The 120,744-nt window shown below is 44.3% G+C and overlaps 2 protein-coding genes, 7 non-coding genes and 1 pseudogene across 15 annotated transcripts; 7 read left to right on the top strand and 3 right to left on the bottom strand.

Annotated features, from left to right (window-relative positions):
• Positions 1–8,787: 8,787 nt before the first annotated feature.
• On the top strand, positions 8,788–58,501 carry LOC147012926 (uncharacterized). 2 transcript variants are annotated; one of them, XM_085854282.1, is made up of 3 exons: positions 8,788–10,240; positions 52,170–52,443; positions 58,311–58,501. In XM_085854282.1, exons 1-3 carry the CDS (start codon positions 10,138–10,140, stop codon positions 58,372–58,374), a joined length of 441 nt encoding a protein of 146 aa, XP_085710408.1. In that variant the 5' UTR covers positions 8,788–10,137; the 3' UTR covers positions 58,375–58,501. The 2 variants fall into 2 exon arrangements, with proteins under 2 accessions (XP_085710408.1, XP_085710409.1); XM_085854283.1 differs by lacking the exon at positions 8,788–10,240 and adding an exon at positions 47,860–48,000.
• Positions 18,592–47,823, bottom strand: LOC147012927 (dynein regulatory complex protein 9-like). Of its 6 annotated transcripts, XM_085854275.1 has the most exons (10): positions 47,641–47,823; positions 47,315–47,470; positions 44,710–44,867; positions 42,766–42,894; positions 40,925–41,012; positions 40,188–40,349; positions 39,956–40,108; positions 37,836–37,967; positions 23,779–23,880; positions 22,033–23,114 (listed from the first exon to the last, which is right to left on the bottom strand). In XM_085854275.1, exons 2-10 carry the CDS (start codon positions 47,468–47,470, stop codon positions 22,914–22,916), a joined length of 1,281 nt encoding a protein of 426 aa, XP_085710401.1. In that variant the 5' UTR covers positions 47,641–47,823; the 3' UTR covers positions 22,033–22,913. The 6 variants fall into 6 exon arrangements, with proteins under 6 accessions (XP_085710403.1, XP_085710406.1, XP_085710404.1 ...); XM_085854277.1 differs by lacking the exon at positions 22,033–23,114 and adding an exon at positions 18,592–18,856 and having other exon boundaries at positions 47,315–47,685; XM_085854280.1 differs by lacking the exon at positions 22,033–23,114 and adding an exon at positions 18,592–18,856 and having other exon boundaries at positions 39,956–40,030; positions 47,315–47,664.
• Positions 58,502–65,919: 7,418 nt separating the features above from the next.
• Positions 65,920–66,217, top strand: LOC147012925 (signal recognition particle RNA). Its single transcript, XR_015051463.1, has one exon.
• A 3,754-nt stretch (positions 66,218–69,971) lies between these two features.
• Positions 69,972–71,510, bottom strand: LOC147012924 (uncharacterized; annotated as a pseudogene).
• A 1,595-nt stretch (positions 71,511–73,105) lies between these two features.
• LOC147012923 (signal recognition particle RNA) lies at positions 73,106–73,403 on the top strand. The gene has a single exon (XR_015051465.1).
• A 6,256-nt stretch (positions 73,404–79,659) lies between these two features.
• LOC147012922 (signal recognition particle RNA) lies at positions 79,660–79,957 on the top strand. The gene has a single exon (XR_015051461.1).
• Positions 79,958–86,803: 6,846 nt separating this feature from the next.
• LOC147012921 (signal recognition particle RNA) lies at positions 86,804–87,101 on the top strand. Its single transcript, XR_015051460.1, has one exon.
• A 7,070-nt stretch (positions 87,102–94,171) lies between these two features.
• On the top strand, positions 94,172–94,469 carry LOC147012920 (signal recognition particle RNA). Its single transcript, XR_015051464.1, has one exon.
• Positions 94,470–105,712: 11,243 nt separating this feature from the next.
• On the bottom strand, positions 105,713–106,010 carry LOC147012919 (signal recognition particle RNA). The gene has a single exon (XR_015051462.1).
• A 9,632-nt stretch (positions 106,011–115,642) lies between these two features.
• LOC147012918 (signal recognition particle RNA) lies at positions 115,643–115,940 on the top strand. The gene has a single exon (XR_015051459.1).
• The last annotated feature ends 4,804 nt before the right edge of the window (positions 115,941–120,744 follow it).

Genomic DNA, 120,744 nt, shown 5'->3' with positions numbered 1-120,744 from the left:
TGACTGCAGGGCCTGTCAGCACATGGTGCTCCCCGAGCCCAAACGACCTCTCCACAACTGGAGGTTTTTTTTTCTCCACTGACCTGGAGAGCCCACAAAAATACATGTCACCTCCCAACAAAGCTGCCACTTCAAGCCATTTGGCCCAATACATAAGCAACGAGCAAACCAATGGCCCTTTGTGGCCCAATACAAATGATACTCGGCCCATCTATCCTTGACACAATGGGCGACTTCTGGCCTTTATGGCCCACATGAAAAAGTGGCACAGGAGATGGCATGGCTGGACAATGGCATGGCAAAACTGAACAGGTGGGTGGCATGGCTAGATAGACAAGCTGGATGGCAGGTGAGTAACCGACAGCATGAAATGAGCTGGCAGATGGATGTCGTCGCCCGAGGTGGCAGGAGCTCACGGTGGCAGCAGGTAGGATGTCTGGCTTCAGCTCTACCCTACTCCAACCCAAGCTTCCCCGCTAATTCCTTATTGTAGTCGATGTCTCCTGCCACTCTAAACCCCTCCAAGCTAATCTCTCCATCCATTGCCCACAAACCCCTTCTAACTAATCTATGTTCTGGGAGGAGAACAAAGGCACATGCAGCAGTGACTCTAAAATTATGACGTGGTGCAGTGCGGTCTCACATGGCTCGCTAGCAGAGTAGCCCAATGGGTGGGGGGGGGGGGGGTGTGCGTACCCCTACACGAACAATTTGGGACACAATGGCTCCACAATATCCAAATTCCCTTCACCGTTGTTCCAACATTGGTGCAAATGGGGGGAAGGGGTGTGGGTAAGGGTATCCATATCTTTCCGAACATTTCAGAAAACAGTTTTTTTCTATACATGGTTAAGGCTCGTGGAAGAGCTAGAATGCATCATAACAAAGTGAATAGCAGGAGAAAGAGGGGAGAGCAGTACTCCAGCCTGATGGAGTACTGCTTTTCCCTCTGGGATGGTGCTCCTGCCTCTCAACTTTCTCGGCTTCACGCTGTGGAAACCAAGGCATTTAGGATCATCGGGCTCTCCCACGGTGAGGCTGAGTCTTTGGGCCTCTCACTCTCTCACCGCAGGCTGGTCAGTGGTCTTTCTGTCTTCTTCTGTCTCCTCTCTGGTCTCCCCCCCCACCCCCCTGCTCTGTCTGCAATATGTCCCCACCATATTTCCGCAAGGCGCTCAAGGTCCGCCAGCAACCCTCTTCCTGTAAAACTTCCAAAATCATGAATCACTCCTCACCTTCACTCTTTTATTCCTCGTTTTTCCTGCCTTTGGAATATACTCCCTCACTCTGTTCAATCCCATTCTTCCCTCCAGATCTTCAAAACACCTGTTCATCACCATCTCTTATCTTCCCCCATCCAAAACCTCAATCTTTTATACCCCAGTTAATCCACCCAAACCCACCTCCCTCAAATTCCCTGCTTTCCTTCCTGAAAGTCCCTGTAATGTCCATCGTGTATACCCCGTGTTCCCTACTGCATCCCTGTCCCTTCCACAGATCTCCTAATGTCTCTGTTCCCCACTGTTTTGCTCACCCCTCTCCCACCCCTCTTGCCTCATCCCCCCCCCCCTTCCTGTGCGTTGTGTGTTAGCTCTCATACCAGCCTCGACAATGTAAACAAAAAAAATAAAATAAATAGATAAAAGGAGAAACACTAACACAGGGCAAGGGGAGAAAATAGATTGAGACGGCTAAACAAGGGATGAGGGGAAGGAGAATACAAGAAGTGGCCAAGATGGATATCGAAGCAAAATTTTTGGGAGGTTTTGGGAGTTTAAAGGGTGTAGAAAACATCATGGTTTTGTATGGGGGGGGGGGGTGACGAGATGGTGGTGAACAGCTGTCTTAAAGACCTGGAAGGAAGAATGAGATTGAAGAGAGTGTGGAAGGTGATTCCACAGGTGGGAAAGAGAGGAATAAATAAGTAGAGGTGAGTAGTGGTTTTGGATTTAGGACAGCAGGTGATTAACTGTTTCACTAGGAGGGGGTTCCTGGTGGACTGAGTGCATCCTGCAGATACTTGGGGGGACAAAGCAAGGAGAGGGCAGAGGGTGCAAGGCCAGAAATAAGGTGGAAGGAAGACAGAGACCACCGACCTGTCGATGATGGCAAAGTGATAGGCCCATGGACTCAGCTTCATCGCAAGAGAATCCAATAATCCTGAAAGCCTTTGGTTTCCATGGCATCAAGTTGAGCAAGATGTGAGGCAGGGGAGCCAGCCCAGAGGGGGAAGAAGTACTCCATCGAGCTGCGGATGAAATCCTTGGAGGTGGATAGGAGCTTCAGTGTGCCAAGGAAGGACTTTGCATGATGGAGGATGCCCAGTCAATGTCTGGCTTTGGAGGCCAACTTTGAAATGTGGCTTTCCCAAGAGAGATCATGGCTGAGATTGAGACCCAGAAGTTTGAGGGACTGAACCTCTTCGAATGGGCTGTTGAGAAAGTAGATGGGTGGGTTTGTGGTATGGTTCTTTTGGATAGAGAGAGTAAGTGTGTGAGATTTCTCAGGATTGAAAGATATATAACAAGTGTTTGTTTGACAATATGGTTATGTCAGCAAAATTGTGTTTGACCAGTTTGTGATTTTTGTCAAGATCTGAGGAGAGGGAAGAGGCTGCTGCCTGTCTGTCAGAAGGATGAGAGATGTCACAGCAGAGAGTGGTGTCACCAGCAAATAGATAAAGACAATTTTCCAGAGAGTCAGTGAGATCATTGATGAAGATCAGGAGTAAGATTTGTCTATGAACACTGCCTTGGAGTACTCCAGCCTTGACAGGGAGAGAAGATGAAGGGGTTCAGTTGAAAGCCCACATTGGCGATGATTGTAGAGGAAGTCAGTAATCCAAGATTGGAGTTGGCCTTGGATTCCTTCGGCAGACAGTTTGGAGAGCCAGGCGGGATGTCAGACCGTGTCCAAACCTCGAGGTATGTCCAGAGAGGTGGCCCTGATCTCATATCTGATGTTGAGGGCCTCCATCCATTGTTTGGGGGAGTAGAAGCAGCATGTCCAAGGTGAAGTGACCTGGTCTGAATCCAAATTGATGATCTGAGATGAGGTTGTTGGAGAAAAGAAATGATTTCAAATCAAATGTGATGATGGATTCCATGACCTTGCTGTGGTTAGAAATAAGCTAATTGGTCTGTTGTTAAGGGGATCTGTTTTTGCACCTTTTTTTGCATCATAGCAATGCTATGATGTTGGCTGATTTCCAAGCAGATGGAAGATGACCGATGGTAAATGACGGTGAAAAGAGCAGAGAGAAAGAGCGCAAGAGCAGCAGAGCAGGTTTTTAGGACACGTAAGTTGATTCCATCCAGCCCAGTTGCAGAGTCAGAGTTGAGGATTGCGAGAAACTTTTACACCTTATCAGGTGCAAACGTCGTCACAGGTGAGTGGCCCCTAAACTTAGTTCAAGTTGATTGATATACAGTATTAAGTGACAGTGCAAATATTGTGGAGCACTCACCGAGTGGTTTAAGCACTCTAACAAAACGGTTGATAAGGAAAAGCTCACTTCGCAAGGGACGAGCAATCACAGAACTGTCTTGTTAAACACACAACTCCCTAAGACACCCGAAATATCAAATATGTCCCAAATGGACAAATGAACACTTTTATGCAGTCAGAACTACTGCTAACCTCAATTCTGGAGATGAAATTTTGTAACTGGGCTAACCTCAATTCTGGAGATTAAATTTTGTAACTGGGCTTCTTTTACGAGATTCTCGAGGTTATGGCATGTGCGGAAATGAAATAAAGCCATGAACACTGGCATATCTGGGCGTTTATAACCATCAGGTTATAAACCTCAGGTTAGTGTCAGGTCAGGTTAGATCTGTGACCGACTACAGGTACCATGCAAACCTGTACTAACCTGTTCCATGGTCGGGTTGTCGGCGACGAAACCGTCTCCCTCACCAGGTTTTCTGGTGAGGAGGGTGTTTGGATATGGACATCCAGCAGGATTAAAAACAAAACCTGTCAAAAGGCGGAGGAGCTCCTTGTGAGCCAACGGCCATCCATATCTAGTGCCCAAATGTGTCTGCGGACGTCCTCCTGCAGTTGGGTTACTTTTTTGTTAGGAGGTTGGTGACAGGATTTGCACTCCGGCCACCGTAAAACCCTTCATTCTGCAAAACACAAAAACGCAAAAAAATCTGAAAACCCACTCCGTGGGAGTACCTCCTGTGCAGCTTCCCTTCGCAGGGCAGCTCACTGGATGACGGGATTGGGGCAAAGCCTTCGGGACCCCCAATCTTTGATGATAGGAGGGAAACCACGGGGTAACATCCCTGGGTCAGATTGCGGGAGAGTGTGTCGGAGTGGTGCTGAGGGGTCGTCCACCAGACGGCAGTCTCCTTGGGTTAACCTGAGGCGGTCCCTTCGGGTGGGTACCTGGAATGTCCTATCCCTAAGAGAGGATGATCACCTGTCTCTGTTATCATCTGAGCTCAAGCGTTTGGACATCTGGATTGCAGCTCTCTCTGAGGTAAGGAGACCGGATTGTGGCGAGATAATGGTGGGTGGTTACACCTACTATTGGTCTGGTCGCTCTGATGGTTACCATACCCAAGGAGTTGCTGTAGCTGTGTCCAATAAGCTGACCCCAATGATAATTGAGGTAACACCGGTCAATGAGCGTATTATGAGATTAAGGATTTGTCACTCCTTAGGTGTCATTTCCCTGGTCTCTGTTTATGCTCCGACTGAGGCGAGTGATCTCACCGTGAAGGATGCATTCTACGCCACGCTCGAGTCTGTGGTTGATCAGTGCCCCAGACGAGATACACTTCTAGTCTTGGGGGATTTCAATGCATCGACTGGAACTGATAGGGATGGTTATGAGGTGTGTGTTGGTCCCCATGGGTCAGGAACTATGAACCAGAATAGCACAAAGTTCCTTGACTTTGCAAGAAGTCATGGACTTGGGGTGGCTGGTTCATGGTTTCAATGCCCACAAGCTCATCGCTGGACTTTGTATTCCAACGCTGGCGGTGTGGCAAAGGAGATTGACCATGTGCTCATTGACGGTCATTGGAGGATGATCCAGAACTGCAGAGTCTACCAGAGTGCTCAGTTCCTCAATACTGACCACAGGCTTGTTGGAACAACTCTAAACCGTCTCCCCCACCAGGTTTTCTGGTGAGGAGGGTGTTTGGATCAGGACACCCAGCAGGATTAAAAACAAAACCTGTCAAAGGGCGGAGGAGCTCCTTGTGAGCCAACGGCCATCCGTATCTAGAATGCACCTTAAATCCTGGAGAATGGTACCATCCCAGCCTAGGCTGGATGTTGGCAAGCTCAGGGATGAGAGAGTAGCTGAGGAGTTTGCGAACAGGCTGAGTGGACACTTGGGGGGTCTGCGTGCTTTGGGAGGTCCTGAAGAGTTGTGGAGTGCCTTCAAGACCACCGTCCTTGATGTTGCCGGTGGATGTCTTGGAACTCACCGCAGGGCAAAGAAGAATTTTGTCTCTCAAGGGACACTGTATACCATTGACCAGAGTCGCAGGGACAGGCTGAATGGCAGAGATGAGCTGTTCAGGGAGCTGAGGCGTAAAACTACGTGCGCTAAGGGTGGACAAGCAGGCCGATGTGTGAGGAATCTGTGAGGGGTAGAGCATCACCTGTGGACAGGTGATTCTTGTCCCGCTTACAGGGGAATTCGCGCATTGCGTTCATCCAAGCCCATCCCTCGGAGCACTGCAGTTAGAGCAGAGAGTGGTAGGCTCTTGACAGAGGAGTCTGAAGTGAAGGCCCACTGGGCCGGTTACTTTGAGCGGTTGTACCAGACTGATCCCCCAGCTGTCGAGTTGGAAGTCAAGGGTGTTACAATCCCTGTTGCTGACCCTTGGATCAACTGTGGTCCACCTTCGCTTGTGGAAACACGGGCTGTGGTGAACCAGTTGAAACGGGGCAAAGCTCCAGGGATCTGTGGCATCCATGCTGAACTTCTCAAGGCTGGTGGAAATGCTGCACTCATGTCATTGCATGCAGTTTTGCATGCAGCATGCTCTGCCTGGAACACAGGCATCATCCCAACTGATTGGAAGAGGGGACTTGTTGTTCCTCTCTGGAAAGGGAAGGGTGATCGCCAAGACTGCAACAACTACCGAGGGGTGATGCTGCTCTCAGTGCCGGGCAAGGTCTTTGCTCGGATAATTCTTGATAGGGTTCGCCACCATCTGCTTGAGCACCAGCATCCAGAGCAGTCAGGCTTTACACCAAAGAGGTCAACGATTGACCGTATCCTTTGTCTTCGTCTCCTCACCGAACGCAGACGAGAGTTTCGGCAGGGTCTGCTTGCAGCCTATGTTGATCTCTGTAAAGCGTTCGATTCAATGAATCGCGATGCCCTCTGGAGGATTCTTGGTCTTCGTGGGGTGCCACCAAAACTGATCGATCTGATGTCTGAACTCTACCCTGGTACTGAGTGTGCTGTGAAGTGTGGTGGTACCATCTCTGACTTATTTCCAGTTGTTACTGGAGTTCGTCAGAGGTGTGTACTGGCCCCCACACTTTTCAGCACTTGTATGGACTGGATTTTAGGGAGGATGTCGGAGAGATCAAGCTGCGGTGCATCGTTTGGGATTGTCAAGATCTCGGACCTTGATTTTGCAGATGATGCAGTCATCTTTGCGGAGACTTTAGATATCTTTTTGGGGGCCCCTCGAGGTGCTGAATGAGGAGTCGGAGCCGCTGGGATTACGGGTTTCTTGGGTCAAAACTAAGATCCAAGCTTTCGGTGACATCTTGGATGCTGCTGTCCTGTCTGTGTCTGTTTCTGGTGAGGATGTTGAGGTCGTGGAGAGATTCACTTACCTTGGCAGTGATATTCATGTCTCTGCTGACTGTGAGTCAGAGGTCAGTAGACGTCTGGGTCGGGCCTGGGTAGTCATGGATTCACTGGATCATGGGGTGTGGCGCTGCCGATACCTGTGCGGGAGGACGAAAGTCCGAGTCTTCAGGTCCTTGGTGCTTCCAGTCTTGCTCTATGGATGTGAGACTTGGACTCTGACCAAGGATCTGAGACGGAGACTTAATTCCTTTGGTACCAGGTCTCTTCGGAGAATCCTTGGCTATCGCTGGTCAAATTTTGTGTCCAACGAGCGGTTGCTGAGAGAGACTCGGGTGAGATTTGTTACCTGCATAGTCCGTGAGCATCAGTTGCGGCTGTAAGGACATGTGGCTCGTTTTCCTGACCCTGATCCTGCTCACCAGATTCTCTCAGCGAGGGAGTCTCATGAGTGGATGAGGCCAGTGGGCCGACCACGTTCCTCGTGGTTGCAGCAGGTTGACCATCATCTCAAGGAAATGTGGATGGGCCTGGCATCTGCCTGGGTGACGGCCAGACGGAGGCCCCTGGAGTATTGGCGGAAAGTGGACGCAGCGACGCGCTGTTCTGGCACATGCTCCCATGCCTGACCTGATAACCATCGCAATGTATCCAGCGATTCATAGCTGTAATGATCAGGCATTCGATAATATGAGTGAGGAAAGTTGAAAAACCAAACTATATCGTTAAGAAATCATTGCCGCTTGTTCCAAATCAAGGCATGCTTGAGCAGGCCAAAAAAACATGGCAGCTTCAGACCCCAGCGAAGTAATTTACCGCCCAGTTTTCATTAATGCACTCCCTTAGAGTTTCCTTAGTACACATGCAAGGTTTTGGGCCAAGTGTCATGGTTTTGGAGTTATGGAGGAGACACACTGACACACACTGGCATTTATTATTATTATAGATAATAACCATTCCATTCACACTGTTCGGTGCACAGGGCTGCCGAGGCAGTTTCATTTGGTTAAAGAGTCCAATCCTGAATGGGTTTCCACTCCGATGCAGGGTATTCCAATGGCCTATTACCCCAGTAAGCTGGTATTCATTTTGTCGATCTCAAAAGGATTACAGGTTGAGTCAACCCACCTGGTGTTATTTTAACGTAAACAAGGGCTCGAAAAAAAATAAAACCACAAAAAAAAAACAAGCCATTAATTTATATTAAAATTAACAAACTAAGCTGGAAGTTTACCGCTGTTGATGCAGTGTCTTCTGTGTCTTGCAGACCACCTTGTTTTACATGTTGGATTCGTTCTTCGTGCCTGTTGTTTTTGTCCTTTAAGACTTCCTGAAAAACAGATCGGTTTCCTCTTTGGATTGATTTTCAATTTTATTTGACTGCTAGACAGGTAGACAAACTACAAAAAAAATTTACCTTACTCCTCTGTGCACATGCACGTTCGAGATGAGATTCTGTGCTCGGGATAACATTCTGTACAATTTTCCAAATTCAGAGCCAAAGTACTGCTAAACTGTAGGTTCGTGTTCCAATTCACATTCCAATTCGTGTTCCACAGTGTTCAAAATTCCTCGATCATAGACTGACAGACAGACAGCGTGAACCAATTGCTTAACCCCGCTTTGCACTATGTGCACGGGGTAACAACCCGACCTTGATCGAGTGAGGGAACTTGTAAACCATAAACGGTGGATGAAAAGAACAAAAACATTTACTTGCTGCACCTTTGGTGGACAGGTAGAGTTCTGAGAGCAAGAATCACATGGATCAGATCATGACAATATAATTGTTGTAAATGGCGGTGTCCGTTTAAATTGTCTCCGGTTCAAAACATTGAGATGTAATAACTTTCAAAGGGGTTTAGCAGGATTCAAGACAAGTCATAATGAGGTCCCAGGACTGCAGCGGTGCCAAGATGAGAAGGTCACCGCTCGAGGAGAAGAATATTTAAACTCCAGAAAAATCTTCACTCTTCAGAGGTGCCTGTTACGACTTGCTCACCAAGACCTGGTTCATTTTCGGAGGAAATCTTTGCTTGCTCACCAACCAGTACTCAGTTCATTTTAACGTGTTCACACAAAAGTCGGTTTTACTTTCGAGGTGCTCTGTTCTGTCTGGTTCATGATGTACGAGTATGAAAAGAAGAACGATCAATCTACCAGGTGGGACTGTCATCCTCTTTCTGATGCGTGGTGTTGTCTCTCTATCGATTATCTCCCTCAATTATTGACTATTCATTCTCGACATTGAATGCTGACGGTTTTCCCAAATCACTTCTTTCCTTCAAGATGCAGTGACTTGTGATATCCTTAGCATTTTCAATATACCTGTGCTCCAGGGTAGACTCCTGTCCGTCAGGCACTAGTTAAAGAGTTACCAAGACATCCTGACAGTCTGAATCGATGTAAACATTCAGACATGAGCGGAAACATTTCCTTCGTCCTGTCTAATCCGGAAAGGTTTATACTAGACTCCTCGAACCTACCTCGAAACCCCGTCTCCGTAGTTATCATGTGGTGCTTTGTCGTGCTCGTGCTAATTGCGGTGTTACTCAACATGACAGTTATAACAGCCTGCGCTCTCCGGCGTTTTGACAAACCCATGGTCCGGTACATCGCAGTCACCTCCATGGTGGACACCTACTGGGGAGTGTACGGAATCGGCTCATACACCTACAACATAACGGTCGGACCAAGGTTCATGTTCTTTGCCGATTGCATCTCGCAAATGTTCTTCCGGCACGTATTCCTCTTGGGCCAGTTCCTCATGATTACCGTGATGTACGTGGACCGTCACTGCGCGATCTTCTGGCCATACACCTATGCGAGTTGGACCACTCGGCGCTCCGGGACCCTCGAGACGCTCACTCTCGTCTGGTCTCTCGCGGTGCTTTTCGCTTTGGTCTTCCCAGTGGCGGCCACTCAGCTCAGCTTCTGCACCGATCCAGTGGTCATCAAAGGGGCCAGCTGTATCTTCGGCATCTTCAGCAAAGCGGCCTGTAACGATCGCTTTCTGCCGAACATCGTTACAGCGTGTGTATTGTACTTCTTCATGGGACAAAGTGCCCTCATTGCGGTCTACTCGACCTGGTGCATCCTCAGAATGTGTCATAAGAGCAATATGTCAGAGACCAGCGCGAAGGCCCTGCAAACGTGCCTCACACAGCTGATCTTCTTCTCAACGCATTTCCTATCGGTCATCACCACGTCCTTACTCAACAGAGGCTTCATCCATGACAAGAATGCGCACTTCTTCTTCATACTCCTCGTGAACTCGGTTCCCACCACGGTGAACCCCCTGATTTTTGGTCTTAGGACGAAAGAGATCCGAACACCCATCGTAAATGCATTTCAGCGGTGGAGACGCGTGCGATGTGTCATGCTTGCGACCCTTTTTCCACAAGATGGGAATTTTACCATCCAAAGGTAGCCCTGTATCAAGATGCGGTAAGTAAGGTGTCATCGATATTGTAGATCCATTTGATCGATTGCATTTGTGGTGATTATTCCTTTCCGTTTGCTGGTTGTGATGATGATGCTTAAACCAGAACAAAAGAAATCTCACTCATATTTAAAATGCAATGACGTGTTGTCAATGAAGTCCAGCTGATGAATAAGCCACTACAGCATTGTAAAGCTCTTCCACCCTTTTGCTGCTTTGTCCTTCCTTTAGCAGCAAAGAGATTATTTTATTTCTATATACATGGTCGAGGCTGATGGAAGACATAGAGCAGAATGAAATGGAATAACATGGAAAGGGGGGAACTTGAACAGCAGAGTAGAAGTGATTCTTTCTTTTGTGTATTCTTTAACCTGAAATTTCGTGATTAAAAGCAATGGATGACAACCATGGTCACGCACCTCTTACCTCCCCGTTTGGTTGTTTTTTTTTCATGAAATCGCTTTCTCTGTCTATTGTGCTGATGTAATAACGCTATTAAACATTTAATAACACCGATTATTCCAAATAATTGGAGGAAAATATCAATGAATTACCAATGGCGTTCAGTAAGTTCTCAGAATGGTAGTAGGAGGTGTGGGTGGCATTCACTCGAAATGATTCATTTTCAACGAGAAGGGCACTCGGTGGAGCGCATACTCTATCAGTCAAAAGTTTTAGAACACTCCCAGTTTTCCAGTTTTTACTGAAATTTAAGCAATTTAATGTTTCAATGTACTCCGAAATGAAAGCATAGAACAAATAAACAATTGCAGATAACACAGAAATCATGGAATGCAGTGCAAAATTGTCCAAATAATGCTTCAGATGGTGTAGCAACACAGTCTGTTCAAACACTACTTTTATAAAGACAGAGCGTTTGTAACTAATCAACAAAAGTTGGGACACCTGTTTGCATCAACTTTCAAGGCTTAATTTACTTCCATTTCTGCAGAACAGCTGCAGTACCTAACCTATTACTTGTTCCCTGAAAAGGGCCTTTTTAACAACTCTGAAATTTACATTATTTTTCAGTTTTTGGTAACCTAAACTTTTTTTTAACCTCTGGCAGTTTACCGCTTAGCTTTGTACCATTTCAGGTTATTCACTGGACTTGAACTGCTTAAATTTCAGAAGCAATTGAAAAATGGGGGTGTTCTAAAACTTTTGACTGTGGAGTACCTCCACCACGTAATACCTGATCCATGAGAATATATCTGGCCCAACACATTTTTGAAATATCATGCTATACATTACTATATCGTTTTTGGCCCTATCTCTCAAAAGTGAAGAATCACTTTAATTATTAAAAAAACTTCTCATCTGCAGATCCAGATTCAGATCTTCACCAAAATCGAATCAATTTAACGTGGCCACATACCCAACCTATCCACCAAGGTTCATCCAAATCCGAGCACAACTTTTTGAGATGTCATACAATGTCGTTTTTTGCCCCGTCTCTCAATGGTGAAGAATCAGTTAAAAAAATAAATAATTCTCGTATCCAGATCGAGATTCAGAGCTTCATCAAAATGGAACGAATTCTTCCTCGTAGCACTCCCAACCTGTCCACCAAGTTCCGTGTGAATTCATCCATAACCTTTTGAGATATTGTGCTATATATCGTTTTTGGCCTGATCTCTCAATGGTGAAGAATCACTTATAAAAAATTCTCAGATCCAGATCCGGATTGGGATCTTCACCAAAATTAAGCGTTGCTGTCATTGGCCAGTCAACTTCACACACAAAAAAAATTCAGAACGATTGCTTGTAAACAGTGGCCAAAAATCGTGTGACAAACAGACAGACAAACGCTACAGACCAACATACTTTGCAAAAAAAAAAAAATTTGCGAAGTACCAAACAGACAGAGAGGGCTGAAAGCATAACCTCCTTCACCTTCGGTGGCAGAGGTAATTAGGAAGGAATTTGATATAATTACTATGGAAATCAATTCGCACCAATCACATGGAGTATATACCTCTGTATTGGAAGTTTGGGCTAAAGTCTTGAATGATTGTATCACGCTCTGAGAACTTTTTTAACGCCCTAATATGTATGTATGTATATATATATATATATATATATATATATATATATATATATATATATATATATATATATATATATATATATATATATATATATATATGTCCTGTACATGTTGTATATTTATATGTGTATATGTATGTGCTGTGTATGTATATGTTTATCTCTATGTATGTATTGAATACACTGCATATATATATATATAATGATATATACATATATATTAAATGTTTACAGGTTGACAGGATGGTCTGCACCCCTGTTCTTCATTTCACGGCCCACGAGCCAGTGGCGGCCCCTGGTGGCCGAAAGTGCGGCCAATAATACACAAATGTGAAAATGCTCCATCATAATCCGCCATAAATGCAATCAAATAAACCCAATGTTTCAAATGAATGTTCCAACGGGAAGCATTAGAGTAACACAACTGCACCAGGATATGGTTGTAATATACAAACAATGATGCTTACAGCCCAGTTAACCACTAATATTAAAATTATTTTCATATATATATATATGAAAAAAACATTTTTTGTAAATGCATAATCTTGAGATTTAAGTGAATGTTCAACGAACAACATTTACATCCATCTTGTCTTCGACTTTTTCCATTTCATAATTAATCCACAATGACATGTTTAAAATCTCTTTCTAGTTATTAAACTGATTTATCATCACAGCCCTCTGCTCCCTGTATTCCTGCAGTTTCCCAATTCATGTTACCTGCACTCAGTGCACGGTGCGGCTCTGAAGGACTCGTTTCACCTTGCGTGCGACCTGATTATCCACATTATGCTTTATCATTAAATTATCTTCCCTTGACTCTGGATTATTATCCTAAATGGTCTCCGATAAGTTTGATCATATTTCTTTGCAATAGGACCTCGACTGTCGTTGATCTTTCTGGATAGAAAGATCAAATTGTTCATATTTTTGTCACGTGTTTTGAAAAATTCTCATCTAATATTTTATAATCAGAGACGTGGATTGTTCAGAAAGTTCTCGGAACGAGGTACTCATTGGTCCAAGAAACCGAACATTTTTACCTCTACCACTTTAGGTGGGTGGAGGTAATGTTTTCACACGTGTCTGTTTGTCTGTGAGCAGGATAACTCAAAAAGTTGTGGACGGATTCGGACTAAATTTGGTGGACAGGTTGGGTGTGTGACAACGACTAATTTATTCGATTTTGGTGAAGATCCGGTTCTGTATCTGGATACGAAAATTTTCATTTTCCAACTCAGTTTTCAAATCTCATTCCCAAACCCTCATTTCCCAACTCCGTATTCAAACCTTATTCCCAAACTCTCATTTTCCAACTCTGTATTCAAACCTCATTCCCAAACCCTCATTTCCCAACTCTGTATTCAAACCTCATTCCCAATCCCTCATCTCCCAACTCCGTATTCAAACCTCATTCCCAAACCCTCATTTCCCATCTCCATATTCAGATCTCATTCCCAAACCCGCATTTCCCAACTCTGTATTCAAACCTCATTCCCAAACCTTCATTTCCCAACTCCGTATTCAAACTCCATTCTCATGCTTCATTCTCAAACACCCATCAGGTGCGCATCCATTATTTCGGTTGGGGTGCAAAAATTTACATTCCACTGAAAAATATCATTTCTCCGAGCAGAGAGCGAGGGGAACATTTTTGGGTGTTTCGTTGTGTCATCAATGACAATTCAAAAAAAAAATTCCAAATAAAGACAAAGAACGATCTAATCCACTTGAAAATAAATACTCCAATAAAAAAACTTTTTCTCAAAACTCGACATTTATTTTAATTATTGTCTAATCATAAAAATCCAATTGAATGAAAAGCAGATATTACATACAATGAAGCAAATGACGTCATAATCAAACCAAATCAATGTCTGACATATTGAACAAGGATTGATGTGGAAGTGACCTTCGATCAGAATTAGGGTTTTTCCGTCAGATGAACATTTACCTTCATCATCTCGATTTTGTGAATCATTCATAACAAGTCTTTCATCTCCAACACATGTGATGCTCATTGTATACCCTGGAGAATTTCCCACGGTCAAAAATCATGTTCTTGAGTCTTAAAAACACAGACCGAGTGTCGAATTCAAACAGAATGATATGGACTCTGGATTATCTGATATTTGGGAAACCATTTCCTGGTTCATGAATGCTTAGGAGTAAGGAAGCATCTCTGATGACAAATGATTATGATAATTCGTCAATCTTCAAGTATCCATCATGAGATCAACGGAATGGCACAGACCAGTTCCATGTGAACGCTGCAGTCAACATCAGCTGTGGTCTGAGTGAGGAGTATCAGCTGATCCCACATTCTGAGACCACATCTTCGGTTATTTACACCTTTATCCTACTCTTTTAACGGACTGGTGTTTGTGTGTATGTTTGTGTTTGTCGCGCTGCTCCTCCTACAGTTCTGGGCTGATTACATCCAGACTTGCTACATAGATTCAGCATAACTCCAATTACTGTATCGGAGTGTTTTTATCTTTACCAATGGTCTGGGGGAGGGCAGACAACGCAATTTCTCCATGTAAATGTGGATCGTGTATCGCAGCCTCCAGGTGGTATTCAAACCTTATTCGGATGTTGCAAACAAACAGACAAACAAACAGACAAACAAACAGAAAAACAAACAGACAAACAAACAGACAAACAGGGGTGAAAACATAACGTCCTTCACCTTCGGTGGTGGAGTTAAAAAACGAACGCTTAAGAAAGAAGGGGAGGAGTTTAGGGGGGTGTGCCCTGGGTGTGCCGGTGGATGCCTTGGAGCTCAGCGCAGGGCAAAGTAGAATTTTGTCTCTCAAGGGACACTGGATACCATTGACCAGAGTCGCAGGGCCAGGCTGAATGGCAGAGCTGAGCTGTTCAGGGAGCTGAGGCGTAAAACTGTACGTGCACTGAGGGTGGACAAGGAGGCCTATGTGCGAGGAATCTGTGAGGGGGTAGAGCATCACCTGTGGACAGGTGATTCTCATCCCGCTTACAGGGGAATTCGCGCATTACGTTCATCCAAGCCCATCCCTCGGAGCACGACAGTTCGAGCAGAGAGTGGTAGGCTCTTGACAGAGGAGTCTGAAGTGAAGGCCCGCTGGGCCGGTTACTTTGAGCGGTTGTACCAGGCTGATCCCCCAACGGTCGAGTTGGACGTCAAGGGTGTTACAATCCCTGTTGCTGACCCTCGAATCAACTGTGGTCCACCTACGCTTGTGGAAACACGGGCTGCGGTGAACCAGTTGAAACGGGGCAATGCTCCAGGGATCTGTGGCATCCATGCCGAACTTCTCAAGGCTGGTGGAAATGCTGCACTCATGTCGTTGCGTGCAGTTTTGTGCTCTGCCTGGAACACAGGCATCATCCCAACTGACTGGAAGAGGGGCCTTGTTGTCCCTCTCTGGAAAGGGAAGGGTGATCGCCAAGACTGCAACAACTACCGAGGGGTGACGCTGCTCTCAGTGCCGGGCAAGGTCTTTGCTCGGATAATTCTCGATAGGGTTCGCCACCATCTGCTTGAGCACCAGCGCCCAGAGCAGTCAGGCTTTACACCAAAGAGGTCAACGATTGACCGTATCCTTGCACTTCGTGTCCTCACCGAACGCAGATGAGAGTTTCGGCAGGGGCTGCTTGCAGCCTATGTAGATCTCTGTAAAGCGTTCGATTCAGTGAATCGGGATGTCCTCTGGAGGATTCTTGGTCTTCGTGGGGTGCCACCAAAACTGATCGATCTGATGTCTGAACTCTACTCTGGTACTGAGAGTGCTGTGAAGTGTGGTGGTACCATCTCTGACTTATTTCCAGTTGTTACTAGAGTTCGTCAGGGATGTGTACTTGCCCCCACACTTTTCAGCACTTGTATGGACTGGATTCTAGGGAGGATGTCGGAGAGATCAAGTTGCGGTGCGTCATTTGGGAATGTCAAGATCTCGGACCTTGACTTTGCAGATGATGCAGTCATCTTTGCGGAGACTTTAGACATCCTCTTGAGGGCCCTCGAGGTGCTGAATGAGGAGTCGGAGCCGTTGGGATTACGGGTTTCTTGGGTCAAAATTAAGATCCAGGCTTTCGGTGACATCTTGGATGCTGCTGTCCTGTCTGTGTCTGTTTGTGGTGAGGATGTTGAGGTCGTGGAGAGATTCACTTACCTTGGCAGTGATATTCATGTCTCTGCTGGCTGCGAGTCAGAGGTCAATAGACGTCTGGGTCGGGCCTGGGGAGTCATGGATTCACTGGATCATGGGGTGTGGCGCTGCCGGTACCTGTGCGGGAGGACGAAAGTCCGAGTCTTCAGGTCCTTGGTACTTCCAGTCTTGCTCTATGGGTGCGAGACTTGGACTCTGACCAAGGATCTGAGACGGAGACTTAATTCCTTTGGTACCAGGTCTCTTCGGAGAATCCTTGGCTATCGCTGGTCGGATTTTGTGTCCAACGAGCGGTTGCTGAGAGAGACTCGGATGAGATTTGTTACCTGCATAGTCCGTGAGCATCAGTTGCGGCTGTATGGACATGTGGCTCGTTTTCCTGACTCTGATCCTGCTCACCAGATTCTCTCAGCGAGGGAGTCTCATGAGTGGAGGAGGCCAGTGGGTCGACCACGTTCCTCATGGTTGCAACAGGTTGACCATCATCTCAAGGAGATGGGGATGGGCCTGGCATCTGCCTGGGGGATGGCCAGACGGAGGCCCCTGGAGTACTGGCGGAAAGTGGACGCAGCGACGTGCTGTTCTGGCACATGCTCCCATACCTGACCTGACCTGCCCTGAGTACACCCCTCCTCCCCTCCCCTCCGAATCTGCCTCCAGCCCATTCTCAAACACCCATCCCCAAACCCTCATTTTCCAACACCCAGACTCGAACATCCATTCTCATGCTTCATTTCCACATCACATTCTCAAACCACTTCACTTCACCAGTATTTCGACCAAATAATCGCCATACCAGTGTTGCAATTGTCGTAAATCCTTCGCCGTTCCGACATTCCAGTCATTCCAAAAAGCACACCACCCCCTCGCTCTGGTGACGAATCCAGTGACTGATCAGTGTGCCACAGCCAAACAGTGTTGGTTGCCAAAAGCAGACGTGATTGGAGACAGTACAGGGACAATGAAAAACCCTGACAGAGTAGTTTGCAACGAGTTCATGTGCAGTTTAAGCACAGTATAGTTCAGAAGAAGAGCAGTCCAAGTTTGGTGCAGAGTGGGATGGTGCTGAGGGTTGAGTTCCAAGTCCATAACCTGAGGGAGTTCACATCCTGAGGGAGTTCTCATCATGAGGGAAGGAGACCTGCCTGGGTTGACCAGGCTTCCGGAGTGCCAGGCGGAAGGAGAAGGCGGAAAGCAGAACATGATGTGCTCCAGGTGGAACACAAAGGTGCCAAGCGAGGCGCTTCCCAAAGCACCAAGCGGGACAGGCACTGACCAAGCCACGGTAGAACTGACTCTCTCTCACACTCCTTTACACACACACACACACACACACACACACACACACACACACACACACACACACACACACACACACACCATATACCCTTGCATCTCCAGCACATACACCTGATTGACTCACAATGTTGTGGAGCATCAACTTGAGTCCAACAACCGTTCTTTACAGAACAGCATGACAGCACACCTCCCACCTGCATCTCTCACTCACCTGCATCAGTACCTTGTTGGGACTCACATGGGCAAGCCTGCTCATGTACGGGTGAGGAAGGGGTCGTCAACATGCCCCGACTTCTGCTTTCTCATTTTGTCCCCTTTTCTATCTAATTTCACCCAGATGTATGAGTCGCCAATGGTTTGCCAGTGATAAGAATTGTTGTATAAGGGTTTATTTTGAGTGCTAGGGACTTAGACTGTTTATTATGTGGCACTGCAATCTCCTGTAAATACGTGCATTTCAATACAAGACTTGATATTTCCAAACCTGCTCGGTGTCTATTTCCTCCAATGGTTAGACATGCTATGTCATGAGTGGACAGGAGGTTGCACTCCATTGATTCGCTACACGAGCCTAGCCGACGTCCCACTTGCGGTTCCATTTGGCCGTACATAATTAATAGATAAAGGTGAGGCGTCGAGAGCACGGTCCCCCATCTGAGATACCCAAATCACCAGTAAGGCAATGCGAGATTTTGGTGCAGGGACCTGCCAGAATTAGTCATCTCAGACTGCGTCTGTGGTTGCTTTGCAACCCGTAGTGCCACGGAGTTATCCCGCTCATCGGCTTCAGGGTCAAAGGTCGGAAGCAGGTCCGTGGAAAACCACTCCCATAACAATATCAAAGCTATTGCAGGCAATTCATGGATTACGATTTATTATAATGACTGTATGAGAGGATGTGCTTCAGTTAGAATACAACTCCAATTTCATCACTCATAAAACAACTCCAACATCGTAAAGAGAATACAATATACTGCAAGCAATTACACCAATGGCTCATTTCAGTCATTTCTTCTTTCCCTTCGAGTTCTTCCCTTTGCTCCCTTTGCCCTTTTTACCAGACAGGGTGACGACCACCACCATTCCTTTCCTCACCCTCACCCCACGCCACCATGCCTGTAGCTGAACAAACAAGAACATATTGGCACACCGCAAATTGAGATCAAGTTCGTCCACTGTAAAATGAGACTGTGTGTGTGTGTGTGTGTGTGTGTGTGTGTGTGTGTGTGTGTGTGTGTGTGTGTGTGTGTGTGTGTGTGTGTGTGTGTGTGTGTGTGTGTGTGTGTGTGTGTGTGTGTGTGTGTGTGTCATTAATTGGTATCTAGGTTGGGTTTTGAGAATGTTGTCATCGGTGGGTTTGAGAATGTGGAATGGAGTCCTCCCAGGACTCAAAGTATCCCCCTTCATTTTGTTGAAGGATCTCGATTCATGGCTCAAGTTGTGAAGTTTTCTTGTTCTCAAAGTTTTGTTCTGAGGGCTCTTTTCAGGATAGTCACCGAGCCCCCAGACAGCCCCCAACTGTAGTATGTTTGTGGTAATGTTCCCGAGGATGGTTTGTTGGATCTTTGTGAGATTCTTCATTATCATTCCTATTGCTCCTTTTATCACTTTTACAATTTTGGTGCTTTTCTGCTTCCAAGATATTTTAACTTCATTCTTGAGATCCTGGTATTTGGTCATTATCTTGATTTCTGTGTTATTTGGGCCAAAATTGCTGGATACTGAAACCTTTTTTGTACCTGGTGTAGCAACACCATCCTCTATTTTTTGTACCTAATTACTATGTCTGGTCGCAATGCTTTGTTTTCGATGTTTATGCTCGATGGGATCAGTTGTTCGTACGTGAGTCTTATTTCCTTGTTGTCAGTGATTGCTTTTCGTTCATGTTTCCATGAATTTTCTGGAGCTGGGATATTGAGACTTTTGCAGGTGTGCCAGTGGATTACGCTACATACCTTGTTGTGCCTTTGGGTGTAAAGCTGTTCTGACGTTAGTTTTTTTTTTACATTCCGATAGGAGGTGGATCGTGCTTTCTGTTTCTAGCTTGCAAAACCTACACTTGTCTGGTTGACTCCGTCTTGCAATCTTCTTAAAGCCATTTGTGTAGTGTCCTTGGTCTTGGGCATTTATTATGATTCATTCTCCATCCCAGTTGATCTGATCTCTTCTTATCCATTCTAATGAGCCTTCTTTGTCTTTGCCCAATCAGTCCAACTTTTTTTCTTTTTGTTTTAAATATACATTCCTGCTCTTTTATTGTTCCCCCAGTTGTCGGTGTATATGTGTTGATATTTCATTTTATATTATTCCTTTGTCTTTTTTGCAGTCATTAGGGCTGTATTCATTGATGTTTCGGTTTCATGTATGACATCTTCTATTTGCACCTGTCTTTGGAAATTTTTTGCTGAGTGGGTTAGTGATACCTTTTCTGGTTTGCGGTCTTCGTGGTTGTGTACAAATTGGATTCTGTAATCTGACGAACTTTTCCCGTGTTCAGCCAATCCTATGAGTCCAATTATCATTCTGCGCACTTGGTTGAGTTCCATCAGGAGGCTTCCTCATTCTCATCTTGGCAAGTATATTCTTGGGATGCACTTGTTTTTATACACCATATTGTGGATCGTGAGTAGTTTCCTTGTTTTGATATCTAGTTTATTGATTTCCGATTGTGGCCAGTTTATTATTCCGCAGCTGTATTGGAATACTGGAACTGCGAGTTGGCTTATAGCTTTGATTTCGTTCCATGGAGAGAGGTATGTTTTCAGGATCAGCCTCGTTCTGTGCAGGTATTCTTTGGCAATTGTTGCGCATCTATTTGATGACCATATTTATATGATGCTTCATTGTCTAGCTCAGTGTTTCTCAAGGTGGGGCGCACGCCCCACCGGTGGGGCGTGGCAATATTTTGGTGGGGCATGAGGATTCATAATTAATGAATCAATATATGATTGCTTTCATAGCTTTGCCTTTTGAATACATATGTAGTATATCCTGTAGTGTCTCCAATCATGGTGGGGCATACGATTATTTTGAAAATCAAAGTGGGGCGTGGGAGAAAAAATGTTGAGAAACACTGGTCGAGCTCCTGTGTTGTTGTAGGTCACTTTTTATATTGTCTGTTCTTGTTGGTCTACCTTGTACGAATGTGCACTTGGCACACTTATCTAGGTGAAGTTCCATTTGAATGTCGTCGGATTACCGCTTCACTAATTTCAGTTGTTCCACCAATTTTTTGGCATTTGGTGCAAAGAGTTTTCGATTATCCGTGTACAGTCGATGTGTTACCTGCCATGTCTCTTTGGAAGTTCTCTTATTGGATATTAGGGTGTATCCATGTCCTTGCTCACTAATGAAGTTGCTCAGAAAATCCAGAACCAGGCAAAATAGGAGGGGTGAAAGGCTGTCAGCCTGGAACATCCCATGTCATATCTTCACTCCTGGTATTTCAATTTTTCCTTTTGAGTGCAGTCATATTAATGTGGTGTTCCATAGCTCCAATGCTTTCTCAATCAGTTTGGTTTTTTGGCAGTTGATCTTGTACAATTACATGCACTTTATCATCCATGAATGTAGAACACTATCAAAACTTTTTTGTAGTCTATCTAGGCTGTGGACAATTTGGTTCTTCTCATTTTACAGTTTTTGAGTATGGCCTTGTTTAGTAATAGATGGTCTATTGTTCCGCAGCATCCTCTTTTGCATCCGTTCTGTTCTTCCTCTCAGCCTTTTTGTTTTGTTAGATGGTAGTACATCGTGTGTTTCGTTTTTTTACATATATTTTACCTGCGTTTGGGTATGCGTTCAGCCGTGCATACATGTTCACTTGTCGACTACACATCACATTTCCACTTCAAATAAAACAAGAAAGCTTTCCAAAATGGAAAGCCTGTACACATGTGCTTAGCATTTGAACTAAACATCTTTAAAAATAAAAAGTCAAATTTATTAATTAATGTTCTCCATACTCTCATACTTAAGGTTTGTTGAGAATTTGATGACAAAAGTTCAAATGGTTAAAAAAAAACAGTTATGCCTTGGACACACACACACACACACACACACACACACACACACACACACACACACACACACACACACACACACGAAGGTGGATATTTTGGGAACCGGGAGGGCTCCGTTCCACCTTCTGAAACCTGGATATGGAGATGACAACAAACGACACACACATACACACACCTCATTCTTTCATTTCTGTTCTTCATAATTCTATCACATACCTACTCACAGTCACACCCAAGATTATGGCAGGAGGGAGGCGGCATGATTTGCTGCTCATGTTGCCTCCCTCTCACCTGGGATGGAGGAGATTGAGGGCTGCATCGAGTACATCAGTTTTGAGGGCAGTGAACACTGAGCCGAAGATGGCAGCTTGCATGGGGTGAGCTGTGCACGAGGCGCCCAGCCAGTGTCATCTTGTCTTTCATGTGTTTTTGAGGTGGCCTGGCCCTGCAGCTTGATGGGACTTGTTGACCCTGTGGTTCTGGGAGAAAGGCCCGAGCTTTTGCGAGCTCCCTTTTGCAAAGTAACGGCTGTTGAGGACAAGAGAGCCCAGAGTTGAGCCGATTGATGTGCGTGTGGGACGCAGTCTGATGCCCTCACCTTGCAGCTTGATGGGTTTTGCCGATTATGTGTCATTAGGGAGGGGTGAGACTGAGGAGGGATAGGACTGAGAGGGAGGAGACTGAGACCGGGCATACACCGGATACCACACGAGAGGTCAATCTACATTTGCACCGTCGGGGACGTCGCACAGATCTACATCTTCGCCACTTCGGGGATGGAAGGGGGAGGGGGCGCAGCATGGATAAAGAGATGGCTTGGTCATTGAATCGTGGTTCCTTGCTGTGGTTCAGCTTGATGCTTCAAGACCGAGGATGGCTCTTTTGGGGCAATGGATGGGGAGACAGCTCAGTCCATGAGTTGTGGTTACTTGCTGTGGTTAATCTGGATGCTTAAAAACTGGATAGGGCTTCATTGGGCACGGCACAGATAAGGATACAATTTGATCCATGAGACGTGGTTGCTTGCTCTGGTTAATCTGGATGCTTTAAGACTGGGTAGGGCTCCGTTGGGCACAGCACGGATAGGAAGACAGTTTGATCCATGAGTTGTGGTTGCTTGCTGTGTTTAAGCTGGATACTTTAGTATGGGGGAGAGCTCAGTTGGGCCACGGAAAAGGAGACAGCTTGGTCCATAAGTCGTGGTTGCTTGCTCTGGTTAAGCTGGATGCTTCATGACTGGGGAGAGCTCCGTTGGGCACAGCACGATCAGGAGACAGTTTGGTCCATGAGTCGTGGTTCCTTGCTGTGGTGAAGATGGATGCTTCAGGACTGGGGAAAGCCCCGTTCAGCCTTGGAGACTTACGAATGGAGATGATGACCAGTGGCACATACACATGCACCCACACATACATGAATTGTAATTAATACGTAGACATGCACGATTGTGATTTATACACATATTGTACATATTGTAATATACACATGTTATGCGTGACATGTTATGCATACACATATTATACGTGACATATTATACATATTATGTACACAAATATCACACACACACACACACACACACACACACACACACACACACACACACACACACACACACACACACACTTAAAAAAATTAATTGTTTTGTATAGTCTCGGCAATTCCTAAAATATAACACAATAAGGATTGCTGTAAATGATGTTAATTTCATAATATCCCTATATTCAACTTCTTTAAATCGTAAACCTCAAAACATAGTTTTGACACACACATAGGTGATCACAAAACCTCATCTCCCACTGTGCAGGCGGACAAGCTGACTCCATGACTCCCGACACAACATGCAGAGTTAGATATAGTCACAAGAGAAAGGTAATTTTGGAGTTATCCAGTGATATATAGTTATGATATGATGCAGTTAGAGTTATGATCACATGATGCAAATTTCATCTATAGCAAATGGTGCTACAAAATGGATCAATGGTTCAGTCTCTGCGAATGGCATGAAAATGTTTTATTTCTTTTTACCTTGATAATGCTTTTGAATTCCAGTTCCTCTCTCTCTTTCATCTTTCTTTCTGCTTCCTTCATTAACTCGTGCTTGATGATGACACTTTCGTATTCCATGTACTGCAAATCCACGTGACACATCAATCAACTGTTACCTAGCTACTAGGGGACTCTGATATAGAATACTATTTAATGAACTCAGGAACAAGATGGGATCCGCAATGTATCTGATCAGCTTTAATTACTTGTATAAATGTGAAGCAAACAGTCAAGTTGGATGTGCTTTGGACTTCTTAGACTTGTTGTAAGTGCTCTGAGTCTGTTAATATGAACGTACGTATATACGTGTTTATATATGTAATCTCATCAGATTCCATGAAAAGTGCAGTTTGTCCCAAAAGTAGTGTCGTTATTTTGATTTTGAATATGTTGCCAATGCTAATGCCGAACAATGTGATTATTTTTTCCAGATTGATGCTCTAACCATGGAGATTTACCATGAATAGTTGGACAGGTCAAGAATGAGCTGCAATTGTTGAACTGTACTTTACAAATGCAAATTCAATTGTTCAAGTGTAGCAAGTCAATAGATAGATCACTCCACTACTTTTAGGACACCGTGCACATTGGACATTTTTAAATATCAAGTACAAATTGGGTCACCCATCAGGATCGGGTTACAGTTTTTAGACAATTGAATCATCAAGAAGCTTACTTTTAGTGAACACTAAGTCATAAATAAGCAAAGCCATAAGTATATGAACATAATGGGCAGGAGGGGAACACACCAACAGCAGGATAGAGGGACACAATAGAGGGACACTTGGAGGATGAATGGTCAAGGGAAAGAAATGCCCAGAAAAAAAGTCTGAGCTCAGAAATGAACGTTTTATGCCTGTATAAAAATTAACTCAGGAGTGCAAGACGGCAATGAGGGGTCAAATTCAGGAGTGCAACATGGCAATTATGGGCCAAATGGCCTCCTCACTCCCTCAATATTTTTTAAGATCGTGCAGGATCGTGCAACGACAGTCTCAATGTAGTCCGGAAGAGACTTAGTGTGTTAATTTCCTTTCTGCATGTGGAAAATAAATATTTAAATGCAATACGTTTGATACTGCCCAAACTCCGCCCCTCTCCCCACCAAAGGAGCCTCCCGATAGACGATGCTCCATCGCCAAAGCGCCGTTATTTCGTGTTTCCCCATTAATTTGATTAAGAGTTGAAAAATTATCATTGAATTGAAGGAAAGACTCACCACATCTATCTACTATACTAAAAAAATAGAATATGTTTGTATGTATGTGTGTTTGTTTGTGTGTTTGTTTGTTTGTTCGTCCTTTATAGGCGGCCGAACCGTTGGATGGAATGAGATGAAACTTGGCATGAGTGATCCTTGGGACATGAGAACGGACATGGGGCAGTCAAGTTCAAGGTCGAAGGTCACGGGGTCAAGGGGTCAAGGTCACCGGGTCAATTTCATCTGATTGAGACGGGACCAACGCCATTCGACAGATAATCAAAATTAAATGACACAATTGATTGACGACATTCACTTCCGACTTCCGGTTTTTGAGTTATGACGTCATAAATTTACTAAAACGTCAATTTTTCATGTTTGTTTGTCCTTTATAGACGTCCAAACCGTTGGAAAGAATGAGATGAAACTTGCCATATGTGATCCTTGGGAATGGACATAAGGGGATCAAGATCAAGGTCAAGGTTAAAGGTCACGGGGTCAAGGTCACCGGATAACGTCAATTTCTCAATTTCATCCGATCGAGACGGGACCATCGCCATTCAACAGATAACTGTACCCGCCCATGGGCGGGTACTTTGCGAGTATATTACTAAAACTCTCATCTTGCAGACATATATATATATATATATATATATATATATATATATATGTTCCAGAAATACAGCAAAAACAATACAGGATAGCGCAAAATAGTTTAGGGCCACCTTACTCACCATTCGCCTGCGGTGTGCAGTAGCAAGTTTCGTTCAAATCGGGCAACAAAAAAAATTATTAAAAAATCAATTCCCGATTCAGTCAAGTTTTGGTATGACAATCGATAAAGTGCAAGGACAAACCATGGAGAATGTGTTGATATACCTCGAGAAACCGGTTAGCTGAACAATGACTCCTGAGGTAAATGCTCAAATTTTCTGCAAGTTAAAGTTTGACCACTAAATAATATCAAAATTTTGTCTTTTTTTTTTCATCAACCGCTGTCACAACGGTATTAACATCGGGAACCCTACAAAGATAATAAATGTTTTCTATGGTCTGTTCTTGCTCACTTACATCCTCCACAATGGAATCCTGAAAGGGTTGAACATTATAAGAAATCCGAGAATACATTAAATGTTAAAGATTTAAAGTTTCCAATGTCATTGAGAGATATTCCTAAATTTGAGAAAATGAATAATCTATCTGTTAATGTATATGGATTAACAGATACAAATAAAGCTCAGATATTAAAAATTTCAAACAACTATAAAAATGATGAAACACACATTGACCTTCTCTACTTCACTTCAAAGGAAAAATCACATCATGCTTTCATCAAAAATTTATCAAGATTAACCAAATCACAACTATGCAAGAGAAAATGTAAAACGCATCCTTGAAAGAGATGTCTCAACTCCTTTCATACAAAAGAACAATGAAATCAACATTCAAAATATTGTAGTAACAATAAATCAACCGTAATCAATTTACCAAAAGCAGGTTCAAACATATCATTCAAAGATTTTAACAAATCTATAAAACATCCGTTTGTAATATATGCTGATTTTGAAAGTATCCTTGAAAAGATAGATACTGTTTCTCCAAATCCAAATAAATCATACACAAATAAATATCAAAAACATAGTATACTCCTTGTGGTTTCTGTTATTATATCAAATAATCTGTTGGTGATGAATACAACAAGTTAGAACTTTATAGAGGAGAAGATGCCTCAGAGGAGTTTGTAAGACGATTGGAAAAGACTGTATAAGACGAAGAGAAATAATGGTTAAAACCTACAAACCAATGTGATTAACAAAGGGAGAGAAAAAGGAATTTAGAAAGAACAGTATCTGTCATATTTGTGAGGAGAAAATTGAGGGAGAGGTCAAGGTTAGGGATCACTGTCATCTTACTGGTAAATATAATGGTCCAGCTCATTCTCATTGTAATCTTAATTACAAGCCTCCAAACTTTATTCCTGTCTTTATTCACAACAATGCTCACTATGACACACATCTATTTATAAATTAACTTTCAAAGACATCTGGAGATATTTCTGCCATTCCAAACACAGATCAAAAATACATCTCATTCACAAAAACAATTCATACATCCCCCATAACCCATATCATATTTCTTGACACATTCAAGTTTATGGTAAGTCCATTATCTAACTTAGCATCAAATATTAAAAACTTACCGAATCTTAAATCACATTTCTCAAATCAAGAAGCGATTGATCTCTTATCACAAAAGGGAATATATCCGTATGACTATATGGATTAATTTGAGAAGTTTAAAGAAACACAACTTCCTTCAAGGGAAAGTTTATATGGCAAGTTGAATAAAACTCATATTTCCGATTGAGATTATACACAAGCCAAAAGGGTTTGGGAGAAGTTTAATATAAAGAATCTTGGAGAATATCATGATTTGTATCTTAAAACGGATGTATTGTTATTGGCTGATGTGTTTGAAACTTTGAGAACAGTCTGTCATAATAAAAATCCTTATGGATTAGACCCCGTTCACTATTACACAGCCCCGGGTTTGGCTTGGAGTGCTATGTTAAAAATTACAAAACAAAATTTGGAATTAATCAGTGATATAGATATGCTATTAATGATAGAGAAGGCTAAAAGAAGAGGAATATCTCAAGTATGTTCCAAGAGATATGCTAACACAAATAACAAATATCTTCCTGATTATAATAAGAATGTTTTCTCTTACCTGATGTATTATGATGCTAACAATTTGTATGGGTGGGCTATGTCTCAATCTTTACCAAAAGGCCCGGTCACACCTTGACGTTTTAGCCAACGTATGCCGATTTTTGAATTTTTTTTCTAAAACGCTGGCACACGTTGAATACGTTATGGGTAAGTTTTGATAACATTGAGAGCACGCTGAAAAACACTGCCATACGTCGTTGTACGCTGGCTTTAAACGTTGTACTTTTTGGTTGTCCTCAAATTTTTTCATGCTTGAAATTTCACGACGTATGCCGGCGTATGACTCACACGTTCCGCTACGCTGGCCACAAGTTGTATGCACGGTCTGCGATCGTTGACAGACGTCAACACATGCTACTTGTAAGTTAATCATAAGTTGAGACACGCAGAGGTAATGTTTAGCGTACCCGAAACTTATTTCTAACCTATGATTAACGTGTTGTTGGCACGTTACGCGATCGTTGCCACACATCGACAGACGTTAGTTTTAAGTTACTCATAGGCTGAAAGACGTCGGTATAATGGATCGTCCTTGCGTCAGCGTCCACGGCCACGGCCAGGACACTTATTTGCAGCATTCTTCAAACTTTTCTTCGGCATGACGAGGATGTTCACACTTCGATGTCTAGCTTGGCTATGATTCCAATTGTCCATCGGCAGCGTCTATTTAAAATAGTCGAGTTTGAGCGTTTTAACATGTTCAGAAGAAACGCTTCAAATTTCAAAACCCCAGCGTCAAAAAACAAAGGCGAGTGACAGCAATTTAAATCGTTCATTGTAAACAATGAAAATAGCTGAGTGGTACCGTTTAAAAGTCGTTGAGTGTAAAAAAAATCCAATTGTTGAGCGCAAGCGTCTACTTTCAATAGTGGGGTTTGAGCGATTTAGCACGTTCAATAGAAACGATTAAAATTTCCGAACGCCAGCGTCAAAAAACAAATGCGAGTGACAGCAATTTAAATCGTTCATTGTAAACAATGAAAATAGCTGAGTGGTACCGTTTAAAAGTCGTTGAGTGTAAAAAAAAATCCAATTGTTGAGCGCAAGCGTCTACTTTCAATAGTGGAGATGCAGCCATTTAAATCGTTGAGTGGCAGCCTATGAATAGCAAACCCTACGTCACCGGCAAAGATAAGCTGCCGCACGATATGGATAAGTTAGGCTATCGTTGGGCATAGTTTGTGAACGCCGGCTTCACGATAATTATTCGTTGGTATACCGTATCTATAAGTAATCAAAGCGCTCTATGCGCATTATTAGTTCATTGTGCATTTGTCCAACCCGTCATGAATAGACCTAAATCGTAAAAACAAGCTATAGCTCATTGTTGAAAAAGCCCCATAAAAAAATTAGCCGCGAAGAACTTCGAACAATGGTGAAAAGATGTCTCCTACCCGTGGACAGGCGGACGCAAGGACAATCCTTCATAACCCACACCCTCCCCCTCACACTCACTTACTACTGCCAACATGAACAAACTACCACTAATACTAATACTAATACTAATACTGATACTGATACTGATACTGTTACTGCTGACATGGACATCGACTCAAAAAGACTCGAAAACACTGTTGGGTTCCCCTTTTATGAGCAGCATTTTTATATACCAATTCCCAAAACCGCTGGGAACACGTCTTTATATGGCAGTTGTAAGCTAGAAACACGTTCATTTATTTTTTTTGTCGACCGGAAGACGTCATTGGAATACGTCTACATACGCCGATGTGTGTTGGGACTACGTAAAGAATTGGTTCAAAGCACGTCAAACATAAGTTAGAAATAAGTTTCGCGTAAAAAAGACATTACCGCGACGTGTTTTGACTTATGAGTAGCTTATAAGTAGCCTTTGTGGACGTGTGTAAGCGTCCACATATCGTGTGTAAAACTTATCCCCATCGCATGTGGAACGTGTGTCATACGCCGAGTACATCGTAAAATTTTGAACATGTTAAAAATTTCTTGACGTACTCTACTTACTACGACGTATGATAGCGTACTTTAGCGTTCTACTCACGTATATCAAACTTACTCATACCGTATTTGACGTGCCCCAACGTTTTAGACACATTTTTCTTAGGTCGGCATACGCTGGCAAGATCGCCAAGGTGTGACCGCGATGTTGACACTTCCATTTCTACGGCAGTTATGATTCGAATCGTTGTGCGTCAGCCTTTTAATAGGCTACGTCACGACATCGTCGGCGATGCGTGCAACGCGCTATGCCTAAGTTAGACTATCGTTGGGCATCGGTTGTGTAGGCCGACAACAGGTTCAGCATTCGTTGGTATAAGTTATCTATAACACAACGAAACGTTCTGTGTCCGTTACCAATGCGTTATACATAAGACCAAGTCGCTATGAATACGTCCGAATCTTTAAAAAAAAAAAACATCAAAAGTTCAACGTAAGCCAGCGTTTTACATACATTTTAATACGTTGCCATCGCTGGCTAAAACGTCAAGGTGTGACCGGGCCTTAATGGAAAACTTAAATGGGTTAAAGAAAAACATTATGACAAAGTTTTACAAGACATTGTTGTCTGCTCTCAAAAAGAATTGGATGAAGCTGAAGTTGGATATTATTTTGAGGTTGATTTAAAATATCCAGAAGAACTTCCGAACAAACATAAAGACCTCCCTTATGCCCCTGATAGAGAAAGTCCAAGAAAAGAATGGTTGAGTGATTACCAACAGTCATTAAATATAAAAGGTAAATCTCCAGAAAAACTACTTACTACATTAAATGATAAAGAAAGTTATGTTTTGCATCAAAGGTACTTGAGGCAATATTTATCTGCTGAGTTGAGAGTGAGGAAAATTCATCAGATTTTGAAATTTAAACAAAGTCATTGGTTAAAGAAGTATATTGATTTTAATACAAAAAGGAGAACAGAAGCAAAAACAGATTTTGAGAAGGACTTTTATAAATTCATGAATAATGCTGTATTTGGAAAGACTATGGAAAATGTTTGGAATCGACAAAACATAAGACTTGCTACATCTTGGAAACAGGCTTCAAAGTTAATTAATAGAGCAAGTTTTGAATGAGCGGAGGTGTTTTCAGGGAACCTTTGTGCTATTCATTTGAAAAAAGAGAGTATTGAAATGGATAAAGCTATTTATATAGGAACATCAATTCTTGACTTGTCAAAGTCGTTAATGTATGTCTATTACTATAATAATTTAAAATCAAAGTATGAGGATCATGTGTCATTGTTATATATGAATACAGATAGTTTTATATTCGAAATTAAGACAAGTGATGTATATGAGGATATGATTGATAATATTGATATATACCAGTGCGTGCCCGTAGGTGCGTGCCAGTATGTGCAGCTTCGTTCCTTCGCTCTCATAAACGACGACTGGATTGGGGCATTTTTTCAATTAGATCGGACCAACCGTATCATAAATGGCCATAACTTGGGAAACACCTGGGAAACATACTCAGGTCCCCAGCGTCAATTGTGACGTCATATCAAACGAAGAAGAAGAATTGTGACGCCCCTCTCTCTCGCCCCCCTCTCTCCCCCCTAGTCTCGCCCCTCCTCTCTCCCCCCTCCTGCCTCGCCCCTCTCTCTCACCCCCTCCTCTACGCCCCTCCTCTCTCCCCCTCTCTTGAATTGTGACACCCCCTCTCTCTTGCCCCCTCCTCTCTCCTCCTCTCTTGAATTGTGACGCCCCCTCTCTCGCCCCTCTCTCTGTAAATGTATTCACAAATGTCTACCAAGCACAACAATTAATTCAAACCTTGGGAAAAAACAAGTTTCAAACCCTTGGGAAACAGCTGTTTCCCTTGGGAAAATTCAAACCTTGGGATTAATTAATAATATGAACAATTAATTTAAACCTCGGGAAAAAACAGTTTTCAAACCTTGGGAAACAGCTGAAACAGATGAAAAACGATATCAAACCTTGAAAAGGCACATACTCAGGTCCCCAGCGTCAATTGTGACGTCATACCAAACGAAGAAGAAGAAGAATTGTGACGTCAATCGTGCAAAAAAATAATAAATAAACATTAATCGTGACGTCATTCGTGATGTCATGGCACCGTATCTTGTCATTGGTTGACAGATAAATGCCCGTAACTTGAGAACCGCTTATCCGATTAATATCAAACCTTGAAAAGGCACATCCGCGGGTCGCCAGCAATATTCCTGGCAAGTTTCAATCAGATCGGACCGTCAATCGTGCAAAAAATAATAATTAAAAAAAATTAACATTAATTGTGACGTCATTCGTAACATCATAGCACCGTGTCTTGTCATTGGTCGACAGATAAATGGCCGTAATTTGGGAACCGCTCGTCCGATTGATATTAAACGTCGAAAGGCACATCCGCGGGGCCCCAGCAATATTCCTGGCAAGTTTCAATCCGATCGGACCGGCGGTCGTCGAGAATCTGCGGTCGCATACAGACAGACAGACACACATACAGACAGACACACACACACACAGATTGCTGGAATTATAGATAGATGATACAAGAAATTATAAGTCAGGTGATGTGTTGTTTTCATCAAAGAATAAAAAGTTTATTGGTAAGTTTAAAGATTAATTGGGTGGGAAGGTCATGAGTGAATTTATAGGATTGAGATCAAAGTCTTATGCTTTTACATATATTGATAATAATAACATTGAAAGGGGTGATAAGAAGCAAAAGGGAATAAAGAATAATATAATCAAGGAAACAATAAACTTTAAGCATTATTACAACTGTTTCACCTTAAAGAAGAAAGAGTACAGAAAAATGAATACAATAAGAAGTTATAAACATCAATTGTATACAGAAGAGAACAATAAGAAAGCATTCGGAGCTCTTGATGATAAAAGATATATTTTATATTATGGAATCAATAGTCTCCCTTATGGTTACAAGTATAAGTGTTAAGATATTGGGTTGGGAATTTTAACAGGCAACCACCGTCTTTTTACTGATTTATAAATGATAGAACCAAGCAATAACCAAACCAAAGAGTGGAGATGTAATCAACCTTATTATTTAAATGGAAAACATAAAGAATGTGAGAAATATCAAAACAAGTCTTATTGAAGAAATAACCGGGGTAAAGGTAGATAAAACAAATCAGCAGATAAATTTAATTACAAATGAGTTGGAGGATGTAAAGAAAAAAATTAATATCCTTGAATGGACTGAAAACTTTGATGGTTATCAATTGAACAATGGAAGAACAATTTACTACAATCTAAAAATGATATGTGGCTCAGGAAGTGGTCAAATAAGAGCATTAAGAGAAGTTTATCATTTAATTTCAGCTCAAAAAACATACTTAAACCAAGAACTAAGTTCCAAAGTAATCTTTGTCAATACACTCTATGGCGATGAATGTAATCGGAAAATTAAGTTATTCCCCAAAGTAGAAAATGGACAAATATTCATTGGTTCGCTCTTTGAGTGGAATGAAAATATGAAAGGAAAGAAGTGCTTTAATCAGTAAGTCTCAATTTTACGTTTGCTTGTATGGGAGGGAAGGGGATAGGTGGGGAGAAAATCAGTCTCCTATTTTGGGCTTTTGGGGCTTGAGTCAGTTTCAATTTTACATTTGCTTGTATGGGAGGGGGAGAAAATCAGTCTCAATTTTACATTTGCTCGTATGGGAGGGGGAGAAAATCAATCTCCTATTTTGGGCTTTTGGGGCTTAAGTCAGAAAGTTTTTCCCTTTCCCCCATTCATTTGAATGGCTGCCTCAGAAACCCCATTTATCCTCTACTGAGGGTGTGATTCCCCAGTGGTTAAACCGAGTGGTTAATTAGGTCACCTGAATCCATAGGCAGGAGGACCCAAGGTCACGCGGTTGAGATATTGGCGTCCACGGTCGGTTAAGCGACCCGCCTCGTCACGGAATTATCTGTGAGCGATGCCTCCAATTCCAGGGAGTCTGGTGGGAATCGACATCAACAGGTGGGAATCCCCCACCTCGTGGTCTTCTCACCCGACCCCGTCGGCCTGCAACAATATATATATATATATATATATATATATATAAATGTATATATATATATATCCTGTATATATATATATATATATATATATATATATATATATATATATATATATATATATATATATATATATATATATATATATATATCCTGTATATCCTATATATATATATATATATATATATATATATATATATATATATATATATATATATATATATATATATATATATATATATATCCTGTATATCCTATATATATATATATATATATATATATATATATATATATATATATATATATATATATATATATATATATATATATATATATATATATATATATATATATATATATATATATATATATATATATATATATATATATATATATATATATATATATATATATATATATATATATTGATAAAGATATAGAAATATATGTGTATATATTGTTATGGTTGTGGAAATTTGCAATACACCAGAAAGGTCCTCAGGTTAGATATATCGATAAGTTCATGTGGAGTGAACCCACACCCGTTGTTTAAAGGGAATATGTGTGATTCATCCGGGCTGTGACACTTTGAGTTGGCCGTTTTTCTTTCTCTATCGTTATTTTGGACCAATAATCCCCCAACAACTCAAAACACCGCCAACTTCTCCTCTTTACCTCCACAACTCCATCCTGCAAACATCGCTTCACCGCCATTCTCAAACAACTCCCTCCAACAACCAAACCACCACAGCAAACCCCCACCACCTTCGCCTTTCTCCTTCCACAACCATCAACCACACCACCTGTCAACACCAAACGTCGTGCTGTCCAGGGCCCGTTCGGTGATTGTTGCTGAACGCGTCGAGCCGCGAGTTCAAATGGATGCCATTACGGGAGAGGAAATCGGATCAGGGGAGGTTCACGCCCCTTTTCCTCCGTCCAATGGGCGAGCGTCGGGCGGTGTGGCCCCACCCCCAAGCGCGATGCATGTGCATTCCTTTTAGGAGGAAATTCGGATCAAGAAAGGCTCACGCCCCCTTTTTGCCCGACCAATGGCTGAACGTCAGGTGGCGTGGCCCCGCCTCCAAGCGCGTTTTGATCCGCGAATTTGCATACACGCTCCTCCCCCGGTCTATAAAGACGCGAGCAATAGGCGATTCGCGTGTGTTGGGCTGGGCTGGTCGAGTGAAGACAGAGGTCGTCGTTGAGGTTGTAGTTGGCTGGGCTGGTCGAGTGAAGACGAAGGTCGTCGTTGAGGTTGTTGGGCTGGGCTGGTCGAGTTAAGACGAAGGTCGTCGTTGAGGTTGTCGTTGTTGGTTCGAGGGACGAGTCGCGGAGTGAAGCAGGGACGCGCAAGAGGGCTCAGGGGCGAGAGTTCGCCGGAGTCTGTGCGGTCCCAAGGCCCCGCTAGCGGGACGGAGCGTTCGCCATCCCCTCTCTCCACCCCGAGCATCAACAATTCCCTCCATCTGTGCTGAGATAGCGCCGGTAACCCCGTCCGTTCCCCACCCCAACCGTGGTGTCGACCGACCAACACGTGCCTGCGCAACGCACGCCTAAAGGAGCTCACCGACCACGCCAGGGGCACGGAGACAGGCACGTTACGCTGACATTGCGGGGAGCCCGCCATCGCGCCACGAGGGCGCGGGTAAGACCCCTTCGGTCTCGTGGACCTGGCCGCTCACCCAGGTCCCACGTACATTTGGTCCACGGATCTGTCTGCCCCCTTGCCTGTGAGGGTGGCTTTTATTTGCTCTTTGTATAAATGTGTGTGTGTGGCGCCAGTCTTTTAAGTAAACCTGAATAAGTGCTTGTATATTGCTTTATTCGGTGGTAACTCTTTTGCTTGCTTTTACTGTATGACTGTATATACGTGCTTGCTTTCACTGTATGGCTGTAAATACATGCCTTGTCTGCGTGTGGAATAAACTACTTGCTTGTTGAACTTTTTTCCCATTTCGTTGCGTCCTTTCCTTCGTTTAAAAGTTCCATCTTGCATCACGTAAGGGATTGGTAGTGGGTGGAGACACCCAATAAATAATCTGAACCGTCGAGGTTGGCAATAACTCCCCTCGGTTATCCCTGCAGCACGGAACGAGCCGCTTAAGCGGTTCGTGTCTGGAGTCGACCTGCGGTACAACTCCTCGGTACGCTACCCGCGCGGGAACTTAGGTATATCGACATTCGCCGATTCACCCTATTTCGCGCGGGTAGAATGCGGACTGGGTTGTGGTGAGGTTAACCCCCACCCGTGGCTAGCTCCTTGGCGGTAGTTCCAAGAGGGTCACGACTGAATTGTCCGTTCCAGTGGGCGATGCGTCGCGATTTGAGTTACGTGGCCGATCGCACGCCGGGCGGGCCGAAATTCGTAACAATATACATATATATATATATATATATATATATATATATATATGTACATATATATATATATATATATGTATATATATATACATATATATGTATAAATATATATAATATATACATATAATTTTATATGGATGCATTTTAATAATATAGACATTATCAAAGCTTTTCGACTTGCACTACTCAGGATAAAACCACAAGCAGATGAAGAAGAAGCATCAAACTCATTTATAAAATTACAATGTAATGTCCTCAGCGTTGATTGATTGAGAGAAAGAAAGGACAGGATTACCTGATTGGTGGAACCATCGAGCATCATGAATAAGGAGTCGGCTGAGATGAATCACCAAAGTACCGGCGAAAACATAATGCTAATTTGCTGAGAGCTAGTTAGGGGGTGGGGGGGGTGGTGGTTTTCATGGTGATGGTCAAATTAAATATGAAATTTGGACAAATCATTTCTGTCGACAAAGATTAGGTTTGGTTGACTTGAGGAATGTAGCCACCATTGCACGAAGGTGAGCTAAACTGCATCCTCTACTTGGGATTTTAAAGCAGCCCATACCATATTGCCCTGCACACTGAGGATTATTCAGCAAATGGTGACCAATTGCAGAGGCACAGGGAATATTTGTCATACTGCGTACATTCTTACAGTTGTCATACTGCATACATCCTTACATTCTTGCAGGGATTTGGCTGTTGTTGACCTCTACCTCAATATCAGACACGCGATCAGGGCCGTCTCTGGACATATCTCGAGCTTTAGATACAGTCTGACATCCTGTTTGCTATCCAAACTCTCTGCCCATAGAATCCAAAGCCAACTCCACTCTTGGGTTACTAACTTCCTCCCCTCTCCTGGACAACATGTGGCTCTCAATAGAACCCTTTCATCTCCTCTCCCTGTGAAGGCTGGAGTTCCCCAAGGAAGTGTTCTCAGCCTATATTATTCCTAATAGCCCCATATTATTCCTAATCTTCATCAGTAATCTCACTGACTCTGGAAAATCCTCTTTATCTCTTTGCTGATGACTCCACTCTCTGCCGTGACATCTTTCATCCTTATGACAGGCAGCAGCCTCTTCCCTCTCCTCAGATCTTGACAAAATCACACACTGGTCAAACACAATTTTACTTATGGAATCATATTCTCCACTCTTTGCATTCTCCCTTACCCCTCATCATTCCCTGCATCCCTTGTTTGTCTGTCTCCATCTACTTTATCCCTCAGCCCTGCTGTTGTTGTTTCCCCTTTCTCTTGCCGTTCCCTTTGTGATGTTGTGTCCAGATTTGTTCTGTGTAATCGCTCTTCATGTAAAAAAAAAAAAAAAATTATATATTTATTTTTAAACAATGCCCTGACATTCGCGGACTCTGACATTCACAGCATTTTTCAGGAATGTATCCCCCACGAATTGTGGTGTCTGACAGTATCTATATGTATGTATCTGTTCAGTGTCTGTGTTGTCCTGTCCTGTCCTGTGTTGTCACTGAACTACTCCTTCAAACTTTTGTGAAATCGCTCCAAACTTCGGGGCTGCACCGACCTCTCCCATGTGTATGTCGTAAGGGTATTTTTTTTAATTTCCTACCCTGCCTTTTATTTGTATGGAGGAGTCCAATTTCATGGAATTGCTCCTGTGCTCTTGCAAATTGGTGACACAAGTGTCAGTAAAAATAATAATCATCAACAATAAAGGTTATGAAATATCATATTATTGTCTTGATTTCACTCATTTTTATTCAGGGATTGGATACTCAACTCACCTTCTTGGTAAGTTCCTGAATCTTTGTTCTGTCATTAGCTCGAGTGATCTTGATATTGTTCATCTCCTGCTGTTTGTCCTCGATGTCATTATCATACCGCTCCATCCAGTGCTCCAACTTGTCTTCCAATTCCTTAATTCCAGGGTAGAAAAAACATTGAAAACGTGCAAAGTATTTCCTCCAGATACCACTTGATTACAGTAACGCTCTACTGCAAAGTTGGCTTCAGTATTCACATATCGGGAGGATCAAGGACAAAAAAGGTAATTTGTCCCATTATTCCAAGCACATATAATTTATTAAGATCTACAGCATTACATAGAATCCATAATTTGAGCCATTGCTCAATCCAACGAGAATGTTCATGGAACACGTTACCCCGAGCAGTGTTCAAGTATAGTATATACATCAACTTCAATAAAATTATGATTTGAAAGATCGTTAAAAATGAAAAATTCCAGAAGATTAGCACGATTGAAGCAGTCGTATACACCACCCTTATACCCCACCCTATTTAACATGTCCAAGTACTGCAAAACAGAAGGGTTTTGAAAGTGATAAGAAGGTGATTTGTGTTCTACAGTGTTTAAGTATATAATTAAATTCAAATAAAATAAAGATTGTAAAAGTCGTATAAATAAATTAATTACAGAATTTACTCCTGTTTTACCGTAATTGATGCAATATCTATTACACCACCCGATCTCACATGTTGCATTGGTTATTCATGCCTGTTGTTTGTGTCCTTTATGACCTCCTTAAAAACAGTAATTTCCCCGTTTTGGATGATTTTCAATTTTGTTTGACTGCCAGGCAAGTGGACAAAGTAAAAATGGTGTCTCACTCCTATCTGCACATGTGCAATCGGTACGAATTCAGAGCCAAGGTACGGTATATTTTGGGGATATTTTGTGTGGCCAGTTTGTTCTTTCTGTACTGTGACATTGCACTTTGGAGCGGCCATTTTTGGAGACCCTTTTGGATCTGCCACCCACCGCACTGGTCATTTCACCTCACTCATTTTCGGATCCTAATCATCACTTTTCAATGACTCGCGTAGCCGTTCACGATCATTTCTACCATGACCGTTGGAAAAGTATTGTTATTTGTTTATTTTCGCCTCCTTACGATGCTGCTTATGATATACTATCCATCAGTGGCAGCTCTCTCCCTCCATGCCTCTAAATCAGTGTTGACACGTTTTGTCTTCATTTGCATGTTCATCTTAATATTCTAAATGTTCCAAGAGTTGTATCTTTTGACTTGACGAAGCTAACCTATAGTCCACTGCAGGACCAAGACTTCCCTCAACATAGTCCATTCTGTTCCATTCAATGCAATTTGGGGCTTTTGGACTCCAGTAAACTTTTCAATTTGATCTCTCTCTCTCTCTGATATTTGGTCTACTTCTGTCTCTTCTCGAACCTTCCCTGCCAGTTTGTAATTATTGTTGCCTGCCTATTGTCCGTTTTTCTCCCACCATTTTGGTGTTGTGATTGTGATCAGAATTTCGAGGAGTTTTGTTTTCCGTCTGATCCATTCGCCTCTCTTGTTGTCTCTTTTGTTTTTCCCAAGACGACATCTTTCCATGGCTTCTTGAAAAGGAATCAATGGTCTCTGTTTTCTTTGTTGGAGATCACGTTTCACTGCCGTAATTCATTGCTGGTAGAACACACCGATTGTAAACCTTCCTTTTCAGACACAAGGGGAGTTTGCTTTTGATAACATTATTTAATTGCCCAAATGCTGCTCATCCTATTCTAGTATGGCTCTTCATTTCTTTGAACTAATGTTTCCATTTTAAATTGTACGAGTTGTCCGAAGTAAATATAATTGCTTGTTTCATAAATTTGGAACTCTTCCTTTTTTTTTTACATAGTAGTTGAGTGTACTATCTTGTACCATCAAAGAAAAATGAAACGCACATCTTACATTGGTGTTTGGAAATATCTGTATACTGCAGAATATATGTATGGGAAGGAGACCATTCTGCCATCAATAACACCGACTCGCTGCACCCTACCCCCCCCCCCGCCCCCTTCCACGTCTTCCAGCTTGCATGTTAGATCAGTCTATATAAAAAAAATTAAAATTTTTCTGAATTACATATTTGCACTTACAGCATACTTATGGGTCAAGAAGCTCTGCACATCCAAGCTGGATATCATCTCTTGGGTAATTTCCTCTTGCAGGTTCTGATACAAGAGAAGTGCCCAGCCATAGTAAGGAATTTTCGGGGGAGAATACAATTTGCCCCAAACGTTCACACGCGTCTGCAAATAACAACACTCAATCACAAGGCACCTCACCTTACTCAGGCTATTATAATGAGGACCTTTCAGCCAGGCTTACCTCTGAATTCTGCCGGATCTCATTCTCTAACTTCAAGCTCCAACGACGTTGCTCATCGATCTGTAGTTCAAGCCTTCTCTGCATGTATTTGCTCCTTGTGGTGGTCCAGGTTCTCAGATTCTGCAACTGGTCTTTCAGCTCTGCTATGACTTCATGGTACTCCTGTTTTACACACATAAATGAGCAGCAGCATCATTTATCCACCAAACTCATTCTCTTCAAGTTTATTAAAAGACGTTTTTGTGTGCATTTCCTTTTATGTTTCGGGACAATTCATTTCTTATTTTACTCAATATTCGTTGAAGGCTGAATGTGGGAGACACTCCATTCTGACCACTGCCCTTCGACTTTAACAGCCATGGAATTGGCTGGGGGACGTTTAGCCCGTCTTTCACGAACCGGCTTGCCAGGCCTGACGTTCGCCTTTGGTTATGGCAGGACTTTGTAATTTGTTCATGGTGTCTGCGATAGCTCACTTACTCTTCACGAAGGATCTTTAACATGCACCAACTCAGGCCAACAAAGAGATGCCCGTTTAAAGTCTGACCAAGGGACAGCACACATGTTAATGAATCGCCCTGCTTATGAAACACCAGGATGACAGTTTATCGCTGGGCCGAGATTCAAACCCAGGGTAGACAGCTTAGAGGCAAGTGTGCGTACCTCCAGGCCATCCTGTCAGTCCTATTCTGACCGTTGCCATTGGTGTGAGTAAATGGAGTGTACAATTTACATACCTGAACCTCCTTCTCTGTACTTTGATTCATCGTCATCACCTCTAACTTGAGTTGCTTTATACTCTGTTTGGCCTCCTCCTCCTCCTCCCTGAAATAATGACATCTTGTGATGATTCCTCATAAACTGAGATACACCTTCATTCTGAGCATCTGAGCTCCCATTGGGATGGGTAGAGTCTATTCAGACACTCATATTAATGCTCACCTGAGATAAGCACACTCTTATGAATTATGATTGGTGTTTTAAATACAGTAATATGAGACTTTCGAAATGACAGATTAATGCAAAATGAGGCTGTGTGTGTGTGTGTGTGTGTGTGTGTGTGTGTGTGTGTGTGTGTGTGTGTGTGTGTGTGTGTGTGTGTGTGTGTGTGTGTGTGTGTGTGTGTGTGTGTGTGTGTGTGTGTGTGTGTGTGTGTGTGTGTGTGTGTGTGTGTGTGTGTGTGTGTGTGTGTGTGCGCGCGCGCACGCAATGCACAAGGATACACAAAGACACAGATTGGAATCAGATGGAGGTTGGAGTCAGATAGAGGTTGGAGTCAGATAGAGGTCAGTGTAAAATTCAGGTTAGTGTCAGATAGAGGTTAGAGTCAGATAGAGGTTAGTGTCAAATAGTGAGTCAAGTCAGATAGAGGTTCATGTCAGATAGAGGTTAGTGTCAGATAGAGGTTGGAGTCAGATAGAGGTTGGAGTCAGATTGAGGTTGGAGTCAGATAGAGGTTAGTGTCAGATTGAGGTTAGTATTTGATAGAGGGTGGAGTCAGATAGAGGATGGAGTCAGATAGAGGTTAGTGTCAGATAGAGGTTAGTGTCAGATAGAGGTTAGTGTCAGATTGAGGTCGGAGTCAGATAGAGGTTGGAGTCAGAGAGAGGTTATTGTCAGATAGAGGTTGGAGTCAGATAGAGGTTGGAGTCAGATGGAGGTTAATGTCAGATAGAGGATGGAGTCAGATAGAGGTTAGTGTCAGATAGAGGTTAGTGTCAGATAGAGGTTAGTGTCAGATTGAGGTTCGTGTCAGATAGAGGTTGGAGTCAGATAGAGGTTAGAGTCAGATTGAGGATGGAGTCAGAGAGAGGTTAGAGTCATATAGAGGTTGGAGTCAGATAGAGGTTAGAGTCAGATAGAGGTTGGAGTCAGATGGAGGTTAATGTCAGATAGAGGGTGGAGTCAGATAGAGGTTGGAGTCAGATAGAGGTTTGTGTCAGATGAAGGTGAGTGTCAGATAGAGGTTAGTGTCAGATAGAGGTTAGTGTCAGATAGAGGTTGGAGTCAGAAAGAGGTTAGAGTCAGATGGAGGTTAGTGTCAGATAGAGGTTGGAGTCAGATAGAGGTTGGAGTCAGATAGAGGTTGGAGTCAGATAGAGGTTGGAGTGAGATCGAGGTTAGTGTCAGATAGAGGTTGGAGTCAGATAGAGGTTGGAGTCAGATAGAGGTTAGTGCCAGATAGATGTTAGTGTCAGATAGAGGTTGGAGTCAGAAAGAGGTTAGAGTCAGATGGAGGTTAGTGTCAGATAGAGGTTGGAGTCAGATAGAGGTTTGTGTCAAATGAAGGTTAGTGTCAGATAGAGGTTGGAGTGAGATCGAGGTTAGTGTCAGATAGAGGTTTGAGTCAGATAGAGGTTGGAGTCAGATAGAGGTTAGTGCCAGATAGAGGTTGGAGTCAGAAAGAGGTTAGAGTCAGATGGAGGTTAGTGTCAGATAGAGGTTGGAGTCAGATAGAGGTTGGAGTCAGATAGAGGTTAGTGCCAGATAGAGTTTGTAAGAGTTAGAATGAGGTGACACATTGAGGGGCCAGGTGTTAAACCACACGATTTGGAATTTTATATGCAAGATTTCTTACCAACTAAGGGTTTCACAGAAGGCATGTTTTGAGTCTTTGTCATCCTTAAAAGCCCGTTGGAGATTCTCAAATGAACCTCGGATTTCCAACTCATGTCGAGTTTCTTCCAAAACATCCCACAGGTACTGCCTGTTTTTCACAGTGAGTTCACACAAAGTGGTCATGGGCTGATATGGTTCCCTGGGAAATTCTGAAATTGTGCTTGATTCACAAGGAGAAATACAAAGTTATTAAACAAAAAAATTATATCAGAACTTGCATCCTCTTGAGCTAACTGCAAGTTGTTCTTGTTCAACAAGTCTTTCTTACGACAAGTTTTAAATCTCCCAACGGCAAGTTATTCTTTGCAGAATTGAGCTTGCACTTGCCCTTGCAAATTGTTGACTCACGTCTTTGGAGGATCAACAAAGACGACAGAATTTGTTTTTTCCAAGTAACGAACCTGAGGATTCGCATTAGAGGGTACCAATAATTGAAAAATTGGACCTGCAGAACCTTTATAATCGTATTGATCAACGAAACGGATTCTGCTACTCTGCACGAAGACAGGCTCAGTGCTGCCAAAGCAGCCTCACAGCAAGGAATGCACTTGATGGTTTGCCATTGCCTCACAGCTGGTAGCAAGGGCAGGAATTTGTCATTTGTTTGTGGTGCCTGCAATAGCTCGCCCACTCTTCACGAAGGACAACGAAGGACACCATCTTTAACGTCCACTATCTAATGTTGGCAGATGGGACGCCCAGTTTAACAACATTCAAGGATCTCAAGGCAACATGCTCAGAGTTAATCAAATCAGTATGATCAATTCATCAAATGTGCCGTCTGATACCTGAACAACAAAATCTATAACATCAAAAAACTTCAAATATATTGAAACTGCTCCGCAGCATTTTTATCAAAAGAATAACTTGGCATTAACTACATATATGAAGAGGGTTGAGGGAAGCAGCCACGTGAATTACAAGGACATTGAGAAATATTGGACAAATCAACACAATATACGGAATTTGAACCTGGGATCTCAGCATCCTGAACCACACTGAGATCTCAGCATCATGAATCACACTGGGATCTCAGCATCATGAATCACACTGGGATCTCAGCATCATGAATTACACTGGGATCTCAGCATTCCAAACCACACTGTGATCTCAACATCCTGAAACACACTGGGATCTCAGCATTGTGAATCACACTGGGATCTCAGGATCCCAAACCACACTGGGATCTCAGCATCCTGAAACACACTGGGATCTCAGCATCCCAAACCACATTGGGATCTCAGCATCCTGAACCACACTGGGATCTCAACATCCTGAAACACACTGGGATCTCAGCATTGTGAATCACACTGGGATCTCAGGATCCCAAACCATACTCAGATCTCAGCATCCTGAACCACACTCGAATCTCAGCATCCTGAACCACTCTGGGATCTCAGCATGGTGAACCACACTCGAATCTCAGCATCCTGAACCAAACTGGGATCTCAGCATGGTGAACCACACTCGGATCTCAGCATGGTGAACCACACTCGGATCTCAGCATCCTGAATCACATTGGGATCTCAGCATCTTGAACCACACTGGGATCTCAGCATTGTGAACCACACTGGGATCTCAGCATCTTGAAGCGCACTGGGATCTCAGCATCCTGAACCACACTGGGATCCCAGCATCTTGAACCACACTGGGATCTCAGCATTGTGAACCACACTGGGATCTCAGCATCTTGAAGCGCACTGGGATCTCAGCATCCTGAACCACACTGGGATCCCAGCATCCTGAAACACACTGGGATCTCAGCATCACGACCTGCACTGGGATCTGAGCATCCTGAATCACAAGTTCAGATGTGAAGACTAAATTTTCCTACATGAGCTTCGTGGGTACCATAGTTATATTTTACGTTTGTTTTTTGTGTAATGTGTCATGTATGTAATACCTGTCTGCTTTCCTCTTCTTTAGAGCAGAACTTTGCTGAAGTCTGGACAAACCGCAACTCACGAACCTTGTTCTGTTCATCGGGACGTTTGTGTTACCCAGACTGGTGGGCTTGCTTCTGAACCCCATGGAGGGGTGGTCATCTTCTCCACCTTTATTCTTTTCACAAAGAAAGGCAGCACAAGGAAGGTTAGATACAGCACAGGACGTCATTTGGACCATCGTATCTGTGGCACATCCATACCCAGCAATCTCATCTGCCAATTATAGAGCCAAACCCAAGCAAGGGATTTGACCAAGCAACCAGCACACAATGGCCTCGTCTTTTCTCAAGGCACAGTGTGATCTTTGACGTCCACATTCTAAATGCAGACGAGACCACTGGAATTTTCACTCCCTTCTGAATTAAGCTACCATCACACTCAAACTGGACCTTCAGATCAGTCCAGATATGGTCAAGGATCGAAGACAGACTGAAGAACGAGCTGGCTTTGCTTCGTGTGAAGGTGAACACCAATCAAATGTCACAGCCGACAGGTCTTCAATAATATTTGGTGAACATCAAACATAACCTGCCCTCACCCATAGCCTGGTGTTGGCGTAATGGTTAAGGTGGCTGGCTTATGATATTAGGGTCTTGGCTTTGAGCCCCTATGCCACATTAAATAACACCAGGTGGGTTGATTCAGCCTGTCATCCTTTCGAGGTTGGCAAAATGAGTGCCAGCTTCCTGGAAACAGGGAGCACTGCATAAGCAGCACAGTTACGCTCCCAGCAATGATACAATCAGCAGTTATAGGCTGCATAACAAAAAACAGGACCACTGGACCTGGAGCTTATCTGGGCCCTGGCCTAATATTATAACCCAAATTTGGTAGCATTCTGACTGGTGGGTCTGGATAAGATTTTTTAAAGGAATTGACATGATTTTCTAAAAAAATTGAATGCCGGCCATTTTGACACACTTCTGGTCATGTGATCGGAAAGACCTCCGAAATTTACCATCCCTACCCTGGCCTAATATTATAACCCAAATTTGGGGTGATCAGCATGACCTCATGTGATCAGCATGACCTCCGCAATTTAACATCCCTACCCTGGCCTAATATTATAACCCAAATTTGGTAACATTGTGACTAGTCGGTCTGGAGAAGAAGATTTTTGAAGCAATTTATGCGACGGCCATTTTGACACTTCTGGTCACGTGATTTGTTATAGTCTCTGAAATTTAACATCAGGAGCCCGTCCTAATGTTGCAACCCAAATTTAGCAGCTTTCTGACTGGTGGGTCTGGAAAAGATTTTTCAAGGAATTGACATGATTTTCCCAAAAATTGACTGTCGGCCATTTTGACACACTTCTGGTCACGTGATCGGAAAGACCTGCGAAATTTAACATCCCTACCCTGGCCTAATATTAAAACCCAAATTTGGTAGCATTCTGACTGGTGGGTCTAGAGAAGATTTTTGAAGGAATTGACATGATTTTCCCAAAAATTGACTGCCGGCCATTTTGACACACTTCTGGTCACGTGATAGGAAAGACCTGCGAAATTTAACATCCCTACCCTGGCCTAATATTAAAACCCAAATTTGGTAGCATTCTGACTGGTGGGTCTAGAGAAGATTTTTGAAGGAATTGACATGATTTTCCCAAAAATTGACTGCCGGCCATTTTGACACACTTCTGGTCACGTGATCGGAAAGACCTGCGAAATTTAACATCCCTACCCTGGCCTAATATTAAAACCCAAATTTGGTAGCATTCTGACTGGTGGGTCTAGAGAAGATTTTTGAAGGAATTGACATGATTTTCCCAAAAATTGACTGCCGGCCATTTTGACACACTTCTGGTCATGTGATCAGAAAGACCTCCGAAATTTAACATCCCTACCCTGGCCTAATATTAAAACCCAAATTTGGTAACATTCTGACTGGTGGGTCTGGAGAAGATTTTTGAAGGAATTGACATGATTTTCCCAAAAATTGACTGCCGGCCATTTTGACACACTTCTGGTCACGTGATCAGAAGACCTCCGAAATTTAACATCCCTACCCTGGCCTAATATTAAAACCCAAATTTGGTAACATTCTGACTGGTGGGTCTGGAGAAGATTTTTGAAGAAATTTCCTAAGCCGACTATTTTGACCTACTTAAAGTGGCGTGACCGGAACGAGCTTTGCAAACCCTGTTACCAGTCAGGAGCAGAACATTGCTGCCAAATTTCACCCGGATCGGCCCAGCGGTTTAGCCAGAGAAGCCAAAATAGGAGATGGATGTACGGACGGAGCGTGATGGCAATCAATACCATATCTGGAATTTCAATTCCAGATAATCCAATAGATCTGACCCCAAAATTCTCAGTAGAGGCTTGACCTTGGTGGGGTTGCTGAAGTGGTTATAGACTAGCATATGTGCCGGCTTCCAAATAACTTTATCGCATGGTCAACCCATGCAGGGAATTTGGAATATGTCCAGAGAATCATTCCAAAGACCGGGAGATCTTGAACCTATTCGGCTTTAGATCCTATTGGGCGAAAATCGAACCCAGGACTTGATACCTTAGAGGCGAGCACGAAAACGAATAAATACTAATAAGAACTCACGGGAAGCGGGTCAAGACCATTTTCCATCAAAGCCCCGATAATGGAAAGTTGGTCGAGAGAGTCTTCCAAGATGACAGTGACACGTAACACCGACGCAGGGTTGAGACTGGTCCTCAACACCGACGCCAGGTGGACGTTGTCCACCTGCGCTTCCATCTGTTGGGAGATCGGATGATCCTTGGTACAAGGTGACTAGTACCCGTTAATTAATTCACGGCCTGTATAGGCCAAGCAGTGATTAAGATCATCCTCGAGAGAGATCAAGTACGTATGGGGATTCTTCTGAGCGATTAGTATGAAACCTTCAAATGGAAGCTCCCACTCACGTCCCGGGACTCCCGTTGCGTCACCTAGCAACGATCTTTTGGGGGCAACGCTCGCCGTTGCTAGGTGATCGTCGACTCCCTGGTTCCAGTCATGATCGAAACGAACGGTCAACAAAACGATGATTAATCCACGATCGAGCAGCGCCGATTGCTCGGACAGATGAGTAATCGTGTAAATTAGAGCAACAAATCTATTTTTCAATTTAAATTCCGATAATATTTAATACTTCCCGAATTGTTTATGACGTGGGCGTGGCCTGAGAGGTTTCCGATGACGTCATCGCTTCATGTGGTTGGGAAGGATGCGCCGCCAAGTGCTTTGTGCTTTGTTGCTCCTGACGGTGTTGTCGACACGAGCAGGTTCGCGGGTCACTCACTCTTTGTGTGTTGAAACCAACTCACTGGGAACACGTGGTTAATTAACCGTCGGTGTCGTGTTACGTAATCATTGATTAAAACATTTCATATTGACGTCACGATCTCGGAGCACCGTGCTATCATGGTCCAGTGTCTCCACAATCATTCTGTGTTATAAGGGGGTCATTCAATGGGAACGAGTTACCATATGAGGAATGATAACCCTATAGGCACGTCATGAGTTACCATATGAGGGATGACCACTCTATAGGCACGTCATGAGTTACCATATGAGGAATGATAACCCTATAGGCATGTCATGAGTTACCATATGAGGGATGATAACCCTATAGGCACGTCATGAGTTACCATATGAGGGATGACCACTCTATAGGCACGTCATGAGTTACCATATGAGGGATGACCACTCTATAGGCACGTCATGAGTTACCATATGAGGAATGATAACCCTATAGGCACGTCATGAGTTACCATATGAGGAATGACCACTCTATAGGCACGTCATGAGTTACCATATGAGGGATGATCACCCTATAGGCACGTCATGAGTTACCATATGAGGGATGATCACCCTATAGGCACGTCATGAGTTACCATATGAGGGATGACCACTCTATAGGCACGTCATGAGTTACCATATGAGGAATGATAACCCTATAGGCACGTCATGAGTTACCATATGAGGAATGACCACTCCATATTGCACGTCTTGAGTTACCATATGAGGAACGAGCACCGAATATGGTACGTAATGAGTTACCATATGAGGAGTGACCACCCGATAGGCACGTTGTGAGTTACCATATGAGGAACAGCCACCCTATATGGCATTTAATGAATATCATATGAGGAAGGAGCACCGAATATGGTACGTAATGAGTTACCATATGAGGAGTGACCACCCGATAGGCACGTTGTGAGTTACCATATGAGGAACAGCCACCCTATATGGCATTTAATGAATATCATATGAGGAATGACAACTGTATATTGCATGTAGTGAGATACCATATGAGGAATGACCACCCTATAGGCACCTAATGAGTTACCACATGAGGAATGACCATGCTATAGGCACATAATGCCTTACCATATGAGGGATGACCACCCTAAAGGCACATCATGAGTTACCATCGCAGGAATGACCACCCTTTCGGCATGTAATGAGTTACCACTTAAGGAATTATCACCCCATATCCACGTAATGTAATAAGTTACCATATGAGGAATGACCACTCTATATTGCACGTAGTGAGTTACCAGATGAGGAACGACGACCCGACGCACTGACAATAACATTGGATGTTTTTTAAAGGACTCTATCCACCAAGGAACTCCCAACCTTTCCATCACCTGATTTCTTTGATTCCATTTCACCTGATTCCATTAGATTTCTTTGAATTCCTCAAACATTGTGTTGTGACAGACCAGCTAACAGTACCTCCATGATGTGTTTTCGGAATATCAAGCCAGGCGGAAGTACAAGTAGGAAATCAAAACGGGCTAGGACCTCACCTTACAACGTATTCCAGCCTGTGCACCTCATGACTTCCATGGGTCTAAGCTAAGGAGATATGGCACCATCCCATTTGCCCATGTTTTCCCCCCAACAATCTTGTCAATGATATGCTTTGGGTCTGTTGAATGAATTTTTCAATGCTGTCTTTATGCCAATCACACCAACAGTAGGGTTGAGGGACAAAATAGAGGGAGACGGACAAATAACGGATGTGGGGAAGAATCAGGGGTAGAGGAGGACACAAACTCTCAGGAAGGGAAAACTAGAAAGTTGGGAAAAGGTGAGCTCGGGGGTGGGACTTAACAGGGGTAGAAAACATCATATCTTGGATGGGTGATGATCTGCCATGGAGGCCAACAGCTGACTTGAATACCTGGAGGGAAGAATGAGTTTGAAGAAAATGTCAAAGTCAATTCCACAGGCAGAGAGAAAGACAAACACTCCCAACAATGGATGGAGATCCTTGATTCCAGACATGAAATCAGGGCCATCTCCCTGGACATATCGCGCACCTTCGATACGGTCTGGCACCCTGCCCTGCTCACCAAACTCTCTTTCTATGGTATCTCAGGACATCTCCACTCATGGTTCGCAGACTTCCTCTGCTGTCACAGCCAACATGTGGCCCGAAATGGAGTTCTCTCATCCCCTCTTCTATTCCTGTCCAAGCTGGAGTTCCTCAAGGCAGCGTTCTGGGCCCTGTTCTTTTTCTGGATTTCATCAATGTTTTCTCCGACTCTCTGGAAAGTCCTCTTTATCTTTGCTGATGACTCCACACTCTGCTGTACCATCTGTCATCCCTCAGATCGGCAAGCAGCAGCCTCTTCACTCTCTGCAGATCCGGATAAAATCACAAGCTGGTCCAACATGTGGAGCATGTCTTTCAATCCTGAGATATCTCACACTCTCACTATGTCTCTCCTAAAGGACCATTTGGAACCTCCCAACCCCCCCTCCCCTCATCTACTTTCTCAACAATCCTTTTGAAGAAGTCCTTTCATTGAAGCTTCTGGATCTCACTATTTGCCATGATCTTTCCAGGGAAAGCCAGATTTCTAATCTGGTCTCCAAAGCCAGTCGCCGACTGGGCATCCTCCGTCGTGCAAATTCCTTCGTTGGTACACTTGAGCTCCTGACCACATACAAAGCTTCCGTCTGCAGCCTGATGGAATACTGATCTCCCCTCTGGGCTGGTGATGCTGCCTATCACCTTTCTCGGGTTTTGATCATTGGTATCTCCCGTGATGAGGCTGAGTCTTTGGGTATCTCATTCTCTCACCGCAGGCAGGTCAGTGCTCTTTCTGTCTTCTACCGTCTCCTCTTCAGCCTCACCCCCCTGCTCTGTCTGAGATATGTCCCACATCACCCCTCCGAACGGAACACCCCCCCCCCACCACATTCCCACAGGGTGCTCAAGGTTTGCCAGCAACCCCCTTTCTGATAAAACTACCAAAATCAAGAATCACTTCTCACCTTCACTCTTTCATTCCTCTTTTTCCCCACCTTTGGAACAAACTCCCACACTCTCTTCAATCCCACTCTTTCCTTCAGGTCTTCAAAACAACTGTTCACCACCATCTCTTATCTTCCCCCATCCAAAACCACGATTTTTTCCACCCCAGTTAATCCACCCCAAACCCACCTCCTTCAAATTCCCTGCTTTCCTTCCTGAAAGTCCCTGTCGTGTAAGGACCTGAAAGTCCCTGTGGTGTCCATCTTGTTTACCCTGTGTACCCCCACCCCATCCCTCTCCCTTGCACAGATCTCCCTGTGGTATTGGGAGTCACATGAATATTAATGAATGCATGATGAGCCGGAACTGATGAGGCGGTACTGAGATTGACATCAGTGGGCTGTCAAGTGAGTGGAGCAGGAGACGTCATTAAAAACGGTTGAGCCCAAGATCCTTCATGTGGCCTGACTTTGTTATACAACACTCCCTTCCACAGATCAAAATCCAGAATCACTGCTCCCCTACACTCATTCGTTCCTCTTTTTTTGTGGTTCAAGAATCTTTGCATTCATGATGTGTATCAGTTATGAGAGTTTTCGTTTTAAAAGCTATTTCACCAATTAAGTTTTAAAGCACAAGCAATGCCATCGATACAAGTTTTTGCAACAATTGTGCACACCAGCCCTTTTGAATAGTGCATGGTACACAGTAATGCCTATTGGAGATCTCTGCCTTGTCCTGAAAATATGTCTGCCATCTTTCCCACAACACCATGAATACAACTGAGATGTAAAGACAATGGCTTGACACAAAATCAAACTTGAACATCACTCGGTAGAGCCCATACCTCTGTCGGGCTCAACAGTTTAACGTTTTGTATCCTACTGATAGGCCGAATCCGGATCCCTACCTCAACCAAAATCGAATCCGTTCATCCTTGTCACACATTCAATCTGTACACCAAAATTTGGCCGAATGCGTCCATACATTTTTGAGATATCCTGCTCACAGACAGACCGACAAACAGACAGGGTGTAAAAAACCTCCATCCACCTTCGGTGGCAGAGGGAAGGATTTAAATCCATGGGATATGCAATATAATACAGAAAATGCAAAAACAACCTTATATGATCCATAACTTGGTTTTTGTTCTTCCTCCGGATTTCTCTCGTCCTACAGAGGTCGTCAAACATCGACGAGAGGTTGAAGAACCTCTGCAAGACCCAACTCCACCTTATGAAGGACCAAGGATCAAGAGCAAGAGTGGTGGTGTCCACAATGTGAACAGCTTGCTCGAGGAGTCTGCAGTGGAAGGTTGCTGGCCGGGGACCATGATGAGATTGAGGGGTCAAGTTCGAAGTCTGATGCACAATCTGCAGCTCAATACCAAAGAAAATTATATCTCCATGGCAATCATAGCTGCGGCTGTGTTCGTTGGTGGTGTTGTCATCGGGTAACTTTACAATGTTTTGATTGTTGGCACATCGTGATGCAGCATCTTCTGACATGTATATAGCTCTGGAGAAAATTGAGACCACTGCAAAATTATCAGTTTTTCTGATTTTACTATTTTTAGTTATGTGTTTGAGTAAAATGAACATTTTTGTTTTATTCTATAAACTACTGACAACATTTCTCCCAAATTCCGAATAAAAATATTGTCATTTCGAGCATTTATTTGCAGAAAATGACAACTGGTCAAAATAACAACAAAGATTCAGTGTTTTCAGATCTCAAATAATACAAACAAAACAAGTTCATATTCATTTTTAAACAACACAATACTAATGTTTTAACTTAGGAAGAATTCAGAAATCAATATTTTGTGGAAACCCCTGATTTTCAATCACATCTTTCATGCGTCTTGACATGCTCTCCACCAGTCTTTCACATTGCTGTTGGGTGACTTTATGCCACTCCTGGCACAAAATTTCAAGCAGCTCGGCTTTGTTTGATGGCTTGTGACCATCCATCTTCCTCTTGATCACATTCCAGAGGTTTTCAATGGGGTTCAGGTCTGGAGGTTGGGTTGGTCCTGACACGGTCTTGATCTGATGGTCCTCCATTCACACCTTCATTGACCTGGCTGTGTGGCATGGAGCAATGTCCTGCTGAAAAAACCAATCCTCAGAGTTGGGGGACATTGTCAGAGCAGAAGGAAGCAAGTGTTCTTCCAGGACAACCTTGTACGTGGCTTGATTAATGAGTCCTTCACAAAGACAAATCTGCCCGATTGCAGCCTTGCTGAAGCACCCCCAGATCATCACCGATCCTCCACCAAATTTCACAGTGGGTGTGAGACACTGTAGCTTGTAGGCCTCTCCAGGTCTCCGTCTAACCATTAGACGACCAGGTGTTGGGCAAAGCTGAAAATTGGACTCATCAGAGAAGATGACCTTACTCCAGTCCTCTACGGTCCAATCTTTATGGTCTTTTGCAAACCTCAGCCTGGCTCTTCTTTGCTTCTCATTGATGAAGGGCTTTTTCTAGCTTTGCACGACTTCAGCCCTGCTCCTAGGAGCCTGTTTCGAACCGCCCTCGCCGTGCACTTCACCCCAGCTGCCGTTTGCCATTCTCTTTGTAGGTCACTTGATGTCATCCTACGGTTGTTGAGTGACATTCGAATGAGTTGGCGGTCATCCCGGTCAGTGGAAAGTCGTTTTCGCCCTCTGCCAGTCTGTAGCTTTGTTGTCCCCAATGTCTGCTGCTTGACCTTGTTCTTATGAACCGCCGTCTTTGAAATTTGAAGGATGGAAGCAACGTGACGCTCACTGTATCCCTCTGCCAGTAAAGCCAGAATTTAACCCTTCTTTTCCTTACTCAAAACTTTTCTTTTAAACTCTTTTGGTATGGTCAATAGTTATTTTTTTTGATTCCAATTACTTATGAGGTACCACGAGCACTGTTTTTGCCGTCCAGCTGGTCCTATTGCAAGAGGATAGTGATGACCAGAGCAGTGGTTTTTTTATACTTTTCCTTGTTAAATAAGATTCAGTTCAGGTGATCACCTAATCAGTAAGTAGAATTCCAGAGGTTTTAAGTAGAATCACTAAGTAGAATGATGTGTGCCTGTGTTGGAATTCAACAGACACTGGAATGGAATGGCTGCCATACATGTAGAGATGCTGATTTAAATGTTGTTGGGAGTGGTCTCTGATTTTTTTTTTCCAGAGTTGTATATATATATATATATATATATATATATATATATATATATATATATATATATATATATATATATATACATATATACATACAGAGATATATGTGTGTGTGTGTATATATAAATATATATATATATATATATCTTCTTCTTCTTCTTCTTCCTCTTTCGGCTTGCTCCCGTTAGGGGTCGCCACAGCGGACCAACTGTCTCGTTTTGTTGTCCGCATAATGATTTGGCATAGGTTTTTACGCCGGATGCCCTTCCTGACGCAACCCTGGTCGCCTCTTACGACACACAGGGATATGGTACACCTATTCTAACCGGGGCATACACCGGGCCCAGTACAACTGGTGCTCATTTCGCCGACCTCGGAAGGATGGCAGGCTGAGTCAACCCCCTGGTGTTTTCGACTTGGTTTATATATATATATATATATATATATATATATATATATATATATATATATATATATATATATACACATATACATATATATACATATACATACATATATTAATTCAGTGTCCCAACGGGGCTTGAACTCAGGACCTCTTGGGTCCCAAGCCACTGCCCTTACCACTGCGCCAACACCAGGCATTTATATATATCTGATATATATAAATATATCTGATATATATAGATTTATATATATCACCAGGCATATATATATATATCTCACCGCAGGCAGGTCAGTATATATATATATATATATATATATATATATACATATATATATATATATATATATATATATATATATATATATATATATATATATATATATATATATATATATTGTCTGGATAACTCCAAGAGGATAGAGTGTCTTTAGGAGACCAAGATCGCCAGTCGTCCCAGAAGTTCATGCGGGATCCCACGCCCAGAGTTGTGTTACCACATGCAAAACCTCGAGTGTGAGCACGTACCTTGCTTGCAGTCATGCAACAGACCTTAGTCAGTCAACCGAGAGTGACTGTGCCTGAGATTCTAACTTAGATAACCATTTAGTGCTGGCCAAACATATCACATCAGTGATCTACGCCGCCATTGGAACAGAAGCCTGGTGGTGTTGGATTAGTGGTTAGGGTGACTGGCTTGTGATCTTAGCGTCCTGAGTTTGAGCTCTGTTGGCTGCTGAATTAACATCAGGTGGGGTTGACTCAGCCTGTCATCATTCTGAGGTTGGCAAAATGAGTACAAGTGTATTGGTCGAGGGGCACAGCATCAGCGGCACAGCTGTGCCCCAACAAAATGATAGTTACCTGGCGAAGAAGAAGAATAAAAAGACTTGAGGAAATGACTTTTAGTGGCAGTAATCAAAATGCAAGTATTTACAAGGAGAAAAAAACAATCAAGTAACATATATGTACAACAATTAATCACAGCATGCACACATTCCCAAATTATCCCCTATGACATTACTGCATTTGGAACCGAAACAGTGACTCATCACTTGACAGTAAATCGGCATCATGCATCTGATGTGCAAGAGAGAGATGAGTGATTGGCAAGTAAAATAAGATAAGGACAGAAAAAGATAGATGGGGACAGTTGGGACCCCTGCACACCTCACACCATACAACCACCAACACCCCACCCCACGCCTCGTCAATGTGAAGAGCTGCCGTAGCCTTGAGTTTTGCTGCGATATATTGTCTCAGGCATTCATGAAACCTGTCCGAAGTGGTTTTGGGGGCGTTTGTGAGGAGAATGTGGTCATGATGCTGAGATGTGGAAAATGGCTTGTGGAAAAGAAAAATGAAGCATATGGGATCTCCAACTAGACAATCACAATGAAGACCGAGCAACACAGAGTTCAGAAAGTTAAAGTAAACAGTACACGATGAAATACCGTGTTAAACAGCAGTGGTGACTATTTTTAAAGGTTAAGAAAACATAAAGCACAAAATAAGTGTTTGTGCTTTATAGTATATTAAACTTGTGGAGGGCCTCTTCCTTGTCTTCCTCCTCTTCACCCAACGAAATGCCACGATAAGCTATTTATATGCGGTAACACGGTGTTTGTCCAAGAAGGGAAATCCCCTTAGGGAGAGGGGATATTATTACGATTAATATTATTTTGTCCGAACATTAATATTGTGCTATTACCATTGGTGTTGTTATCAGTTTTGTTCGGAGAAGCGCCCTTTGAAGAACAACACCATCAGCTATCGAACATGGTCCAGTGTCCAAATCCCGCTTTACCTTCCCGGCAAATTAAACTCCCCAGATAAGGGCTGTGCTTCCCAACGTGCCACCTTGAACAAGATATGGCCGAACATTACCGTCGGTGGGCATGTTGACGAATGACTCCCAATGTTAGAATGGTAGGGCTAAACTCCATGTTACACCTACGTCTAACCAATGAAAGCAGACAACCGGACAATTTGGAAATGGTTTATAATGATTGAGAAATAGCACGTACATACAAGCAGTTTCACAAGAGAGAAATAGTTATACTAAACACATAACCCCCCTCTTCGTGAGTCACTTATCGCAGATATGAACAGGTGTCACAGGCACTCCGGGAAACACAAGGAGAAAGAGGAATGGGGATAGGAGAGAAGAAAATGGGGCGTATTGGCGACCCCTTGCTCACCCGCACATGAGCCGGCGGGCTCATGTGGGTCCAAATGTGGTGGGGGGAGGTGGAATGTAACGTACATTGAGGACTGCGAGGGTGAATGCGTGTGACATTCGATTAAATGGTGTGAGATGCAGCAATCAATGAGCCCTGAAAAGGACAGTTGGAGCTTTCGTTGATTGTTCATGCATCCAAAGGGTACAAGGTAGAGTAGAGACAGCAAGAGAAAATTTGTATGAGTCATGTGTTTGATTACACACCTGGGAACTCTGCTGCATCTGCCCTTCAGTCTGGCACTGGACCTCACTCGCCCTCACTTTCTTTCCAGACACCAACTTGTTCTCCAGACACAGCTTGTTAGCCCAACACTGGCTTGTTCTCCAGGCACCAGCTTGTTCTCCCGACACCAGCTTGTTCTCTAGACACCAACTTGTTTACTCTCTCAGTCCCAGGCCTGCTTTGTTCTGGACTCTGGTTCAGACTTTTATCAACTGCGTACTGCTCCCGACCACATCCGGACGTCGCTTGATCTGCTTGCTTTCCTATTTTAACCAGCACAACCAGTGACATCCAAGGACTATCCAAGGACTCAAAGACACCTGCATGAAGCATCTTTTCTACCTGCTCGTCAGCTTCCTTCCTCTTGCTCCAGGAGAACCGTGAGGCAGGCTGACGAATAGGCCAGACCACACCGGTGTTTGTCTGATGTTTTACCAGGCCCGCATGTCCAATGTCCTCGTGAGATGAAGAAAAAAATGTTGAAAGGATGATTGATTAATTTGTGTAAGCCCTCTCGCTGGGCCGCTAAATCTACGCTACTACATATCTCACCAATGGAATCGAGCCAATTCCAATTGATCTCTCGAGACTCCCTCTGGTGTCGGACCAGATGGATGTTTTCATCTCTCACTTCCACACTGTTTGTAACTGGGTTACAGCCTGCTACCTTAATAGTATGTGGTTCTGTACAAAGGTTAATTACTCTGACTGCCAGAACGGAGCCTGTGGTGTTCACAAGAGTTGGGCCCATGACTAAATCCTGGACTGGCTGTCCCGCCAGCAGTTCCACCAGGCCAGAGGGCACCCGTCCGGTCGGGTGAGGCTGCCATTGCATCGGCAGTATTGCCTCACCATCCAGGGGAATGGTCACGGGATTGGGAGCCTCCAGCTCTGCCCTTTCATCTGTGTTCATGCAGCCTACTAGCAGCTCTTCGAACCCAACCCGGAGAATTCCCCAGCCCAGGTCGAACATACACTCGCAGGCGGTTAACAAGTCCAATCCTCTGAGACACGGGCCTCACAATTCCGTCACCCCCCCCCCCCCAAACTTATATTCTTTGTTTGAACTTCCCCAGATTCAGGGTGACAAAGCCACATCCTCTGATGTTGAGGACTTTCGGTGGGAGGGGGCTTTTGGACTTGGGGTTGGTGGAGGTTGGGTTGAGGATTTAAATATTTAAATGTATAAAATATAAAAGAGCCCTTTAAATATCTACTAAGTAAGCAAAAGGAAATCATGGTTGGACTGACTTATCGAGATTGTGTTACACTTGCTCATTGATCTGCCCAGGTCTTGTGCAGCGTTCCTGTTTAACCGTCGAAAGAACACCAACAAGGACTGCACTTCACCTTAACATCGTGCAGAATCACCCAGCTATCCTCCAGCATCAGCACAAGAGGTCCAGATCTACTGCCGTCAATCAGGTCTTGAGAGATCAATAGGAATTAAAATATTGAACAATATCTTCATTAAAAGGAGAAAACAAGAGTTGTGGCTAAAATTTTTGATCTAATTAGTTTTGTTAATCGATTTGAAAGATAAAGTGTTGTATCTATACGAATAGATGTGTATGTGTGTGCATGTGTGTGTGCGTGTGCGCGTGCGTGCGTGTGTGTGTGTGTGTGTGCGTGTGCGTGCGCGTGCGCGTGCGTGCGTGCGTGCGTGCGTGTGCGTGTGCGTGTGCGTGTGCGTGCGCGTGCGCGTGCGCGTGCGTGCGTGCGTGTGTGTGTGTGTGTGTGTGTGTGTGTGTGTGTGTGTGTGTGTGTGTGTGTGTGTGTGTGTCCTCCATAACTCCATAACCATGAAACCGAGCAGCCTGAAACTTTTCATGCAAACTTAGAAAACTCCAAGTGAAATATATCACACTAATGCTGGTCCAATGAAGGCAAAGCATTTAATCACAGCTCAACACACGAACTTCAGGCCAGCCACCATCTTGCTCACTCCGCTCCCGCCTGCCCCACTCACAGAAGCTGAACCACGCTCCCGCTCGGGGGCAACTGCCCATTAGCGTAAAGCACATTATTCTACATTCCTTCCTTTTTCACCTTGTACTAGCAAATCTAACTCACTTCCAAATGCACTCATAATAGAAGGTGCCCCTATGAAAAACACCCATGATTTGTGAAGAAACATGGAGTTCATAAATCCCAACCCCAACATCCCAAGTCTTCAAAGACATTGATAATGATCAACTATTCATGTCAAAAATACATTAAACCCCATACTGTTTATCCCTTTTCCTTTTTGTAACCACAAATAAACAAGCAATACCATTGACTACCTTGTCAAACAATTGCAGTTTGCCTTTAGCACCAACATCATACGAGCCTCGACATCATATACAAAACTAAATAACTAAATAAAAATGAAAATAATGCTCAAAATTAGCATAATAATAAAAACCAAATCTTCGTGGAAAGTTAATTCCCAAAACTCTTAAATAATGATCACAAATCCAGTTGGAGAGGAGGTCTTCAGGAGTGAGAAGAGTGATGGAGCACCACCTCTTCTGATGATGCCACAGGAGGTGATGGTTCACTTTCCCCCACAGCAGGAGCTCCCCGAAAGGATTATTATCCTTCTTCTGAATAAAGTCTGCAGTGGCTTGTGATCATTGTTATTTTGAAAAGACCGAGCAAAAAGGTACGAGTGGAATTTCTTTTCCACATAAAACACTGTTAAGCCCACTTTCTCAAGCTGGGAGTATTTTTTCTCAGTTGATGCCAGGCTGCACGAAGCAAAAGTGATGGGTTTTTCTGTTCCATCTGGCATACGAGACAACACTGTCCCAACACCATATGGTGAAGTAGTAGTAGATATTTCTTTGCATCATAATGCATGAGAACCTTGGAAGAACTTAACAGTTGTTTGGAAGTCCTGAATGAATCATCTTGCTCTCGACCCCACTTCCATGTCACCTTTCTTGGTGGCATAGCATGGAGTGGTGCAAGTACTGTTGACAGGTTGGGTAGAAAGCACCCATAACAATTCAAGAGCCACAGGTAGGACTTCAGTTCTGACACATCCCTGGGAACTGGCACTTCAAACACTGTTTAAACCTTGCCAACTGCAGGTGCAGTCCCTCTGCATCGATTCTGTAGCCCATATACTCCACCTCCTTGGCTTCGAAAACACATTTTTCCTTGTGCACAGTCATCCCCACACCTGACAGCCTCCAGAGTACTGCATCCAGATTTTTTAAATGGTCAGCCTCAATGTCCCCTGAAATTAATGTCATCAATATAGACACGAACGTGTGGAATGCCCTGCAGAAGGGTGTCCTCCATACTGCACTGGAAGAAGGAGGGTTATAAGAAGATCCCCAGCGGGGGGGGGGGGGGGACAGATATGTATGAAAAGGCTGCGATGAGTATTTATGGTTCTGCAATCCTTTGATGCTTCATCCAAAGGTAATTGCAAGAAAGCACCGCTAAGATCAAGCTTCATGAAAGTCTGTCCTCCATTTAAAGTGGTATACTAATCAATCCGTGGAATCGGATAGCTGTCTTGTCTTGTCACTTGATTTACAGTTCGCTTATAATCACCACAAATGCAGACTTGGCCATCACATTTTAGGACAAGCACAATTGGAGCTGCCCAGTCTGAGAACTCTGCTGGTTCTAAAATTCATTCCTTCTGTAGGCACTCAAGCTCAAGGTCGACTTTCCCCTTCATGGCATAGGGCACAAGCCGCAGTTTGAAAAACTTTAGCTGAGCTCATGGATCCATATGAATTTTGGCAGTCACGTTGTTCTTCACTCTGCCGAGTCCGCTCTGTAAAACCTCTCGGTACTGATCCACCACAGGCTTGTGGGATGCTGATACCCCAATGTGGCAAATCTCGGCCCATTTCAACTTGAACACCTTCAGCCAATCCCGCCCCACGAGACTTGGGCCGACACCATCCACGATCATGAGAGGTACGGTGGATCTCTGGCCACTGTATTGAACATCAACATCTATAGTTCCAACCACTTTGATCAGCTACCCCGTGTAAGTGCATAGAACAGCCCCAGATTTGCGCACCAATGGAGATTAGGCCAAATGCCTTTGAAAGACGTGGCACTCATCACTGAAATGGAGGTTCCAGTTTCAATTTGCACTTTGACATTTTTCCCATCTACTTCAAATTCTGCTTCCAGGGGGTGAAATCTCCTATTTACCAAACTGATACTACACATGGAATAAACGTTTTCCGAAACCTCCCCATCATTGACTTCAGAATAATGCTGCACCACATTCGTTGTATGTTGCCCTTCCTGTTTCCAAATTGGCTAACTGGACTTTTTCTTCTTCTTTCTACGTGCCTTGGCAATATGCCCCACACGGTTATAGTAATTGCACTCGGAATCCTGAAATGGAATGTACTAGACATCCGGAACATCGGGAGAATTTCCATTTGAACCTTGCCCCCTACTCCTGCGTTGGGTGTCCCAGATATCAGAGTTCCCAGTGCTGGCCGTGCTTCCAGATATCATGGTTCCCAGTGTTGGCCATACTCCCAGTGTTGGCCATGCTCGCAGATATCGAGGTTCCCAGTGCTGGCCATACTCCTCGACTGTTTGTTCTAGTGGTTATAGGCCTGAACTTGAAGTACATTTTCTTCTACTCTCTTGGGGAAAAGCAGAGGCATTCATTGCCTGAATATCTGTTGCCTTTTTAGCAGCAACCTTCATGCCTTGAGCTATGTCCAATGCTTTTCTGAAATCTAAATCCCCTTTCTGACATCAATCGACGTTGAATGCACTCATCTTAGACACCACACACGAATCTATCACTGAGCATTTCCTCCAGTGTCACCCCAAACTCACAGTACTCAGACACGTGCATCAGATCATCAACATGTACAGACCTTTGTGGACTGCGATTGATTGTCTCGGTTTCTGAAACATCGAATTGAATTTGAATATTTCAACAATCGGGGACGGTTTTGGATGAAGGTGTTCTCAAATTAGATCACAGAGTTCCTTGAAAGTTTTGTCAGACGGTTTGGCCGGTGACACAAGAATATGAATGAGACTATACGTTTGAGTTCCACAAACACTGAGTAAAACAGGCCAGCGTTGTTTTCCTGCATCTTCAATATCATTAGCGATGAAGTACTGGCCGAGCTGCTCTATGTCTTGTGCCCAGTCTTCAGTGTCCGCATTAAATTCAATAATCTTGCCGAATTCCGCCATGATTCACCAGAAAATAATCCACAGAAGGTTCAAATACTTGCTGATTTATCCTCGTCGCCAACTGAAATGTATCACACGAAGGCTAGTCCGATGAACGCAAAGCATTTAATCAACGCTCAACACACGAACTTCAGGCCAGCCGCCATCTTGCTCGCTATGCTCCCCCTGCCCCCTCACGGAAGCCCAACCTCGCTCCCGCTCAGGGGCAGGCAACTGCCCATTCCCGTAAAGCACAATATGCTAAACCAAGGAAGTGCATGAATGAAAATTGGGTGTTTGGGTGAATGAAAACATCCCTTTTGAAGATAATGAATGGCCATATTTAATTATATCCTTCATCATTTCATCATGTGCATCTTCGGACACCTCGCTCTCCATCGATGGGGTGTCAATTCACTAATTTTTTTGGGCCTACTCAACAATGCCTTGACTTGGAGTAGGCCACAACGATTTCTTAATGATAATTTTTTTTTCACTTTCCTCATTCATATCATCGAATGCCTGATCACCATACCAATGACTCGCTGGGTACATTGCAATGCTTATAAACGCCAAGAGACGCCAGCGTCTGTTGCTTTATTTCATTTCCCCACATTTGATAACCTCGAGAATCTCTTAAACTAACTAGAATTACACAATTTTAGCTCCAGAAATGAACTAAGTAGCAGTTCCAACTCCGAAAAAGTGTTCTTTTGTCCAATTCGGACATAGATTGACCTTTCAGGCATCTCCGGGAGGTGTTTAATATGACGGAGCAGCGATCACTAATTGCTTGCCAAGCGAGCCATTCCTTATCAACTGTTTTGTTGGAGTGCTTCAGCCACTTGGCGAGCATTCTACAAGACTCACCCTGTCACTGAATACTGTATATTGATCGACTTGAACAAAGTTCAGGGGCCACTTGCCTGTGTTTCCCCACATTGTTCTGCAGTGCATCGGTGGTGCGTTGGGCGATTGCTGACTCGCTGAAAATGTGCAATATTATTTTACATGTTGTTACCCCTTTTCGTATTATTTTCTTTCATGATACATATAAAAGAGTAAACGTTTCGTTTTTAAAAGTTTCTTCAACCATTTCGTTGGATTGCTTGCTTGAATGTTGAAGCCACTTGGCGATCCCTCTTCATACTTCGTTGGCAATACCGCGTCGATGGGGACATCTCCGGAGTGAGGAAGTCAAAATAAATGAAATGATAACGTACGATGAGTAAAAAATATTTTCAGTTGTTACAAAGAAATGAAACGCCAAGAGGCACGCACGCTTGCTCTAACTTGCCTAGCCAGGGTTCAAATCCCGACACAGACATAAACTGTCATCCTGGTGTTTCCTAGGAAGAGTGATTCATCAATGTGTGTTCTGTCTATTGGATGGACCTTAAACTGGACGTCACATCTGCCGGGATCACCCCTCTCATCCTCCCCTCTCCTCTCCCACTCCCCTCTCCACACTATCTCCGCCACCTCCCTCTGGCACCCATCTCCCACCTCTCTCCCTCCCACCCTTCTCCCTCTCTGACTCCTCTCCCTCTCTCCAAACCCTCTCCCTCTCTCTCGCTCTGACCCCTCCCCCCCCCCCAATTTTCCTCCCTCCTTCCTCTCTCTCGCATCCCTCTCCCACCCCTCCCCTCTCCCTCTGTTAAGGGGACTGTTAAGCACTGACGGATTAGTTTTGAATTTAAAACTGCTTCCCCAATGTGTAGCATTACATGTACGAATCAGATTTGGAGTGTGCTGACCGGAGGGGTGCATAGGTCGCTGCATGTGCAAACCTTTGCCAGGTAGATAGCATGGGGTTTAAATGCTCCCGCCTGGTTTTATATGGAACCCAGTGGTTAAAAAGAAAATATTGCTGTTTGGGCACATTTTATCACCATTCCTTTGCCCTCCCCTCACACTGCTTTCCCTTATCTGTCCCTCATGCAACCTTCCCTTCCCCTCATGCTATCTTCCCTTCCCTTAAACTCACGCTGCCTTCCCTTCCCACACTGCATTCTCTTGCACTCACAATGCCTCTCCCCTCATGCTTACCTCCCCAAAAAACCCCTTCACACTTCCCTCCTCTCTCCCCTCCTCTCCCCCCCCACTTCCTCCTCACTCCCCCCTCCTGGAATCTATGGTGACGTCTGCTGTGCCCTCGCTCTTCCCTCCTTGCTGCTATCTTTGCTATCTCCCCCACCCCTACTCTCTCCTCACTACCTCCTCGCTCCTCTCTCTCCCCCTTCCTCTCTCTCCCTCCCACCCCTCTCCCTCCCACCCCATCCCTCTCCATCTATCGACCAGCCTCTGCCTCCCCCTATTCCCCACCCCTCTCCCTCTGTTAAGGGGACTGTGAAGGACTGACGGTTTTGTTTTGAATTTAAAACTGCTTTCCCATAGCATGTATGAATCAGATCTGAGTGAGCCGACTGCAAAGCTCACTGCATTTGTGAGCATTCATGCATGCATGCAGGTAGGCCTTTGCAATGTTGACAGCATGGGTTTTAAATACTCTCACCCAGTTTTATATGGAACGCGGTTGTTAAAAACAAAATGTTGCTGTTTGGGAATGTTTTATTGTCCTTCCCTTCCCTTCCACTCCCCTCATGCTGCCTTCCCGTCCCCTCCCCTCACACTACTGTCCCTTCCCCTCACACCACATTTTTCCCCCTCATGCTGCCTTCCCTTTCCCTCACGCTACCTACCCCCCCACCAAACTCTCATGCTTATCACCTCCCAAACCCCTTCCCCTCTACACCCCCATGGACATCTCCCAGCGGTCTCTCGTGCTATATTTATGTGCTGTTTTAATGTACCCCATTACGTTCAATCCTGTACTACCACTCCCTGTCAACTACTTCTCCACCAGTCTCACTACCAAATGCAAGTTGAGAACCCCTCCCCTCATACTTACCTCCTCCCAAACCTCCTCCCCTCCCACATCACCCCACTCCTCTCTCCCCCATCCTCCTCGCCCCCCTTCTGAGCTTGTATGGTGAGGCATTACTCTCCAGAACCCCCCCCCCCCAACCACTTTCTTTGCTCTTCCCCCATTCTCAGCTCTCCTCATTTTCACCCCTCAAAGCTCCCCCACCCCTCTTCTCTCTTACTGTGTCTCCATCCCTTTCCCTCCCTACTCTCTCTCCCCGTCCTCTCTCTCCTTCCCTCCACTCTCTCCCTCCATCCTCTCTCTCCCCGTCTCCTCCGTCCTCTCCCCATCCCCCTTTCCTCTCCCCATCCCCCTTCCCCTCCACTCTCTCCCTCCATCCTCTCTCTCCCCGTCTCCTCCGTCCTCTCCCCATCCCCCTTTCCTCTCCCCATCCCCCTTCCCCTCCCCGCACCCTTCCTCCTCTAACCCTCCCCTCCCTTTTCTCTCCCTCCCCTATCTCCACCTCCCCTTCCCTTCCCCCTATTTCTCCCCCCCTTAATGTTCCTATCAGCGAAGCAACAGGTTATATTTGCTCGTGCAATCTATAACACAAACTTCCACACCAAGTCATCCATCCACGCATACATACATCCACTTATCCATCCATCCATCCATCCACTCATCTATCCATACCTGTGGATCCACCCACCCCCCATCCATCAAGGCAACCATCCACCCATCCACTCACCCATTATTTCTCCACATGTACCCAACAACAGACACAGCCGTCCGTCCATTCACCAACCCGTTCACGCTTCCAACCAGTGAACCGAGCAATTCATTCACAAATAAATTAATCCATTGATTTATCGCCGGGTGTAGTGGCGTGCACCTGTAATCCGGCTTCTCGGAGGCTTGGGTTGAGGGATCGCACGAGGACGGATCAGCTGCTCCACACCTCGCTATGTCGATCGGGTGTCCACACCAAGCTCGGCATCAACATGGGGAGCCGGGGGTAGTCCTGTGCTCTCCAGGTCTCCTAAGGAGGGATGAACCGACCCAGGCCGGTAACGGAGCAGGTCAAAGTCCCCGTGTTGATCAGTGGTGGGACAGCGCTCGTGAATAGAGGGTGTGGAGCGGCCCGGTCTCAGGGCGAAACACAATCCTTTTACCCCCCTTACCCTCATAACCCGGTCTCAGGGCGAAACACAATCCTTTTACCCCTTACCCTAATAACCCGGTCTCAGGGCGAAACACAATCCTTTTACCCCTTACCCTAATAACTCGGTATCATGGCGAAACACAATCCTTTTACCCCATTACCATAATAACCCGGTATCATGGCGAAACACAATCCTTTTACCCCATTACCCTAATAACCCGGTGTCCAGGCGAAACACAATCCTTTTGCTCCAACACCCGACACGATGTCGCCATTTACCACCTTTCCTGAAATTATTAAATGAACTTGTTTCATTTAAATCTTGCTTGTGTTGGTAAAGTGCATCAAAAATGAAATAAAAACTGTCTGACGTCATTTTCACGATCATGTGGAAACAAATACTTTTTGTACTTCATATTGTGAGGCATTGAACGGGAGCAACAGGGTCAGAATGGGTCAGAATGGGTCAGAATGGGCCAGAAAGGGCCAGAAAGGGCCAGAATGGGCCAGAAAGGGCCAGAAAGGGCCAGAATGGGTCAGAATGGGCCAGAAAGGGCCCCGGTGTAAAGACTTCAAGCCACCAGATCCTCCTGGTAATCTGAAATCGATTTCATCCTTTCCCCTACAATTTCAGATTACCCCCCTCAAAACATTTATTTATGTATGTTTATTTCAAAAAATAGTAATTTAATTGATATTGAATGCAAATTAGGGAAAAACTATTGACCACGTGACATCCTTTGAAGAGTTTGCAATGACTTTTGATTTTATTATGAATGATTTTATTTTAATATTGTTATTAATTGAAATCAGTATTTCTCATCGTTATAGTTTTTGCCATATTTTTATGAAATCCTTCTTCGATATAGTTGATACAAATAGACATACTGGTTTATTTTTTTAACCAACTCAGACTATATTTACAATGATGGTAACAACGCAATAAAATCAATGTATAAGAAAGGTAATGAAAACAGCTTATTTTTAATTAACAATGAGTTGTGGTGGCGGTGGTCGTATGGCAGCTGAGGTGCCGGGGTAGCTATCATTTCTTGAAGCGCAACTGTGTCGCTGATGCAGTGCCCCTCTACCAGTACACACACTGGAACTGGTACTCATTTCGTCGATCTCGGAAGGATGACAGGCTGAGTCAACCCCCTGGTGTGGGTTCAGTGGTTCGTGTGGCGACTTGGGATCCTCGGGTTCTGAGTTCAAGCCCTGTCGGCCACTGAATTAATACACCAGGGGGGTTGACTCAGCCTGTCATCCTTCCGAGATCGACGAAATGAGTACCAGTTCCAGTGTGTGTACTGGTAGAGGGGCACTGCATCAGCGACACAGTCGCGCTTCCAGAACTGAGAGCGACCCCGGCAGCTCAGCTGCCATACAACCACAACCACCAATACAATTAACATTTTTGTCACATTTTTTATGTTTCCAGACTTTGACACGAGCTTTCAATCTTGTATGTTTTACGTGTTCTATTCAATAAACGTATCATGAGTTGTGGGCATAAGAATTTATCATTTCAGCTGAATCAGGGAGGGGGGTAATGTCAAAGTGCGGGGGTAATATGAAATCGGGTTCAGGCTACCCCCGGGGGTAACTTGAAATCGATTTCAGATTACCGGGAGGTAACTTGAAAGGGGAGTAGCTTGAAGTCTTTACACCGGGGCAACACTTGGGCTCCTTTATCCGGTTTCTCATATCGTCTCGTCACCCTCATAACAAAAGTCCCTCAGTCATTTTTTCAAGTTTTGAGAAAAACTCAAAATACTGCAGCAATTCTTCATCAACGAATATTTATTCACGACTTCTTGTGCACAGAGTTGTCGGAAGCTCAATGAAACACAAATCTTGTTTCTCGTTCTTCTGATTACATCATGGCTATAGATGACTTCGGCAGAAAATCTCAAAAACTGGAATAAAATGACTTGGGCACTTTTGTTATGAGGGTGACGATATAATATATTAATATAAAACTTTACCATGTAATATAATTATCGAATCCTGTACTCCCAGGCCCCAGCAATGATGCAACCAACAGCCATCGGATGCAAACGAAAGGAGAAAAAGTATATCCAAAAAAATATATATTATTTCTGTTAATGTCTGCGTGTAATTTGAAGTATCTTCTCCAAAACTGCCGGATGGATTGTCGCCACTTTCGGCATGCGGGTGCTCTGTGGTCTAATGAACAACATGGGCTATGTGAGATCGCGCCAGACGGACACGTTTGGGAATTTTGTGCGATTTTCTAATTTTTACGTTTGTTTGCATGGCGACGTGTGACGTCACCGCTGAGAGGCGTAATTCCGTCATGACATCATCGGTTATTTGCCGACATCATTACGTCTGTCGTCGACAGACCGTCACGACTGAGAGGCGTGTAATGCCACTCTTCGAAAACAGCGTCTGCAATGTAAAACCCTCTTCTGCACATGCTGACGACCTCAGAAGGTGAATTTGAGACAAACAATGTAACAAAAACATTGTATTAAAGGTAAAGGTTTATTTAAAAAATATATTATTTGTGTTAACGTCTGCGCGTAATTTGACGTTTCTCAACCGCCATCATTACCTGTGTTGTGTCTTGAGTGTGTGATCTTCAAATTAAAGCGTCCAGCGGTGTTCGATCGTCGGATCTGCGCCAAAAAGTGCATTTCATTGAAATTTGCATTCTGATTCTCGGTCACCCTCCACTGCTCCTGTTCAGTCTCGGGCTAGGCCTATCTCATGTTAAATTTGCCCCATCAGACGCCAACCTTCCAGTCACACTGCAGAGGATGCAATTTCCAGTCAGACTCGCATACTCGATGACCATAAACAAATCCCAGGGCCAAACATTTGACAAACTCGGAATATACCTCCCAGCCCCTGTGTTCTCCCATGGCCAACTTTCTGTTGCATTTTCATGTGCAAGAGGTTACTCCAATATATCTATCAAAGTGGACAATAATTCCTCACGAGGACTATTCAGCAACAAGACACTCACTCAAAATGTCATCTACAGGGAGGTCCTTTACAAAACTAAGGACAGGTAACCATAGGGCATCACATCCCCAATGACACCCTCCCCAGTTTCCCATAACATCAACTGTTATTTATGCCTCATCCACCTTTTGCCACCCATTCAACTCCGTGCGGAGCACGGGTATACAGTGTTGTCCATTTGCCATCCTTATGAGTTCAATAGCGGACCTTGCAGTCGTCTATAGTACAAAGTTTTAAAGTGGATTTGCTCTCCCACTGGGTCTCTGAAGAAATTCAGCTTGGTTGTCCTCGGACCAACTTTGGGCAATTTTTTTAATACGCAAATTCGGGCCACCATTCCCAAAAAACCTATTTTCTTCAATATCTTTGCAACTATGAATGATAATGTCACAAAAATGCTGTCTCGACCGACGTTTTCATAGTAAAGGATTGCGATAAAGGCATATAAAAAGTTATCACATGTATTTATTTTGTCTGTATGTAAATTAATTGCCGCCATGACTGAAAAACCTATTTTCTTCAGTATCTTTGTAACTATGAATGATAATGGCACAAAAATATGATCTAGACCTCGGTTTTCATGGTCAAGGATTACGATAAAGGCATGCAAAAAGTTATTACATGTATTTATTTTGTCTGGATGTAAAGTAATTGCCGCCATGACCCCAAAACCTATTTTCTGCAATATCTTTGCAACTATGCATGGTAATGTCACAAACATGTGTCTAGACCTATGTTTTCATGGTCAATGATTACGATAAAAACATTTAAAAAGTTTTCACATGTACATATTTTGCCTGAATGTAAGGTGAATTGCAGCTGCTGTCTTGCGCAGGCGTGGGATCACAAGGTTCATAACTCCAGGAGGAAGCATTACCCAGCTCTATGATGCCAGCCAGATTCTGCTGGAACTCATGAGCCATGACGTGGGTCTCTCGGCGTCCATTGGGAGTTGAAACCGGGAGGTCAAAATTGTCGAACCACCCAAAGATTGGCCCCACCCTCCATTCCAAGCCCATAGCCTGATGAAGCACACTGCTCTTTTCACCCGCAAATTTTGCAGCTGATTTGCGGAAACGTATGATCTCGTCATAGGACACTATGAAACCGTGATCATGTAGGAGCTTGATCAAATCTGAACTCCCATACCTGTGATGAAGCATCACTGCCAGCCCCAGCATTGTCTGGGTTCTAGTGCCTGCGATGTGACTTTGTACAGCTTAGGTTAGATTGAGAGACTTTTTGTCACTTTCAACCACCCCCCCCCCCCCAAAACCAATTCTGAAATTATCTTGAGCAGTGTGGTGCTAGTTTGTTTGAGTGTGTTGTTGTACGTGAATTATCCAAGATCATAGTTTGCGCTATTGCACTGTACAGCTCGTACCTCACCTTTAACCTGCCTCACCACAGCATCCACACTATCTTCGTCAACTGAATCAACCTCGACCAGCATCAAGGATTTACCCACAAGATGCCTAAACCCTACAACTCAGGCACAACCCTCCATACGTATAACGACAATGTCATTACCTAAATAGTTTGTGAGATTTTGGAACATCTGCCTGCAAGATAACAATCCACCTAAACTACAGTACATATCATGTAATTCAATAGCTGTCCATGTACAGAGTTGTTGGTTAGCATACAGTCATGTCATTAATTACCGAATTCAGAGCATCATCATTGATTACATCAGAGTTCAATGACAAATTGGTATACTTAGGAATAACCATGAACGCATCATAACACTTCTTATGGTATTGCGCGTATGCGGCAGGTAAATCTGAAAGAACACCTTTGATGCGGATTCCAACCTGTCTACCCCATTCATTATTTCTATGCTCACATAAATCTAAAAGTACATCTTTGAAAGGTGTAAGACCAGGGCGATCACTGGTCTCGCACTGGATTATACGCTCTCACCTGTCAGTGTGTTTGGGGTCTTCAGGAAGACAGTCATCACCACAGATCAAACAATGTTTTTTTAATTGAAACGTTGGAAGTTGAGACCTTCTTACTCTGCTAGTCTCTGGTTCACTCTCTGTTTTTGAAAAGTCTTCTTTCCTTTTCTTGGCTATATACTTAGCCACATTCTGTTTAGATGTGCAAGTACAGTAACACGTCTTATGACATTCCACAGATGAATTCTCTCCCTGCGAGTCCAAAATGGCCTGTAACTTGACATGAACATCATCGTCACCCCTCTCTTTACTCCGCTGAATCATTGTCCTGATGCCTTGGACTCTGACTGTCTGATGGGGTCCCTTCTCACGGCAGATCAGGAGGAGACACGTTTCGCTAGCCATCTCGATCACCTGGAAAGAGAATTGACTATGTTTTGAGAGCCGCCACAGTTATGTCATATATATATATATATACATGTGATAACTTTTTACATGGCTTTATCGTAATCATTGCCCATGAAAACATAAGTCTCGACACCATGTTTGTGACATTACCATGCATAGTTGCAAATATATTGAAGAACATTGGTTTTTCAGTAATGGTGGCAATTAATTTACATACAGACAAAATAAATACATGTAATAACTTTTTGCATGCCATTATCGTAATCCTTGACTCTGAAAATATAGGTCGAGACAACATTTTTGTGTCATTATCATTCATAGTTGCAAAGATACTGAAGAAAATAGGTTTTTTCGGTAATGGCGGCAATTAATTTAGATACAGACAAAATAAATACATGTGATAACTTTTTTTTATGCCTTCATCGTAATGCTTGACCATGAAACATAGGTTGAGACATCATTTTTGTGACATTATCATGCATAGTTGCAAAGATATTGAAGAAAATAGGTTTTTCGGTAATGGTGGCCCTAATTTGCATATTAAAAAAAATGCCCAAAGTTGTTTCGAGGACAACCAAGCTGAATTGCTTCAGGGTCCCCAAGGGATAGCAAATCCACCAAAAAACCTTATACTATATTGCCAGGTTCTCCAAATGGCAAATGGACGAATATGCTAATATATATATATATATATATATATATATATATATATATATATATATATATATATATATATATATATATATATATATATATATATATATATATATATATATATATATATATATATATATATATATATATATATATATATATATATATGTACTCGGTGAATGCACCCTGCGTTGCCCGGGTTGTTTTTGAATGAATTTAATGTTCTGTCCATCGATCTGACGTGAGCCCAGTCCCAGTTCCCCATTGGGCCACGGCAGACATCGCCGAAGGGGGTTGTTGAGGGGGAAACATCCCCCCCTCCCCAACTTTCTTCGCTCTTCCCCCTTTCTCAGCTCTCCTCATTTTCACCCTTCATCGCTCCCCTATCCTCTTCTCTCTTACTGTTTCTCTATCCCTTTCCCTCCCTCCTCTCTCTCTCTCTCTCCCCTGTCCTCTCTCTCCTTCCCTCCACTCTCTCCCTCCATCCTCTCTCTCCCCGTCTCTTCCGTCCTCTCCCCATCCTCCTTTCCTCTCCCCACGCCCCTTCCCCTCCCCACACTCTTTCCCCTCTATCCCTCATCTCCCCCTCCCCCTTCCCCTCCCCCTATTTCTCCCCCCCCCGCCCACCCTTAATGTTCCTGTCAGCGAAGCAACAGGTTATATTTGCTCGTGCAATATCCAACACAAACTTCCACACCAAGTCATCAATCCAGGCATCCATTCATCTACTCATCCATCCATCCACTCATCTGTCCATACCTGTGGATCCACCCAACCCCCCATCCATCAAGGCAACCATCCACCCATCCACTCACCCATTATTTCTCCACATGTACCCAACAACAGACACAGCCGTCCGTCCATTCACCAACCCGTTCACGCTTCCAACCACTGAACCGAGCAATTCATTCATAAATAAATTAATCCATTCATCTATCGCCGGGTGTAGTGGCGTGCACCTGTAATCCGGCTTCTCGGAGGCTTGGGTTGAGGGATCACACGAGGACGGATCAGCTGCTCCACACCTTGCTATGTCGATCTGGCGTCCATACCAAGCTCGGCATCGACATGGGGAGCCGGGGGTAGTCCTGTGCTCTCCAGGTCTCCTAAGGAGGGATGAACCGACCCAGGCCGGTAACGGAGCAGGTCAAAGTCCCCGTGTTGATCAGTGGTGGGACAGCGCTCGTGAATAGAGGGTGTGGAGCAGCCCGGTCTCAGGGCGAAACACAATCCTTTTACCCCTTACCCTAATAACCCGGTATTATGGCGAAACACAATCCTTTTACCCCAACACCCGACACGATGTCGCCATTTACCACCTTTCCTGAAATTATTAAATGAACTTGTTTCATTTAAATCTTGCTTCTGTTGGTAAAGTGCTTCAAAAATGAAATAAAAACTGTCTGACGTCATTTTCACGATCATGTGGAAACAAATACTTTTTGTACTTCATATTATGAGGCATTGAACGGGAGCAACAGGGTCAGAATGGGTCAGAAAGGGCCAGAAAGGGCCAGAAAGGGCCAGAAAGGGCCAGAATGGGCCAGAAAGGGCCAGAAAGGGCCAGAAAGGGCCCCGGTGAAAGATTTCAAGCTCCCAGATCCTCCCGGTCATCTGAAATCGATTTCATCCTTCCCGCTGCAATTTCAGATTACCCCCCTCAAAACATTTATTTATGGATGTTTATTAATAAAAAAATAGTAATTTTATCGAGGGAAAAATCATTCACCACGTCACAACCTTCAACGAGTTCGCAATGACTTTTGATTTTATTATGAATGATTTTATTTTAATATTGTTATTAAATGAAATCAGTATTTCTCATACAGTTATAGTTTTTTCCATATTTTTATGAAATCCTTCTTCGATATAGTTGATACAAATAGACATACTGGTTTATCTTTTAACCAACTCAGACTATATTTACAATTATCGGAACAACGCAATAAAATCAATGTATAAGAAAGGTAATGAAAACAGCTTACTTTTAATTCACAATTAGTTGTGGTGGTGGTGGTCGTATGGCAGCTTCGCTGCCGGGGTAGCTATCATTTCTTGTAGCGCAACTGCGTCGCTGATGCAGTGCCCCTCTCCCAGAACACACACTGGAACTGGTACTCATTTCACCGACCTCGGAAGGATGACAGTCTGAGTCAACCACATGGTGTTGGTTCAGTGGTTCGGGTGGCGGCTTGGGATGCTTGGGTCTTGAGTTCAAGTCCGTCGGCCGCTGAATTAATACACCAGGGGGGTTGACTCAGCCTGACATCCTTCCGAGGTCGATGAAATGAGTACCAGTTCCAGTGTGTGTACTGGTAGAGGGGCACTGCATCAGCGACACAGTTGCGCTTCCAGAACTGAGAGCGACCCCGGCAGCTCAGCTGCCATACAACCACCACCACCAATACAATTTACATTTTTGTTACATTTTTTATGTTTCCAGACTTTGACACGAGCTTTCAATCTTGTATGTTTTACGTGTTCTATTCAATAAACGTATCATGAGTTGTGGGCATAAGAATTTATCATTTCAGCTGAATCAGGGAGGGGGTAATGTCAAAGTGCGGGGGTAATATGAAATCGGGTTCAGGCTACCCCCGGGGGTAACTTGAAATCGATTTCAGATTACCGGGAGGTAACTTGAAAGGGGGGTAGCTTGAAGTCTTTACACCGGGGCAACACTTGGGCTCCTTTATCCGGTTTCTCATATCGTCTCGTCACCCTCATAACAAAAGTGCTCAGTCATTTTTTCCAGTTTTGAGAAAAACTCAAAAAAGTGCAGCAATTCTTCATCAACGAATATTTATTCACGACTTCTTGTGCACAGAGTTGTCAGAAGCTCAATGAAACACAAATCTTGTTTCTCGTTCTTCTGATTACATCATAGCTATAGATGACTTCGGCAGAAAATCTCAAAAACTGGAATAAAATGACTTGGGCACTTTTGTTATGAGGGTGACGATATAATATATTAATATAAAACTTTACCATGTAATATAATTATCGAATCCTGTACTCCCAGGCCCCAGCAATGATGCAACCAACAGCCATAGGATGTAAACTAAAGGAGAAAAAGTATATCCAAAAAAAATATATTATTTCTGTTAATGTCTGCGTGTAATTTGAAGTATCTTCTCCAAAACTGCTGGACGGATTGTCACCACTTTCGGCATGCGGGTGCTCTGTGGTCTAATGAACAACATGGGCTATGTGAGATCGCGCCAGACGGACACGTTTGGGAATTTTGTGCGATTTTCTAATTTATACGTTTGTTTGCATGGCGACGTGTGACGTCACCGCTGAGAAGCGTAATTCCGTCATGACATCATCGGTTATTTGCCGACATCATTACGTCTGTCGTCGACAGACCGTCACGACTGAGAGGCGTGTAATGCCACTCTTCGAAAACAGCGTCTGCAATGTAAAACCCTCTTCTGGACATGTTGACGACCTCAGAAGGTGAATTTGAGACAAAAAAATATAACAAAAACATTGTATTAAAGGTAAAGGTTTATTTAAAAAATATATTATTTCTGTTAACGTCTGCGCGTAATTTGACGTTTCTCAACCGCCATCATTACCTGTGTTGTGTCTTGAGTGTGTGATCTTCAAATTAAAGCATCCAGCGGTGTTCGATCGTCGGATCTGCGCCAAAAAGTGCATTTCATTGAAATTTGCATTCTGATTCTCGGTCACCCTCCACTGCTCCTGTTCAGTCTCGGGCTAGGCCTATCTCATGTTAAATTTGCCCCATCAGACGCAAACCTTCCAGTCACACTGCAGAGGATGCAATTTACAGTCAGACTCCCAAACTCGATGACCAGAAACAAATCCCAGGGCCAAACATTTGACAAACTCGGAATATACCTCCCAGCCCCTGTGTTCTCCCATGGCCAACTATATGTTGCATTTTCACATGCAAGGGGTTACTCCAATATATCTATCAAAGTGGACAATAATTCCTCACGAGGACTATTCAGCAACAAGACACTCACTCAAAATGTCATCTACAGGGAGGTCCTTTACAAAACTAAGGACAGGTAACCATAGGGCATCACATCCCCAATGACACCCTCCCCAGCTTCACATAACATCAACTGTTATTTATGCCTCATCCACCTTTTGCCACCCATTCAACTCCGTGCGGAGCACGGGTATACAGTGCTGTCCATTTGCCATCCTTATGAGTTCAATAGTGGACCTTGCAGTCGTCTATAGTACAAAGTTTTAAAGTGGATTTGCTCTCCCACTGGGTCTCTGAAGAAATTCAGCTTGGTTGTCCTCGGACCAACTTTGGGCAATTTTTTTAATATGCAAATTAGGGCCACCATTACCAAAAAACCTATTTTCATCAATATCTTTGCAACTATGAATGATAATGTCACAAAAATGCTGTCTCGACCGACGTTTTCATGGTAAAGGATTGCGATAAAGGCATATAAAAAGTTATCACATGTATTTATTTTGTCTGTATGTAAATTAATTGCCGCCATGACTGAAAAACCTATGTTCTTCAGTATCTTTGCAACTATGAATGATAATGGCACAAAAATATTATCTAGACCTCAGTTTTCATGGTCAAGGATTACGATAAAGGCATGCAAAAAGTTATTACATGTATTTATTTTGTCGGTATGTAAAGTAATTGCCGCCATGACCCCAAAACCTATTTTCTGCAATATCTTTGCATCCATGCATGGTTATGTCACAAACATGGTGTCTAGACCTATGTTTTCATGGTCAATGATTACGATAAAAACATTTAAAAAGTTTTCACATGTACATATTTTGCCTGAATGTAAGGTGAATTGCAGCTGCTGTCTTGCACAGGTGTGGGATCACAAGGTTCATAACTCCAGGAGGAAGCATTACCCAGCTCTATGATGCCAGCCGGATTCTGCTGGAACTCATGAGCCATGACGTGGGTCTCTCGGCGTCCATTGGGAGTTGAAACCGGGAGGTCAAAATTGTCGAACCACCCAAAGATTGGTCCCACCCTCCGTTCCAAGCCCATGGCCTGATGGAGCACACTGCTCTTTTCACCCGCAAATTTTGCAGCTGATTTGCGCAAACGAATGATCTCGTCATAGGACACTATGAAACCGTGATCATGTTGGAGCTTGATCAAATCTGAACTCCCACACCTGTGATGAAGCTTCACTGCCAGCCCCAGCTTTGTCTGGGTTCTAGTGCCTGTGATGTGACTTTGTACAGCTTGGGTTAGACTGAGGGACTTTTTGTCACCTTCAACCACCCCCCCCCCCCAAAACCAATTCTGAAATTATCTTGAGCAGTGTGGTGCTAGTTTGTTTGAGTGTGTTGTTGTACGTGAATTCTCCGAGATCATAGTTTGCACTATTGTACTGTACAGCTCGTGCCTCACCTTTAACCTGCCTCACCACAGCATCCACACTATCTTCGTCAACTGAATCAACCTCGACCAGCATCAAGGATTTACCCACAAGATGCCTAAACCCTACAACTGAGGCACAACCCTCCATACGTATAACGACAATGTCATTACCTAAATAGTTTGTGAGATTTTGGAACATCTGCCTTCGAGATAACAATCCACCTAAACGACAGTACATATCATGTAATTCAATAGCTGTCCATGTACAGAGTTGTTGATTTTGCATCCAGTCATGTCATTAATTACCGAATTCAGAGCATCATCATTGATTACATCAGAGTTCAATGACAAATTGGTATACTGAGGAATAACCATGAACGCATCATAACACTTCTTATGGTATTGCGCGTCTGCGGCAGGTAAATCTGAAAGAACACCTTTGATGCGGATTCCAACCTGTCTACCCCAATCATTATTTCTATGCTCACATAAATCTAAAAGTACATCTTTGAAAGGTGTAAGACCAGGGCGATCACTGGTATTGCACTGGATTATACGCTCTCACCTGTCAGTGTGTTTGGGGTCTTCAGGAAGACAGTCATCACCACAGATCAAACAATGTTTTTTTTAATTGAAACGTTGGAAGTTGAGACCTTCTTACTCTGCTAGTTAATAGTTCACACTCTGTTGTTGAAAAGTCTTCTTTCCTTTTCTTGGCTATATACTTAGCCACATTCTGTTTAGACGTTTAAGTACAGTAACACATCTTATGACATTCCACAGATGAATTCTCTCCCTGTGAGTCCAAAATGGCCTGTAACTTGACATGAACATCATCGTCACCCCTCTTTACTCTGCTGAATCATTGTCCTGATGCCTTGGACTCTGACTGTCTGATGGGGTCCCTTCTCACGGCAGATCAGGAGGAGACACGTTTCGCTAGCCATCTCGATCACCTGGAAAGAGAACTGACGATGTTTTGAGAGCCGCCACAGTTACGTCATATATATATACATGTGATAACTTTTTACATGGCTGTGTCGTAATCATTGCCCATGAAAACATAAGTCCCGACACCATGTTTGTGACATTACCATGCATAGTTGCAAAGATATTGAAGAAAATAGGTTTTTCGGTAATGGTGGCCCTAATTTGCATATTAAAAAAAAATGCCCAAAGTTGTTTCGAGGACAACCAAGCTGAATTGCTTCAGGGTCCCCATGGGATAGCAAATCCACCAAAAAACCTTATACTATATTGCCAGGTTCTCCAAATGGCAAATGGACGAATATGCTAATATATATATATATATATATATATATATATATATATATATATATATATATATATATATATATATATATATATATATATGTACTCGGTGAATGCACCCTGCGTTGCCCGGGTTGTTTTTGAATGAATTTAATGTTCTGTCCATCGATCTGACGTGAGCCCAGTCCCAGTTCCCCATTGGGCCACGGCAGGCATCGCCGAAGGGGGTTGTTGAGGGGGAAACACCCCCCCTCCCCAACTTTCTTCGCTCTTCCCCCTTTCTCAGCTCTCCTCATTTTCACCCCTCATCGCTCCCCTATCCTCTTCTCTCTTACTGTTTCTCTATCCCTTTCCCTCCCTCCTCTCTCTCTCTCCCCCGTCCTCTCTCTCCTTCACTCCCCTCTCTCCGTCCATCCTCTCTCTCCCCGTCTCCTCCGTGCTCTCCCCATCTCCCGTTCCTCTCTCCATACCCCTTCCCCTCCCCACACCCTTTCTCCTCGTTCCCTCATCTCCACCTCCCCTTCCCCTCCCCCTATTTCTCTCCCCCCCCCCGCCCACCCCTAATGTTCCTGTCAGCGAAGCAACAGGTTATATTTGCTGGTGCAATATCCAACACAAACTTCCACACCAAATCATCAATCCACGCATCCATTCATCCACTCATCCATCCATCCACTCATCTATCCATACCTGTGGATCCACCCACCCCCTATCCATCAAGGCAACCATCCCCCATCCACTCACCCATTATTTCTCCACATGTACCCAACAACTGACACAGCCGTCCGTCCATTCACCAACCCGTTCACGCTTCCAACCACTGAACCGAGCAATTCATTCATAAATATGTTAATCCATTCATCGATCGCCGGGTGTAGTGGCGTGCACCTGTTATCCGGCTTCTCGGAGGCTTGGGTTGAGGGATCGCACGAGGACGGATCAGCTGCTCCACACCTTGCTATGTCGATCGGGCGTCCACACCAAGCTCGGCATCGACATGGGGAGCCGGGGGTAGTCCTGTGCTCTCCAGGTCTCCTAAGGAGGGATGAACCGACCCAGGCCGGTAACGGAGCAGGTCAAAGTCCCCGTGTTGATCAGTGGTGGGACAGCGCTCGTGAATAGAGGGTGTGGAGCGGCCCGGTCTCAGGGCGAAACACAATCCTTTTACCCCTTACCCTAATAACCCGGTATTATGGCGAAACACAATCCTTTTACCCCCCTTACCCTAATAACCCGGTATCATGAGGAAACACAATCTCTTTACCCCTCACCCTAATAACCCGTATTATGGCGAAACACAATCCCTTTACCCCTCACCCTAATAACCCGGTATCAGGGCGAAACACAATCCTTTTACCCCTTACCCTAATAACCCGGTATCAGGGCGAAACACAATCCTTTTACCCCTTACCCTAATAACCCGGTATCAGGGCGAAACACAATCCTTTTACCCCAACACCCAACACGATGTCGCCATTTACCACCTTTCCTGAAATTATTAAATGAACTTGTTTCATTTTAATCTTGGTTGTGTTGGTAAAGTGCTTCAAAAATGAAATAAAAACTGTCTGACGTCATTTTCACGATCATGTGGAAACAAATATTTTTGGTCTTCATATCTTGTGAGGCATTGAACGGGAGCAACAGGGCCAGGATGGGTCAGAATTGGTCAGAATGGGCCAGAAAGGGCCAGAATGGGCCAGAAAGGGCCAGAAAGGGCCAGAATGGGCCAGAAAGGGCCAGAAAGGGCCAGAAAGGGCCCCGGTGAAAGACTTCAAGCTACCAGATCCTCCCGGTCATCTGAAATCGATTTCATCCTTCCCGCTGCAATTTCAGATTACCCCCCTCAAAACATTTATTTATGGATGTTTATTTATAAAAAAAATAGTAATTTTATCGAGGGAAAAATCATTCACCACGTGACAACCTTCAAAGAGTTCGCAATGACTTGATTTTATTATGAATGATTTTATTTTAATATTGTTATTAAATGAAATCAGTATTTCTCATACAGTTATAGTTTTTGCCCTATTTTTATGAAATCCTTCTTCGATATAGTTGATACAAATAGACATACTGGTTTATCTTTTAACCAACTCAGACTATATTTACAATTATCGGAACAACGCAATAAAATCAATGTATAAGAAAGGTAATGAAAACAGCTTACTTTTAATTCACAATTAGTTGTGGTGGTGGTGGTCGTATGGCAGCTTCGCTGCCGGGGTAGCTATCATTTCTTGAAGCACAACTGCGTCGCTGATGCAGTGCCCCTCTCCCAGAACACACACTGGAACTGGTACTCATTTCACCGACCTCGGAAGGATGACAGTCTGAGTCAACCACATGGTGTTGGTTCAGTGGTTCGGGTGGCGGCTTGGGATGCTTGGGTCCTGAGTTCAAGCCCCGTCGGCCACTGAATTAATACACCAGGGGGGTTGACTCAGCCTGACATCCTTCCGAGGACGATGAAATGAGTACCAGTTCCAGTGTGTGTACTGGTAGAGGGGCACTGCATCAGCGACACAGTTGCGCTTCCAGAACTGAGAGCGACCCCGGCAGCTCAGCTGCCATACAACCACAACCACCAATACAATTTACATTTTTGTCACATTTTTTATGTTTCCAGACTTTGACACGAGCTTTCAATCTTGTATGTTTTACGTGTTCTATTCAATAAACGTATCATGAGTTGTGGGCATAAGAATTTATCATTTCAGCTGAATCAGGGAGGGGGTAATGTCAAAGTGCGGGGGTAATATGAAATCGGGTTCAGGCTACCCCCGGGGGTAACTTGAAATCGATTTCAGATTATCGGGAGGTAACTTGAAAGGGGGGTAGCTTGAAGTCTTTACACCGGGGCAACACTTGGGCTCCTTTATCCGGTTTCTCATATCGTCTCGTCACCCTCATAACAAAAGTCCCTCAGTCATTTTTTCCAGTTTTGAGAAAAACTCAAAAAAGTGCAGCAATTCTTCATCAACGAATATTTATTCACGACTTCTTGTGCACAGAGTTGGCGGAAGCGAAATGAAACACAAATCTTGTTTCTCGTTCTTCTGATTACATCATGGCTATAGATGACTTCGGCAGAAAATCTCAAAAACTGGAAAAAAATGACTTGGGCACTTTTGTTATGAGGGTGACGATATAATATATTAATATAAAACTTTACCATGTAATATAATTATCGAATCCTGTACTCCCAGGCCCCAGCAATGATGCAACCAACAGCCATAGGATGTAAACTAAAGGAGAAAAAGTATATCCAAAAAAAAAAATATTATTTCTGTTAAGGTCTGCGTGTAATTTGAAGTATCTTCTCCAAAACTGCCGGATGGATTGTCGCCACTTTCGGCATGCGGGTGCTCTGTGGTCTAATGAACAACATGGGCTATGTGAGATCGCGCCAGACGGACACGTTTGGGAATTTTGTGCGATTTTCTAATTTTTACGTTTGTTTGCATGGCGACGTGTGACGTCACCGCTGAGAGGCGTAATTCCGTCATGACATCATCGGTTATTTGCCGACATCATTACGTCTGTCGTCGACAGACCGTCACGACTGAGAGGCGTGTAATGCCACTCTTCGAAAACAGCGTCTGCAATGTAAAACCCTCTTCTGGACATGCTGACGACCTCAGAAGGTGAATTTGAGACAAAAAAATGTAACAAAAACATTGTATTAAAGGTCAAGGTTTATTGAAAAAATATATTATTTCTGTTAACGTCTGCGCGTAATTTGACGTTTCTCAACCGCCATCATTACCTGTGTTGTGTCTTGAGTGTGTGATCTTCAAATTAAAGCATCCAGCGGTATTCGATCGTCGGATCTGCGCCAAAAAGTGCATTTCATTGGAATTTGCATTCTGATTCTCGGTCACCCTCCACTGCTCCTGTTCAGTCTCGGGCTAGGCCTATCTCATGTTAAATTTGCCCCATCAGACGCAAACCTTCCAGTCACACTGCAGAGGATGCAATTTCCAGTCAGACTCGCATACTCGATGACCATAAACAAATCCCAGGGCCAAACATTTGATAAACTCTGGATATACCTCCCAGCCCCTGTGTTCTCCCATGGCCAACTTTCTGTTGCATTTTCATGTGCAAGAGGTTACTCCAATATATCTATCAAAGTGGACAATAATTCCTCACGAGGACTATTCAGCAACAAGACACTCACTCAAAATGTCATCGACAGGGAGGTCCTTTACAAAACTAAGGACAGGTAACCATAGTGCATCACATCCCCAATGACACCCTCCCCAGCTTCCCATAACATCAACTGCTATTTATGCCTCATCCACCTTTTGCCACCCATTCAACTCCGTGCGGAGCACGGGTATACAGTGTTGTCCATTTGCCATCCTTATGAGTTCAATAGCGGACCTTGCAGTCGTCTATAGTACAAAGTTTTAAAGTGGATTTGCTCTCCCACTGGGTCTCTGAAGAAATTCAGCTTGGTTGTCCTCAGACCAACTTTCAGAAATTTTTTTAATACGCAAATTCGGGCCACCATTCCCAAAAAACCTATTTTCTTTAATATCTTTGCAACTATGAATGATAATGTCACAAAAATGCTGTCTCGACCGACGTTTTCATAGTAAAGGATTGCGATAAAGGCATATAAAAAGTTATCACATGTATTTATTTTGTCTGTATGTAAATTAATTGCCGCCATTACTGAAAAACCTATGTTCTTCAGTATCTTTGTAACTATGAATGATAATGGCACAAAAATATGATCTAGACCTCAGTTTTCATGGTCAAGGATTACGATAAAGGCATGCAAAAAGTTATTACATGTATTTATTTTGTCTGTATGTAAAGTAATTGCTGCCATTACCCCAAAAGCTATTTTCTGCAATATCTTTGCAACTATGCATGGTAATGTCACAAACATGTGTCTAGACCTATGTTTTCATTGTCAATGATTACGATAAAAACATTTAAAAAGTTTTCACATGTACATATTTTGCTTGAATGTAAGGTGAATTGCAGCTGCTGTCTTGCGCAGGCGTGGGATCACAAGGTTCATAACTCCAGGAGGAAGCATTACCCAGCTCTATGATGCCAGCCGGATTCTGCTGGAACTCATGAGCCATGACGTGGGTCTCTCGGCGTCCATTGGGAGTTGAAACCGGGAGGTCAAAATTGTCGAACCACCCAAAGATTGGCCCCACCCTCCATTCCAAGCCCATGGCCTGATGAAGCACACTGCTCTTTTCACCCGCAAATTTTGCAGTTGATTTGCGGAAACGTATGATCTCGTCATAGGACACTATGAATCCGTGATCATGTTGGAGCTTGATCAAATCTGAACTCCCATACCTGTGATGAAGCATCACTGCCAGCCCCAGCTTTGTCTGGGTTCTAGTGCCTGCGATGTGACTTTGTACAGCTTGGGTTAGACTGAGGGACTTTTTGTCACCTTCACCCCCCTCCCCCAAAACCAATTCTGAAATTATCTTGAGCAGTGTGGTGCTAGTTTGTTTGAGTGTGTTGTTGTACGTGAATTATCCTAGATCATAGTTTGCACTATTGTACTGTACAGCTCGTGCCTCACCTTTAACCTGCCTCACCACAGCATCCACACTATCTTCGTCAACTGAATCGACCTCGACCAGCTTCAAGGATTTACCCACAAGATGCCTAAATCCTACAACTCAGGCACAACCCTCCATACGTATAACGACAATGTCATTACCTAAATAGTTTGTGAGATTTTGGAACATCTGCCTTCGAGATAACAATCCACCTAAACGACAGTACATATCATGTAATTCAATAGCTGTCCATGTACAGAGTTGTTGATTTTGCATCCAGTCATGTCATTAATTACCGAATTCAGAGCATCATCATTGATTACATCAGAGTTCAATGACAAATTGGTATACTGAGGAATAACCATGAACGCATCATAACACTTCTTATGGTATTGCGCGTCTGCGGCAGGTAAATCTGAAAGAACACCTTTGATGCGGATTCCAACCTGTCTACCCCAATCATTATTTCTATGCTCACATAAATCTAAAAGTACATCTTTGAAAGGTGTAAGACCAGGGCGATCACTGGTATTGCACTGGATTATACACTCCCACCTGTCAGTGTGTTTGGGGTCTTCAGGAAGACAGTCATCACCACAGATCAAACAATGTTTTTTTAATTGAAACGTTGGAAGTTGAGACCTTCTTACTCTGCTAGTCAATAGTTCACGCTCTGTTGTTGAAAAGTCTTCTTTCCTTTTCTTGGCTATATACTTAGCCACATTCTGTTTAGATGTGTAAGTACAGTAACACGTCTTATGACATTCCACAGATGAATTCTCTCCCTGTGAGTCCAAAATGGCCTGTAACTTGACATGAACATCATCGTCACCCCTCTCTTTACTCCGCTGAATCATTGTCCTGATGCCTTGGACTCTGACTGTCTGATGGGGTCCCTTCTCACGGCAGATCAGGAGGAGACACGTTTCGCTAGCCATCTCGATCACCTGGAAAGAGAATTGACTATGTTTTGAGAGCCGCCACAGTTACGTCACATATATATATATATATATATACACGTGATAACTTTTTACATGGCTTTATCGTAATCATTGCCCATGAAAACATAAGTCCAGACACCATGTTTGTGACATTACCATGCATAGTTGCAAAGATATTGAAGAACATTGGTTTTTCAGTAATGGTGGCAATTAATTTACATACAGACAAAATAAATACATGTAATAACTTTTTGCATGCCTTTATCGTAATCCTTGACTCTGAAAATATAGGTCGAGACAACATTTTTGTGTCATAAATTATCATTCATAGTTGCAAAGATACTGAAGAAAATAGTTTTTTTCGGTAATGGCGGCAATTAATTTACATAAGACAAAATAAATACATGTGATAACTTTTTTTTATGCCTTCATCGTAATGCTTGACCATGAAACATAGGTTGAGACATCATTTTTGTGACATTATCATGCATAGTTGCAAAGATATTGAAGAAAATAGGTTTTTCGGTAATGGTGGCCCTAATTTGCATATTAAAAAAATGCCCAAAGTTGTTTCGAGGACAACCAAGCTGAATTGCTTCAGGGTCCCCATGGGATAGCAAATCCACCAAAAAACCTTATACTATATTGCCAGGTTCTCCAAATGGCAAATGGATGAATATGCTAATATATATATATACATATATATATATATATATATATATATATATATATATATATATATATATATATATATATGTACTCGGTGAATGCACCCTGCATTGCCCGGGTTGTTTTTGAATGAATTTAATGTTCTGTCCATCGATCTGACGTGAGCCCAGTCCCAGTTCCCCATTGGGCCACGGCAGACATCGCCGAAGGGGGTTGTTGAGGGGGAAACATCCCCCCCTCCCCAACTTTCTTCGCTCTTCCCCCTTTCTCAGCTCTCCTCATTTTCACCCTTCATCGCTCCCCTATCCTCTTCTCTCTTACTGTTTCTCTATCCCTTTCCCTCCCTCCTCTCTCTCTCTCTCTCCCCTGTCCTCTCTCTCCTTCCCTCCACTCTCTCCCTCCATCCTCTCTCTCCCCGTCTCCTCCGTCCTCTCCCCATCCCCCTTTCCTCTCTCCATCCCCCTTCCCCTCCCCACACCCTTTCTCCTCTATCCCTCATCTCCACCTCCCCCTTCCCCTCCCCCTATTTCTCCCCCACCGCCCACCCTTAATGTTCCTGTCAGCGAAGCAACAGGTTATATTTGCTCGTGCAATATCCAACACAAACTTCCACACCAAGTCATCAATCCAGGCATCCATTCATCCACTCATCCATCCATCCACTCATCTGTCCATACCTGTGGATCCACCCAACCCCCATCCATCAAGGCAACCATCCACCCATCCACTCACCCATTATTTCTCCACATGTACCCAACAACTGACACAGCCGTCCGTCCATTCACCAACCCGTTCACGCTTCCAACCACTGAACCGAGCAATTCATTCATAAATAAATTAATCCATTCATCTATCGCCGGGTGTAGTGGCGTGCACCTGTAATCCGGCTTCTCGGAGGCTTGGGTTGAGGGATCACACGAGGACGGATCAGCTGCTCCACACCTTGCTATGTCGATCGGGCGTCCACACCAAGCTCGGCATCGACATGGGGAGCCGGGGGTAGTCCTGTGCTCTCCAGGTCTCCTAAGGAGGGATGAACCGACCCAGGCCGGTAACGGAGCAGGTCAAAGTCCCCGTGTTGATCAGTGGTGGGACAGCGCTCGTGAATAGAGGGTGTGGAGCAGCCCGGTCTCAGGGCGAAACACAATCCTTTTACCCCTTACCCTAATAACCCGGTATTATGGCGAAACACAATCCTTTTACCCTAATAACTCGGTCTCAGGGCGAAACACAATCCTTTTACCCCTTACCCTAATAACCTGGTATTATGGCGAAACACAATCCTTTTACCCCAACACCCAACACGATGTCGCCATTTACCACCTTTCCTGAAATTATTAAATGAACTTGTTTCATTTAAATCTTGCTTCTGTTGGTAAGGTGCTTCAAAAATGAAATAAAAACTGTCTGACGTCATTTTCACGATCATGTGGAAACAAATACTTTTTGTACTTCATATTGTGAGGCATTGAACGGGAGCAACAGGGTCAGAATGGGTCAGAAAGGGCCAGAATGGGCCAGAAAGGGCCAGAATGGGCCAGAAAGGGCCAGAAAGGGCCAGAATGGGCCAGAAAGGGCCAGAAAGGGCCAGAATGGGCCAGGAAGGGCCAGAAAGGGCCAGAATGGGCCAGAATGGGCCAGAAAGGGCCAGAAAGGGCCAGAATGGGCCCCGGTGAAAGATTTCAAGCTCCCAGATCCTCCCGGTCATCTGAAATCGATTTCATCCTTCCCGCTGCAATTTCAGATTACCCCCTCAAAACATTTATTTATGGATGTTTATTTATAAAAAAAAAATAGTAATTTTATCGAGGGAAAAATCATTCACCACGTGACAACCTTCAACGAGTTCGCAATGACTTTTGATTTTATTATGAATGATTTTATTTTAATATTGTTATTAAATGAAATCAGTATTTCTCATACAGTTATAGTATTTGCCATATTTTTATGAAATCCTTCTTCGATATAGTTGATACAAATAGACATACTGGTTTATCTTTTAACCAACTCAGACTATATTTACAATTATGGGAACAACGCAATAAAATCAATGTATAAGAAAGGTAATGAAAATAGCTTACTTTTAATTCACAATTAGTTGTGGTGGTGGTGGTCGTATGGCAGCTTCGCTGCCGGGGTAGCTATCATTTCTTGAAGCGCAACTGCGTCGCTGATGCAGTGCCCCTCTCCCAGAACACACACTGGAACTGGTACTCATTTCACCGACCTCGGAAGGATGACAGTCTGAGTCAACCACATGGTGTTGGTTCAGTGGTTCGGGTGGCGGCTTGGGATGCTTGGGTCTTGAGTTCAAGTCCGTCGGCCGCTGAATAAATACACCAGGGGGTTGACTCAGCCTGTCATCCTTGCGAGGTCGATGAAATGAGTACCAGTTCCAGTGTGTGTACTGGAAGCACTGCATCAGCGACACAGTTGCGCTTCCAGAACTGAGAGCGACCCCGGCAGCTCAGCTGCCATACAACCACAACCACCAATACAATTTACATTTTTGTCACATTTTTTATGTTTCCAGACTTTGACACGAGCTTTCAATCTTGTATGTTTTACGTGTTCTATTCAATAAACGTATCATGAGTTGTGGGCATAAGAATTTATCATTTCAGCTGAATCAGGGAGGGGGTAATGTCAAAGTGCGGGGGTAATATGAAATCGGGTTCAGGCTACCCCCGGGGGTAACTTGAAATCGATTTCAGATTACCGGGAGGTAACTTGAAAGGGGGGTAGCTTGAAGTCTTTACACCGGGGCAACACTTGGGCTCCTTTATCCGGTTTCTCATATCGTCTCGTCACCCTCATAACAAAAGTGCTCAGTCATTTTTTCCAGTTTTGAGAAAAACTCAAAATACTGCAGCAATTCTTCATCAACGAATATTTATTCACTACTTCTTGTGCACAGAGTTGTCAGAAGCTCAATGAAACACAAATCTTGTTTCTCGTTCTTCTGATTACCTCATGGCTAAAGATGACTTTGGCAGAAAATCTCAAAAACTGGAATAAAATGACTTGGGCACTTTTGTTATGAGGGTGACGATATAATATATTAATATAAAACTTGACCATGTAATATTATCGAATCCTGTACTCCCAGGTCCCAGCAATGATGCAACCAACAGCCATCGGATGTAAACTAAAGGAGAAAAAGTATATATATATACATATATATATATATATATATATATATATATATATATATATATATATATAGATATATATCTCTTATGTCTGTTAATGTCTGCTTGTAATTTGACGTATGTCCTCCAAAACTGCCGGACGAATTGTCGCCACTTTCGGCATGCGGGTGCTCTGTGGTCTTATGAACAACATGGGTTCTGTGAGATCGCGCCAGATGGACACGTTTGGGAATTTTGTGCGATTTTCTAATTTTTACGTTTGTTTGCATGGCGACGTGTGACGTCACCGCTGAGAGGCGTAATTCCGTCATGACATCATCGGTCATTCGCAGACGTCATTATACGTGACGGTCGACAGACCATCACGACTGAGAGGCGTGTAATGCCACTCCTCGAAAACAGCGTCTGCAATGTAAAACCCTCTTCTGGACATGCTGACGACCTCAGAAGGTGAATTTGAGACAAAAACATGTAACAAAAACATTGTATTTAAGGTAAAGATTTATTTAAATATATATATATTATTTCTGTTAACGTCTCCGCATAATTTGACGTTTCTCAACCGCCATCATTACCTGTGTTGTGTCTTGAGTGTGTGATCTTCAAATTAAAGCATCCAGCGGTATTCGATCGTCGGATCTGCGCCAAAAAGTGCATTTCATTGGAATTTGCATTCTGATTCTCGGTCACCCTCCACTGCTCCTGTTCAGTCTCGGGCTAGGCCTATCTCATGTTAAATTTGCCCCATCAGACGCAAACCTTCCAGTCACACTGCAGAGGATGCAATTTCCAGTCAGACTCGCATACTCGATGACCATAAACAAATCCCAGGGCCAAACATTTGATAAACTCTGGATATACCTCCCAGCCCCTGTGTTCTCCCATGGCCAACTTTCTGTTGCATTTTCATGTGCAAGAGGTTACTCCAATATATCTATCAAAGTGGACAATAATTCCTCACGAGGACTATTCAGCAACAAGACACTCACTCAAAATGTCATCTACAGGGAGGTCCTTAACAAAACTAAGGACAGGTAACCATTGTGCATCACATCCCCAATGACACCCTCCCCAGTTTCCCATAACAACAACTGTTATTTATGCCTCATCCACCTTTTGCCACCCATTCAACTCCGTGCGGAGCACGGGTATACAGTGTTGTCCATTTGCCATCCTTATGAGTTCAATAGCGGACCTTGCAGTCGTCTATAGTACAAAGTTTTAAAGTGGATTTGCTATCCCACTGGGTCTCTGAAGAAATTCAGCTTGGTTGTCCTCGGACCAACTTTGGGCAATTTTTTTAATACGCAAATTCGGGCCACCATTCCCAAAAAACCTATTTTCTTCAATATCTTTGCAACTATGAATGATAATGTCACAAAAATGCTGTCTCGACCTACGTTTTCATAGTAAAGGATTGCGATAAAGGCATATAAAAAGTTATCACATGTATTTATTTTGTCTGTATGTAAATTAATTGCCGCCATTACTGAAAAACCTATGTTCTTCAGTATCTTTGTAACTATGAATGATAATGGCACAAAAATATGATCTAGACCTCGGTTTTCATGGTCAAGGATTACGATAAAGGCATATAAAAAGTTATCACATGTATTTATTTTGTCTGTATGTAAATTAATTGCCGCCATGACTGAAAAACCTATGTTCTTCAGTATCTTTACAACTATGAATGATAATGGCACAAAGATGTTATCTAGACCTCAGTTTTCATGGTCAAGGATTACGATAAAGGCATGCAAAAAGTTATTACATGTATTTATTTTGTCTGTATGTAAAGTAATTGCCGCCATTACCCCAAAAGCTATTTTCTGCAATATCTTTGCAACTTTGCATGGTAATGTCACAAACATGGTGTCTAGACCTATGTTTTCATTGTCAATGATTACGATAAAAACATTTAAAAAGTTTTCACATGTACATATTTTGCCTGAATGTAAGGTGAATTGCATCTGCTGTCTTGCGCAGGCGTGGGATCACAAGGTTCATAACTCCAGGTCGAGCATTACCCAGCTCTATGATGCCAGCCGGATTCTGCTGGAACTCATGAGCCATGACGTGGGTCTCTCGGCGTCCATTGGGAGTTGAAACCCGGAGGTCAAAATTGTCGAACCACCCAAAGATTGGTCCCACCCTCCGTTCCAAGCCCATGGCCTGATGGAGCACACTCCTCTTTTCACCCGCAAATTTTGCAGCTGATTTGCGGAAACGTATGATCTCGTCATAGGACACTATGAAACCGTGATCATGTAGGAGCTTGATCAACTCTGAACTCCCACACCTGTGATGAAGCTTCACTGCCAGCCCCAGCTTTGTCTGGGTTCTAGTGTCTGCGATATGACTTTGTACAGCTTGGGTTCGACTGAGAGACTTTTTTGTCACCTTCACCCCCCTCCCCACGAAACCAATTCTGAAATTATCTTGAGCAGTGTGGTGCTAGTTTGTTTGAGTGTGTTGTTGTACGTGAATTATCCTAGATCATAGTTTGCACTATTGTACTGTACAGCTCGTGCCTCACCTTTAACCTGCCTCACCACAGCATCCACACTATCTTCGTCAACTGAATCAACCTCGACCAGCTTCAAGGATTTACCCACAAGATGCCTAAACCCTACAACTGAGGCACAACCCTCCATACGTATAACGACAATGTCATTACCTAAATAGTTTGTGAGATTTTGGAACATCTGCCTTCGAGATAACAATCCACCTAAACTACAGTACATATCATGTAATTCAATAGCTGTCCATGTACAGAGTTGTTGGTTAGCATACAGTCATGTCATTAATTACCGAATTCAGAGCATCATCATCGATTACATCAGAGTTCAATGACAAATTGGTATACTTAGGAATAACCATGAACGCATCATAACACTTCTTATGGTATTGCGCATCTGCGGCAGGTAAATCTGTAAGAACACCTTTGATGTGGATTCCAACCTGTCTACCCCAATCATTATTTCTATGCTCACATAAATCTAAAAGTACATCTTTGAAAGGTGTAAGGCCAGGGCGATCACTGGTATCGCACTGGATTATACGCTCTCACCTGTCAGGGTGTTTGGGGTCTTTAGGAAGACAGTCATCACCACAGATCAAACAATGTTTTTTTTAATTGAAACGTTGGAAGTTGAGACCTTCTTTCTCTGCTAGTCTCTGGTTCACTCTCTGTTGTTATAAAGTCTTCTTTCCTTTTCTTGGCTATATACTTAGCCACATTCTGTTTAGATGTGCAAGTACAGTAACACATCTTATGACATTCCACAGATGAATTCTCTCCCTGTGAGTCCAAAATGGCCTGTAACTTGACATGAACATCATCGTCACCCACTCTTTACTCCGCTGAATCATTGTCCTGATGCCTTGGACTCTGACTGTCTGATGGGGTCCCTTCTCACGGCAGATCAGGAGGAGACACGTTTCGTTAGCCATCTCGATCACCTGGAAAGAGAATTGAGTATGTTTTGAGAGCCGCCACAGTTATGTCATATATATATATATATATATATATATATATATATATATATATATATATATATATATATATATATATATATATATATATATACATGTGATAACTTTTCACATTCTTTTATCGTAATCATTGACCATGAAAACATCAGTCCAGACACCATGTTTGTGACATTACCATGCATAGTTGCAAAGATATTGAAGAACATTGGTTTTTCGGTAATGGCGGCAATTAATTTACATACAGAAAAAATAAATACATGTAATAACTTTTTTATGCCTTCATCGTAATGCTTGACCATGAAACATAGATCGAGACATCATTTTTGTGCCATTATCATGCATTGTTGCAAAGATATTGAAGAAAATAGTTAAAATAGAAGAAAATTGAAGTTATTCGGTCATGGTTGCTCTAATTTGCATATTTTTTAAAAAGCCCGAAGTTGTTTCGAGGACAACCAAGCTGAATTGCTTCAGGGACCTCATGGGATAGCAAATTCACCAAAAAACCTTATACGATAGATTATAGACCATTGCCAGGTTCTCCAAATAGCAGATGGACTAATATGCTGGTATATATATATATATATATATATATATATATATATATATATATATATATATATATATATATATATATATATATATATATATATATATATATATATATATATATATATATATATATATGTGTGTGTGTGCGTGTGCGTGTGCGTGTGCGTGTGCGTGTGCGTGTGCGTGTGCGTGTGCGTGTGCGTGTGCGTGCGTGTGTGTGTGTGTGTGTGTGTGTGTGTGTGTGTGCGTGCGTGTGCGTGTGTGTGTGTGTGTGTGTGTGTGTGTGTGTGTGTGTGTGTGTGTGTGTGTGTGGATGTACTCGGTGAATGCACCCTGCGTTGCCCGGGTTCTTTTTGAATGAATTTAATGTTCTGTACATAGATCTGACGTGAGTCCAGTATCAGTTCCCCATTGGGCCATGGCAGGCATCGCCGAAGGGGGTTGTTGAGGGGGAAACACCCCCCCTCCCCAACTTTCTTCGCTCTTCCCCCTTTCTCAGCTCTCCTCATTTTCACCCCTCATAGCTCCCCCATCCTCTTCTCTCTTTCTGTTTCTCTATCCCTTTCCCTCCATCCTCTCTCTCCCCGTCTCCTCCGTCCTCTCCCCATCCCCCTTTCCTCTCTCCATCCCCCTTCCCCTCCCCACACCCTTCCTCCTCGATCCATCATCTCCACCTCCCCCTTCCCCTCCTCCTATTTCTCCCCCCCACCCTTAATGTTCCTATCAGCGAAGCAACAGGTTATATTTGCTCGTGCAATATATAACACAAACTTCCATACCAAGTCATCCATCCACGCATACGTACATACACTTATCCATCCATCCATCCACTCATCTATCCATACCTGTGGATCCACCCACCCCCCATCCATCAAAGCAACCATCCACCCATCCACTCACCCATTATTTCTCCACATGTACCCAACAACAGACACATTCCGTCCGTCCATTCACCAACCCGTTCACGCTTCCATCAACAGAACCGAGCAATTCATTCATAAATAAATTAATCCATTGATCTATCGCCGGGTGTAGTGGCGTGCACCTGTAATCCGGCTTCTCGGCGGCTTGGGTTGAGGGATCGCACGAGGACGGATCAGCTGCTCCACACCTTGCTATGTCGATCGGGCGTCCACACCAAGCTCGGCATCGACATGGGGAGCCGGGGGTAGTCCTGTGTTCTCCAGGTCTCCTAAGGAGGGATGAACCGACCCAGGCCGGTAACGGAGCAGGTCAAAGTCCCCGTGTTGATCAGTGGTGGGACAGCGCTCGTGAATAGAGGGTGTGGAGCGGCCCGGTCTCAGGGCGAAACACAATCCTTTTACCCCCTTTCCCCAATAACCCGGTCTCAGGGCGAAACACAATCCTTTTACCCCCTTACCCTAATAACCCGGTCTCAGGGCGAAACACAATCCTTTTTCCCCCTTTCCCCAATAACCCGGTCTCAGGGCGAAACACAATCCTTTTACCCCCCTTCCCCTAATAACCTGGTATCATGGCGAAACACAATCCTTTTACCCCTCACCCTAATAACCCGGTATCAGGGCGAAACACAATCCTTTTACCCCCTTTCCCCAATAACCCGGTCTCAGGGCGAAACACAATCCTTTTACCCCCTTACCCTAATAACCCGGTCTCAGGGCGAAACACAATCCTTTTACCCCCTTTCCCCAATAACCCGGTCTCAGGGCGAAACACAATCCTTTTACCCCCCTTCCCCTAATAACCTGGTATCATGGCGAAACACAATCCTTTTACCCCTCACCCTAATAACCCGGTCTCAGGGCGAAACACAATCCTTTTACCCCCCTTACCCTAATAACCCGGTATCATGGCGAAACACAATCCTTTTACCCCCCTTCCCCTAATAACCTGGTATCATGGCGAAACACAATCCTTTTACCCCTCACCCTAATAACCTGGTCGCAGGGCGAAACACAATCCTTTTACCCCCCTTACCCTAATAACCCGGTATCATAGCGAAACACAATCCTTTTACCCCTTACCCTAATAACCTGGTCTCAGGGCGAAACACAATCCTTTTACCCCCCTTACCCTAATAACCCGGTATCATGGCGAAACACAATCCTTTTACCCCTCACCCTAATAACCCGGTCTCAGGGCGAAACACAATCCTTTTACCCCCTTTCCCTAATAACCCGGTATCATGGCGAAACATAATCCTTTTACCCCCCTTCACCTAATAACTCGGTATCATGGCGAAACACAATCCTTTTACCCCCTTTCCCTAATAACCTGGTCTCAGGGCGAAACACAATCCTTTTACCCCCCTTACGCGAATAACCCGGTATCATGGCGAAACACAATCCTTTTACCCATTTCCCTAATAACCTGGTCTCAGGGCGAAACACAATCCTTTTACCCCCCTTACCCTAATAACCCGGTATCATGGCGAAACACAATCCTTTTACCCCTTACCCTAACAGCCCGGTATCAGGGCGAAACACAATCCTTTTACCCCCTTACCCTAACCCTAACCCGGTCTCAGGGCGAAACACAACCCTTTTACCCCTTACCCTAATAACCTGGTCTCAGGGCGAAACACAATCCTTTTACCCCCCTTACCCTAATAACCCGGTATCATGGCGAAACACAATCCTTTTACCCCCCTTACCCTAATAACCCGGTATCATGGCGAAACACAATCCTTTTACCCCCCTTACCCTAATAACCCGGTATCAGGGCGAAACACAATCCTTTTACCCCTCACCCTAATAACCCGGTCTCAGAGCGAAACACAATCCTTTTACCCCCTTTCCCTAATAACCCGGTATCATGGCGAAACACAATCCTTTTACCCCCCTTACCCTAATAACCCGGTATCAGGGCGAAACACAATCCTTTTACCCCCCTTTCCCTCATAACCCGGTATCATGGCGAAACACAATCCTTTTACCCCTTTCCCTAATAACCTGGTCTCAGGGCGAAACACAATCCTTTTACCCCCCTTACCCTAATAACCCGGTAATATGGCGAAACACAATACTTTTACCCCTTACCCTAACAGCCCGGTATCAGGGCGAAACACAATCCTTTTACCCCCTTACCCTAACCCTAACCCGGTCTCAGGGCGAAACACAACCCTTTTTCCCCCTTACCCTAACCCTAACCCGGTCTCAGGGCGAAACACAACCCTTTTACCCCCTTACCCTAATAACCCGGTATCATGGCGAAACACAACCCTTTTACCCTTCACACCATGGAGGCCGATACAATGTCGCCACGTCTGACCTTTCAAAAAGAAAAAGTAAACTCATGTCATTTTCAGGATCATATGAAAATGGACATTTTGTGCTTAATATTCCCTTGTTCACCCGTTCTGGATGGGAACAACAGGGTTATAACAACAGAAAATCGCTGAAAAATTATCAGATCTGAATCCGGATCTGGATCTTCCCCAATTCTCAACAGTTCGTCCTGGTCACGCACCCAAACTGCCCATCAAATTTCATCCGATTCCGTCCACAACTTTCTGAGATGTCCTGCTCACAGACACAGATAAAGACAGACAAACGTGAAAGCAGAACGTTCTTCCACCTTCGGTGTCAGAGGACGGTCGGCCCACTGATCGGTGTAATTATAATTGACTGAGAAAGTTTTGAATTCTGTTGTTTTCTACATTGTCTTTAGGTCCACATCTGTGTTGTTGCAGATTGTCCTGTTCTTGCTGAATAAAACCTTCGCTGTCTGAATACAAACAAATCAAGCTGGTGACTTGGACACTCCCTTCGGCTCAATTCGCATGCAAAGTTTCATGATTGACATAACGACTGCAAGTCGATCAAAAATTTCAGCCACAACTCTTGTTTTCTCCTTTTAATGAAGATATTGTTCAATATTTTAATTCCTATTGATCTCTCAAGACCTGATTGACGGCAGTAGATCTGGACCTCTCGTGCTGGTGCTGGAGGATAGCTGGGTTATTCTGTACGATGTTAAGGTGAAGTGCAGTCCTTGTTGGTGTTCTTTCGACGGTTAAACAGGAACGCTCTACAAGACCTGGGCAGATCAATGAGCAAGTGTAACACAATCTCGATAAGTCAGTCCAACCACGATTTCCTTTTGCTTACTTAGTAGATATTTAAAGGACTTTTTTACAAAGTAAATTCTTTATAATTAGCAGAGACCCACGGAAATTTCCCACATAATACAGAATGTGACTTCAAATCCTCAACCCAACCTCCACCAACCCCAAGTGTGTAACCCAACCTCCACTAACCCCCATCCCACTGAACGTCCTCAACATCATAGGACGTGGCTTTGTAACCCTCAAGTTGGGGAAGTTAAACCAAAGAATAGAAGTCTGGGGGTAGGGGAGGGGGTTTCGTCGGCCTGCCCGGCCTATTCACATTACATTCCACCTCCCCCCCCCCCACCACATTTGGACCCACGTGAATATCTTGCGATCTAGAATATCACGACCATCCATATCTAGCGCTCACATGCAGGTGAGCAAGGAGTCACCAATACGCCCAGTTTTCTTCTCTCCTATCCCCATCACTCTTTCTCCTCGTGTTTCCCGGAGTGCCTGTAGTGCCTGTCTGTATCTAAGATTTGTGACTCGCAAAGAGGGGGCTTATGTGCTTCGTATAAGTATTTCTCTGTTGTGAAACTGCTTGTGTGTGTGTGCTTTTTTCAAAATCATCATAGACCTTTTCCAAACTGTCAGTTTGTCTGCTTCCATTGGTTGGTGTAACATGGAGTTTAGCCACACCATTCTTACACGGGGAGTCATTAGTCAACATGCCCACCTGCGGTAATGCTCGGCCAAATCTTGATCAAGGTGGCACGTTGGGAAGAACAGTCCTTATCTGGGGAGTTTAATTTGCTGGGAAAGTAAAGTGGGATTTGGATACTGGACCTTGTTAAGATAGCTAATGGTGGTGTTTATAACATAAGCAAGACTCCCGCTTGTCAGCCATCCGGGTCGCACCAGAAATGCTTCCTTTACTTTTGTCATTCCGTTCAGACAACCAACAACAACAATCACACGAAAGTTGTTTCTGAATTGCAGGCACTTCAAACATACATTACATCTTCCCCTTCAAGATGGACAAGAGCATTGAACAAGTTATTATTACATGAGCAAATAATACAGAACTCAAACCAATTCAGTGAGACAAATGGAATCAGAGATCAAAAAATAAATGGAAGCATTTGTCGCTTGCAAAGCCAAACTCAGTCCCAAAACGAAACAACAGATCAAACACTTCAATCGACATTACCTTGCAACAAATCAAATCCGATTTAGTGCAAGGAAACATCCAAACTTAACAAGGGTAACATTTACAGTTCAGCACAAGTCAAGTCTGTTTGGTCGACGACTGATACGACCACTTTGAGTCTGAGTTACGCATGGGGTAACTGGGCAAGCTGGAGACACTGACGGGGTGACTGCTTTGCTCTGTCTGGCTCCCCCAGATCTACAGTCAGTGCAGTGTCACCAGCTGGAGGCTTCATGTCTGATGAACAGCTTGAGCCATCATGGGCCTCACTGGTCGCGTTGTCAGGATCAACGAAAGACCGATCGAGAGTAACACCCTCATTGGCTACACTGGTGCTCTTACATAAATGTCGACAGTTACAGCGATAAGTGTCACCTGTTTCTCAGGACTGAACAACGTACTAACGTGGCTCAGAATGCTGCTTCACAATCACAGCTGGTATCCACCTTTTGGAACCCAGAGGAGGCTCCATTCTAACTTCATCATTCTGATGTAATGGCGGAAGATCTTTGAGTGAGTGACGATCAAGGTAGAACTTCTATTTTGCTTTTTCGAGGTCAAAGAGCCTTTTCACAGCATCACGGTCATAAGCTATAGGCACCAGAAGACCTCGGCCAATGTGAAAGGTATTCCTCGGACGTCTTCCCATCAGTAGTTGAGCTTGTGATAGATGAATGCCTTCCAGTGGTGTTGTGCGATAATCCAGCAAGGTCAGGTGTTTGTCTGTAGATTTTCGCCAGAGTCGTTTTACTGTTTGTACAGCCCTTCCTACCTCTCCATTTGAACATGGATATCTGGGGATGGACGTTCTAGAATGATTCCATGATCTTTGCAAAATTTTCTCAAGTTGTGAGTTGTACATAATCCCATTATCACTCCATGGAGTCTCCCGTAGACCGTGTTAATTTTACTGTGCTTTTAGCCGCTCAAGAGTTGTACTGCAGCGTAAATCCTTCACTTCATCCACCTCAATGAACTTGGAGGTATGTCTTAGCAACCGTTATCAGGTATGTCTTAGCATCAAACTGGAACAGGTCTGTCCAAATGTCACTCCAAGGTAGATTTGGTGAAGGAGTCGGTTTCAGGAGTTCAGCAGGCAGCTGATTTTGATAGTCGCTTCACTTGGAACAGTCCTGAACAGTTTGCTCTATGTCCGCATGAATTGAGGGCCAGTAGAGAACCTCCCGAGCTTGTTGCTTACACTTGACTATTCCAAGATGCGACTCGTGAATCAGGCTCAGCATGCGGAGTTTCAGAGTAGGTGGTCCAACAATTCGCATGCCTTTGTATATGATGCCATCCAAAACCGAAAGTTCACTCCGGGAATCCCAGTATGGTCGAAAACAGAATGATAAATCTCACCTGGCCTCTGGCCATCTGTCACGAATCATGGTCTGTAAATGACCGAGTTCTGATTGAGTTGCTTTTTGAAGATCGGAATACCTCTCGTCAGAGACAGATCGAAAGTGCCAGCGTTGAAATATGCTCCAAGTTGTCCAGTTCGGAATGAATATCTGGCATGTACGCTCTAGAAAGGGTGTCTGGAAGTTGCATATCCTCCCCTCTTTTATCCTGAATGTTGAGGCCATACCATTACAATCGTAGTGGCATGCTCTGCAGTCTCATCGGAGCGGGCAGCAGCGGCTTCTTGGCGATCATTTCCAGAGGCTTGTGGTCATTGTAGACCTTCCCGAAGAAGTCTCTTCTTTGATCTCTCGACTCGAATACCAAACACAATCTTATCTGGAATCATGAGTTCTTCTTAAGGTCCGAACTCGCACATGGTTGCTTGCATTCTGAGTTCAATGAGCTCGTCTCACCCTCCTCCTGGTCACGTTTCCAAAAACAATACCTCTCGTACAAAGGTAAACGTCTTGTGAATAGCCAGGGAGTCCGTTCCCGCCAATCCAAGCAAAATGGCCAGAGCAGTCTGACAGAACTTTTGACATTTGTAGCATCTCAAGGGAGGTGGAATGTATTCCCGTAAAGTGCAGGCTTCATAGTCCAAGAAAACTTTTGGGGGAAGGATTGGGGTGTCAAAAGATATAACCACCGAGGTGGTATTGACTTTGACCCCATCCCTGACCATGGTGAGACGGCGGGTCAACAACTCCGACCTCCGCTAAATGACTCATGATATCATCAATTTCAATGGAGGGATCAATCCCATAAATGACTCTCCCTCAGACTCCAAGGAATATTGGGCTGCAAGTTGTCGTTTGGACCGACGGACTTTGGTAATTCTGTTCGGTGACACCAGACCGAGGGCGCCAGAGTGACCCGGTTCGACAGAGTCCGTTGAGGGTATGACTTCCCTGGTAATTTGACGACGTGGGTACTTCGGTATATTGAAATTTGGCTATTTACTCTACCCCACGCCGTCAGAGAATTGGCGATCACGGTCCTTAAGTGACCGGTGACCTCGGAGTTATCTGAAGGTTACGACCTGCAATTGTGGGCGTTCGGAGGGAGACGGCTCTACTTCGCCACCGACCCCCGGCCCACAACAATATGACACAAAACAAGGACTCTGCCAAAATCCTGGGTTTTCATTACCTAACCATTTATGAGATGGAATTGATCCTTACACATTGGTCGACCGATTTACACTGAATGAAGAGGTCTCCAGATCTGAGCTTCTTGGCACCAAACACATCTCTGAATTATTGCTAAATCAACGTAGCCATTTTTATAGGGTTGTCAGGACTTTAGGGGTGCAACGCCATCAAAACCAGAAAATATAACCATAAGTTTGTGATGGTAATCTTCAGAGGTAGAGGGCCCTTTAACCACTTTGGGGGTTCCGACACGGAATATCGGCTTAAATAGGACATGGAATATCGGCTTAAATAGGACATGGAATATCGGCTTAAATAGGACATGGAATATCGGCTTAAATCGGACACGGAATATCGGCTTAAATAGGACACGGAATATCGGCTTAAATCGGACACGGAATATCGGCTTAAATAGGACACGGAATATCGGCTAAAATAGGACACGGAATATCGGCTTAAATAGGACATGGAATATCGGCTTAAATCGGACACGGAATATCGGCTTAAATAGGACACGGAATATCGGCTTAAATCGGACACGGAATATCGGCTTAAATAGGATACGGAATATCGGCTAAAATAGGACACGGAATATCGGCTTAAATAGGACACGGAATATCGGCTTAAATAGGACACGGAATATCGGCTTAAATAGGACACGGAATATCGGCTTAAATAGGACACGGAATATCGGCTTAAATATGATATGGATATCGGCTTAAATAGGACACAGAATATCGGCTTAAATAGGACACGGAATATCGGCTTAAATAGGACACGGAATATCGGCTTAAATAGGACATGGAATATCGGCTTAAATAGGACACGGAATATCGGCTTAAATTGGACACGGAATATCGGCTTAAATAGGACACGGAATATCGGCTTAAATAGGACACGGAATATCGGCTTAAATAGGACACGGAATATCGGCTTAAATAGGACACGGAATATCGGCTTAAATAGGACACGGAATATCGGCTTAAATAGGACACGGAATATCGGCTTAAATAGGACACGGAATATCGGCTTAAATATGATATGGATATCGGCTTAAATAGGACACAGAATATCGGCTTAAATAGGACACGGAATATCGGCTTAAATAGGACACGGAATATCGGCTTAAATAGGACATGGAATATCGGCTTAAATAGGACACGGAATATCGGCTTAAATTGGACACGGAATATCGGCTTAAATAGGACACGGAATATCGGCTTAAATAGGACACGGAATATCGGCTTAAATAGGACACGGAATATTGGCTGAAACAGGATACGCAATATCGGCTTAAATAGGATACGGAATATCGGCTTAAATAGGATACGGAATATAGGCTTAAATAGGATACGGAATATCGGCTTAAATAGGATACGGAATATCGGCTTAAATAGGACACGGAATATCGGCTTAAATAGGACACGGAATATTGGCTGAAACAGGATACGCAATATCGGCTTAAATAGGATACGGAATATCGGCTTAAATAGGATACGGAATATAGGCTTAAATAGGATACGGAATATCGGCTTAAATAGGATACGGAATATCGGCTTCAATAGGATACGGAATATTGGCTTAAATAGGATACGGAATATCGGCTTTAATAGAATACGGAATATCGGCTTAAATAGAATATGGAATATCGGCTTAAATAGGATACGGAATATCGGCTAAAATAGGACATGGGATATGGGCTTAAATAGAACACGGCATATCGGCTTAAATATGATATGGATATCGGCTTAAATAGGACACGGAATATCGGCTTAAATGGGACACGGAATATCGGCTTAAATAGGACATGGAATATCGGCTTAAATAGGACATGGAATATCGGCTTAAATAGGACATGGAATATCGGCTGAAATAGGACACGGAATATCGGCTTAAATAGGACACGGAATATTGGCTTAAATAGGATACGGAATATCGGCTTAAATAGTATACGGAATATCGGCTTAAATAGGATACGGAATATAGGCTTAAATAGGATACCGAATATCGGCTTAAATAGGATACGGAATATCGGCTTCAATAGGATACGGAATATCGGCTTAAATAGGATACGGATATCGGCTTAAATAGGACACGGAATATCGGCTTAAATAGGACACGGAATATTGGCTTAAATAGGACACGGAATATCGGCTTAAATAGGACACGGAATATCGGCTTAAATAGGATACGGAATATCGGCTTAAATAGGATACAGAATATCGGCTTAAATAGGATACGGAATATCGGCTTAAATAGGATACGGAATATCGGCTTAAATACGATACGGAATATCGGCTTAAATAGGACACGGAATTTCGGCTTAAATAGGATACGGAATATCGGCTTAAATAGAATCCGGAATATCGGCTTAAATAGGACACGGAATATCGGCTAAAATAGGATACAGAATATCGGCTAAAATAGGATACGGAATATCGGCGAAAGCTGATGCATCCTCGACACAAAAGCATCCTGGAATAACGTCCTACTGAACTCCCCCAGACCACCCCCATCGACCGTCTCTCGCCTCCCCCCTCTTTCTTTTCCAAAAACCTTTGCTCTCATCCCGGAAACAAGATCCACGGGAATCTACATTATATACAACATAGAGGATAATATATTACATTATACACCACAGAGCCCTGTCGCTCCCGGAGAGTACAGGTGAATATGAAGGAGAAAATGTACGTTTTCATATGATCGTGAAAATGACATGAGACCGTGTGTTTTTTTTTCTTTTTGAAGAACTTTACGAACACTTCTGCTCTCCCAACAATGGACGGAGGTCCTCAATGCCAGACAGGAAATCCGAGCCGTATCCCTGAACATATCACGTGCTTTTGACACGGTCTGGCACCCTGCCCGACTCACCAAACTCTCTTCCTATGGTATCCAAGGCCATCTCCACACATGACTCGCAGACTTCCTCTCTGTCGAAGCCAGCGTGTGGCCCTAAATGGAGTTCTTTCATCCCCTCTTCCTATCCAGGCTGGAGTTCCTCAAGGTGGCGTTCTGGGCCCTGTTCTTTTTCTGGTTTTCATCAATGATCTCTCCGACTCCCTGAAAAATCCTCTTTATCTCTTTGCTGATGACTCCACCCTCTGCCGTACCATCGGTCATCCCTCAGACCGGCAAGCAGCAGCTTCTTCGCTCACTGCGGATTTGGATAAAATCACAAACTGGTCCAACAAGTGGAACATGTCTTTCAATCCGGACAAATCTCACACTCTCACGATGTCTCTTCGAAAGGACAGTTTAGAAAACCTCCCCCCCCCCCATCTACTTTCTCAACAATCCTCTGGAAGAAGTCCTTTCCTTCAAGCTTCTGGGTCTCACTATCTGCCATGATCTTTCCTGGGAAAGCCACATTTCAAGCCTCGCCTCCAAAGCCAGTCGCCGACTGGGAATCCTCTGTCGTGCAAAGTCCTTCCTCGGCCCTCTTGAGCTCCTGACCACTTACAAAGCTTTCGCCCGCAGCCTGATGGAGTACTGTTCTCCCCTCTGGTCTGGTGCTCCTGCCTCCCACCTTTCTCGACTTCACGCTGTAGAAACCAGGGCATTTCGGATTATTGGCGTCTCCCACAATGTGGCTGAGTCTTTGGGCCTCTCACTCTCTCACCGCAGGTTGGTCGGTGGTCTTTCTGTCTTCTACCGTCTCCTCTTCAGCCTCACCCCCCCGCCCCCCCCCTGCTCTCTCTCTGCGATTTGTCCCGACCACATTTACACAGAGTACTCAAGGTCCGCCAACAATCCCCTTCTGGTAAAACTACCAAAATCACGAATCACTGCTCACCTTCACTCTTTCATTCCTCTTTTTCCCCGCTTTTGGAATAAACTCCCTCACTCTATTCAATCCTATTCTTCCCTCCAATGTTTCAAAACAGCTGTTCACCACCACCTCTTATCATCCCCCATCCAAATCCTCGATCTTTTCTACCCCCGATAATCCACGAAGCCCACCTCCTTAAAATTCCCTGCTTTCCTTCCTGAAAGTCCCTGTAATGTCCATCTTGTATTCCCCATGTTCCCGCCCCATCCCTCTCCCTTCCACATCTCCTAATGTCTCTGTTCCCCACTGTTTTGTCCTTCCCTCTCCCTCCCCTCTTGTCTCATGCCCCCTTGCTGTGCGTTGTGTGTTCGCTCTCACACGAGCCTCGAGAATGTATACAAAAAATATAAATAAATAAAAAAACACAAACAAATTGTTTTGCTCTGATACCGGGTTATTAGGGGGAGGGGTAAAAGGATTGTGTTTCGCCCTGATACCGGGTTATTAGGGGGAGGGGTAAAAGGATTGTGTTTCGCCCTGATACCGGGTTGTTAGGGTAAGGGGTAAAAGGATTGTGTTTCGCCCTGATACCGGGTTATTAGGGGGAGGGGTAAAAGGATTGTGTTTCGCCCTGATACCGGGTTATTAGGGGGAGGGGTAAAAGGATTGTGTTTCGCCCTGATACTGGGTTGTTAGGGTAAGGGGTAAAAGGATTGTGTTTCGCCCTGATACCGGGTTGTTAGGGTAAGGGGTAAAAGGATTGTGTTTCGCCCTGATACCGGGTTATTAGGGTAAGGGGTAAAAGGATTGTGTTTCGCCCTGATACCGGGTTGTTAGGGTAAGGGGTAAAAGGATTGTGTTTCGCCCTGATACCGGGTTGTTAGGGTAAGGGGTAAAAGGATTGTGTTTCGCCCTGATACCGGGTTGTTAGGGTAAGGGGGAAAAGGATTGTGTTTCGCCCTGATACCGGGTTATGAGGGTAAGAGGTAAAAGGATTGTGTTTCGCCCTGAGACCGGGCCGCTCCACACCCTCTATTCACGAGCGCTGTCCAACCACTGATCAACACGGGGACTTTGACCTGCTCCGTTACCGGCCTGGGTCGGTTCATCCCTCCTTAGGAGACCTGGAGAGCACAGGACTACCACCGGCTCCCCATGTCGATGCCGAGCTTGGTGTGGACGCCCGATCAACATAGCGAGGTGTGGAGCAGGTGATCCGTCCTCGAGCGATCCCTCAACCCAAGCCTCCGAGAAGCCGGATTACAGGTGCACGCCACTGCACCCGGCGACAGATGAATGGATTAATTTATTTATGAATGAGTTGCTCGGTTCTGTGGTTGGAAGCGTGAACGGGTTGGTGAATGGATGGACGGCTGTGTCTTGTTGGAAAGATCATGGCTGGATAGTTGGGGGTGGATGAAGGAACAGGTGGTGAGATGGATGAGTGGGTCGGTCTTCCATCCATCCATTGAGACCACACTCTGTACATAACCGGTGCTGTGCTGCCGACGCAGTCTCTCGGGTGTGGGGCACAATCCTGGGCACAGTCTCGCCTCTCCGACACAGGACACCATTGAGCTGGCACTCATTTTCCCGACCTCGGAAGGATGACAGGCCGAGTTAACTCACCTCGTCATCATCAGTTTGTATTTGTGTTGCAAGAAAATAAAATCCGTCGCTGGGTGATGGGATTATTGAGAGAGGGGCAGGGGGATAGAGTGAAGAGGTGGATGGGTGGAGAGGGGGTGGAGAGAGAGGACGGAGAAGGAGCGAGGGTGGGGGTAGCGAAGAAGGGGGAGAGCGACAAAGGGGGGGGAGAAGAGGGGGAGGGAGAGTGATAAAGTGTGGGAGGGGAAGTCGGTTTGGTCCATCCATCCCTTCCCACCTTCCATCCCATCCCTTCCCACCTTCCATCCCATCCCTCCAGCCCATCCATCCATCCCTTCCCTTCATCCATCCATCCCTTCCCTCCATCCCATCCATCCCTTCATCCAATCCATCCATCCCTACCCTCCATCCATCCCATCTCTCCAGCCCATCCATCCATTCCTCCATCCCTTCCCTCCATCCATCTATCCCTCCCATCCATTCATTCTCTCCATCTCATCGATTCCTTCCCTCCATTCTTTCCTTCCATCGAACCGTTGATAAGAAACGACACTGCGGAACACAACACAGGGAGGTTGTCGTGCAGATGGACAGTGCAGCTTGCAGTGCGACTAAGTGGCTTAAGCGCTCAAGCAAGCACTCCAACGAAACGGAGTGCGCACTGCTTAACAACATGGCGGTCTCCATGGTATTCGAGTAAATTCTGTCTGGGCCATCGTTTTCAGTTTTACTCGATCCTCTTGTGACAACTTCTGCAAATGAATGTATTGTTATAGCAGCGACAACAGAGGATGAGGAAGAGGGAAAGAAAGATAAACAAATGGGGAGTCAGAAGGAGGAGCCCCTGCCTTGCTTATCGATGGACCTGCCACTGCATTTTTGGGAGGGGTTTTGCATATTTAAAGATCTTGAAGAATTAGGATGAGATGTCGTAGTTTTCAGGGAGCTACAGGCAACATGGTCTGAGCTTCCACAGTTAAGAAACTCTATGCCTCCATCAAGAGCTCATTCCAATCTGCTCACCAGTCTAAAGGTTCACCTCCTTAACGTATTGGTGAAACGCAGTACTCTCTGTCCAGAGACCCAAACATCCTCACCTTTGAGGGTCTGGTCATGGAGAACCTTGATGTCTCGGTACTTGCAGGCACCCTTTTCATGGAAATCAATGACATGTCAATTCGACCAGACAAACACCAACTGCGAGTTGGTGACTCCTCTACCAATGTCTGCAGATCCCAAACCCATGCAAACTGAGATGAGCACATGTCCTTCATCTACCCCTAAGGTCAACAGCAATCTGGCCTGGGGAGTTTATTGAGATGACCCTATCTGATGATCTTGCAGACTTCATGATATTTGCAGGTGAACCATCCTCTCTTCCATCAGGACCAGAGTGTACCGAATCATCAAACACTTAGCCTCCACCGCATATTTTGAATCATGATGCTGACAAAATTTGCATCACGAACCTTTCCCACGAACCACAAGTTTTGTCTTGCAATGTACATTTTTTCCCGTGTGCAATCTGTCTTCACCCTTGACAACCAAGATTCACAACCTCCCCAGGATGGCATGACTCAGCCGCTTGCATAGTAATCCGAAAGGACCATCAACAAGGACAAGCGAAAGGACCATCAACTATTTTCAGTCTGGTCTTGCAGACCCAGATCACACACACTTCCTCTCCACACATGTACTCAGCTCCATACACTACTCCAGGAGTATGATGACGTCTTTGATGCGGCATTCCCAGTTTACAATGGCCAAGCTAGGCCCTTCAAGGCCAATGTCAACATGGGACCTGCACCTCCTCTACAACGCAAAGGTCACCTTCTCCAGTATGCCAGAGTTAAACCTGCTGAGTTGCAACAAAAATTTGATGATCTTGAAAGGCTTTGGGTCTTTACTGATTTCAAGATCTGGGAGGCACCGTGGAGTATCTTAACCCATACATTTATCGTGAACAAGTTGAATGGGGGGTTCTGGCTTGTCACAGCATTCGCAGATGTTGGGCGCCACAGTAAACCTCAACCCTCACTCTTGTCGGATGTTAACTCAACCTCACGCAAGATTGCAATGTGGAAACACATCATTGCAACAGACCTGACTCATGCCTTTTACCAGATTCCATTAGCGTGATCGTCAATGAAGTACTGTGGAGTGGTCACACCCCACAAAGATGTTCGTGTATTCACTCGATCTGCCGTGGGAATTAGTGGATCCAAAAACCACCCTTGAGGAATCGACATGTTGTGTCTTAAGTAATCTTCTAAAGGAGATGTGGCGGGGGGGGGGGGTTCATCGAGCTCGCAAGTGATCTCGACTGCAATGGTAACAGTCCTGAAGAACTTCTTCACAACTGGCAATGTGCACTACAAGCCCTGTCATAATGTGATTTGTGCCTGCCTGCCCCAAAGACTGTCATCTGTTCCAAGATGATCACTATTATGGGATGGATTTGGTCTTAGGGCACCTTGTAAGCCAGCTCACACTCTGTGGCCACTCTCTCTACTGCCCTCCACTCGAGAAGGTTTTGGGCATGAGATATTTCATGAAAGCCCACAAGATGCTAAGCACAATCCTTCCACAATGCGCCTCATACACACCCCCTTAAGATGCTGTTACTACCAGACATCAGTCCAGTGAAAGAATCAAGTGGACAGACGACCTGCGCACAACCTTCCAAATGGTGAAATCTGTTCTTGCATCTACTGAAATCGTTACCTTCCCCCGACCAGGCACTCAACTCTGGGTTTCCACAATGGTGCTGTTAAGAAGTATGGCATTGCATCCACCCTGCATGTCAACATGGGACCTGTCAGTCAGGTCAGGCCAGATTAGATCTGTGACTTGCTTCAGGTGTCATGTAAACCTGTACTAACTTGTTCCATGGTCGGGTTGTCGGTGACTAAACCGTCTCCCGCACCAGGTTTTTTGGTGAGGAGGGTATTTGGATATGGACACCCAGAAGGATTAAAAACAAAACCTGTCAAAGGGCGGAGGACTCCTTCTGAGCCAACGGCCATTCATAGCTTGTGCCCAACTGTGTCTACGCACGTCCTCCTGCAGTTGCGTTACTTCAAATGGCAGCATTTGCACTCAGACCACCGTAAAACCCTTCATTCCGCAAAACACAAAAACGCAAAGAAATCTGAAAACCCACTCCGTGGGAGTATCTCCTGTGCAGCTTCCCTTCGCAGGGAAGCTCACCAGATGACAGGATTGGGGCAAAGCCTTCGGGACCCCCAATCTTTTATGATAGGAGGGAAAACACAGGGTAGCATTCCCGGGTCAGATTGCGGGAGAGTGTGTCGGAATGGTGCTGAGGTGTCATCCACCAGACTGCAGTCTCCGTGGGTTAACCTGCGGCGGTCCCGTCGGGTGGGTGCCTGGAATGTCCTATCTCGAAGGGAGGATGATCACCTGTCTCTGTTATCATCTGAGCTCAAGCGTTTGGACATCCGTATTGCAGCTCTCTCTGAGGTTCGGAGACCGGATTGCGGCGAGATAATCGTGGGTGGTTGCACCTACTATTGGTCTGGTCGCTCTGATGGTTGCCATTCTCAAGTAATTACTGTAGCTGTATCCAATAAGCTGACTCCAATGATAATTGAGGGAACACCGGTCAACGAGCGTATTATGAGATTAAGGATTCGTCACTCCTTAGGTGTCATTTCCCTGGTCTCTGTTTATGCTCCGACTGAGGCGAGTGATCTCACTGTGAAGGATGCATTCCATGCCACGCTCAAGTCTGTGGTTGATCAGTGCCCCAGATGAGATACACTTCTAGTCTTTGAGGATTTCAATGCATCGACTGGAACTGATAGGGATGGTTGTGAGACTTGTGTTGGTCCACATGGGTCAGGAACTGTGAAACTAAATACCACTAAGTTCTTTGACTTTTCAAGAAGTCATGGACTTAGGGTGGCCGGTTCATGGTTTCAGCGCCCACAAGCTCATCACTGGACTTGGTATTCCAACGCTGGTTGTGTGGCAAAGGAGATTGACCATATCCTCGTTGACAGTCGCTGGAGAATGATCCAGAACTGCAGGGTCTACCGGAGTGCTCAGTTCCTCAATACTGACCACCGGCTTGTTGTAGCAACTCTAAAGCTGTACCTTAAATCCAGGAGAATGGTACCATCCCAGCTAAGGCTGGATGTTGGCAAGCTCAAGGATGAGACGGAAGCTGAGGAGTTTGCGAACAAGCTGAGTCGAGACTTGGGGGGGGTCTGGGTGCTTTAGGAGGTCCTGAAGAGTTGTGGAGTGCCTTCAAGACCACCGTCTTTGATGTTGCCGGTGGATGTCTTGGAACTCACCGTAGGGCAAAGAAGAATTTTGTCTCTCAACGGACACTGCATACCATTGACCAGAGTCGCAGGGCCGGGCTGAATGGCAGAGCTGAGTTGTTCAGGGAGCTGAGGCGTAAAACTATAGGTGCGCTAAGGGTGGACAAGGAAGCCTATGTGCCAGGAATCTGTGAGGGGGAAGAGCATCACCTGTGGTCAAGTGATTCTCATCCTGCTTTCAGGGGAATTCACGCATTGCGTTCATCCAAGCCAATCCCTTGGTGTACTGCAGTTAGAGCAGCGTATGGTAGGCTCTTGACAGAGGAGTCCGAAGTTAAGGCCCGCTGGGCCGGTTACTTTGAGCGGTTGTACCAGGCTGATCCACCAGCTGTCGAGTTGGACATCAGGGGTGTTAGACTCCCTGTTGCTGACCCTCCAATCAACTGTGATCCACCTTCGCATGTGGAAACACAGGCTGCGGCGAACCCGTTGAAATAGGGTGAAGCTCCAGGGATCTGTGGCATCCATGCTGAACTTCTCAAGGCTGGTGGAAATGCTGCACTCGTGTAATTGCATGCAGTTGTGTGCTCTGCCTGGAACACAGGCATCATCCTTGTTGTCCCTCTCTGGAAAGGGAACGATGATCGCCAAGACTGCAACAACTACCGAGGGGTGACGCTGCTCTCAGTGCCGGGCAAGTTCTTTGCTCATATAATTCTTGATAGGGTTCGTCACCATCTGCTTGAGCATAAGCGTCCAGAGAAGACAGGCTTTACACCAAAGAGGTCAATGATTGACCGTATCCTTGCTCTTCGGGTCCTCACCGAATGCAGCTGAGAGTTTCCGCAGGGGCTGCTTGCAGCCTATGTTGATTTCTGAAAAGCATTCGATTCAACGAATCGGGATGCCCTCTTGAGGATTCTAGGTCTTCGTGGCATGCCACCTAAACTGATCGATCTGATGTCTGAACTCTACTCTGGTACTGAGAGTGCTGTGAGATTGGTGGTACCATCTCTGACTTATTTCCAATTGTTACTCCAGTTTGTCAGGGGTGTGTACTGACCCCCACACTTTTCAGCACTTGTATGGACTGGATTCTAGGGAGGATTTCAGAGAGATCAAACTGCGGTGCATCGTTTGGGAATGTCAAGATCTCTGACCTCCATTTCGCAGATGATGCCGTCATCATTGTGGAGACTTTAGATATCCTTTTGGGGGCCCGCAAGGTGCTGAATGGGCCAGGCATCTGCCTGGGGGATGGCCAGACGGAGGCCCCTGGAGTACCGGCGGAAAGTGTACACAGCGACGTGATGCTCTGGCACATGCTCCCATACCTGACCTGACCTACCTTGTATGTGACTCGTAGCAATAAAATCAAACTTGCTGGGTTTTGCAGTACCAAACTGCATGGTCACCAAATCACAGGGTTGCATGGTTACCTGTGAAATTAAAGCTTTGCCTATTGTGGCTTCTATCAAGCACTTCAGCACATACATCGTGCAGTACAAACACCGTCCTTGTATTCTCACAGAGAGCAAACTGTGTTTACAGGCCTCTGAGAAACTATTGTATGTCAGGGAGAGTTTTCTGCGAGACCACGTGTCACTACCTTCCTTTCCATAGTCAGTAGCCACCACGCCTCTGTCAGACATCGAGCTGGATCTACGAAGATTCCATTTGATTTTGCAAGCTGCAATGCACCTGAATGTGAAGACCCTACTGCCAAGTTTGTTCCTTTGTTCAGCAGACCACATTCCACTGTTTACCGGGTATATATTGCTGACATTGTGTCAGGCTCAATAAAACTTCATTTCCCCAGCAGGCAACCGTACTAGGATTGTTATGTGACGACGATCCTGTTAGCTACTATCAAAACCAACATCATCCCTGTCTTGTTTGAAACATTTTTTTTATACTGTGGAAGTGCATGAGTGAAAATTGGGTGTGTGGGTTAATTAAAACACCCCCTTTTGAAGATAATTAACGGCCTTATTTAATTATATCGTTTATCAGGCGACCCTCGGCCACCTCGCTCTCTGTGGTCTGAAAGCGTATCCTGGGTTACCACGTTGGGGTCTGAAGCTGCCATGTTTTTTGGACTGCTCACCATGCCTTGACTTGCAACAGGTCGCAATAATTTCTTAACGATAAAGTCTTTTTTCTTCACTTTCCTCACTGGTATTATCGAATGTCTATTCATCATAGCTGTGAATCGATGGGTACATTGCAATGTTTATAAACGCCCAGAGATGCCAGCATTTGTGGCTTTGTTTCATTTCTGCACATGCAATAACCTCCAGAATCTCTTCAACTAAGCCGGATTACAAAATTTAAGCTCCAGAATTGAAATTACCAGCACTTCTGACTTCACAAAAGTGTTCATTTGTCCAATTCACACATATTTGACATTTTGGGCATCTCCGGGAGGTGAATGTTTAATATGATCGGTGATTGCTAATCGTGTACCAAGCAAGCTGTTTCTTGTCAACCAGTTCGTTGGAGTGCTTAAGCCACTGGGCGAGCACGCTACAATATTCACACTGTCCATGAATACTACATTGATCGACTTGAACAAAGTTCAATGGCCACTCGCATGCGTTGGCCACGTGTTGTTCTGTGGTGCAACGGGTGATGGCTGGCTCGTTGAAAATGTGAAATTTTATTTTACACCACGTCTTCCCTTTTTGTACGTTTTTCCCCTTCCCTTTTTGTTCCCTTCCATTATCGGAACCATCATTTCAGCACGGATAAATAAAAATAAAAATTAAACGTTTCATTAAAAAAAGTTTCTTCAACCATTTTGTGGAGTGATTGGTGAAGCCACTTGGCGCGTGTTCTTCAAGCTTCAATCAATGGTGATGCCACGGTTCATCTTAGATGTCGGAAGGCAAAATAAATTAAACTAGCTGAAACCCCGTCACAGACGGATTCCGTTCATTCAACCAACCTCACCAGCTCACCCACACTCGAGGGACATGGACTGGACAGGGCGTGCTTGCACCCCCAACTCATCCCCCGCCCCTGCCGCATTCCCCCCCCCACCTCCCACCCCTCGCCTTCAATTTGCTTACCCCCGCCCAAAAATTTAATTACCCAGCCCGGCCACCACCTCTTCACTCCCCGTCCCCCGTCTCTTGATTCCCCGCCCCACTTGCCCCTGGGCCTCCGCTCCCTGTCCACCCTCTCACACTCAACCCCACCTAATACACCCCAGCCCCCGCCCACTCATCCCCCGCCCCATTTCCCCCCATCTCCCGCTTTCAATTTTCTTACCCCCGCCCAAAAATTTGCTTACCTTGCCCCCCGCCTCTTCACTCCCTGCCCCTGCCTCTTCACTCCCTGCCCTCGCCTCTTCACTCCCTGCCCCCGCCTCTTCACTCCCTGCCCCCGCCTCTTCACTCCTCACCCCCGTCTCTTCATCCCCCACCCCCACCTCTTCACTCCTCGCCCCCGTCTCAACGAAAAGTGTTTATTCTGCTTCAGAGTTGAAGTTTGACTCTTGCCACGATGTGCGTTGCACTCTTATAGGTACGAAGTTTCCTTCAGTCCAGGTCACAGTACCCAGAAAAACATGACGCGACCGCTTGGAGGAGCACAAAATTGGTCCTTCAGTATTCATATATAGAAGATACAATGTTTCTTGTTACATATTTTGTGTCAAATTCACATTCTGAGGTAGTCACCATGTGCAGAAGAGGGTTTTACATTGCAGACGATATTTTCGTGGAGTGGAATTACACCTCTCACCGGTAACGGTCTGTCGACGACAGACGTAATGACGTCAGCGAATGACCGATGATGTCATGATGTCCTGACGCCTCTCAGCGGTGACGTCACACGTCGCCATGTAAACGAATGTAAAACGAAAAGTGTTTATTCTGCTTCAGAGTTGAAGGTTGACTGTTGCCACTATGTGCGATGCACTCTTACAGGTACGAAGTTTCTTTCAGTCCAGGTCACAGTACCGAGAAAAACGTGAGGCGATCGCGAGGAGGAGCACAAAATTGGTCCTTCAGTATTAATATATAGATGATCACAATGAGTATAAAATATTTTCAGTCGTCATGAAGAAATGAATTGCCACATCACGGCAGGAAAGCCGAGAGGTACGCATGCTCACACTGTATAGCCTGGGTTCGTATCCCGACCTCGCTATAAACTGTCATCCTGGTGTTTCACAGGCTGGGTGATTCATCAATGTGTGTGCTGTCTCTCGGATGGATGTTAAACTGGGTGTCTCATCTGCCAGAATCCCTCTCTCCCCACTCCCTCTCTCACTCCTCTGTCTCTGTCACACTCAGTTCCTCGCACCCATTCCTCTCGCAGACGCAAGTCGAGAACCCCTCCCCTCATGTTTGCACCCTCCCCTTCCGAGCTTGCATGGTGAGGCATTGCACTCCACAACCCCCCTCCCCCTCCCTTTCTTAGCTCTTCCCTCCTTCCGAGCTCTCCTGATTTTGACCCCTCATTTTTCCCCCACCCCTCCTCTCTATATCTGTTCCTCCATCCCTCCTCTCCCTCCTCTCTCTCCCTCCATCCTGTCTCTCCCACCCCCCATCTCCTCTGTCCTCTCCCCTCCCCCTTCCCTCTCCCTTCCCCTTCCCTCTGCTTTCCCTCTCCCCTCACTCTCCCCACACCCTTCCTCCTTTGTCCCTTCCCCTCCCTCTCCACCTCCCCCCTCCATCTCCACCTCCCCCCTCCCTCTCCACCTCCCCTTAATGTTCCCGTCAGCGAAACAATAGCTATTATTTGCTCGTGCAATATAGAATATAAACTTTCACACCAAGTCATCCATCCATCCATCCATCCACTAATCGATCTTTACCTGTGGATCCACCCACCCCCCATCAAGGCAAACATCCGCCCATCCATTTCCACATTATTTCTCCATGTGGACCCAACAACAGACACAGTCGTCTGTCAATTCACCAACACGTCAGCACGGTGTTTTCCACGGTGTTCACGCTTCCAACCACAGAACCGAGCAATTCATTCATAAATAAATTAATCCATTCATCTATCGCCGGGTGCAGTGGCGTGCACCTGTAATCTGGCTTCTCGGAGGCTTGGGTTGAGGGATCGCTCGAGGACGGATCAGCTGCTCCACACCTTGCTATGTCGATCGGGCGTCCACACCAAGGTCGGCATCGACATGGGGAGCTGGGGGTAATCCTGTGCTCCCCAGGTCTCCTAAGGAGGGATGAACCGACCCAGGCCGGTAACGGAGCAGGTCAAAGTCCCCGTGTTGATCAGTGGTGGGACAGCGCTCGTGAATAGAGGGTGTGGAGCGGCCCGGTCTCAGGGCGAAACACAATCCTTTTACCCCTTACCCTAATAACCCGGTCTCAGGGCGAAACACAATCCTTTTACCTCTTTCCCTAATGACCCGGTATTATGGCGAAACACAATCCTTTTACCCCCTTTCCCGAATAACCCGGTATTATGGCGAAACACAATCCTTTTACCCCCTTACCCCAATAACCCGGTGTCCGGGCGAAACACAATCCTTTTACCCCCTTACCCGAATAACCCGGTATTATGGCGAAACACAATCCTTTTACCCCCTTACCTGAATAACCCGGTATCATGGCGAAACACAATCCTTTTACCCGCTTACTCCAATAACCCAGTGTCCAGGCGAAACACAATCCTTTTTCCCCAACACCCGACAAGATGTCGCCATTTACCACCTTTCCTGAAATTAAATGAACTTGTTTCATTTAAATCTTCCTTGTGTTGGGAAAGTGCTTCATAAATAAAATTAAAACTGTCTGACGTCATTTTCACGATCATGTGGATACAAATACTTTTTGTACTTCATATTGTGAGGCATTGAATGGGAGCAACAGGGTCAGAATGGGTCAGAATGGGCCTCGGGGCAACACTTGGGCCCCCTTTATCCGGTTTCACATGTAATATATTAATGTAACACCTGAACATCCTGTACTTCTCAGTCACAGCAATGATGCAACCACAGGATGCATATGAAAGGATATACAGTACAGATGAAATATATATATATATATATATATATATATATATATATATATATATATATATGTATATATATATATATATATATATATATATATATATATATATATATATATATATATCGGCAGGAAAGCCGAGAGGTACGCCGAGAGAGAAATATATATATATATATATATATATATATATATATATATATATATATATATATATATATATATATATATATATATATATATACACATGTATTTTCACGTAGGAATGATCGAGAGAGTGAAATTGTTTATTGATTGTAAATGTAATATTTACAGAAATTACACTAACCTCATAAATGCTAATCCAAACCGTAACCCAAACCCTAATCCAAACCCTCACCCTAATCCTAACCCTAACCCTAATCCAAACCCTAACCCTAGCCCTAACCCTAAGGGCTCTGAAATTGAAGATATTTGTTTTAACTTTTTGACCCTGTCCATCATTCGGAAATTCTTTCGGATGTTCCTGATGGCCTCCTCTCACAGATATCTACTTCTGTCTGGATTGGAATTTCACGATTTCAGATTCTTTGCCGATGTCAAAGTTTTCACATTGGAATTTTAAACTTCTCTCAATGTTCTGTGAGAGTTCATGGTCCTGTGCTGATGTCCCTCTCCCTCTTCCTCTCCCTGTTCTTTGATACCATCAATAACGTCACCACTTTGAGATTTCTCACAAATTGTTTCCAGTCACCTGATAGAGAGCTACTGGCCTTAATCACACCGCCATGGAACAGAGTACGTGAGCCTTTCTGTCCTTTATCCCGCTGTTCCTTCTCATGTCTTTTCTGAGCACCAGACTTGGTAAAAAGCAGACATGGCTTTACTTTCTACAAGTTACAATAAGTATACAGACTGTAGAGTACAGTGTACAGTATGTACTGCACTGCATTTAGACTGGCAAACAAATTCCTCTGATGTCACTTTATATTCTGCTGTCATTGGCTGGAACTTGGAAGTGCCGTCAGCTGCAGATCACCAGAGATCTTTGCTCTCACGGATGAAACTCTTCCACATGTACACGGAAATACCAAATCGTTTTTAGGTCAGGTCGCTGACCTAATATTGCTGTGGTGCTGGGTCTCGGTGGTGAGCACGAAAGCTCGGGGGAGCAGTCGAGTCGGCTCCACCGGACACACCGGAATTTAGGTCGTGACCCTCGGATAAGTCCGAAAGGCACGGTCCCTTACAGGACCATAAATTGCCAATAATTCGACCACGTGGGATAGGGTTAATTGCCAACTTCAATGTACCTAAGTACCCACGCGGCAAAGCTTACCGGGGAATTCACACCCTAGATGGTTTCCGAGGCTCGTTGGTCCAAATGCACAATTACGGCAACAACGGCCTTCCTAATCCCCAATATGCACCGTGGCAAACCAATGGCAGAAATGACAAAGAACGAGCTGGTACATTCAACAAGAGGGGAATTTATTAACAACAATAATCGGGGAGGGGAACAAAGAGCAGAGTTATCACGAATAAAGAAAGGTATCAAATGTATAAGCAATTCCTTAAACAATTGTACTTAGAGACAGGGTCTCTTGACAGAACGTCACTGTTACGAGAGCCATCTTTGAACCCCAATCACACCTCACAAGAAGGTGAGCGGCCAACCAGCTCGTTCTGTCGCTGCGTCATAAACATCGTCTGTGCAATGTTCCCGTCACCAAAATGGCCACCATACACCGTGCACCAAAGCAGTGGTCACTCAGCAAGAGTGAAACGGTAAACTCATTTGAATGTTGGAGACACAATTTCCTTTATATTTTATAGCTCGATCCCAACTTTGCTCCCTTCCTCACCGAGGGTGTTACCTGGGAGAAGAAGAGCAGAGCGTTCCCTCTTCGTGGACTTTTGGATGATGGTGGGAGCGTCCCCATTGAGCGGCGTCACACTGCCCAACAGAAAGTCACCGTACTGGAACTTATGCTGGGTCATATTGCAAACTACTGCCCTGTGATATCCCGCAACACCATAGTCCGAAACTCCACTTCCATCGCCAACATATGGCAGTCGATTCGACTACATTTTGGATTCCAGTCGACGGGTGAACACTTCATTGATTTGCAGCGATATGCGTTGGCCATGTGTTGTTCCGTGGTGCAAGTGGTGATGGCTGGCTCCTTGAAAATGTGAAATTTTATTTTGCACCACGTCTTCCCTTTTTGTACGATCTGCCATTAAAGGAACCATCTTTTCAGCACGGATAAATATAAATAAAAATGAAACGTTTCGTTTTCAAAAATTTCTTCAAACATTTTGTGGAGTGCTTGGTGAAGCCACTTGGCGTGCGTTCTTCAAGTTTCAATAAATGGTGATACCACGGTTCGGTACTGGAGGTGGGAAAGAAAAATAAATTATATGATCACAATGAGTAAAAAATATTTTCAGTTGTTAAGAAGTGATGAATCGCCACATCACGGCAGGAAAGCCGAGAGGTATGCATGCTCACTCTGTATAGCCTGGGTTCGTATCGCGACCCAGGTATAAACTGTCATCCTGGTGTTTCACAGGCTAGGTGATTCATCAATGTGCGTGCTGTCTCTCGGATGGATGTTAAATTGGGCGTCTCATCTGCCAGAATCCCTCTCTCCCCTCTCCCTCTCTCACTCCTCTGACTCTCTCACCCCTATCCCATCGTTTTTTCTCCCTCCTCGCCCTACCCCCCACTCTCCCACCCCCCTCTCTCTCTGAACCCCTCCCCTCTCCCTTCCCTCTCTCTCCACTCCTCCATCTCTCTCTCCAACCCACTCCCCTCCCTCTGCTCCCACACCCCCTTTGTTGAGGGAACTGTAGCATGTATGAATCAGATTAGAAGTGAACCGACTGGATGGTTGCAAACTGCATGTACGAGCATGCATGCAGGCAGACCTTGGCCAGGGAGATAGCGTGTGCATTAAATGCTTCTGCTCCAGGTCTCTAAAGTTTATCCACGTGTGTGTGTGTGTGTGTGTGTGTGTGTGTGTGTGTGTGTGTGTGTGTGTGTGTGTGTGTGTGTGTGTGTGTGTGTGTGTGTGCGTGTTATTCGTTATCTTCATATGCGGGTTTCAGAAGGTGTAACGGAGTCCTCCCAGGAGTCGAAGTATCCACCTCCATTTCGGTGAGGGCAGCCACGAATCATGGACCAACGTGTGAAGTTTTGTTCTCAAATTTTTGTTCCGAAGGCTATTTTGAGGATCGTCACTGAGGCCCAGACAGCTTCCAACTGTAGTTAGTTTGTAGTAATATTTCCAGGGATGTTTTTTTAAGATCTCTGTGGGGTTCTTCTTCATCATTCCAATGGCTTCAATGATCACTGGTGAACATTCAGATTGCTTCAACTTCCAGGGTCCTTTCACTTCATTTTTGAGCCCTTGGTATTTGATCATTTTCTTGATTTCTGTGTTGTTTCGGCCGAAATTGCTGGATACTGACACCTTAATTAGTGTGTGTGTGTGTGTGTGTGTGTGTGTGTGTGTGTGTGTGTGTGTGTGTGTGTGTGTGTGTGTCTGTGTGTGTGTGTGTGTGTGTGTGTGTGTGTGTGTGTGTGTGTGTGTGTGTGTGTGTGTGCATTCAGTCATTAAGCATAACATGTCAGTTAAAATCTGGATGTTTTGGCCAGCAAGCTTGGTTGTGGTATTTGTGGATGAGCATTAGTAAATGCCGATAAATTAATGATTAAAATTGACTGTTGCATGTTATAAATTTCTTGTTACATGAATCGGTGAATTGTAAACTGTGTGATGCAATGAGCTAATATTGACTGTGGATGGCAGTATTGTACTGTAAACTACCTGGTGAGGTTCGTAAAGATGCGAGAACGTTCTCAGATGAAACTTCCAGTATGGATGAGAATCGCATTTTCTGGAAGGCACGGGATTATTCTGTGTTACTATATAAACCCTCGGGAGGAAATTGTATTGAGACAGGCGACATCTGATAAGACGTGTGTTTTGATCATCCCCATTCTCAATTTAACTGATTGAATGAGGTGTTAATGTCCAGATTGGTTCATGCGTGGAGCTGATTATAATCAGGTTGATTACAACTCATATCGTTGGGTGGTTGTTAGATTACCGTTATTTTCATGTTTTCCCTCTGTATGTCTGTTTGTAT

This window comes from Eptatretus burgeri, chromosome 14 (assembly GCF_056783735.1).
Source record: "Eptatretus burgeri isolate ZD-2024b chromosome 14, Ebu_testis_v1, whole genome shotgun sequence".
NCBI lineage: Eukaryota > Metazoa > Chordata > Myxini > Myxiniformes > Myxinidae > Eptatretus > Eptatretus burgeri.
The sequence above is the reverse complement of the archived record's forward strand: the minus strand, read 5'-3'. Positions and strand labels throughout refer to the sequence as shown.

Excerpts from the sequence above, each read along its gene's own strand:
- LOC147012926 (XM_085854282.1), top strand. The coding sequence starts at position 10,138 with ATGCATTTCAGCGGTGGAGACGCGTGCGATGTGTCATGCTTGCGACCC. Across the intron at positions 10,241-52,169 it reads TAGCCCTGTATCAAGATGCG|AGGTCGTCAAACATCGACGA; the intron begins GTAAGTAAGGTG and ends CTCGTCCTACAG. Across the intron at positions 52,444-58,310 it reads GTTGGTGGTGTTGTCATCGG|GTCTTGTGCAGCGTTCCTGT; the intron begins GTAACTTTACAA and ends TGATCTGCCCAG.
- LOC147012927 (XM_085854275.1), bottom strand. The coding sequence starts at position 47,470 with ATGGAAGCGCAGGTGGACAACGTCCACCTGGCGTCGGTGTTGAGGACC. Across the intron at positions 42,895-44,709 it reads AAGAAGAGGAAAGCAGACAG|GCAGTACCTGTGGGATGTTT; the intron begins GTATTACATACA and ends TGTGAAAAACAG. Across the intron at positions 41,013-42,765 it reads TTCTGTGAAACCCTTAGTTG|GGAGGAGGAGGAGGAGGCCA; the intron begins GTAAGAAATCTT and ends TCATTATTTCAG.